At 36.2% G+C, this 127920-nt stretch overlaps 9 protein-coding genes, 3 long non-coding RNA genes and 1 pseudogene across 13 annotated transcripts in view; 8 read left to right on the top strand and 5 right to left on the bottom strand.

Moving 5' to 3' along the window:
* Positions 1-12575: 12575 nt before the first annotated feature.
* LOC146916510 (uncharacterized) lies at positions 12576-19946 on the bottom strand. Its single transcript, XM_085721659.1, has 2 exons — positions 18338-19946; positions 12576-14843 (listed from the first exon to the last, which is right to left on the bottom strand). Exons 1-2 carry the CDS (start codon positions 19853-19855, stop codon positions 12696-12698), a joined length of 3666 nt encoding a protein of 1221 aa, XP_085577785.1. The 5' UTR covers positions 19856-19946; the 3' UTR covers positions 12576-12695.
* A 109-nt stretch (positions 19947-20055) lies between these two features.
* LOC146916509 (uncharacterized) lies at positions 20056-22905 on the bottom strand. Its single transcript, XM_085718579.1, has one exon. It carries the CDS (start codon positions 21826-21828, stop codon positions 20413-20415), a length of 1416 nt encoding a protein of 471 aa, XP_085574705.1. The 5' UTR covers positions 21829-22905; the 3' UTR covers positions 20056-20412.
* Positions 22906-39393: 16488 nt separating this feature from the next.
* LOC146916508 (uncharacterized) lies at positions 39394-41726 on the top strand. Its single transcript, XR_015015094.1, has 2 exons — positions 39394-39743; positions 39957-41726. It is a non-coding gene; the product is annotated as an uncharacterized LOC146916508 (long non-coding RNA).
* Positions 41727-48083: 6357 nt separating this feature from the next.
* LOC146916507 (uncharacterized) lies at positions 48084-48587 on the bottom strand. Its single transcript, XM_085721658.1, has one exon. It carries the CDS (start codon positions 48585-48587, stop codon positions 48084-48086), a length of 504 nt encoding a protein of 167 aa, XP_085577784.1.
* Positions 48588-55788: 7201 nt separating this feature from the next.
* LOC146916506 (uncharacterized) lies at positions 55789-56907 on the bottom strand. The gene is made up of 2 exons (XM_085721657.1): positions 56559-56907; positions 55789-55892 (listed from the first exon to the last, which is right to left on the bottom strand). The coding sequence occupies exons 1-2, from the start codon at positions 56905-56907 to the stop codon at positions 55789-55791; spliced, it is 453 nt and encodes a 150-aa protein (XP_085577783.1).
* A 3495-nt stretch (positions 56908-60402) lies between these two features.
* Positions 60403-68381, top strand: LOC146916505 (phosphoesterase). Of its 2 annotated transcripts, none has more exons than XM_085718581.1 (12): positions 60403-60465; positions 60632-60885; positions 61793-61852; positions 62808-62879; positions 64382-64453; positions 64591-64647; positions 64819-64895; positions 65119-65200; positions 65665-65781; positions 66955-67118; positions 67267-67336; positions 67950-68381. In XM_085718581.1, exons 2-12 carry the CDS (start codon positions 60661-60663, stop codon positions 67995-67997), a joined length of 1044 nt encoding a protein of 347 aa, XP_085574707.1. In that variant the 5' UTR covers positions 60403-60465; positions 60632-60660; the 3' UTR covers positions 67998-68381. The 2 variants fall into 2 exon arrangements, with proteins under 2 accessions (XP_085574707.1, XP_085574706.1); XM_085718580.1 differs by having other exon boundaries at positions 60627-60885.
* Positions 68382-81202: 12821 nt separating this feature from the next.
* On the top strand, positions 81203-82711 carry LOC146916504 (uncharacterized). The gene has a single exon (XM_085717001.1). The coding sequence runs from the start codon at positions 81234-81236 to the stop codon at positions 82287-82289; it is 1056 nt and encodes a 351-aa protein (XP_085573127.1). The 5' UTR covers positions 81203-81233; the 3' UTR covers positions 82290-82711.
* A 2948-nt stretch (positions 82712-85659) lies between these two features.
* Positions 85660-95160, top strand: LOC146916503 (uncharacterized). Its single transcript, XM_085721656.1, has 4 exons — positions 85660-87181; positions 92963-94209; positions 94325-94607; positions 94652-95160. Exons 1-4 carry the CDS (start codon positions 85660-85662, stop codon positions 95158-95160), a joined length of 3561 nt encoding a protein of 1186 aa, XP_085577782.1.
* A 639-nt stretch (positions 95161-95799) lies between these two features.
* Positions 95800-97302, top strand: LOC146916502 (uncharacterized). The gene has a single exon (XM_085721655.1). The coding sequence runs from the start codon at positions 95800-95802 to the stop codon at positions 97300-97302; it is 1503 nt and encodes a 500-aa protein (XP_085577781.1).
* A 12554-nt stretch (positions 97303-109856) lies between these two features.
* Positions 109857-112240, bottom strand: LOC146916501 (uncharacterized; annotated as a pseudogene).
* Positions 112241-112570: 330 nt separating this feature from the next.
* On the top strand, positions 112571-114409 carry LOC146916500 (uncharacterized). Its single transcript, XR_015013879.1, has 2 exons — positions 112571-112806; positions 114171-114409. It is a non-coding gene; the product is annotated as an uncharacterized LOC146916500 (long non-coding RNA).
* A 4551-nt stretch (positions 114410-118960) lies between these two features.
* Positions 118961-120855, top strand: LOC146916499 (uncharacterized). The gene is made up of 2 exons (XR_015015085.1): positions 118961-119252; positions 120617-120855. It is a non-coding gene; the product is annotated as an uncharacterized LOC146916499 (long non-coding RNA).
* A 5679-nt stretch (positions 120856-126534) lies between these two features.
* Positions 126535-127920, top strand: part of LOC146916498 (GroES-like zinc-binding alcohol dehydrogenase family protein) — a 6877-nt gene continuing 5491 nt past the window's right edge. The window contains exons 1-2 of the mRNA XM_085718576.1: positions 126535-126893; positions 127806-127873. Of these exons, the coding sequence (XP_085574702.1) occupies positions 126782-126893; positions 127806-127873 (180 nt within the window). The 5' untranslated portion in view covers positions 126535-126781. The remainder of the gene's footprint in view (positions 126894-127805; positions 127874-127920) is intronic.

The following is a 127920-nucleotide window of genomic DNA, read 5'->3' as shown; positions in this document are numbered from 1 at the left end:
GGTATCAAATATTATAAACGAGTTGGTTGGAGAAGGATTTGATAAGTATTTGTTTTATGGTGAGTAGGGGTTGTGTGTGAAGGTGAGAAAAACACAAGAAGGGGGGTTGAATTGTGTTTTGAAAAAATTCTTCGTTTCTCCTAAAAACTGAACACACTGATCAGAAGCTAAGTGAGACAGCTTCTGAAGTGATGATCAGAATCTAAATGTAGCGGAATAAAACAAAGAGAGAGAAGAAGAACGACACAAAGCAATTATACTGGTTCCTTCCACAATCTGGAAGTAGTCCAATCCCCCTTGCACTTCCAAGGAGATTTCACTAAGAGTAATATCTGATTACAATTGCTCAAGCACACAAGCAAGAGACTTCCTTTGCTCAAGCACACAAGCTAGAGACTTCCTTTGCTCAAGAACACAATCAAGAGACTTCCTGCTCAAGCACAACTGCAAGAGACTTCCTAACTAAACAAAATTACACAGAAAATTGTTTAAGGTTGAACACTTGATATACAATCAGAGGTGCTCGCAATATAAATCAGATACAGACTCAATGGACTTAAGAATTTCTAAGATATGACTTTGAGACACAGAAATTCTAAGTGAATGCAGAACAATTTCAGCAGAGGTTTGGCACTTGTAAAAATGTTATGAGTCTTTCGTTCAGCGTTCTTGCATTACCAAAACTCTAAGTCTTCACTCCTTTATATAGAGGTGTGAAAGAGACGTTGTGAAATTGCCAGCACACCAAAGAGTCGTTATTTGAAGCTTGATCTTTCACCAATGATCTTTTGCCTGATTTGGTTGTTGTCCTATGAAGAACCATTTTGAAATCCATTCCTTATCCAAAGGAACATCTATGCAGGCGAAGCTGTATTCTGAAGCTGTTTTCTTGTCTTGTAGCGTGGACACAAAACAGAGTAGTGGAGAAGGTGGTTGTACAGTTCGTACAATAGTACAATGTCAACGCTTTCGTCCAAATTGCAAGCACATGCCTTAAAACACCTTTGAAATGACCGTTGCAATGTTCCACTAATTTTCTGCTGTGTTTTCGAATCCAATAGACAGCTTTTGCAATGTAGATTCTTCAATCTTTGAATCTTCTGCAAATCCAGTTGATCTTCAGCTTCTGGTGAAATGACTTCTGATGAGGCAGCTTCTGATGATGCAGCTTCTGATGATGCAGCTTCTGGTGATGCAGCTTCTGATAATGTGGCTTCTGGACCTCTTGTCTTCAGGAGCACTATTCTTCAGGAGCGCTTTTACTATCTTCAGGAGCAGCTTGACTTCAGGAGCGCTTTCCACTTTCAGGAGCGTATTGCCTTCAGAATCGTCTAAGCTTCATTTTCTTTTGCTCTTTATTTGCTCATTCAGAACCAATTAATGATGTAACTTTTTAACTGTGGTCCTGTACACTTGAACAAATATTAGCTAGTCCAATTTTCAATTTTTAATACCTTGTTATCATCAAAACTCTTTGAGGTTCATTGTTAAACACATTTTGTTCCAACAATCTCCCCCTTTTTGATGATGACAAACAATAGTATTTAAAATTGGTCAATTGTTGTTAATCTAATTAACGAGTTGACTTTGGGGTTTCTGAGGTTTGTAAGCTCAGAGTCTGAGGTTTGTAAGCTCTAACTCCCCCTGAGTCTGATAGTTTTTAAGGTGAGGTTTGTAAGCTCCCCCTAAGTTCTATCCAGGTTAATTAAATTCATTTTTCGCACAATAATATCAGAGCTTAAAAAAGATTGAAAGAATTGACTTATAGATAAGAAGAATGGTTCAATTAATTTTATTTGAAATTTGGTACTCCCCCTTTTTGATACACCGTTTTAAGGTAAAACAAAAGGATAGAAATTTTCAAAAATTTCAAATATTATTAATGGGGCTCAGAGCCTTTAAATACTATCACATATACTCCCCCTTTTGTCATTAGCAAAAAGACATAAACAAAAAGAAGAGATGAGAAAAACATAAGATTAAAGGTTCAGAGCATAATTCAAATTATTTTAAAGCATATTAACCATCTTCAAAGATTAAATAAACAAGCATAGCAAGCATTATTATCAAAGCAAATAATAACACACAAGGTATAAACAGTTAAAGATTTTCAGAAGCAAGAAGAATTCAGAAGCTTATAATATCAGAAGCGAAAAGAACTAAATCAGAAGCAGAGATGATCAAAGAATATTAAAAGCCTAAAGAGACAAAAAAAAAATAAGCTAAAAGTGTGCAACTATGGGTTTGGCTTATTTCTCTAAAATCTTCTTCAGAAGCTCTTGAACATCAGCATACTTCTTGTCCATATCTTTTCTGTAGTTGTCTTCTCTGATCTTGGCTTCTTGCATATCAGCTTCCAATTTTGATATCTTCAGCTTCTGCTCTAGTAGCTCTGTTTCAAGCCTGTCATTTTCTTCTTTGAGCACCTTGTTCTCCTGAGCTAGAGCCAGGTTAGGTGCATCAATCTTCTCCAGGATCTCAGAAGGAATAATCAGATGCAGTTCCTTAGGCAGGAATTCATCAGGTTCTCTGCCTCTGATACTGAGTGGATTCTTCACCCAAGTACCAAGAACTTCAACATCTCCAGTATTCTCTTCTATTCCATTCAACCAATCTTCCAGCTTCTTCTTGGCTTGCTCTTGAGCCTCAATGCAGGAATCATGCAAAGCTGAAATCAGGTTGACGACCCTTTCTTTGATCCTTTTCCATTGCTTCTGATAGCTTATTGTATGACCCAAGTCATTTCTACCTGCTATCAGTCTGAGAACTTCAGAAGCAATATCTTCCCACACATCTTTTAATACTTGAGAATCCATGAAAATGGTGGGAGGTGAAGGTTGTTTAGAGGGTTTTGGAAGGGCTAAGTGTACAATGGGTAGGTTTGATGATGATTGGTCATTTGTAGTTAAGGAATGGCTAGTTGATGGTTGGTCAGGAGTGGGGTCAACTACCATATCAGAGGCATGATCATCTTGATCATCCTCAGAGTCTGTGTCCATATCACATACACCAGTATGGTGGATGATCTTTTTGACTTGTACTGGTGAAGAAGATATGGAAGCATGAGTTGGCTCAAGAACAATGTGTTCAGGAGCGGCAGTTTCAGATGCAGGTTCTGGTATGGATTCAGGTTCAGGAGTGGGTTTAGTAACTGGTTGTTCAGGAACAGTATGTTCAGGAACGGTCTTTTGAGGAGAGACTTGTTCAGGAACAGATGGTTCAGGAACAGTTGGGGGTGATGAAGTTGTAGGGGGTGAGAAGGCTTTGTCTGGTGAAGGTTTTTGTTGTGGGGGGTCTTCTGAAACAACTTTATCAGAAGCAGCTGCTTCTGGAGTTGTCTCGGAGGCTTTTTCTGAGGTTGAGTCAACATATTCTGGTACAATCATGTTGAGAGGTTGAATGTTAAGAGGTTGAGGGTTAAGACGAAAGATATTATTGTAGACCAAGATTTTCGGGTGTCAAGCCATTGATTGGACTTGAACCTTCAATCTACCGGACTTGCTCGATTTTATTCTTGGGAAGGGAAAAAGAGATTGAAAAACCCTTTTTGGATCCGGGGGTCGGTTACGATTCGGGAAGGTGTTAGGCACCCGCGTCGTTCACGGTACTCCGTGAGAACCTCTTTCTAACTTCATTTTTATTTGAAAATTTATTGTTTAAAGTTGAAGTGAAAGAATGGAGGGAGGAGAAGTTGGAGTTTTGGTTATTTTTATTTGATCGATTTGAAAGGATTAAAGCCTCTGCCTACGTACCCTTAAAAGGGATCAAAACCGTCGTAGTTCACTCTTATAAAAATATTTTTTGTGGGTTAGGTTGATTTTAATTATTTTTTGAAAAAAATTTTAAGAAGGGGATTGAGGGGCCTCAAGGCTCTAGAATGAAAAATAGAAGTGAGGTTGTTTCATTTTTATTTGAGAAATTGAGTCTAAGTTTAATTAAAGTTCAATTAGGAATTTGATTAAGAAAATAAAGGGAAAATCACTTGGATTTGGATCCAAGGTTTATTAAGAGAATAATTTGACTTTTGCTTATTTGATTTTTGGAATGAAAAAGGTTTTACTAAACTAACGGTAAATTGGCGTAACGATGCGAAAAGTAAAGCAAGCATGGATAAAATGGTGTAGTGTCGGTGCTTGTGTCGGTGTGTGCAATTACTAAGCTATTACATACCATTCCTAAATGCAAAGCCCACAACAAATTACATCATTCCCCTAATTATACACACTAAAAATTATGGGGCTTTGCAATAGGAAAAAAAAACATGAATAGGTACCAAAATTAAAGCAATCATGATATAATGAGATAAATGAGAAATTTAAAGCATCAAATACTAGAGTAGAATGCATGATGTTAAAAGTTTTAAAGCAATGCATGAAGTAAAGCAAAATTAACAAGAAAAATTATGGAGTAAAAAAAAACATTTAAAATGCATGAAATAACAATTACATCCTTAGATAAATTGAAGCAAATGCATGATGTAGAAAAAGATTAGAACACTAATTAAAACATTATGAGATCATAGCTAAAGATTAATATGTTAAACTAAAATGTTAAGAAAAAAAAACGACAATGAAAATAATGAAGAAAAAGTGATGCGCATAGGATTTTTCTTTAAGAAAACAGGGGGTGTCAAGGTGAAAACAGTGGTGTTAGTTAGCAAAATAGTAGTGATTTAGAAAAGAAACCATGAGAATAGAGATGGGCCAGTGTGAAAACGTGTTGGGCCTGGACCGAATCAATTTGGAACATCTGATTCTGATCTGAGGAATCAGAGAGATGAGGGCATACGGCAGAGGGGTGGGTAGGCAAGCACCGGATTATTGAGGTATAAATACCCCAAAATCGACCCAGCAAGCCACAACCCAACTTCCTCTTCTCTATACTCCCTCTCTCACTCGTTCTCATTTCTCTCTATTTTCTGAAAAAAAACAGTATGAACAGAGATGAATCTTCATCTCTTTCGGCGAGCATTGCCGCTCCGGTACGGTGGTCTGCCGACCCAAAAGGGCGGCGCCGCCGTTCCGGACCACAACCATCCCCGTTTTTTGAAAACAACCACAATTTTTGACATCCTTTTTCACATAGAGTTTGAATCCGGCATCGTTTTTTCCAAAATCGAAGTAAAAGTCCATAGATCTACGTTTTAAAAATCGGATTCAAACCTATGTAGATTTTTTTTTGCATTTTTGAACATACACTTAAATATGCATAGCTTTCTATCTATGAGATGAGTACAAAAAGAAAAGAGTGAGACGAAGTTGGTTACCTTTTGAGATCGGAGAAAAAATAAAAGTAGATAACCGACGGGAAAACTTCAAGCTCTTCCCCTCTTTGCTTGATTCTATCACTGGTCCGATTTGAGATGTTGTTATAAGATCCGAATCGCAGTTGTTGCAGTACAGATTCAAAGGAAACCGAAAACAAGTTGTGTGATGAACTTGTTAATGCATGATTCAAGGTTTGGTGATATGTTGATGCAGATTCTAGCTCGAAAATAATTGTGTTGTGTTGGTAAGCTTGAAATCGAAGCTGGAATGAATTTAGGTGTTGTTTGAATTTGTTGATTTCGGTTTTGTTATGTTTCTGGGAAATTGTTCATAGTCTGTTCATATGATATTCATATTTTCTTCATGAATTTCTTGGTGTTTGATCTAAAAGAAAAGAGAGAGAAAATTGGGAATTGTTTATTGGTTTAAAAGCAGCTGCCAATCTCTGACTTCGTCTACAGTGAAGCAATAATGACAGTCTATTTATAGACTGTCATTTTTTAGGGTTAGCTGACAGATTCAAAGGACGCAAATGCCCTCAATTGGGCCTGATACCAAATGCCAACATTTCATCTGATAATTGGGGACCAAGTCATTGAATGACCAATAAGGACAGGACACATGGACAACTAAGTGGACCCAAAGACTTAACAAAAACCAAATGAAATAATAATTAAAAAAAAATGAAAGAAAAACTTGTGAGTTGTGTTGAAACTCACGTGACCTAATTAAAACTAAAAAATTAAAAAAAACTAAATAATAATAATAATGATAAAAAATAATAATAATAATAATAATAATAATAAAAGGATCACAAGGCTGAAAACATTATCTTAAATGAGGTATTTTAAAATACCTCTCTGCCGAAATTTTGACTGAAATGTCTGAAAGAAAGCGGCGTTTTAACGTGCGAACAAAATTCTTTTAAAGCAGTTCTAAAGACGGACAAAAAGGAAATTGTGAATTAGAAGTTTTTTTAAAGGAAATTAAAATAAAACATAGGACGCTAAATACTTAAAAAGAGCGCGTAAAATATTTTAAAAAGCTAACGCGCAAAAGAAATAATTACACAAAACTTAGACAAAAAGAAATTCACTTTGAACTGTAAAATAAAGCCTCAAAAAAATTTTAAAAGACGACTAAATGACTTTAAATAATTAAAGCGAAAAGAGTTTGAGACATTTTTTAAAAATGACTGGGAAAAGAAATGACTGGTCCAAAATTGGGGTATGACAGATGCCCCTATTTAAGTTTCTTCGTCACGAAGATTTGAAAGAAAACTTTTTAAATCGATGGGTCGAAGAGACTTAAATACTTAAGTACACCACTTTTGGACCAGACAAGATGCTAAGAGTGCAATGCTTATGAGTGTTATGGTATGCATGTGTGCAATATAATTATGAATGCAACGACTATAAACATACATCGACTGGGGAACAAACTGATAATCAACACTGGGGATATAAAGCCTGTCTAATACTGACTGCCATGGTAAAGGCTAAAATGCGGAGGATAAAGCTTGTCTTTTATCAACTGCCGTGATAAAGACGAAAGTACCGAAGATAAAGCTTGGAACGGGCAATAAAGTTTAAGACGGAAAATAAAGCTTGAGACGGGAAGTAAAGCTTGTCTATTACCAACAGCCCGTAGTAAAGACGGAGATACAGAAGATAAAGCTTGTCTATTACCAACTGACGCGGTAAAGACAAAAATACAGATGATAAAGCTTGTCTATTACCAACTGACGCGGTAAAGACGAAAATACAGATGATAAAGCTTGTCGGAATATAAAGCTTGAACAGACGGTAAAGCTTGGAAGATAAAGCTCAGACAGCAAATAAAGCTTAAGACAGGATGTAAAGCTTGAGACGGAGAATAAAGCTTAAGACGGAAAAATAAAGCTTATGACGGAAAGTAAAGCTTGAGATGGAAAATAAAGCTTATCAATTACCAACAACCCGTGGTAAACGATGACAATGCGGAAGATAAAGCTTGGACTGAAGATAAAGCTCAGACGGGAGATAAAGCTTGAGACTGAACATAAAGCTTGAGACAAAAGTAAAGCTTGAGGTGGAAAGTAAAGCTTATCAATTACCAACAGCCCGTGGTAAATGATGAAAATGCGGAAGATAAAGCTTGTCTACTACCAACTGCCGTGGTAAAGACGAAAATACTGATTGAAGCTTGTCTATTACCAACTGCCCGTGGTAAAGACGAAAGAACGGAAGATAAAGCTTGTCTATCAATAATACCGGAGTACTTTAAGCAGGGTACTGGGAAACTGTTTAGCATTGGTAAAATGATCATTTGATGTGACCTGCCACTTGAGCATAAATTGATTGGTTAACACCTTGGGATTGACATTTTTAAGTATTGGGGTAAAGCATGGGAAAATAATGCAGTTATGCATGAATGACATTTGTATGCATGCTATCTATGCATGGATGAATGAGTGCATATGAGACTTATATGACGATTTAACAGAAAGATTATTGAGACGAGCATGGGCAGGTCCAAAGAAAGTGGCCCGACATCACATAGCCAACACTTAGTAATCTTCATTGGGGATAACATTGCTGGGGATGAACCAAAACAAAAGCCGGGGTACAACCCTTCAAACAAATCAATGGCAGAAATCGACATTTCTCAACCGCGGCACCTTCTCAAATTCATGCTCTACATAGTCATTGCTTTCTTTTGAATATTTTTCTTTCAAATCTTTTGAAATCCCTAACTTTTGCCTGGATCGCCCTTTCGGGTTTTCAATCCATCGGGAATATATTCTCTTTTTTTTTTTGCATTTTCTATGTCCTTAATTTTTGCCTGGACCGCCCTTTCGGGTTTTCGATCCACCAGGACGCTCATTCTTGCCTAAGTCGCCCTTTCAGTTTTCAACTTAGCGAGCTTTTTCTTTTTCTCTTTTTTTTTCAGCAATGACTATGTCCAATTGTTGTATCCACCTGCTTTTAGATCGAATGTTGACACATGCTTCTATGATACATAATTGTAAAGATAATATGTTTGTCATTTTTTTTATTTTTTCAAAGAAAACAATGAAAATTTTTTAAAAAAAAGATTTTTCAAAGTTTTTGTTTCAAGTACTAATATTAAAAACGGAAGAAATTTTGCACATAGAATAAACAAGAATTCCAAATAAAAGCACTGGCTCAAATTAATGTATTAGAAATGGTAACCGGCCAAAGGCATGGCACCACGGATTACAAAATTTGGAAAATGGTAATTAATATATGGAAGGTACATTGAACACAATAACCGCTATATTCCCTAACAACTTTGAAATCCACTGCTATGATGCTCTGATATAGGAGAACTTCTGACAACTAAGGTGCCCCAAGTGAGTGATGCTTAGTCTGATGCAGTTACTTGTGATAAACCCTTAACTTTTGCATAGATCGCCCTTTCGGGTTTTTAATCTATCAGGGTAAACATTTTTTTTCTTTTTTTTTTTCTTCTTTTTTTTTTTGTGTCTCTAATTTTTGCATGGACCGCCCTTTCGGGTTTTCAATCCATCGAGACGCTCATTTTTGGTTTAGGCCGCCCTTTCGGGTTTTCAACCTACCGAGCTGCTCACTTTTGGTTTAGGCCGCCCTTTCGGGTTTTCAACCTACCGAGCTGTTTTATATTTTCTAGACAAAGTATTTCTTGACTGCATCAGAATTCACAGGACGAGGTAACTCTTTTCCATCCATATTTGTAAGAATCAAAGCACCACCTGAGAAAGCTTTCTTAACAACATAGGGACCTTCATAGTTAGGTGTCCATTTGCCCCTTGGGTCTGGTTGAAAGGACTTGATACTCTTGACCACAAGGTCTCCTTCTTTAAATTTGCGGGGATGCACCCTTTTGTCAAATGCCTGTTTCATTCTTGACTGATATAGCTGTCCACGACACAAAGCTGTCATACGCTTCTCTTCAATCAAATTCAACTGATCATACCTATCCTGACACCACTCAGCTTCAGAAAATTCAGCTTCCTTCAAAACTCTTAAAGATGGGATTTCAACCTCCACCGGGAGTACAGCCTCCATACCATATACCAGAGAGAAAGGGGTTGCCCCTGTCGAGGTACGCACTGAGGTACGATAACCATATAAAGCATAAGGTAACATTTCATGCCAGTCCTTGTAAGTGACCACCATCTTTTGCACAATCTTCTTGATGTTCTTGTTTGCAGCTTCAACGACACCATTCATCTGTGGTCTATAAGGAGAGAAGTTATGATGTTCAATCTTGAAATCCTCGCACAATTCCTTCATCATCTTGTTATTCAGATTGGTACCATTATCTGTGATAATCTTGTTAGGGACACCATATCTGCAGATGATATTGTTCTTGATGAATCGGACCACCACTTGCTTGGTCACATTAGCATAAGATGCCGCTTCAACCCACTTGGTGAAGTAATCAATAGCCACTAGTATGAAACGATGTCCATTGGAAGCTTTTGGTTCAATCCGACCAATCATATCAATGCCCCACATAGAGAAAGGCCACGAGGAGGAGATAACATTGAGCAAAGTTGGCGGGACATGGATCTTATCCGCATAAATCTGACACTTGTGACACTTCTTGGCATGGTGATAACAGTCAGCATGCATCGTTATCCAGTAATAGCCTGCCCTCAACGCCTTCTTAGCCATTGCATAGCCATTAGCGTGAGTCCCGAACATGCCTTCATGTATCTCATGCATTAACAAATCTGCCTCACGCCGATCTATACATCTGAGCAAAACCTCATCGAAGTTCCTTTTGTACAACACATCTCCATTCAAGAAAAAGTTACCAGACAATCTTTTTAGAGTCCTCTTATCTTTGCGAGATGCCCCTGGCGGATACTCTTGCGTCTGAAGGAAAACCTTGATATCGTGGAACCATGGCTTGTCATCAAAGACTGCTTCAGCAGCAAACACATAAGCGGGTCTGTCAAGGAATTTGACGCTGATTAAAGGCACAGTATTGTGATGATTCACTTTGATCATTGAAGATAGAGTAGCTAAAGCATCTGCCATTTGATTCTCTTCACGGGGTACATGATTCAACTCTACTTTGTTGAAGAAAGTTAACAAACGTCTGACATAATCTCTGTAAGGTACCAACCCAGCATGATGAGTTTCCCACTTTCCTTTGATCTGATTAATCACCAGAGCTGAATCACCATATATCTTAATTTTCTTTATCCTCAAGTCAACGGCTTCCTCAATACCCATAATACAAGCTTCATACTCTGCAATATTATTTGTACAGTCAAACCGTAACCTTGCAGTGAAAGGGATATGATGACCCTTAGGAGCAATGAGGACTGCCCCAATTCTGCTACCATAGACATTAACGGCTCCATCAAATATCAAACCCCATTCAGACTCAGGATCAGGGCCTTCGCCAAACAATGGTTCATCACAATCTTTCATTTTCAAATGCATGATCTCTTCATCCGGGAAGTCAAACTTGATAGGCTGGTAATCTTCAATCGGTTGATGAGCTAAATGATCAGCGAGGATACTACCTTTGATAGCTTTCTGAGTGCGGTACACAATATCATATTCTGACAACAACATCTGCCAACGAGAAATTCTGCCGTTCAATACAGGCTTCTCAAAGAGGTACTTGATTGGATCCATTCTAGATATCAACCAAGTAGTGTGATTAATCATGTAGTGGCGGAGACGCCTGGCAGCCCAGACTAGGGCACAACAAGTTTTCTCCAGTGCGGAGTATCGAGTCTCACAATCGGTGAACTTCTTGCTCAAGTAGTAAATTGCATGCTCTTTCTGACCAGTCTCATCTTGCTGACCCAGTACACAGCCCATGGAGTCTTCCAACACAGTTAAGTACATGATCAAAGGTCTTCCATCCACTGGAGGGACAAGAATTGGAGGTTCTAACAAATACTCCTTGATGCTATCAAAGGCTTTTTGGCACTCATCGGTCCATACGATCCCTTGGTCCTTGCGAAGCAGCTTGAATATCGGCCTACATGTAGCAGTCATGTGAGAGATGAATCGGGATATGTAATTCGGCCTACCAAGGAATCCTCTGACTTGTTTCTCTGTTTTAGGAGCAGGCATTTCTCTGATGGCTTTGACTTTGTCGGGATCCACTTCAATACCCTTCTGACTAACAATAAAACCCAGGAGTTTCCCAGATCTGACACCGAAGGTACAATTATTGGGATTCAAACGGAGCTTGTACTTTCTCAACCGCTGAAACATCTTCAATAAATACTCAACATGCTCTTCTTCAGTGCCTGACTTGACAATCATATCATCCACATATACCTCGACCTCTTTGTGCATCATATCATGGAAAATCTTGGTCATGCCCCTCTGGTAAGTGGCACCAGCATTTATCAGCCCAAACGGCATCACCACATAACAGAAAGCACCCCATGGTGTGATGAAAGACGTCTTCTCTCTATCCTCAGGAGCCATCTTGATCTGATTATACCCGGAGAAACCATCCATGAAGGAGAACACTTTGCATTTAGCAGTATTATCAACCAATACATCGATGTGAGGTAAAGGGAAATCATCCTTTGGACTAGCTTTGTTCAAATCTCGATAGTCAACACACATTCTGACCTTACCGTCTTTCTTTGGAACAGGTACTATGTTGGCTAACCATTGAGGGTACTCAGAAGTGATTAAGAAACCGGCATCAATCTGCTTTCGCACTTCTTCTTTGATTTTGAGGGCCATATCGGGATGAGATCTTCTCAACTTCTGCTTAACAGGAGGGTACTCGGATTTCAAAGGCAGACGATGTTCCACAATTTCGGCATCTAACCCTGGCATATCTTTTTATGACCATGCGAAAATGTCGGCATACTCTCTGAGAAGCTCAATAACTCTTTCCTTGACCGTGGCATCCAACAATACCCCTATCTTGATTTCTTTCTTGTCTTCCTCTGTACCCAGATTGACAATTTCTATCTCTTCCTGATGAGGTTGAATAGCTTTTCTTTCTCGCTCCAACATCCATCTAATCTCATCAGGAATCTCTTCATCACCTTCTACCATAGCCTCATACACAGGAACCTCAAAGTTGGGAGGAAGCATAGGGTTACTGTGTTCAACGGGCTCATTTATGTTCAGCCTGCATATGATTTATGATTGATTTTAAATGAGTAAATGCAAGACCTTTGAGTTTGATTTTTTTTTTAAAAAAAAAAAAAGAAAAAAGAAAAAGAAAAAGAGAACAAATATTTTTGGTTTTATATATTACCACTTTTTCCAGAAAAGGCACTAAAATAAAATAAAATAAAGCAAAAGGTCGTGACAGAAACGACGATTTCATTAATAACCAAAAGTACTTGAAACAAAACATAAGGCCCTACAAAGTTTCACTTTCGTCTGGGGCAGGACGAAAGGAGTTTTCTTAAAGAAAAAAACAAAAACAAAGACAAACATATTACTTAAAGCGAGGTATCACAGAAGGAACATCCACAGCGATCCAGTTGCAGCAGACTCCTCCGGGTGTCACAAAGACAGGTGCCACCTCATCAGATTGATCTTCAATGATTGCATTAGTCTCTGGTGAATCATAGATAAAACCGGCACTGTGAAAGGTACCTTCAGCAGGATTGTATGCCCCAGGCTTGCTATTCGGGAAACCAATTCCCTCTTTGCGTTTGTTCTCGTGCAGCTCAACCAACTGACCCCACGCTTCGGTCTTGCCTTCTTGAATAACCCTCTGAGCGTCCTTCAAAGAAGCCATACTAGTCTCAGCTTTCTTTGCACTCCCTTCAACGGAGAGACCTTGGAATGACGACCCCTCTGAGCTACTACCACCAATGTAAGAGAAAGCCGACAGATTACTGACCAACAAGGCCGTCTCACCACTTACGGTTATCAACTTCCCATGACTTATGAACTTCAGCTTCTGGTGGAGAGTGGATGTCACTGCCCCAGCATCATGGATCCAAGGCCGGCCAAGGAGGCAACTGAAAGAGGCCTGAATCTCCATAACTTGGAATTTAACTTCAAATTCATGCTGGCCCACTGAGATAGGCAACTTTATTTCCCCAAATACTGACCTTCTAGTTCCGTCAAATGCTCTCACCGTCACTGTGCTGGGCTGCAAGAGAGCTTTTGGATATGAAAGCTGGTCCAGAGTGGACTTAGGCATCACATTTAAAGCGGACCCAGTATCTATCAAGACGTTAGAGAGAGAATCTGATTTGCAGAGGATGGAGATAAGCAATGCCAGATTGTGATTCTTTCCTTCCACTGGGAGGTCTTCGTCACTGAAGCTCAAATTGTTGCAGGCAGTCACATTCCCCACAATACTTTCAAATTGTCCCAGAGTCACATCATATTCCACATAGGCTTGATCTAGCACCTTCATCAAGGCATCTCTATGGGCATCAGAACTGGATAAGAGAGACATTATAGAGATTTTGGCGGGCGTTTGTAGCAACTGATCCACTACCTTATACTCGCTCCTCTTGATTAGTTTCAAGATCTCATCACTATCTTCATAGACAATCTCATTGGGCTGTCTGATAGCTTTACCCTTATCAAGATTTCGCTCTTTCACCGTTTCTTCGGCTGGAGCACCGACTTCTTTCTGATTAACAACCGGGAACACCCGTCCACTTCTCAAGATCTTGCTATTTTCCGCAATGTTGTCTACAGGGACTGGAGAAACTAAAGGCACCTTCTTCCCATTTTCCAGAATTGAGTATTCATAATTATATGGCACAGCTTTTTGAGAGTCATAAGGCAATTGCTCTGGTGGGCAGATCACCAAAGGAGTGCTAATTGGCTTAGTACGATTGACCATTATCACCAGTGGTTCTCGAGTCTTGAACACCGGAGTGACAACACAAACACTTTCATCTTTCTCTTTTCTGGTGACAACAAGCTCTTTCCTGTCCAGTAAACCCTGCACATCGTTCTGGACTTGCTTACACCCGCGAGAATCCACTGAACATACAACACAAGCCTCATGATTATGACTGAAGAGGGTGGCTTCACACATTTTTACATGGATCGGGACCAGAGGAGTCTTGATATCACTTGCATAGAGAACATAGTTGTCTTCTTGAATCATATTGACAGCAGGCCCATGTGGCGGCAGAGGGTTGTTTGGAACAACAGGGTCAGGGTTCGTGAAGGTTAGTTCTTTGTCATTGATTAACTTCTGGACCTCTTCTTTAAGGGCGCGACAATGTTCAATATCATGCCCCGGTGCCCCTTGATGGAATTCACAGGTGCGATCGGCATGGTACCAGGCTGGTAAAGGGTTTTGCATGCGGGGCTGAGGCCTAGTTTGCACCAAATTTTTGGCAAGGAGAGAAGGCAACAAATCCTTGTATGGCATAGGTATGGGAGGGAATTGATTTCTAGGAGGGCGAGGCTGCTGTTGAGCTTGAGGGCGTGTTTTATCTTGGTTTTCGGGTGTCAAACATTGATTACGTTTGAACCTTTTAAACCGGTGATATCTTATTTTTTCTTGGGAAGGGAAAAAGTAAGCAAAACCCTTGAGAATCGAGGTCCGGGAGTTGTTTTCGCTACGGGAAGGTGTTAGGCACCCATAACGACTATAGTAACCTATAGGAACCGTCTTTAATTTCTACGCGCGCGCTTTATTTTTAAATGCCATTTTGAAATGATATTTACACCTAAAGTTTGCTAAATGAAGAATTGGAGGGAGAAGAATGTTTTTGGATTTTTATTTTATTTGAATTGAAGGAATTTTGTTCCTTGCCTACGTACCCGTTTAAGGGATCAAATCCACCGTAGTTCTCTCTCAAAAATGTTTTTGTTTTTGTTGGTTGATTTTAAGTTTGAAAATGGATTTTGAAGAATAGAAAGAGGCCTCAAGGGCATGAGATTGTAAAAAGTGGGGTTGAATTAGTCATTTGCAAAATGTGGTCAAAGTATGATTATTTTCATTGGATTTTTGATTAAGAAAATAAAAGGAAAATTCAATGGGATGTTGGATCCCAAGGTTTATTTGGAAAAGATTTGAGTGAAGTTGTTCACATTTGTTTGGAAAATTGGTTTTTTCTAAGTATAAGTCCTAGGCATTCATCTAAACATACAATCCTAAGCATACATCTAAACATGCATATTCTAGCTATTTATCTAAAGTGAAGTGTGTGCATGTGTCGGTGCTTGTGTCGGTGTACATCATTAGAGTCCATTGTCCTTTACATCATACCCTAGATACATTCTATGGCCTCTTTGCCAAGAAATTAAAATGTTACAAAATTCCTAAGTCTTTACATTCTAACTTTGGTATGAATTTTAAAATGTAGGAAAATAAAAGGATGAAAATGTGAAATGGAAGATGAAATGCTCATGATGTATGAAACAATGAACAAATGGTTAGTAATATAAAGCAAAGAGTGGTAGAAAATATAAACAAGAGAAGTATTAGGAACAAATGCAATATTATCAAGCAAGGAAATAAAACCTAATCAAGAGAAAGTGGTAAAATGTGCCTAATGCTCATCACAATACCAAGGCAAGGCCATGTCTTATAATTCTCATGTTGTGACAAGCTTTTCAAAAGGTTTATTTCAGCCACAACATAAGAACTACAAAGCCATATCAAGCTCTTAAAGATTATGAATCATTATAGGCCTATTTTACCATTTATTCACCTATTAAAGCATACACATAACTTGCATCCCAAGAAATCAATCAAATGGCATTCTCTAATCAGTAAAGAAAAGACCATTCAGAAGCTAACATATTCACAAATTTGCACACCAACATCCATATCAATTTTAACAAAATATTATACGAAACTATAGCAAACAAATCACAAGAAAAGTGAACAAAACACAAGTGACAAGTATACATCTCTTTTATCAATTTTAAGGTGTAAAACACTCACAAAAATACCAAAAACATCTTGAAAACACACAAGAATTTTAGATGCTTCTATGAAGAGATTTTTTTTTGAGTCAAAAGAGGTGTGAAAAGCAAGAACAACGTGCAAAATAGCAAGAAATATGGAGGGGAAACAATCTGCGCAGGAGTCCAAACCTAGGCCCAAGAGGATATGGACCCTGGATCATCCAAACGCATCAGAAGCGTTGGATTGATCCAGGTCCAACTAAACCTAGATCTGAAGGTGGAAAGGGAACCTAGAGCGAACCAGAATTGAACCGGTCCGGTTCAGCAGCCTTTATAAAGGCTGGAAGACCGGTCCAATTCATTCTGCAACTATCTTTCTCTCTCTATGTCGTTCTAGTGAGAGAAGCTCTCACTTCTCTCTTCCTCTCCGTCGTCTTCTCCGACGGACACAACGGAGTAGGTGCGGTGGCCCGCCGGCGGCGCCGCCGCACCTGAGCACCTTTTCTGAAAAACATTACACCGTTGTGTTCGTCTTGGCTCCCTCTCTATGATTCTGATACTGATTTTTCGAAATTAGGCATGGATTCGAACAGATCTACACTTGAACTTACGACTTAGGGTTTTGAAAAATTTCTTCTGATTTCTTTGAAACTAAACCCTATCCTGGCTTATTTTACATGCTGATGATGAATTTATGCTTTAAATCGAAGAACAAACGGTGAACTTTCGTGATTTTTGAAATTAGGGTTTCGTTTCCACTTTTCGAATCTTTTCGAAGTTTTCACTTCGATTCACCGTTCAAATTCACTTTTAATCCTTCGATGATGATGACAAACTAAACGAGAAGGATTTGCGTACTTACCTGAGTTGATTTGGAGATTCGGACGAACTTCTTCAGAAAACTTTGAATCTTGAATGTTCTTGATGCTTCTGGTAAGTTCTTGCGCAGAAACTGAAAATAAATCAGTTCTTCACCTCTTCTTCTTCACTGATCGAACTCAACCTTCGATTTCTTCGTCTTTCTCCACTGTGATCGTGTGGATTTGCTGCTTTGGTGGCAGATTCACACCGGAATTGCAGTGCTTCAAGTTCGATGATGAGGATTCAGTGATGAATCTCTGAGAACTTCATTGAATTCACTTCAATTCTTCATTCTGGTGAAGCTAGGGTTCATCAATGTTCTTCGTGTTCTTTGTGATTTCTGGCTTTTGATCGTAACTGAATAGAGAGAGAAAGAGAAATTCTGTTTCTGTGTGTTTGATGTGTTGGCAAATTGTGAATGGTGATCCTGACACATTGCAGTGAATGCTCCTTTTATAGGGAGCCATGTGGCCTTTGACCCTATGAGTGGCTGACACGTGGTATTAGACTGACTTGGACTGGATTCTGGACTTGTAGTTTGAGGGACTAATCTGCAATTTGCGAAAATTGGAGGACTGACCTGCAAAATAAAAAACTTAAAAAGAAATAACCTGGACAAAAAGACTATCTTGCAATATTTGGGACTTTGGGACTAAAGTGCAGTTGACCAAAAACTTGAACGAAATTTGACCTAAAAAAAACTTAAATAAGATAAAATAACATGGAGGACCAAAGTGCAATTTTAGGAACTTTAGGACTTTTAAAAAAACTAAAAATAAAATTGGAATAAAAATGGTAATTTGACTAAACGTAAAGTGAAACGTCTAAAATTTGACAAAACGGACTAAAACGAACCAATGGCCTAAATGAGGTACTTTAAAGTACCTCTCTGCCGAAATTTTGTGTGAAATGACTAAAATGCCCCTGGGGCTGAAAATGACTAAAAAATGACTCAGATGCAAATTTAAAATGGATTTTTAACAAGGAATTGAAACAAAAAACTTATTTAAACCAACTTGAAAGACTCAGAGACAAATTTTAAGATTTGAACAGAGTCTTGACACTTGAAAAGACTAAAATGCCCCTAGGGGCAAAACTGACCTAAAATGACTTCAAATGCAATTTTTGAAATGGATTCTGACATAGAATGAAACAAAGACTTATTCAAACTTGTTTGAAAGGACTCAAACAAAATTTTGAAAGACTGGGAGAAATTTAGACATAGAAAATGACTAAAATACCCTTGTGTGTGAATTTTGCAAATAACATTGAAATAAAATGCAGAGAAAGATGCAATTGATCAGAGACAGTTCAAATGACTTATAATGCAAGAAAAGAAGAATTGAATAAGTATTTTTAGGTCCAAAATTAGGGTATAACAGGGCGTTGTTGTTGTTGTGGTGAGGGTGGTGGAGGATAATATGGGTATGGGTAGAATGGTTGAGGATTATATGGTTGGTAAGGTTGTTGGTATAGTGGTGGATAGTATGGTGGAGGAGCTTGAGGACGTTGTTGTTGTTGAGGTGGGTTTTGTGGAGGGGGCATTTGTGGTGCAACATTGGCCACATAAGGGTAGTTCGGGTACACAGGTTGAGGACCGCCATGGGCCACCATGCTGACCTCTTGAGTATTTTTCCTTGGGTATCCATTTCCAGACCTCCTATTGCCATTAGACGATCCACTTGATGAACCACCCGAAGAACCACTCGATGTACCCCCTGGCGAGTTTCCTGACGACCCATCTTCAACAACTAACCGCCCTTCTCGGACCCCTTCTTCGAGACGCATTCCCATAATCACCATGTCATTGAAATTGTTAGGAGCTATGGCAACCATGTTTCGGTAGTAGAACAGATTGAGAGTTCTGAGAAAGATTTTGGTCATCTCTGGGTCTCCTATTGTCGGGACGACCTGTGATGCCAACTCTCTCCACCTCATGGCATATGCCCTAAAGCTTTCCTTGTCTCCTTGACTTTCAGCTCTGAGTTGTTCTCTATCTGGAACCAGGAATCCATTGTAGTCATATTGCTGAATGAAGGCTAATCCCAAATCTCTGAAAGTATGGATCTTGTCTTTCTCTAGCTTCATATACCACCTCGACGCGGGCTCTGCCAAACTGTCGAGGAAACAGTGAATGAGTAACTTGTCATCTCTAGCATGGGCTGACATCTTTCGAACATACATAGCCAAATGAAGCTTAGGGCAAGTGCTTCCCTTGTACTTCTCAAATTCTGGTAACTTAAACTTGGGCGGTATCACAACATCTGGGACCAAGCAAAGTTCATGGGCCTCTGAACCAACAGCATCTTTTGCACGGAGGGCTTTCACCTCTTGCCACATTTCATCGTATTTCTCACGCAAGTCTTCCACTTCATTATTTCCTGCCACACTACCTGAATGGTAAACCTGTTCATCTTCTTGTTGTGTGACGTGGACATGGGGTCCTGCAGGAGTCACAACAGCCTGAGGAATTGGATGGCCCGGTTGAACAAATGGTGTTGACTGTTGGCCGTAAGGGAACGACATTTCCGTAGTACCAGGACGGACACCATCATTGATCATCTGAGGCATGCCCCAAGGATAGCCGGGAGGCATGTAGTATTGGGAAGTAACACCATGAGGACCAGGGGGACGGAAACTCTGGTTGTTCATATCATCAGATGAGAAACCCACCATGAGAGGCTGTGTAGGCCCAGCAGATGTAACAACAGCAGGTATCGGCTGTGAAGTACCATTAAGTGCAACAGAAGCGACCACAGTAGGAGCTGGCTCGGAGACCGCTGCTTGTTCTCTCTCAGTCATCAGGACTTCCATCATAAGTGCCATCTTCTCTAATTCTGCCTTGAGATTACTAACATCTGCTCTGAGCTGAACGTTTTCCTGTTCCGCATTTGCCATCTTCTTCTTAATGTAGGCCCTTGTGTGATGAATGCGAGTAGGCTTCTATTGAATTCGTCGGGCCACTTTCAATTACTGCGGCAGAAAAGGAGTGAAGTGTGAGACTTGATTTTGACACTTGATGAATGCAAATGATGCATGATATGCTAGATGCGCAAGTATGCATTTTTTCATTTTTATCGAAGGACTTATAGAAGTAATTTTGTAAACATAACATCTTAAACCTTACATTAATAATAAAAGTACTACAAGATAATTCCCTTTCTAACAACAAAGTCAAGGGATAAACTTACAAATATAAAATACTACAAGATAAATCCCTTTCTAACAGACTGAGCCAAGGGGTAGACTCCAAATATAAAATACTAGAAGGTAAATCCCTTTCTAACAGACTGAGCCAAAGGGTAGACTCCAAATATAAAATACTAGAAGGTAAATCCCTTTCTAACAGACTGAGCCAAATGGTAGGCTCCAAATACAAAATACTTGCAAACATAAAACAATACAAATATAAAGCATAAAGCAGTAAACAACTCTCGGAAGAAACTTCAGACACGCTAGGGAGACGGGTAAGAACATGTGCTGGCAAAGAAAGCGCTCCGCTTCTTCTTATGTCCCGGAATCTGGCCAATGATAGCCTCCTTCTCTTCATTCAATTTGACAATTTCCTTCTTCAGCTCACTGATATCCCAAGCCCTCTGTTCCAGTAGGCCCATCACACATGCATTCTCGCGTACTGCTTCTTTATACTCTTCCGTCACTCTTGCATTTTCTTTCATCAACTCGGCTATCTTTTCCTGATACTCCCTTTCAGTCTCCAAGGTCATGGGCATAGGTGGTGATGGAGTTACTGCGGACACGGACCTTGTGAGCTTGTAAGGCATCCCGAAATCAATAGCTCGGTCGATAACCCATTGCGTATAGTCAGCATGGACGGCCCCTGTCCGCCTTCCTAACTGGCCTCTATCTTTCCACCGGATGGCGTGCCAAGCTCGTGCAATTTGGCGCCTCATTCCCGTAGGGTCAATCTCATTGTGGTAATATATGTTATCCAGGTGAATGCTGAGAGGCTTTCCTACCATGGGGAGCTTGAACTGACGTCTAGCGAGAACCAGATTGTAACTGATTCCTCCATACATACCCATGAGTGGTACATTGTTGAACAACCCGCAACTATCAATGATGGTACCTTTGTCATAAGCTGGTTCATACCACACTACCTCATTTGGGGTAAGGGCCATGAGTCTGTCTGACCATCGGAGGCCATCTGGGTTGGTGGTGAAACGAGGAGTTCGGGGTAAATGAGAGGTAATCCATCTATAGAACAACGGTGCACAACATTTGATAAGTCCACGACCCGCTAAGGTGCGCTCATGGATGGAATGATAGGTATCGGCTAACAAAGTAGGAGTAGGGTTTCTTGAAAGGAAAATTTTAATGGCATGGATGTCGAAAAAGTTGTCAAGGTTGGGAAAGAGCACTAGGCCATAAATGAGTAGGGCAAGGATGGCATCAAAGGCGTCAGCACTGGACATTCTGTAGAAATAATCGGCTTTTTCAAAAAGGAACTTGGTAGGGAGACCTAAGAGTTTGCTATTAGTGGTAATATGGTTTTTCACTTCGGTAGTCGGTAAATGGAGAGCTTCGGCAATGGTTGAGAATCTAGGAGGATCTTCGAGACCACTAAAAGGTATTTGGTTGAGCACTGGTCGACCAATCCAAAAAGCATATTCCTCCAAAGTGGGAACCAATTGAAACTCTGGGAAACCAAAGCAATGATACTCTGGGTCATAGAACTGAACAAAAGTACCAAGGAGTCCCTCATCAACCTTCATCCTGACCATACCGAGTAGATTCCCGTGATCTCCACAGAAGCGGTCCGAGCATTTCACCTTATTCGTTAAATCCCTTAACCTTACAAGATCCAGCTTCCTGAAGCTGTACTGCTTAAGCTTCCTTGTTTTAAAAGTCATATCTACGATGTTTACAATAAAACTAATATAAGTCCTTCAATATTTTGATGAATGCGAAAAAAGTTTTATGAATGAATGCATGGATGTATGATTATGCAAGGAAACATGATGAGGTTTAGGATATACAATGTTGGAGCTTAGGGATAACAACGCCATTTGATAAGGACTATGGTTTCCATTTGCACTTGTAACAAGGGTTCTACCAAGGTTCCCAAAGTTTTCAACCACGTCCGAATATTTGTTAGGCGACGAGAGTACTCTCGTTCCAACAATATTCATCGGTTAGTCTCGTTTGGGTGTAGTATCGCGTGACGACCAATACGAGAGTACTCTCGACTAGCCACCGCACTACGTCCTAAAAGGCCAAGATGGGTTAAAGGTGACTAAAGGTTCTCAACTTCGACGGTCCCTTGAAAGTATCATGCCATACGCGAGTACTCGCGACAACAACGGTATACCTCCAAGGTCCTTCCATTGAGTGGGTTATCACATGTACCCATGCCGAAGAGTACTCTTGGCATGGATACTATGATTATACCCGATCCTATCTTAAGTTCACTCAAGCCCGGGTACAGAGCTTATCTCACCACTCTCGTATTTACAAAGTATATACAAATGATAAAACATAAGGAATAAAGAAAGAAAGGTGGCCTTAACCCGCGAAGGATCCCCAGTGAAGTCGCCATTTTGTAGACCAAGATTTTCGGGTGTCAAGCCATTGATTGGACTTGAACCTTCAATCTACCGGACTTGCTCGATTTTATTCTTGGGAAGGGAAAAAGAGATTGAAAAACCCTTTTTGGATCCGGGGGTCGGTTACGATTCGGGAAGGTGTTAGGCACCCGCTTCGTTCACGGTACTCCGTGAGAACCTCTTTCTAACTTCGTTTTTATTTGAAAATTTATTGTTTAAAGTTGAAGTGAAAGAATGGAGGGAGGAGAAGTTGGAGTTTTGGTTATTTTTATTTGATCGATTTGAAAGGATTAAAGCCTCTGCCTACGTACCCTTAAAAGGGATCAAAACCGTCGTAGTTCACTCTTATAAAAATATTTTTTGTGGGTTAGGTTGATTTTAATTATTTTTTGAAAAAAATTTTAAGAAGGGGATTGAGGGGCCTCAAGGCTCTAGAATGAAAAATAGAAGTGAGGTTGTTTCATTTTTATTTGAGAAATTGAGTCTAAGTTTAATTAAAGTTCAATTAGGAATTTGATTAAGAAAATAAAGGGAAAATCACTTGGATTTGGATCCAAGGTTTATTAAGAGAATAATTTGACTTTTGCTTATTTGATTTTTGGAATGAAAAAGGTTTTACTAAACTAACGGTAAATTGGCGTAACGATGCGAAAAGTAAAGCAAGCATGGATAAAATGGTGTAGTGTCGGTGCTTGTGTCGGTGTGTGCAATTACTAAGCTATTACATACCATTCCTAAATGCAAAGCCCACAACAAATTACATCATTCCCCTAATTATACACACTAAAAATTATGGGGCTTTGCAATAGGAAAAAAAAACAGAATAGGTACCAAAATTAAAGCAATCATGATATAATGAGATAAATGAGAAATTTAAAGCATCAAATACTAGAGTAGAATGCATGATGTTAAAAGTTTTAAAGCAATGCATGAAGTAAAGCAAAATTAACAAGAAAAATTATGGAGTAAAAAAAAACATTTAAAATGCATGAAATAACAATTACATCCTTAGATAAATTGAAGCAAATGCATGATGTAGAAAAAGATTAGAACACTAATTAAAACATTATGAGATCATAGCTAAAGATTAATATGTTAAACTAAAATGTTAAGAAAAAAAACGACAATGAAAATAATGAAGAAAAAGTGATGCGCATAGGATTTTTCTTTAAGAAAACAGGGGGTGTCAAGGTGAAAACAGTGGTGTTAGTTAGCAAAATAGTAGTGATTTAGAAAAGAAACCATGAGAATAGAGATGGGCCAGTGTGAAAACGTGTTGGGCCTGGACCGAATCAATTTGGAACATCTGATTCTGATCTGAGGAATCAGAGAGATGAGGGCATACGGCAGAGGGGTGGGTAGGCAAGCACCGGATTATTGAGGTATAAATACCCCAAAATCGACCCAGCAAGCCACAACCCAACTTCCTCTTCTCTATACTCCCTCTCTCACTCGTTCTCATTTCTCTCTATTTTCTGGAAAAAAAAAAGTATGAACAGAGATGAATCTTCATCTCTTTCGGCGAGCATTGCCGCTCCAGTACGGTGGTCTGCCGACCCAACAGGGCGGCGCCGCCGTACCGGACCACAACCATCCCCGTTTTTTGAAAACAACCACAATTTTTGACATCCTTTTTCACATAGAGTTTGAATCCGGCATCGTTTTTTCCAAAATCGAAGTAAAAATCCATAGATCTACGTTTTAAAAATCGGATTCAAACCTATGTAGATTTTTTTTTGCATTTTTGAACATACACTTAAATATGCATAGCTTTCTATCTATGAGATGAGTACAAAAAGAAAAGAGTGAGACGAAGTTGGTTACCTTTTGAGATCGGAGAAAAAATAAAAGTAGATAACCGACGGGAAAACTTCAAGCTCTTCCCCTCTTTGCTTGATTCTATCACTGGTCCGATTTGAGATGTTGTTATAAGATCCGAATCGCAGTTGTTGCAGTACAGATTCAAAGGAAACCGAAAACAAGTTGTGTGATGAACTTGTTAATGCATGATTCAAGGTTTGGTGATATGTTGATGCAGATTCTAGCTCGAAAATAATTGTGTTGTGTTGGTAAGCTTGAAATCGAAGCTGGAATGAATTTAGGTGTTGTTTGAATTTGTTGATTTCGGTTTTGTTATGTTTCTGGGAAATTGTTCATAGTCTGTTCATATGATATTCATATTTTCTTCATGAATTTCTTGGTGTTTGATCTAAAAGAAAAGAGAGAGAAAATTGGGAATTGTTTATTGGTTTAAAAGCAGCTGCCAATCTCTGACTTCGTCTACAGTGAAGCAATAATGACAGTCTATTTATAGACTGTCATTTTTTAGGGTTAGCTGACAGATTCAAAGGACGCAAATGCCCTCAATTGGGCCTGATACCAAATGCCAACATTTCATCTGATAATTGGGGACCAAGTCATTGAATGACCAATAAGGACAGGACACATGGACAACTAAGTGGACCCAAAGACTTAACAAAAACCAAATGAAATAATAATTAAAAAAAAATTAAAGAAAAACTTGTGAGTTGTGTTGAAACTCACGTGACCTAATTAAAACTAAAAAATTAAAAAAAACTAAATAATAATAATAATGATAAAAAATAATAATAATAATAATAATAAAAGGATCACAAGGCTGAAAACATTATCTTAAATGAGGTATTTTAAAATACCTCTCTGCCGAAATTTTGACTGAAATGTCTGAAAGAAAGCGGCGTTTTAACGTGCGAACAAAATTCTTTTAAAGCAGTTCTAAGGACGGACAAAAAGGAAATTGTGAATTAGAAGTTTTTTTAAAGGAAATTAAAATAAAACATAGGACGCTAAATACTTAAAAAGAGCGCGTAAAATATTTTAAAAAGCTAACGCGCAAAAGAAATAATTACACAAAACTTAGACAAAAAGAAATTCACTTTGAACTGTAAAATAAAGCCTCAAAAAAATTTTAAAAGACGACTAAATGACTTTAAATAATTAAAGCGAAAAGAGTTTGAGACGTTTTTTAAAAATGACTGGGAAAAGAAATGACTAGTCCAAAATTGGGGTATGACAATTATTAATGACTCTATCTCTCTGCACAGCCAATTCAGTCAACTTCTCATTGATTATATGACCAACTGGTTCATAAATGCTTGACTGAGATGGCTTTGTGTTGGTATTGGTTGATGTTGACTGGCGTTTTATTGGTTTTCGAAAAAGTTGAGCTATGGGTATATCATCATCAAAATCTGAAGATGATGATGAGGATTTTGAAGAAGGTGAAAGAGAGTCACTGGATATCTCATGTACTATTTGTTCTGAATGCGTGAAGATATTACCTGTTGTAGAGGGTTCTGAACAATCAGCTGACTTTAATTGATCATCTTCAGCAATGCCAGAAATTTTAAGAAGTTGTGATGCTTCTGTCATTACCCTCTCTAGAAGTTCAGAAGCGATCTCCATAGCTTTTCCAATAGCTTCTGACACATTAGTAGCAGCTTCAACCTTCTTGGTAATAAGAGGAAAATCCTTGGTCCTCCTTACTGCTGGCTTCCTCTTCTTCTTTGGTACTACAGGTTGATCAAGAGCAATATCAATACTCAGGACCACGCTAGAGTTGATGTCTTCAGCCACTTCTTCAATTGATGGCATTGCAGAACCACCAATGTTAAGCTTATCAGAAGTGACTTTAGACTTCTTCGCAGATTTTTCAACCTCTAGGTATTGCTCTGCAGTCATCTTCCTTTTTGACTTTCTGCCTCTGGCACGTGGCAGAGCACCACCATACATTTCCTCTGGTACATCTTCCAATCTGATTCTCTCATTGGTTGCCTCAAATTGTTCCTTGATATAGTACATCTGCACTTCAAGGGGATCCTTCTTGCAGATGGGTGGAAAGTCCTTCATAAGATCAGACTTAACAAGTGATTCACTCAAATCTGTTTGGACCTTGGTGACAACAGTGATCAACTTCATATTCTTGAGGGTTTGTGCATTTATGAACTTTCCAGTTTTAGTATCAAGCAGCTCATTTGTGAAGGCTTCAGCACTGCTTAGCTTGTCCAAGACTCCTCCTTGATAGAATATTTCTGACAAGAGTCTTCCATAAGGTACCCAGGTTCTATTCTGCAGCTGACTCTGTTTTAGACACTCTATCAAGTACTTGAACATATATTTTGGCACGTTCACTTTCTCCTTCTTAATGAAGTGCTGGAGAAAGACCTTCTGTGCCAAATTGGGTTTCTCACTTCCACCACATGGAAGTAAGTCCTCATTCTGAATCTTCAGAAGCAGCTTCTTATCCATGCTCAGATCAGCATACTTTCCTGCTTGCATGGAGTTGTACAGAGCCAAGTTTACTTTCTCTTTCCAGAAATGTTCTTCAGCTGTACTTGAGAGATCAATTCCAGAGTATTTTCCAGAGGCCTCTCTACGGAGTACAGCTTCTATCTGCCATTCTGCAATTCTTACTGGAATACCACAAATACTTGACCTGATTTCAACACCTGTAAATGGCTCAAGTCCCATTACTTCTCTAGTGTTCCTTTCCAGTTCGGGATAAATCAACACCATTTGACTTTCTTCAGCTATAGACGCAGCTTTGTCATAGACCTTAGCTCTCACCCAGAAGTGTCTGACCAATGCTTCGTATGTTGGTCCATTCAACATCTTAAAGTAATGCATAAGTTCCTGCTTTTCATAGTAATTTCTGATCCAACAGTGGTGAAAAGCCAGAGAATCAAAATCCACTAGATTCTCTATCTGAACTTGTAAATCCCATTCTTCCAATTTCATGCTTCTTCCTTTGTAGTCATATTCAGGGACCATCCGTGAAGTAGATACTGAAACTTCTTGTTGCGAGCTTGATGATGCCATTTGATGATGATTGAAGAAGATTTAGAGAATTTAGGGTTCTAAGGTTTTTGCGCTTACTTCGCAAGAGGTTTGAGAGCAAAATGTGTTTGTTGTGAGTGAGTAGTGTGTGAATTGAAAAAGTGTTAAAAGTAAAACGATTGCAATTCAAAAGAGACAAACAAACATAACATTAATGACAAAATTGGGGGCGCGTGAAAAGTACTTTCAAAGCTATTAAATCATCATTGCCCTTTTTAGTTATACACCAATACATACAGGCCACGCCAGAAGTTCTCAGAGTAACTACCAAGTTAGTGGGCCAGAAGTTACCACAAAAAGTAACTCCCAACGTTTCCACTAACTCTACTATTCAGAAGCAATAAATCCAGCTTCTGGACTTCAGATGCTGACGTCATCATCAGAAGCGAGTTTTCCTCAGAACCTCAATAATGAGCTTCTGATGGACTACTGCTTCTGAACTAACTTCAGAACCTAAAATCCTATTCAGGAGCAAGCAAACTCTAATCAGACACGTAGTGCATGTTCAAATTTTTCTTTATAAAACCGAATCTTTCAACAGTTAAAGGCTTAGTAAATATATCAGCCCATTGATTTTCAGTATCAATGAATTGTATATCTAAAATTCCTTTTTGAACATAATCTCTGATAAAATGGTGTTTGATTTCAATGTGCTTAGCTCTTGAATGCAAAATTGGATTTTTAGACAAACAAATAGCAGCAGTATTATCACAATAAATGGGAATACTGTTAGCAATTATCTGTTAGTTTTCCAACTGATGTTTCATCCAAAGTAGTTGTGTACAACAACTTGCAGCTGAAATGTATTCTGCTTCTGCTGTAGACATAGCAATAGTTGTTTGTCTTTTGCTAGCCCAGGATATAAGATTATCACCCAGAAATTGACAATTGCCACTGGTTGACTTTCTTTCAATCCTATCACCAGCATAATCAGCATCACAGAATCCAATTAGCTTATAATCTAAGGATTTCCTATAAAGGAGTCCAAGATTAGTTGTTCCTTTCAAATACCTGAAGATTCTCTTGACAGCAGTCATATGAGATTCTCTAGGATCTGATTGGAATCTTGCACACAAGCATACACTGAATAAAATATCTGGCCTAGATGCAGTGAGGTATAACAAAGAACCAATCATACCTCTATACAGCTTCTGATCTACTTTAGCTCCTTCATCTTCTTTGCTTAAGGTGCACGTAGGGTGCATTGGAGTGTTCATCACTTTACAATCTTCAAGTTTGAACTTCTTCAGAAGCTCCTTTGTGTACTTTGATTGATGAACATAGACTCCATCTTTGCATTGATTGATTTGAATGCCAAGGAAGAACTTCAGCTCTCCCATCATGCTCATTTCAAATTCATCCTGCATTAACTCAGAAAATTCCTTGCAAAGAGATGCATTAGTAGAACCAAATATTATATCATCAACATATATTTGCACAACAAGAATATCTTTCCCAAGGGTCCTTCTGAAGAGTGTAGTATCAACCTGTCCTCTTTTAAAATCATTCTTGATTAAGAAATTATTTAGTCTATCATACCAAGCTCTGGGAGCTTGTTTCAAGCCATATAGTGATTTCTTCAGTTTAAAAACATGGTCAGGATATTTAATATCCTCAAATCCAGGAGGTTGCTTGACATACACTTCTTCTTCTATGACACCATTTAGAAATGCACTCTTGACATCCATTTGATATAATATTATGCCATGATTAACTGCATAGGAAAGAAGTAACCTGATTGCTTCCAATCTTGCAACTGGAGCAAACGTTTCAGTGTAATCAATGCCTTCTTGTTGACTATACCCTTGTGCAACAAGCCTGGCTTTGTTTCACCTTGCTCATTCAGCTTGTTTATGAATACCCATTTTGTTCCAATAATGTTCTTGTGCTGAGGTTTGGGTACCAGATCCCACACATCATTTCTTTGAAATTGATTCAACTCTTCTTGCATAGCTAGGATCCATCCATCATCTGAAAGTGCTTCATCAACTGTTGTAGGTTCAATCATTGAGATTAGTCCAATCATTGACTCTACTTGTCTGAAATGTGATCTTGTTCTTCTTGGACTATCTTTGTTTCCAATGATTAGCTCCTCAGGATGTGAAGACTTGTGTTTGAATGTGTTTCTGGGAGGATCTGCTTGATGTGAGCCATCTTGTGCTTCATCAGAAGCAGCTTCATCTTGCGCTTCTGATGTGGGTTCAGCTTCTAGACTATTTTCAGATTCAGCTATCTGATCAGGTTCTGGAGTAACTTCAGGAACCTGTATCTCTGCAAAACTTTCACCTTGCTTTGAAGTTTTATCTTCAAGCTCTTTGTCATCAAATCTAACATGCATAGATTCTTCAACACAGAGTGTCTCTAAATTATACACTCTGTATGCCTTTGACCTTTCAGAGTAACCTAAGAAGATTCCTCTTTGGGCCTTGGCATCAAATTTCTTTAGGTAGAGCTTGTTGTTCAGAATGTAACATGTACATCCAAATTGATGAAAGTAAGAGATATTTGGTTTTCTTCCTTTAAAAAGTTCATATGCTGTTTTCTCCAAAATAGGTCTAATATAAATCCTGTTTTGAACATAACATGCTGTATTCACTGCTTCTGCCCAAAAATGTTTAGCCAAATTGTTTTCATGGATCATGGTTCTGGCCATTTCTTGTAAAGTTCTATTCTTTCTCTCTACAACCCCATTTTGTTGTGGAGTTCTAGGAGAAGAGAATTCATGAATGATTCCATGTTTTTCACAAAAAGCTTCAAATGGCTCATTTTCAAATTCTCCACCATGATCACTTCTGATTTTCAAAATTTTTGACTCTTTTTCAGTTTGAATTTGTGTGCAGAAGTTACTGAATACCTCATATGCATAATCCTTACTTTTCAGGAATTTCACCCAAGTCCATCTGCTGTAATCATCAACAATGACTAATCCATATTTACTTCCATATAAGGATGCAGTACTCACTGGTCCAAATAAATCAATATGGAGTAATTCTAAAGGTCTTGAAGTTGAAACAATGTCTTTGGTTTTAAAAGATGATTTCGCAATTTTCCATCTCTGACATGCACCACAGAGTGCATCTGAATGATAGTCAATGTCTGGTATCCCTTTCACAGGTTGTAACTTACTAAGCTTAGAGATTAACCTCCAGTTAGCATGTCCCAACCTTCTGTGCCACATCCATTTCTTATCATTCACTGATAGTAGGCAAATCACCTTCTGATCAGCCAGTTCAGAAAAATTGATTTTATAGACATTGTCAACTCTCTTTCCCTTGAACACAATGGATTTGTCTTCCTTGTTGATTACTGTACAGTTGGGTTTTTCAAAAAGCACATCATAACCATTATCACAAAATTGACTAATGCTCAAAAGGTTATGTTCAAGACCATCTACCAACCATACATTATTAATTGAGGTAGAGGAATTACCAATAGTTCCTGTACCTATGATCTTGCCTGTCTGGTTTCCTCCAAACTTCACATTTCCTCCCTCTTTCATTGTTAGGCTGAGGAACATGGACTTGTCTCCTGTCATGTGTCTTGAGCAACCGCTGTCTAGGTACCATGATCTTTGCTTTGGCACTGCTCTTAGACATACCTCGTTTTCATCTTCTAAGTCTGAATCTGATCCAGCTTCTGAAGTTGTTGTTGCTACCAACCCAACAGCTACCTTTGCATCTTCATCAGCTTCCTCTATATCAGATCCAGATTCACTACCCAAATCATCCCAGGTTGACATTAAACTCTGCTTAATCTGCTTCTTAAATTTGCTTGGTTTGAATGTAGACCTCTTTGACTTGTCCTTTGACTTTTCTCTTTGAAGATCAGGGCATTCAGCAATGAAGTGTCCCGGCTTCTTACAGTTGAAGCATCCCTTCTGATCTTCTTTCCTTGAGCTTCTGGAGTTACCCCTTCTGGCGAGAAACTTTCTGTTCTTCTTGGCCAGATATTGAAGTCTGTTTGAGAGCATGGCCATTTCAGCAGCATCTGGTTCAGAATCTGAACTTGACTGTTCTTCCTCTTCAAATTCAACCACTTTGAGAGCTTTTGATGACTTGCCTTTGGATGGAAGAGCTATTGATTTACTCTTCTTAGTAGACTCATGTTCATTAAGACTTAACTCATGAACTTTGAGAGAACTAACAAGATCTTCGACACTTAAAGTGTTTAAATCTTTAGCTTCCTCAATGGCAGTCACCTTTGGTCTCCATCTGGCAGGTAAGATTCTGAGTATCTTGCTTACATGATCAGAAGCAACATAGCTCTTCTTTAGAATCTGTAGCCCAGAAACTAAGGTTTGAAACCTTGAGTACATCTCCTCAATAGTTTCATCATCCTTCATCTTGAATAACTCATACTGATGTACAAGCAGGAGAGCCTTTGCTTCTTTGACCTTCTTGCTCCCTTCATAATTTGAACAGAGAGAAGCAAACATAGCTTTAGCAGTGGATTTGTCACTCATCTTCATGTATTCTGCTTTGGGTATGGCAGTGACAAGGGCTCCTCTGATAATATGATGCTTCTTGTAGAGTTTCCTCAGTTCTGGAGTATGTTTCTTTCTATCCACAGTAGCTCCTTCTTCATCAAGGACTAAATCACCAACACCATCTTCCAGAATAGCCCATAATTCTTCATCTAGGCTCATGATGTAACTGTAAAAGTTGGTCTTCCACCAAGAGAATTCTTCAACATCTCCATTGAATTTTGGAATCATTCCAACACTGGATTTCTTACTATCACTATAATCATGTGAGACATTTTTATAGCTAGTACCACCAGAACCAGTAGGAGGAGGAGTAGACATGTTTTTCTCAGATCTTTGACTGTTGCACGGTTAAGTGTTACACAACAGACCAAGGCTCTAGATACCAATTGAAGGTGAGAAAAACACAAGAAGGGGGGTTGAATTGTGTTTTGAAAAAAATTCTTCGTTTCTCCTAAAAACTGAACACACTGATCAGAAGCTAAGTGAGACAGCTTCTGAAGTGATGATCAGAATCTAAATGCAGCGGAATAAAACAGAGAGAGAGAAGAAGAACGACACAAAGCAATTATACTGGTTCCTTCCACAATCCGGAAGTAGTCCAGTCCCCCTTGCACTTCCAAGGAGATTTCACTAAGAGTAATATCTGATTACAATTGCTCAAGCACACAAGCAAGAGACTTCCTTTGCTCAAGCACACAAGCTAGAGACTTCCTTTGCTCAAGAACACAATCAAGAGACTTCCTGCTCAAGCACAACTGCAAGAGACTTCCTAACTAAACAAAATTACACAGAAAATTGTTTAAGGTTGAACACTTGATATACAATCAGAGGTGCTCACAATAAAAATCAGATACAGACTCAATGGACTTAAGAATTTCTAAGATGACTTTGAGACACAGAAATTCTAAGTGAATGCAGAACAATTTCAGCAGAGGTTTGGCACTTGTAAAAATGTTGTGAGTCTTTCGTTCAGCGTTCTTGCATTACCAAAACTCTAAGTCTTCACTCCTTTATATAGAGGTGTGAAAGAGACGTTGTGAAATTGCCAGCACACCAAAGAGTCGTTGTTTGAAGCTTGATCTTTCACCAATGATCTTTTGCCTGATTTGGTTGTTGTCCTATGAAGAACCATTTTGAAATCCATTCCTTATCCAAAGGAACATCTATGCAGGCGAAGCTGTATTCTGAAGCTGTTTTCTTGTCTTATAGTGTGGACACAAAATAGAGTAGTGGAGAAGGTGGTTGTACAGTTCGTACAATAGTACAATGTCAACGCTTTCGTCCAAATTGCAAGCACATGCCTTAAAACACCTTTGAAATGACCGTTGCAATGTTCCACTAATTTTCTGCTGTGTTTTCGAATCCAATAGACAGCTTTTGCAATGTAGATTCTTCAATCTTTGAATCTTCTGCAAATCCAGTTGATCTTCAGCTTCTGGTGAAATGACTTCTGATGAGGCAGCTTCTGATGATGCAGCTTCTGATGATGCAGCTTCTGGTGATGCAGCTTCTGATAATGTGGCTTCTGGACCTCTTGTCTTCAGGAGCACTATTCTTCAGGAGCGCTTTTACTATCTTCAGGAGCAGCTTGACTTCAGGAGCACTTTCCACTTTCAGGAGCGTATTGCCTTCAGAATCGTCTAAGCTTCATTTTCTTTTGCTCTTTATTTGCTCATTCAGAACCAATTAATGATGTAACTTTTTAACTGTGGTCCTGTACACTTGAACAAATATTAGCTAGTCCAATTTACAATTTTTAATACCTTGTTATCATCAAAACTCTTTGAGGTTCATTGTTAAACACATTTTGTTCCAACAGTGTGGAGTCGGAGGAGAAGAGTTTCCGGAGTGTTTGGGATAGATTGATTGATTGGGTTCTTTACAGTTAGGCGGAAGGTGGCCATCATCTGTGAGGGTGGAGTTGAATAAGAATAGGCTTGTAGAAGAAGAAAAGTCTCTTTTCAAGGAAGAAGATAAGAAGAAATTAAACAGTTAAGTGAGATATCACCGAGCCAAAATTTGCTTCTAGCAAACAGGGACAACATAGAGGGCAAAATAGTTATATTTTTAATAGAATGTCGAAGTCGCAACTTTCGCAAAGTTAGAGGGGCCAAGATAGTTTGTCTAGATGAACGTTTAAAAATACCATATGAAATATTGTTCATAACATTCAAATCTAGAAGGCCAATATCATTCACTACCCAATCAAATGATCAGCTATAAAGCCCTGATACTTGACACGATACAGATACGATACGATATTGATCGATACGTTAATAAAAAATTAAATTTAAAATTAATAGTATAAGTGCACAATGTATAAACATAACTGAAAATGATAATAGACAAACATACACATTAATAAAAATGATCAAAATAAGTGACAATTACATATTTTTTCTGCACAAATTATAATAGGGTTAAATATGTTTTTCGTCCCTATAAAATTGGGAACTTCTAAGTTTAATCCTTACTTAATTTTAATAGGTATTTTAGTCCCTACAAAAAAAAATTACTTCTAATTTTAGTCTCTGCTCAACCAAAGTTTGTTTAATTATCCTTATACTCTTAAATTTTTGAACAATTTTCCAAAGTTTGTTTAATTATCCTTATACTCTTAAATTTTTGAACAATTTTTTTGAAACAAGTTTAAAAAACTATGAAATGTTCAATTAGTAAAATTTAGAATTTATTAAATTTAATCGCTGGCTAATTACCCCTCCGCCAAAACCACCTGATATCGATGGAATATAGCTCCATCAATAATGAACAAGCAAAGGACTAGACGTTTTAGAACTTCCAAAGACAATGAAATGCGTGAAGCCGATGAAAAGAGACTGAGGAAGGAATTTGAAATGGAAGCAAACAAATTCTTCCTAAACAAGAATGTGAAGTGTCAGATTCTAATATAATAACGAGCAATGCTATATTTCTAGAAAAATAACATCAAGAATTCTTCAAGAATAAAGAATATCCAATCACAATGCACTGTTTGCCACAATTCAAGGAGGTGTGGCTGAAAAATAGGAAGTGGACAAATAAATCATCCAATTAAAATTTGCCAACTGTGTCTTGAAAAATTCTTGAAACTATTTTTCTTGAGAAGTAGCATTTTCCTATAAGAGCACAGGGACATAATTCATGCACCAACTTTTCAAGGCTCTTAAAAGTTATATCTCTTCAACCATTATGGAAAGGTATTGTGGTAATTTTATACTCCCTCCGTTTCAAAATGAGTGTCGCTTTAACCAAAAAAAATTGTTTCAAAATGAATGTCACTTTCAGTTTCCAATACAATAATAACTTTTTCTTTTCAATTGTACCCTCCAATTAATACTCTGCACACTATTTCCAAAGTATTACTTTTAAAACTAACCAATAGTTAATAAAGATAATTTGGTAAAATAATCATTCTCTTTCTTTTAATCATTACATTTCTTAATATGTGTGTAAACACCTAAAACGACACTCATTTTGAAACGGAGGGAGTATGTTGCTAATGTTCCTGGAGAAGGAGAACATAAAATTATGTCATTCATAAGGATACAACGTGGTCTTCCTGATTATGATCCAATCACAGTTCACTGTCTATATTTATCGGATGCTGATCTTATAATGCTTGGAATGTCATGCCATGAACCTCATTTCTCAATTCTAAGAGAGGATGTGCCTAACTATTATGGGAAGCTGCAACCGAATGCTCCAATGCGGTTCAAGCTCTTGTATATTTGGTTATTGATGGAATATCTTGAGATAGAAATGAAGATAGAAGATCCTCCCAAAAATTTCATCTTTCATCTTGAGGATATCATTGGTTGTTGAGGATATCTTGTGGAATTTCTTACAAACAAGGTTAAGGACATGGATGTTGAACTTGAAACTACCAAGCAAAAAAATAAGGAGAACTTGCAGCGAGCTATTATGATTGAGAGGGAAAGATTTACTCAAATTCAATGGGATTCAGGAGGGTTGTCTCTTGTTCATCAGCGGATTCAATATGCATGGGAAGCTCTTTATCAGAATGAGAACTTGGGCTCGAGTTCTTTAGAGGTGGAGAAGACTGATGTAGGAGGGTTTTCTTAGTAATTTATTAGTATTTTATTAATTCAGCCTAATTTTATTATTTGTTTGTTTTATCTTCAGTTTGTTATTTTTGGCCCTTTAAGGTTTGTTATTTTCCTATTTAAGATTAACAGATGTAGCCTAAGAGGCAACTTTTCATTCAATATTATTTTAGAGAACTTTTCTCAATTTCTGGTGGATTCCGAAACCCTTATTTCACAAGTTTGTTGCATGCAAACTTGTCTCTTTTCAATCTAGGTTTAGCGCTTGCTAGCCTGCGCTCTTGTACTGCGTCACATCTACATTGATTTTGATCCAAGAGAGGGAGAAGATGGAGTCCGTAAAACCTATCAGAGGGCGTGACTCATAGCACTCTTGGTTGTAGTATGAAATAATTGAGTTGCTTTGAAATCCTGCATGGAGTCAGAGCCATGACCTTTAATTAGCTTGTAGTTGAAGTTAACTTCTGATATTATCCTATGTATCAGACTTTTCATGTGATCTTTGGAGAAGCGCCTATTGTTTCTTTCAATCCAAACGAGCCAAACTATATGCAACTTTGCAGAAATGATTATTAAAATTTGGGGCCTAACTCATCTGTACAAAACCGGTTTGTAAGGTGAGGAGTGTTTCCTCTTAATAAACACTTCTCAAGAGTCTCATCTATCCGACGTGGGACTAAATCCACCCCCTCAATGCCAACACAATGAAGGTGTTAGAGGCTGTAATTAAGGCAAACCAAAGGTCGCAATTTAGGCGACTAGGGGCGGACCGTAATAAAGGCGGAATTTCCAACACATCCCCTCACGCTTTAGCCCAGCCCAATGGGCCTAATGCGTGGATGATGTGGGATGCCCAACAATAGATCTAGGATAGGCTCTGATACTATGTTGAAATTTAGGGACTAACTCATTCTTACAAAACCGACTTGTAAGTTGAGGAGTTTCTCGTATGGTTATTTTGCATAGTATTGAGAAAATGTTTTTGATTCGATGCTGGAAAAAACAACGGCCAAGTTTTAACTTCATATCTACATGAAAAAACTACAATATTGTTTAGGCTTAAACGCACTTTTCACCCCCTAACTTTGCATAAGTTGCAATTTTGGTCCCCTATTAAAAAAAATGGCAAAAGTTACCCCCCATGTTTACCCCCTTTTGCAAAACTCCAATTTTGACTGGTCAATGCTTATGTGGCACTTCACTTGAATGAACTGGATGCCACATGTGTAATTTTTAAATTAAAAATAAAAGAAAAATATTTTATGAATTAAAAAATTAAAAATTAAAAAGGAAATGGAAGGGGGCACGTGAGAATCTGCAACTCATCTTCTTCCTTCTTTCTCTCCCTTCTTTCTTCATCAATCCCTTCCTTCCTTCATCTAACAAGAAACATGGATAAATTATCTAAACAGCTTGTCAAACAAAACAAAAAAAACAACGACCATAAAGCTTCATCCAAGTTAACAGGTAAGGTGCTCAAACATAGTTATGTTCATGAAATCATGTAAAAAAAATCTCTTCTTTTAGAGTCAGTTTACTCAATGAAACAAATTAAACATTTGATTAACACATTCATGAACACATATCCTGCAACTTCTGATGCTCTTGATTTTGCAGCTGAAGCCTAAGAAAATAAACGCAGATCCAAAAATTTGGGGGTGCAATTTGCTTCACCTTCTGATCATTCACTCTGAATTTCGTCTTACTCCTACCATTCGAATTCATATTCAAAAAATTGCTAAGACTAAGACGGGTTCTTCCTTGAAACCCATGAATTCTGTTTTGTGCCATCCAATTTGTGACCATCACAATTTTCGTCCCAGCCATTTCTTTGATTTTTCTACGTACCAAACCTCATCAATGTCCCAATAAATATATCATCAACCTCATGTTCAAAACTGTCACCAAAAACCCCAAATCAACCGCAAAACGCTTCTCATCCACCAATACAACCACTGCATCATCCTTCGAATTCCCACATAATCTGACTGAACTTGAATTTGGGTTTAATGATTTTGGGGTAAACGAATTTAGGTTTGCTTGAACTTGAATTTGGGTTTAATGATTTTGGGGTAAACGAATTTAGGGTAAAAATTTAGATTGAAGATTCTGGGTGTGTTAGATATCTGGAATTGATGATTTTATGAATATTGAAGATTGATGATTTTCTGAAGAAGAAGGATGAAGATGAATGAGACATGAGAGTGAGAGAGATGAAGGTGAGGGAGAGAGCTGCTGGTGTGTGGTTCACTTCCTTCCTTTCCTTTTTCTCTCATGTGCCATTACCTTTTTTTCTTTTCCTTTTTCATTTTGTTTAATTCAATTGGTAAATATGTGGATTTTTTATTTTTTAAAATTCAAAAAATATAGAGGTGGCAACTTTTCATGCTGAGTGGCTTGACACATGGCGTTGACCAGGTTAAAATTGGAGTTTTGCAAAAGGGGGTAAACTTAGGGGGTCACTTTTGCCATTTTTTTTAATAGGGGACCAAAATTGCAACTTATGCAAAGTTAGGGGGTGAAAAGTGCGTTTAAGCCTATTGTTTATCATATGTTACAGTCCGATCAAATTGGAATGTAAGCACAAACTGATGAATACAAGGGTATTATTTTTATTATTTTTGGAGAGGGGGGGGGGGGGGGGGGGGGGGTGGGGGGGGGGGGTGGGGGGGGGTGAGCAATAGGAGGGGCCGATAGAACTAGTTTGTTGTTGTAGTATATACCTTACATCGGCCCAAGTCCATTAACCTAAACCTAATTTCATCTTCTCTCTCGGTAGAAATTGCATATAAAAGTGGCCGCATCCACAACATCTTTCTCCCCAATCTCTTATTCTTCTTCTTCTTCTTTCTTCTTCCTTATTTTTCCTTTGTTTTATGTTTACCAGTTTTTTCCCGATTCTTCATACCGTTTGTTTTTCTGTTCACGTGTCTCATATATACTCTATTTATTAAATCAAGGGTTAAATATGTTTTTGGTCCCTATAAATATGTCAACTTTTCGTTTTAGTCCCCCTAAAATTTTCCTTCAACTTTTGGTCCCTATAAAATTTTCAATCACTACTTTTGGTCCCTATTTTCAACTTAATTTATGTATTTTTTAATGAAATTGTGCAGAAATGTGTAAAATATTCTAAAACAATTTCCTGAAAAAAATTAGAATTTTTTAACAAAACACAAATTAAATATGAATTTTTAACCGTAAAAAATATAAAAATTCATATTAAATTCATGTTTTGTTAAAAAATTCTAAATTTTTTTTTGAGTGATTCTTATAATATTTTGAATTTTTCTGGAAAATTTTATTAAAAAATATGAATTTTATATATGAGTTTACTTTAAAAGAGGGACCAAAAGTGAAAATTGAAAATTTTATAGGGATTAAAAGTTGAAGGAAAATTTTAGAGGGACTAAAACGAAAAGTTGACATATTTATAGGGACCAAAAACATATTTAACCCTTAAATCAAATTTTCAATATCTCAGTGCCTCTTAAATTCCATGAGAGATTGATCCTTGATTCATCTTAAAAGTTCATAAATTAATCTAGTTGTCAAATCGCGTCCTTTAAATTTGATTTATAACTAATTCGTGACGACAATAGCCATGAATAGAATTCTCAATCTAATAGTTTGACCATTTCTACTACATGTTTTGTTTTTTCTCAAAACTGTTCAGATTTACAGATCCAGTTTGATCGTTGCAATAATCGATGAAGGTCAATCTGCAGATGGGGATGAAGATATTCATCAAATAAAATTGTGGAAAACTTCCAAATCAAATCGACGAAATACCAAAGGTATCCAAAAATAATATATATATATATATATATATATATATATATATATATATATATATATATATATATTGTTTTTTTTTTCAAAGGATCCATAAATATTTAATTGTTATCCATTTAATTGTTAATATTCAATATATAAATGGTGTCTAACATTCATTTGTAGATTACAAAATTTGAATGAGTTTGTTTCTTTTCTTTTTTTTTTCTTTTCAGTTCAAACTGCCAAAGATGCTAACCATGCTTTGGTCACTATTTGAGAATCTAAAGGCTTGTTTGATCTCATAATCAGTAAGTTACATATACTTGGAATGAATGGATTTGAATTCCAAAAGCAAATTCAAGATGAATTTCAAGTTCCTGATATAGGTTAGTATCATTTTTCCCTTCCAACTAAAAATTAAATCTAATTTTTAGTCATTAAATCTACCTTGCAATTTTTTATTTTTTTATTTTTTATGTTTTGAATACTCTATATTAATATTATGCAATTGTTTCACTATAGTATAAGTTATGATATGTTTAAATATATGACTTTTTACCTTTTGTTTCAAATAGTGATGTCTAAAGACAAATACACCGGACATTATCTCCATGACTTTAGAACATGGAGCAGCACATTATATTGTTAACCCATTTTATACTGAAGATTTTAGATACATTTGGAAGTATGCATTGGAAGCAAAGAAAAATAAACTATTTATAGATAGTTTATCTGTAGCAAGTGAAGAACAAGAGATATCAACTAATCTACTACAAACAAATAAGAAATGTAGTAAAAGAAAGAGTTGTGATGATTGCCAAGATGAAGGGGAGTTTGAAATTACTAAGAAATGTAGTGAAATCATCACAACTCCCCTTCATCTTAAGAACTCCAAACTCCCCTTCATCTTGGTGATTTTTACGACATTTCTTTTTTGTTTGTAGTTGATTAGTTGATGTTTCTTCTTCTTCACTTGCCGCAAATAAATTATCAATAAATAGTTTATTTTTCTTCGCTTCCACTGCGTACTTCCAAATATCTCTAAAGTCTTCAGGACAAAATGGTTTAACAATGTAGTGTGCTGCTCCATGTTCTAAAGTCTTGGAGATTATGTCCTCTCTATTGTCTTTAGACATCACTATTTGAAACAAAAAGGTAAACAAGGGCATAATATTAATATAGAGTATTCAAAACATAAAAATAAAAACTATAGTAAAATAAAATAAAAAAGCAATTGCAAGGTTGATTTAATGTCTAAAAATTAGACTTAATTTTTTTTTTTTTTGGAAGGGAAAAATAATACTTACCTATGACAGGAAGTTGAAATTCATCTTGAATTTGCATTTGGAATTCAAATCCATTCATTCCAAATATATGAAACTCACCAATTATGGGATCAAAAGTTTCGAAGAGTAACCAAAAGCATGATGAGCATCTTTGGCAGTTTGAACTGAAAATTAAAACAAAATAAATAAAATAAGCTCATTGAAATTTATTTTTCTTTTCTTGTGTTCTAAAGCTGAAAATTGTTTTAAAGACACAAGCATTTGTTGTTGTACATTTAATATTTCTTCGGAACAACATAAATGAATCCAAGTTAAGGAAGTATTCAATGCCAACAACATAAGACGGCCCGGGATAGGATGAAGAACATGAGAATCGAGGGGAGTGGACAAGATATGTGGAGAGAAATATATTTGCATATGATGACCTATGGATTTGTTGCATATTAAGTGAAAAGATACTGTTGGGTAATCAAGTGTGAGTGATTATGTCTCATATTGTTGGGTAAGAGTGTGATGTTTAAGTCTCTTATGATCCTGGACGTTTGGCACATTGCCGCTCCCGGGGCTCCCCAGACTCCCCAACAGATATATGATTTGATTTACTTTTCTAGCTCTTGGATAACATTAAGAAAGACAATGTGGTTGAAATTTAACTATTTTGATTTGAATTCTTCTTAATAGACTTTTATGGTCAATACAAATGTTTATGTATATCGAGACATGTGGAGCTCAATGATTTGGTATATGAAAAAGTTAGAAAGAATAATGATAATAAAAAAGAAGCTGAAATGATGAAAAATTCTTAGTCACGATAAAGAATTTTGTAGTTCCTCTGACAAGGACTGGGAAAGAATTTATGAAGTGATTCAAGCTAAGAAGACAACCATGTCAAACATGTGAATTTCAAATAGTAGAGGTAATACCAGCTATAGTAAAACCCACCAATTATTGGTGCAAAAAATATTAACACATAAAACCATTATTTATATGGCTAAGTCTTTGCATATTTCTTTCTATTATCTGATGTGGCACTTTTTTCTAACACTAATTCAAGGTAAATTTCTACAATAAGAACTTTAAAATAACCAACAAAAAAATTAACCCACACATGTTCCAACAAAAAATAACCAACGAATGCATTTACACCGTTACATTCTCTATGAAATGATCATAACCTGTCAAAATCTATGTAACGCTCTTCAATCCCCCAACAAATGCATTTACGCCGTTATTCTAATTTCTTGGCCATATCAATCTATCCGAGATCATGGAATCGTTAAGCCCTTCGATTCTGTCAAATCTCAGACATTGTCACTCTTTTGTTCGTTGTAACGCTGTTTTTGAGAGAACATATATTAAAAAACGTGTCGAGATCATTAAGAAGTTTCTCGAATCTCAACAAGATCCTTCATGTAAGCGTAATGCTTTTTTATGCCGTTATCGTGTGCTCGCGATCGTGTTGTCCAATATCTTCCTTTCTCGTGGTATCAAATATTTTAAACGAGTTGGATGAAGAAGGATTTGATAAGTATTTGTTTTATGGTGAGTAGGGATTGTGTTGAGTCGTCGGAGAAGAGTTTCCGGAGTGTTTGGGTTAGATGAGTTGATTGGGCTCTTTACGGTTAGTTAGAAAGAGTGGCGGCCATCACTTGTGAGGGTGGAGTTGAATAAGAATAGGTTTGCAGAAGAAGAAAAGTCTCTTTTCAAGGAAGAAGATAAGAAGAAGAAATTAAACAGCTGAGTGTGATTTCATCGTTGATCGAGCCAAAATTTGCATCTTGCAAAAGGGAACAACGTTAGAGGGCAAAATTGTTTTTTTTTTTTTTTTAATATAGAATGACAAAGTTGCAACTTTCGCAAAGTTAGGGGGCCAAGATAGTTTGTCTAGATCAACGTTCTAAATTATACCATATGAAATATTGTTCATAACATTAAAATCTAGAAGGCCAATATCATTCACTACCCAATCAAATGATCAAAGGTCAATCATAAGCTTAAATGATCAGCAACTCATCCACTACCCAATCATCGGATCAAAGGTCAATTATCATCTACATCTAGTCAACAGTAAAATCATCTTTCAAGTCAACTTACAAGAATCAACCTTTAAGGTATACTACTTGAATCATCTATTCAAATCCACTACTTTTTTTTTTATGATAAATCCACTACTTCTATCATCTAGTTCTCAAACGTCAATATCTCAAATTTCCAAAGGAGTTGAAAGTATTTTGATGAAGAGTGGGACAGAAAGATTTGAAGCAGTGACATAATGATAATATAAAGAAGCAACCTTTATACCACCAAAAAAATATAATTTCATGCTATAACCACCGCAATACCTATCACAATAATAGTGGCCGCAACCTTAGCCACAATATATAAACATGTTATAGTGGAGAAGTCAATACTATTGATTTGATTAGGGTTCTACGATGAACCCCTAACCTAACCTAACTATTCACAAAATAAATTCACATAAGACTATATGTAAAATATTAAACTCGTAACACACTGTATAAAAAAGAAATAAACTTGTATGACCTTGATGAATTAACTTTTTATTGCTACCAATCAATGAGATTAAGCTAAAGCAGCCACAGGGCAACTCTCCTTTGGCAAGTTATTGGCATTGAACTCTTTTACTTGCCACGAGAGAGACGCCCTATTGTTGATTTGCTTATTGATGGACTTTTCAACCTGAATTGTGTCATTGGTTTGTGAGAATTTAGAAACTTTTATAGCAAACAAGATGGCATATACTTGAGGGTTATGCCGTGGATATCCAAAAACAGTTGTTTTCATTGGCATATTTTTGAAATATGCTCATTAATTGGTTTATTCCTAATAGCCAAGGATCACAACTCAGTAAGCATTTTTGGTCCATACTCCCAATTCTTGCACTTTAAAGAAGTGGAAAAAATAAGTTGTGAATAAAATCAGAGTATGTTTTTATCATATCTAAAGAGAGAATCTATATTGCTTTGAGAGAATGACTTCATTTTTCTAATACAGTTGAAACAAAGTATACTAAATGAGGCAAACATTGTGGTGGAAATTTGATTCTACTAATTTCAAACAAAGACACAAAAGAGAAGAACTTTTTAGTGTGCTTAAAGTATTAGAACTTTTATCAAGGGTCGTATTTGGAAACGAATAAATGCATGGAGGGGACGAGCATTATCGAAGGCAGGAAAGGAAGTTATGATCAAATCTGTGTTGCAATCTATTCCAGCATACATAATGAGTATTTATCTTTTGCCGACTTCAATTATAGATGATATTGAAAAGATGATCAATGCGTTTTGGTGGGGAGGAAGGAGTAACAACCGAAGGATTAAATGGGTGGCATGGGAACGTGTGGCAAGAATTTGGCGGAATGGGATTTCGAAATTTCAAAGCTTTTAATCTCGCTATGGTAGCTAAGCAAGGATGGAGCTTTCTGTCTAAACCTGAATCGCTGGTTGCTAGAGTCTTTGATGAATTTCGATCCATGAAACAACTCTTGAATCCTTGAATTTCTCAAATTCAGTTGATCTTCAGCTTCTGGTGAAATGACTTCTGATGAGGCAGCTTCTGATGATGTTGCTTCAGATGACGTGGCGCTTCGGGACTTCTGGTCTTCAGGAGCACTAGTCTTCAGGAGCACTATTTCGTCAGGAGCGCTTTTTATCTTTAGGAGCATATTGCCTTCAGGAGCGTCTAAGCTTCAATTTTGTTGATTCCTTTTGCTCTTTATTTGTTCTTCAGTACCAATTAATGATGTAAAAAATTTAAATATGGTCCTGTACACTTGAACAAATATTAGCTAGTCCAATTTACAATTTGTAATACCTTGTTATCATCAAAACTCTTTAAGGTTCATTGTTAAACACATTTTGTTCCAACAATCTCCCCTTTTTTGATGATGACAAACAATAGTATTTAAAATTGATCAATTGTTGTTAATCTAATTAACGAGTTGACTTTTGGGGTTCTGAGGTTTGTAAGCTCTAACTCCCCCTGAGTCTGATAGTCTTTAAGGTGAGGTTTGTAAGCTCCCCCTAAGTTCTATCCAGGTTAATTAAATTCATTTTACGCACAATAAAAATATCAGAGCTTAAAATTGAAAGAATTATCTTATAGATAAGAAGAATGGTTCAATTAATTTTATTTGAAATTTTGATACTCCCCCTTTTTGATACACCCTTTTTTAGGTAAAACACAAAGAAGTTTTTCAAAAAATTTCAAATATTATTAATGGGGCTCAGAGCCTTTAAATACTATCACATATACTCCCCCTTTTGTCATTAACAAAAAGCAATAAACAGAAAGAAGAGATGAGAAAAACATAAAATAAAGGTTCAGAGCATTATATATAACCATATAATTAAGGCATATTAACCATCTTCTCAAAAGAAAATAAACTAATCAGAGCATATCAATCAATATAATTAGAGCAAAAACTAATACACACAAGATATAAACAGTTAATGATATTCAGAAGCGAAAAGAGTTCAGAAGCATATATAGTCAGAAGTGAAAACTAAGTCAGAAACAGAAAGAAAATCATATAAATCAGAAGCCTAAAGAGACAAAAACAAGCTAAAGGTGTGCAACTAAAGGTTTGGCTTATTTTGGCTCTCTAAAATCTTCTTCAGAATCTCTTGAGTTTCATTATATTTCTGATCCATCTCTGACTTGTTCTTTTCTTCCCTGATTCTAGCTTTCTCCATTCTAGCTTCAAGTCTCAACAACTTCAGATCCTGCTCTTGTAGCTTCTGCTCCAGCTCTTTATTCCTTTTCTTCAGCACCTTGTTTTCCTAAACTAGAGCCAGATCAGGTGCAGCATTCTTCAGATTGATCTTTGAAAGGAATGACAAGTCTAGATCCTTTGGATGAATGTAGTTGGGAAGAAAATCTTTAAGTTCTCTTCCTCTGATGCTTAGTGGATTCTTCATCCAAGTACCAAGGACTTCTATGTCATCAGAACTTTCTTCCACCCCATTTAGCCAATCTTCCGGCTTCTGCTTAGCTTGCTCATGAGCTTCTATGCAAGAATCATGTAGAGCTGAAATCATATTGATGACTCTCTCCTTAATCCTCCTCCATTGCTTCTGATAGCTGATTTTGTGACCCAAGTCACTTCTTCCTTCAATCAGTCTGTGAACTTCAGAAGTAATGTCTTCCCACACACCTTGCAATATGAGAGAATCCAGGAAAATGGTGGGTGGTGAAGGTTGTTCAGAAGGTTTAGGAGGGGCTATGGGGACAATGGCTAGGCTAGTTGTTGTTTGGCCATTTGTGGTTAAAGGCTGGCTGGTTGATGGTTCATCAATAACAGGGTCTATCACCATGTGAGAGGCATGATCATCTTGATCATCCTCAGAGTCTAAATCCATATCAGAGGTTAAAGATATACCATCATAGCGGGTTAATTGGATAGTTTGTACATGAAGGGAAACTGTGAAGGATTGGGTTGGCTCAGGAACAGGTTGTTCGAGAGCAAATTATTCAGGTTCAGGTTCAGGAACGTGTGGTTTGGGAATGGATTGTTCAGGAACAGAAGGTTCAGGAACGGTTGGTTTAGGAACAGAAGTTGGTTGTTGTGGGGATGAAGTGGTCTTTTCTGGTTCTGGTTGTTGTTCTTGGGGGCTTTCTGAAATGTCCTTTTCAGAAGCAGATGCTTCAGGAGCCATTTCAGAGGTTGTTTGTGAGTTTGACTCAACATTATTAGGTACAATCATGTTGAGGGGTTGAATGTTAAGAGGTTGAGGGCGATGGAGGTGAATTCTATCAATAACTTGGTTTCTTCTCTCAACAATTTCTTCTAACTTTTGATTAATTATATGACCAACTGGCTCATAAGAGCTTGTCTGAGAGGGCTTTTGTGGGTTTTGGTTGATGTTGACTGGCCTTTTATTAGTTTAGGATAGCGGTGACCTAGGGGTTTATCATCATCAGAATCAGAAGATGATGATGAGGTTTCTAGAGAGATAGATGAGGAGTTGCTGGATATCTCATGTATTACAGGTTCAGTGTGAGAAGGAACATTACCTGTTGTAGACGCTTCTGAGCACTCAGTAGTTCTCTTCTGATCATATTCAGCAGTACCATAAGTTATCAGCAAATGTGAAGCTTCTGACATTACAGTCCCTTTTAGTTCAGAAGCAATCTCCAAAACTTTTCTAACAGCTTCAACAACACCAGATGCAGCAGTAGCAGTTTCTGCTTCCTTAATAACATGAGGAAAATCCTTGGTTCTCCTTACTGTTGGCTTCCTCTTCTTCTTTGGTATTGCAGGTAGAATAGGAGCAATACCCACGTTCAGGACCAAACTTGAATCCATGTCTTCAACAACTTCTTCAATTGATGGTACTGAGGAACCACCAATCTTGAGCTTGTCAGAAGCAACTTTTGCTTTCTTTACAGATTTTTCAACTTCCAGGTATTCTTCTGCAGTCAACTTCCTCTTTGATTTTTTGCCTTTTGCTCATGGCAGAGCACCGCCATACATTTCTTCAGGCACATCCTCCAACTTGATGACCTGATTAGTTGTTTCAAAGTGATCCTTAATGTAATACATCTGCACATCAAGAGGATCCTTCTTGCAGATGGGTGGAAAGTCCTTCATAAGATCAGACTTGACATTGGATTTACTTAAGTTAGTTTCAAGCTTGGTGACATTACTGATCAGCTTCATATTCTTGAGTGTTTGAGCATTTATGAACTTCCCAGTCTTAGTGTCAAGCAGCTTATCAGTGAAGGCTTCAACACTACTTAATCTGTCTAAAACTCCTCCTTGATAGAAGATTTCTGATAAAAGTCTTCCATAGGGTACCCAGAGTCTATCTTGCAACTGACTCTTTTTCAGACAATCAATCAAATACTTGAACATGTATTTGGGCACATTCACCTTTTCCTTCTTAATGAAGTGCTGGAGAAAAACTTTCTGTGCCATAGTAGGTTTATTACTTCCACCACAAGGAAGCAGATTCTCATTTTGAATCTTTAGAAGCAGCTTCCTTTCCATGTCTAAATCAGCATACTTTCCTGCCCGCTTGGAATCGTACATAGCCAGGTTAACCTTTTCTTTCAGAGGCGTTCTTCAGAACTTGAGATTTCAATTCCTGAATATTTCCCAAAAGCTTCTACACCAAGTTCAGCTTCTATCTGCCATTCAGCAATGATAACTGGAATTCCACAGATGCTTGACCTGATCTGTGTGCACGTAAATGGTTCAAGTCCCATTTCTTTTCTTGTCTTTCCCTCTAGACTTGGATAAAGCAAAACCATTTTCCTTTCTTCAGCTATAGACGCAGCTCTGTCATAAATTTTTTCTCTCACCCAGATGTGCCTAACCAGGGCTTCGTATGTTGGTCCATTCAACATATTGAAGTATTGCATAAGTCCTTGTTTTTCATAGTAACTTCTGATCCAGCAATCATGAAAGGCTAGAGAAGCAAAATCTACCAGATTTTCTATTTGTACCAATAACTCCCATTCTTCTAGTTTCATGTTTCTTCCTCTGAACTCATAGGCAGGGGCTACTTGTGTCGCAAATTCTGGATTGTTCTGGTGTGAGCTTGATGATGCCATTGATGAAGATTGAAGAAGATTGAAGGTTCTAGGGTTTTTGCGCTTACTTCGCAAGAGGTTTGAAAGCAAATGTGTTTGTTGTGAAGTGAGTAGTGTGTGAATTGACAAAGTGTTAAAAGTAAAACGATTGCAATTCAAAAGAGACAAACAAACATAACATTAATGACATTGGGGGCGCGTGAAAGTACTTTTCAAAGCTATTAAATCATCATTGCCCTTTTAAGTTATACACCAATACAGATAAGCCACGTCAGAAGTTCTCAGAGTAACTGCCAAGTTAGTGGGCTAGGAGTTACCAAATAAAGTAACTCCCAACGTTTCCACTAACTCAACTATTCAGGAGCATAAAATCCAACTTCTAAACTTCAGATGCTGACATCATCATCAGAAGCGAGTTTTCCTAAAACCTCAATAAAGAGCTTCTGATGGACCACTGCTTCTGAACTGACTTCCGAACCTAAAATTCCATTCAGGAGCAAGCAAGCTTTAATCAGACACGTAGTGCATGTTCAAATTTTTCTTTATAAAATCAAATCTTTCAACAGCTAAAGGCTTAGTAAATATATCAGCCCATTGATTCTCCGTATCAATGAATTGTATATTTAAAATTCCTTTTTGAACATAATCTCTGATAAAATGGTGTTTGATTTCAATATGCTTAGCTCTTGAATGCAAAATTGGATTTTTAGACAAACAAATAGCAGCAGTATTATCATAAAAGATGGGAATACTATTAGCAATTATCTGATAGTCATCCAACTGATGTTTCATCCAAAGTAGTTGTGTACAACAACTTGCAGCTGAAATGTATTCTGCTTCTGCTGTAGACATAACAATAGTTGTTTGTCTTTTGCTAGCCCAGGATATAAGATTATCACCCAGAAATTGACAATTGCCACTGGTTGACTTTCTTTCAATCCTATCACCAGCATAATCAGCATCACAGAATCCAATTAGCTTATAATCTAAGGATTTCCTATAAAGGAGTCCAAGATTAGTTGTTCCTTTCAAATACCTGAAGATTCTCTTGACAGCAGTCATATGAGATTCTCTAGGATCTGATTGGAATCTTGCACACAAGCATACACTGAATAAAATATCTGGCCTAGATGCAGTGAGGTATAACAAAGAACCAATCATACCTCTGTACAACTTCTGATCTACTTTAGCTCCTTCATCTTCTTTGCTTAAGGTGCACGTAGGATGCATTGGAGTGTTCATCACTTTATAATCTTCAAGCTTGAACTTCTTCAGAAGCTCCTTTGTATACTTTGATTGATGAACATAAACTCCATCTTTGCATTGATTGATTTGAATGCCAAGGAAGAACTTCAGCTCTCCCATCATGCTCATTTCAAATTCATCCTGCATTACCTTAGAAAATTCCTTGCAAAGAGATGCATTAGTAGAACCAAATATTATATCATCAACATATATTTGCACAACAAGAATATCTTTCTCAAGGATCCTTTTGAAGAGTGTTGTATCAACCTGTCCTATTTTAAAATCATTTTTGATTAAGAAATTACTTAGTCTATCATACCAAGCTCTGGGAGCTAGTTTCAAGCCATATAGTGATTTCTTCAGTTTAAAAACATGGTCAGGATGTTTAATATCCTCAAATCCAGGAGGTTGCTTGACATACACTTCTTCTTCTATGACACCATTAAGAAGTGCACTCTTGACATCCATCTGATATAATATTATGCCATATGATTAACTGCATAGGAAAGAAGTAACCTGATTGCTTCCAATCTTGCAACTGGAGCAAATGTTTCAGTATAGTCAATGCCTTCTTGTTGACTATAACCTTGTGCAACAAGCCTTTGCTTTGTTTCTTGTTACTTCTCCTTGCTCATTCAACTTGTTTCTGAATACCCATTTTGTTCCAATAATGTTCTTGTGCTGAGGTTTGGGTACCAGATCCCACACATCATTTCTTTAAAATTGATTCAACTCTTCTTGCATGGCTAAGATCCATCCATCATCTGAAAGTGCTTCATCAACTGTTGTAGGTTCAATCATTGAAATCAGTCCAATCAAAGACTCTTCTTGTCTGAAATATGATCTTGTTCTCCTTGGACTATTTTTGTTTCCAATGATTAGCTCCTCAGGATGTGAAGACTTGTGCTTGAATGTGTTTCTGGGAGGATCTGCTTGATGTGAGCCATCTTGTGCTTCATCAGAAGCAACTTCATCTTGCGCTTCTTATGTGGGTTCAGCTTCTGGACTTTGTTCATATTCAGCTATCTGATCAGGTTCTGGAGTAACTTCAAGAACCTGTATCTCTGCAAAACTTTCACCTTGCTTTGAAGTTTTATCTTCAAGCTCTTTGTCATCAAATTTAACGTGCATAGATTCTTCAACACAAAGTATTTCTGAATTATACACTCTGTATGCCTTTGACCTTTCAGAGTAACCTAAAAAGATTCCTCTTTGGGCCTTGGCATCAAATTTCTTTAGGTAGAGCTTGTTATTCAGAATGTAACATGTACATCCAAATTGATGAAAGTAAGAGATATTGGGTTTCCTTCCTTTAAAGAGTTCATATGCTATTTTCTCCAAAATAGATCTGATATAGATCCTGTTCTGGACATAACATGCCGTATTCACTCCTTTTGCCCAAAAATGTTTTGGTAAATTGTTTTCATGGATCATGGTTCTGGCCATTTCTTGTAAAATTCTATTCTTTCTCTATACAACCCCATTTTGTTATGGAGTTCTAGGAGAAGAGAATTCATGGACAATTCCATGTTTTTTACAAAAAGCTTCAAATGGCTCATTTTCAAACTCTCCACCATGATCACTTCTGACTTTCAAAATCTTTGATTCTTTTTCAGATTGAATTTGAGTGCAGAAACAACTGAATACATCACAAGCAACATCTTTACACTTTAAGAATTTCACCCAAGTCCATCTGCTATAATCATCAACAATGACTAATCCATATTTACTTCCATATAAGGATGCAGTACTGACTGGTCCAAATAAATCAATATGGAGTAGTTCTAAGGGTTTGGAGGTTGAAACAATGTCTTCGGTTTTAAAAGATGATTTCATAATTTTCCCTCTCTGACATGCACCACAGAGTGCATCTGAATGATAGTCAATGTCTGGTAGCCCTTTGACAAGTTGTAACTTACTAAGCTTAGAGATTAACCTCCAATTAGCATGTATCAACCTTCTGTGCCACATCCATTTCTTATCATTCACTGATAGAAGGCAAATAACCTTCTGATCAGCCGGTTCAGAAAAATTGATTTTGTAGACATTATCAACTATCTTTCCCTTGAACACAATGGATTTGTCTTCCTTGTTGATTACAGTACAGTTGGTTTTCTCAAAAAGCACATCATAATCATTATCACAAAATTGACTAATGCTCAAAAGGTTATGTTCAAGACCATCTACCAACCATACATTATTAATTGAGGCAGAGGAATTACCAATAGTTCCTGTACATATGATCTTGCCAGACTGGTTGCCTCCAAATTTCACACTTCCTCCTTCCTTCATTGTTAGACTGAGGAAACGGAACTTCTCTCCTGTCATGTGTCTTGAGCAACCACTGTCTAGGTACCATGATCTTTGCTTTGGAGCTGCTCTTAGACATACCTGCATCATTGACATTTTCAGATTTAGGTACCCATTGTCCTATGGGTCCTAGAAGGTTAGTACTTGAGGCTTTACTCTTCACTTCTTGTACCTTGTGTTGTGAGTTGGGTTGCTTCTGATTAACCATCACCTTAGGTTTTGGTACTTCAGAAGCAGTAACTATCTTCTTCTAAAACTTAGACTTCAGAACCTCAGATTTTGGTTTCACCAGACTTTGAGGAACAGGTTCTGATCTCTTCAGGATCCGATCTTTGAAGTCTTGGAATCAGATTTGATCATAGCCTTTGGCTTAGAGTTCTTTGGCTTTGAAGTAATCTTAGCCTTAGAGCTAGAAGCTTCAGGTTCTGATTGAACAACAGTTTCCAACTCAGCACCTTTAGGTACAAAAACTGTTTTCAGACCTTCCTTGATGCATTCACAACATGCTTTGAGACTGATTTCATTTGGTTTCCCTCCTGAAAAACCAATCCCTTTGCCATTGTTTCTGTAAATGCTATAAATCATAGAAGCCACTCTGCTTCTGTCAATGCCAGATATGATAAAATCTTCAAGAGCAATTTCATGATTGCTTAAAGGTTTTTCATTGCACTTTTCTTGTAGCTTCTGACATAAGAACCTGAGATGATCTTCATAAGTTTTACACATAAAGTCAAAGCCCCTAAGTCCTTGTTCAGAAGCTTTCAGATCCAATAGAGTTGATTTTTGCTGTTTTACCAAATCAACATATTTTTCTTTTAAATCCTTCAACTCATTGGTTCTTACTTCAAAATGTGTAAGAAGTTCTTTAAGTGACTCAACAAGTTCATCTATGGGAATTTTAGAATATACCTCGTTTTCATCTTCAGAATCTGATTCTGATCCAGCTTCTGAAGTTGCTGTAGCTACTAACCCAACATTTGTCTTTGCTCCTTCATCAGCTTCCTCTTTATCAAATCCAGATTCACTTCCTAAATCATCTCAGGTTGCCATTAAACTCTGCTCAATCTGCTTCTTGAATTTGCTTGGTTTGAAAGTTGATTTCTTTGACTTGTCCTTTGACTTCTCCTTCTGAAGATCAGGGCATTCAGCAATGAAGTGTCCAGGCTTCTTACAGTTGAAGCATCCCTTCTGATCTTCTTTCCTTGAGCTTCTGGCATTCACCAATATTGTTAATATGTCAATAGTCCAATTTACAATTTTTAATACCTTGTTATCATCAAAACTCTTTAAGGTTCATTGTTAAACACATTTTGTTCCAACACTCATCATACTTCAACAAGCATTGAGAGGACGGCACTAGATGCATGGCAGCAATGGCAGGAGGTTCATAAACATCCCCCACAATTGGTTGTGCAACACATGCAGAATAGAGTGCAAGGTAATAGCTCGGTTTGGGAGAAACCACGCGAGACATGGTTGAAGTGCAATGTGGATGCCGCGTTCCATGACCGTAACCATATTACATCTTTTGCGTGTTGTATTAGAGATTCCCACGGGCAATTTATTCGGGCTCAAACGAAATGGCAGCGGGCAAATATGACAGTTTTGGAGGGGGATGCAGTAGCCTTACTCGAGGCTCTTCAATTTGCTGATGCGAACAGATGGGACCGGGTTGTCTTCGAGTCTGACTCATCTTCTCTAGTGCAAGTTCTATCGTCTCCGTGCCAGGGTGATTCGGAATTCTATGCTATTGTTTCTAGTATTATTTATCAGTTATCTTTACATTCCAACTCCGAGGTGAAATTTGTTAGGAGACAAGCGAACATGGTTGCTCATAGTTTAGCTAGGGCGGCCTGTTCTTGGGCTAGTCACCGTATTTTTTATTCTTATGCTTCTTGTATTGAACATTGAATGATTAATGATAATAGTTAACTTTGTTTCGGTCAAAAAAAAGTATTAGAACTTTTTAATTACAATACCGGTGTATCAAATTTTAATTCCTTGTGCCTCCTGTACTTTCTAAATAAGGAATATAAACATTGCTTATTATGTGCAATTTCTTTCATATTATGAATTGGTGATGACTTTTACCTTATGACATTCGATGTGGTCACTCAACAAGTTAATGAAATGGAGCATATTGTGATTCTATTTCAAAAAGCTAAACATGAAAAATAATAAAGAAAGAATCTTAATGAAAAATAAAAATTCAAGACAATATATGATATTTAGCTCTTTCAAGCATATGCCATTGTTATGAGAAAAGGGGAAGTAGTAGCATTCAAGAGAAGTATATCCAAAGCATAAAACCCTCGAGAATTAGCATATATAACTTGTTGGAAGTGTCATTCGATACTTGGCAAACTAGACACATTAGAGAGAACAAGAGTGGGAGATGGATTGCTATATTTTAGTAAGCAAATCAGTCATAGGGCATCACTCTATTGGCAAGTGATATGGTGATATTTCATTTGACTTGGAGGCTCTAAAAACTCACTTGCCAAAGGAGAGCTGCCATGTGAGTGTTTAGCTTAAACATTTGTTACTTTTTTCCTTCTCATGCATTGGAACAGTTTAAAGAGGTAATTTACGTTTACGAGTGTTTATCTTACATATATCATTTTGCTTGTTATGTATTTTTACTTCTCATTTGTTGTAAAGAGTTTTCTAACTTTAAATACAGACATGATTTTGTTAAGGATGTTATTTTTCATATATTTAGAGACCCACAAGAAGGCACCAGTGAACTTCTTAAGAGACCAACAAGAAGGAAGATCAAGACTTTGCTTAGCGGATGTTCTGATGTATATGGATATGAGGAAAACATGCATATCTGGACTTGAATTGGGTCTCCCCACTTGAGAGATTGGAGATTGGGGCTTTTATTGTCAGAAATGCATTTGCTTCAAGCAAAGTGACCAACATACTTTTATGAGTATTACTTTTCCCACCCTATGGCCTTCTCGCGCGCCCTGCAAAAATTCCAAAAATACCCCTGGTCCGGATTACATTTTTCGAACCAGATTGTTAGTGTTTCCGGAACATAAACTCCGGACAAATACGGTATTCATATTTTGTGTCTTTCTTTGATGTCAAGGGTCTCTGTTGACCGTTATATGAACCCCACACAAGCTGCAATGCAATTGCAGGGTTCATAGGAACGGTCAACAATGACCATGACACCACAAACACTCCTAAAAGCTACCTAAAAAACTTAAATTTTTTGAAGAAATGTAAGAAAGGATGTGAAGAAGAATGAAGGAAAATGTTGAAGATCCAAGCCTTTTTATAGCCTAAAACAAGTACTAGGTGATTTGTAAGTCAAAGAAAACGTGTTTTTCATTCAAAACCGTCCAAAAAACGCTTTAAAACTCAACTAACCGGCCAAACCTTTTGGTGAAACGTCACTGGCCAAGTTGTTACTGAGTGCTTCCGGATTATATAATCCGAAATGCATGCAGTATTTCCGGATTATATAGTCCGAATGGCACCAGAATAACATAAATAATGAATCTTTTGGGAAGGTGGTTCGAAGAGGAGCTTTTGAACTCGATCTTGTCGGCCTGCCAACTGACATGTTACGATCGGCAGGCCGACATGATCGAGTTCATAAGAACCTTTTCTTTGGAGTTAGATCTGCAACACAATGAAGAAAGGCAAGGTATTTTCAAGAGGATTTCTTTGAGTTAGATCCTGCTGCCTTGCCAAATGACATATTCATCTGGCAGGCAGTAAGATCTAACTCATAGAAACCTCTTGAACGTTTTTCACCTTTCCACATCAACAATGCAATCAAATCATAGTTTTCATAACAATAAATACCAAACTTTTTTTTTAAATCTAGAAGGACTATCTATATATTTTTGACAGCATGCTCAGGATCTTCATAATGCCGTCAAATAGAGAGCTAACTCATCCATTCGCGACATCATTAGAAAGATCCTGAGCTTGATGACAAAAATTTGCATGGTTTGCTTTGGTGTGTTTGTGTGTTTTGCTAGTATTGAAGATAAAAACCGGAGAGGATGTATTTATAGAGGTCCTTGGATGTTTTGGACCACATAAAATCTTAGTGCAATGTGGTCAATACAAAAGAATCCTATGCTGAAGAGTTCCGGATTACGTTCTCCGGAATGCACTGACGCCCTATGTATTTCCGGATTGTGTAATCCGAAAAGAATATATTGGGTTATATTTTATCGATTAAATGAAATTAAAACAATAAAAACATAACTAACACGCAATAAAAGAAGCAATTAAAACATAAAGCAACGACTTAATTCAACAACACATAACTAACACGCAATTAAAACAACATAAAACACATGGTTAATTAAAACATAACACATTATCACGGATCATCTAAACTAACTTCTTCCTCCTCTGGTCCCTCCAGCAGAGCCCTGATCTCTTTGTAATTCCTGGGCCGGTGCAAACTTTTCAAGATTTGTTCAGCAGATCTAACCAACGAAGCGTCCAACTCAATCGGTCCTCTAGCGCTGTGCTGACCAAAGACAGAGAACATGGTTCTCACGTCGTCATCGTTTGTGAGCTTCATCCGGCTGAAGCGTAGAGATCCGGCTGAGTCGGACAATGGACATCGATATTCAACACCGACCACCCTCCTCGTGTCTCTGCGGTTGAGTTGACGGTTGATTTGATCCAGCTCATCTTTCAGCCCGGATAGGGTGACATCGTCGCGAATCCTAAACAGATGGGGTGGTGTTCCACCATTGTAGTAGACTGCCGCTAGCTTGGTGTTCGGATCAAAGCCAGGGAATTCCATTTTTTTTTTCTGGTGTAGTTTACTTGTAATGAAAACAGGGACCCCTATTTATAGAGGTATTTGGCCGTTGCGGACCACAAAAATTGTAGGTACAATGCAGGCCACACAGAAGAATCCAATGCTGAAGCAATCCGGATTATACAATCCGAACCAACCCTCACCATACACAACGTCCCAAGTTTCACTTTGGGACACCCCATTATCGTCTTTTTCCGGAATACGTTATCCGGAATGCATGTGTAATCCGGATTATATATTCTGGACTGCAGCAGAAGCTTTAGGCCGGTGGTCTGCACCACAAAGAAAACGTTTTTCAAACGTTTTGGGCGGTGGTCAAGTGTAAAAACACGTTTTTTGACCGGCATTGATGGCCTCCCACACGTTTTTTAACCCCCTCCCCTATAAATATGGTTCATTTTCTCAAAAAATTTCACACCTTCTTCTTTCTTCTCTTCTCCTCTTCTACAACGATGTGTTTCCATCGTTGGCCTTTCATAGAAAGAGGCCTCTTTGGAAAAGCATCAGGGGTCATATGATCGGTCAATAGGGTGGGGGTCAGTTTGAATCTGAGGTTGGTTTGCCTGGGTGTCATGTTGACCATCATGGTCTCTTGTTCCCTAGAGGCACCTGTGCCCCCTCTGTCTCCCCACCAACAAATTTTCTTCTTCACCGCCATCTTCTTTCCTCCCACCCTCTTTCCTCTCCATCAGTGGCTGGAGTTAGAGCTGGAGCCACTGCTATAACTTATGTAATAGGATAGTATTAGAAATAGATTTAGGATATTATGTAATAAGCTTAAAAAACTTGAAAGCTTGAAAATTATTGTAATGTATTGTTTATATATTAATAAAATGAATTTTTTTTTTTATGTTTTTGTCTTTTTCTTTATGTTTTTTAGTTTATTTCCATTTTCTATTACGAATTGTAGACCTTACAACTGCAAAAGTTCTAATAAAACACTATTCCGGATTATATAATCCGGAAACATCTGCAAATTTCTAACAATGCAATCCGGAAAACATAATCCGGACAAGGGGTAAAATTGGAAAAAAAAAATAGGGCGCGCGAGGAAAGGCATAGGGTGGGAAAAGTAATACTCTACTTTTATACCATTTGCGTTTGATTATTTTGACTTCTTAGCCCCAGAGGTTGTTGATCCTTTACAAAGAGTTCCAAAGATCAAATATAAACGTTGTATTTAAGAGGATAAATTTTGTCATGCAAAAAAGTTTAACAGAGTTTAACAGAACAGTTTGTTGTTCGATTGAGTTCGATTTCTGTATAGATTTTAATTTTTTTTTTTGTGGTGTCCGAGATTCGAACCCCGGACCTTACATATATTATGCATTATGCATTGTTCTTACCAACTGAGTCAAACTCACGGGGACTGTATAGATTTTAATTATGAATTGGAAATAGTATTTATAAACCTTATAAAAAAATAAAATTACAATTGCTTACTCGTCTAATTATCGTGCAGTTGTCATTTTCAAGGTTCGCATGTTTGCATAATGCGACTTAAACTTTTATCTTAGGTTGATCAACTAAATATTTCCTCCGTTCCTTTTTTTTTTGAGAGAGTTCCTCCGTTCCTATTTATAAAAAAAAGTTGACTTTTTAGATTCATTGTATAATTAATGTATACATTAATTATACAATGAATCTAGAAAGTCAATTTTTTCTTATAAATAGGACCGGTGGGAGTAAGTGATAATTTTCTATTACCTAAGTAAATGCCAAATTAGAATAGTAAAACAAATAATTTCACACATGTAATAGTGGTAAATTTAGTAGTATAAATACCACACTTTGGTTCATGTGAAAGCACACCATTTTTGAGAAATCAAAACATTCCATCCTACTTCATTCTCTCTTAATTTCCTTAGCTTGATAAATTCTAGTACTATATATATATTTTGAAGTATTATAATTAAAGTAGTAATTATATCAACTTATTAGTTCACTAATATCACAAAATAAGTATTTAAATATCTAAATCTTTAACAGTATTCTATTTTAGAAAATCAATTCTATCAAATGCAATTATCTCATTTTTTTTCTTCCCAATTGTTACATCTTAATCACACACTTAAGATCATATTTTATCTATAATTTTATATTTGTTCTCACATGTTTTATGATATAGATGTAACAATTATTTCATGTTTAACGGTGTAGATGTAAGAATTGAGAAAAATTGAGAGAATTTCATTTGTTAAATTGTATTCCTTCACTTTTTTATCAAGTACTTTAGTGGTTGAGTGTCCAAGGTTTGAACTTCAACCCGTAAATACTATAATGCATTTTTTTATCAACTGAGTTAAGTTCATGAGTCCTCTATTCCCTCACTTTTATTAGTTATATACCCCATCCGGTTACATTAATAAACAAAAAAAACTATTTTTTAAATGCATGGAATATATTATCGGCAATCATCGGCGACGCAATCATCGCAATCATCGCAATTATCGGCGACGCAATCAAAATTTCCCCCGTCGGAATCGCAACCCTAACTGGTATGTGCTCACTTGTTCATGGTTTGAGAACTCAGAGAAGAAAGAAAAAGAAACAAACGTTTCATTTCAGGAAGCTAGCAATGTGTTATTGTAAAGGTAACTATTGAGTAAACGTTTCGGTCTTTAGACTTGTAGAATAGGAATTGAGTTTTGAAAAAAATGGGCCAATTTTTTTTCTTTAGATGTAAACTCATAAAACTCGGTAAACTCGGTCAAGTTTACATGAGTTTACGGAGTGTTAAGTCGGTCAAACTCGTCAAATTTTTCAATTTTACCAGAAACCGAGTTTACCTCCGAGTTAACACGTTTTGGTACCTAAAAACGTTAACACTCGATTTGCGGAACATTGGTCACTTTGATATCTGAATGTGTAATGATTAGTCACAATAATCCCTCAATATATCAAAATTCAAAATTCTAAAACAGTCTCAGGTTGTGCACTTTGTTTGTCAAAATAGTCTCTGACGTTAACATAATCTCTCAATGCTCACAATAACTCTTTTCATATATACAAGGACTGGAATGACAATAAGTAAATACTTATAAAAATTGATATGACAATAAGTAAATATATTGAATATATAACAATATTAATGAAACATTTCAACATTAATGACTATTTTGACTAACGAAGTACACAATCAGAAACTATTTTAAAATTTTGATACATTGAAGGAAATTGTGGTTGACCAATGTCACCAATCACAAAAAAAGAAATTACATGTGACATTGTGGTTGGTCAATGTCACCAATATCACCGACCACAATGTCATCAAAGTGCTACCCCACTCTATAGTCTATACGCATTCCGGACCAACATAACTATTACTCCAATAATTTTTGTATAGGTTTCCAATACCAGTGACGAAAACTGTACATTACACAGTCAAGACATCCTCCACCATTCGATTAATCTAACAGTCCACATTATTTCTTTCAATTTCACATTCTGAAACCCCAAAAACCAAAGTAGTCGTTTGTTTCACTCAAAGCATACGCGCAGTTCCTTCCATCTGATCTTCTCGGCTTCTCCGTTTCAGAGGTATAAATTATACTCTCTACTTTACACTTTCAAAATCTAAAATTTACAACATCATTTCTTACACCATCCACCAAAGCTTATAACTCAAATTTCATAACTATTCATCTTTTTAAATTGTATATGTTAACTTCAATCAAATTCTGTATTCCTGTTCATTCCAGAATAGTCTTGTTGAAGGCCTCTCGTCATATATCAATGGCGCCGTCGGAGTCATCCGTTGTGGCGGAGTACGCGAAGTCGAACCGTTCGACGTGTAAGAAATGCTCAGAAGCTATACAATCTAAAACCCTAAGATTGGGTTTGGTCACAAAGGACAAGAGTAGAGGCTTTGATGTTACTAAATGGCACCACCTAACTTGCTTCCCTGCACCCTCCTCTCATTCCTCAGTTGATAAAATTACCGGCTTTTCCTCTTTGAAGGTGATTTCCTTTCTTCTTTTGTAAGTGACTTACTTATTTAAACACTCGTGAGACTGTTTGGCATGTTCGTAAGCTGTTTTCAAGTTATTCTCATAAGCTCTCGTAGCCAGCTTATAACTTCTAAGAAAACAATCTAACTTTATTTTATCATTTATTGTAGAAATGAAATAGCTCACATTTAAGGGCTTATCATTATCATGAATGAAAATTAAGCTGTTTATCCAATCAAGGCCTTAGTCCTTTAAGTTTTTTTTTTTTTGTAACGTATTGGTTTTAAGTTTTAAAATTTCTGTACCATTACTCTCTTTTCATCAAACTCAATTAAAAATAGTTTATGTGGTTGTTCAATGATAAGTTGGTAGGTCCAATGAGAATGACCTTTCCAACTGTATTGGGCATGTTATAAAACAACTATCAATCAAGGTGGTGTCCATTGTTGGGGGTTCATAGGTGTATTATTCCGTATAGCTTTGAAACAAAATCGACTGATTTTGCTGATGAAATATTAATATGTGAATTTAGGTTTGAATTTGGAAAAAAGAAGAAAACATGCGTAACAGCGTAAGTATCATAGTAATTATGTTTGGTGTCATAAACACTTTTTGGACCTACCACCTCAATGTTAAGAGGTCACATAAGCACTTTTTAACAGAATTGGATGAAAAAAGGATAACAATGTAAACATATGACTTAAAAGACCAATTTATTACAATTTGTTTTTTTAAATAACTAACTTGTTACAAACATCTAACTTAAACGACCGCAAAAGATAAACAACAACAACCAAGCCTAATCCTACTAAGTGGGGTTGCTTACCCGAATCAAATTATGCCATGGTGTTCTGTCATAAACCCTAAAGGACCGCAAGAGATATTTGACCTTTATTTATTTATTGATGTATTTCCAGAGCGGTGACCAGGAAGCTCTCACAAAGTTATTTGCTGAACAGGAGGACAACTCTGAAGAGGTTAGAGCTCTATTTTCTCTGACTCAAATTTTAATATTTGCATTTTATGCCTTTAATCCACACATCTTGAATTTGAAGGTGAGTAGTTTAGTCAGTGCAATGTGCCACTTATATAAATATTAGTGTGACTGTTTCCCAATGAAACTTAGGTTATTTTTTTTTTCTTTCTATAAGCAACGTGAATATTATTATGAAGAGTACAAGGGATACTCAATTTGATTAGTTCAAAAATCACTTCTAATACACACTAGAGAATTGGTGCATCATTCGGCAAAACCAAAATGTAACCTTCCTGCCTTGTAACTTGTAAGTTGCAAACCAACTCCAAGATGCCAGTTTGATATGGTTTATTAAACCAAACCCATCAGATATACCATTCTGAAAATGATCTTGTTTCTATGAAGCCAAAGACAACAAACAGTAGACAGCCAAACAAAACTTAGGTTATAAGACACTCATTTGAAGGGGCGACCAAGAATGAAATGAATATGATCAAATTTAAGTCTGAATCAGAAGTAATTAAATCAAAATTTGATACTGTTCGCTAGCTAATGACATTTGAAATAGTCTATAGAGGAATATTGGTCAACAAAAAATTGCATAATCTCTCCAACTGCATCTGTGGCAAATTTGAACACATTTTGTATAATACTCCATCCATCCCAAGTGTGTAAAGGAAACATCTTCCTTGAACCTGAAGTTGAAATGTTTTTAGAAAAAGCATTACATTTATGCTTGGAAATGCTGTGACAACATTTTAAAGTTGAAAAGGAAATGCGTTTGAATGTTATTTTTTGTTATGGAAGTCTTGCTTGATATTCTCAACATGTATGTATCTGGAAAAGATGTTGGTTTATGTCGTTTGGTTTTCTGATGATCTTTTTCTCTTTGTTCTTCATGATTATTGCTTGCACTAACGAGCATTTGGCTGTATGTTACACTTCTTTTATGCCAGGCTAGTAAAACAACGAAAGACATACAAAATGAAGAGAAAGATGCTGAAGAAAGGGATTCAAAGAAAACAAAAGTAAGCACATGCACCGGTAAAGAGTTTTTGAATTACAAATTGTGTAGCTTGGGGAGAGAGATAGGTGGGTATGTAGTGAGGATCGAGGTCCTATGTAGGATCGGTCGGCCGGTGAAAGAACGTAAACACGAGGAACGTAACACGGTTCATAAGTAGGTTCGGTAGGTTTTTGATAGAGTTGAGAGAAATAAATAGAGAAAATAGAGGAAGAACAGAGGAACCAAGCAAAAAAAAAATAGAGAAAACAGAGGATATCATAGTTATACTGTATCATGCGGATATCATAGTTATATTGTTCAACCTTTTCTTTCACCCACATTAATTATCCACTCTCTCTAGCCTCCCCGTCCAAAACCAATGTTTACTTTTCTTTATCTCCCCTCTTCCTCTTATACTGTATCATGCGGATATCATAGCTATACTAATTCAACTTATCGGTTCAACATTTCGCCGAGGCATAAATATGCCCATGACAATACAATACATAATTCCCATCACGCAATCCAAACCAGTTCCCATTTTGCATTCCTAAATCTGAAGTAAAGTAACAATCGTTGTTTGAATCTCACAAAAACCCTCACATCTGCAAATAGCCTTTTTCGTTCCCAGGAAAACATGGAGTTTGAAAGAAAAAAAAAAAAAAAACAGAAAACAAAAGTTGTCATTGGGTGTGGGGCGTAGTAGTGATTCTAGAAAATGAAAAGCACGAAGCAAATAAAAAATACTTTTTCGATGACAGAGTCATAAGCTATGGAACTAGAGCAAGCGATATGTTGAGACGACGATGTGTATGTCAGAGAAATGTAAAGCATGAAGCAGATAAAAATAGATTCTTTGGATGACAGAGTCATAAGCCATGGAATTAGAGCAAGAGATATTTCGATACGACGATGTGTATGTTAGAGAGAAATGTCAGAATGAGTAATGAAGATAAGCATATATGAGGGAGATAGAGGCAAAGCGGTAACGGCAACTTGCAGTATAGCAGTGCCCAACACGGTAAAACAGGAAGAGAGAGAGGGTGACAGTGACGATGGGGAGAGGCAAAGAGAGATGAGGATGATGAGAAGCAAGAATCAATTTATGTTTTTAGTGATTAAGATGACATATGTTGTTTCTTCAAAAAAAAAAAAAAGATGACATATGGCAAAACATGTGGGTGCCAATATAATACACGAGTACATAACATGCCATGTCATCACTACCAACGATGTCAAATAACTTGACTGAAGGTAGCGACTAACTTGAAGGACATACCCCATTTTGAAAGATTTTTTAGTTTCGTTACATTTAGGGACTAACGTAACAATGTCTGCGACTTTCAGTCAGAGACTAAAATGAGTCGAATCCATCTGGAAAAGATGTATACAGTTAAACCAGAAGCCGTGTATTGTTTGGTTTGTTATTTTCCAATTTTTATTTTCTCCTTCAAATGGCGTATTGGTAATTATTTTTATCCCTAAAACCTAATTTGTTTTGTTATTCATATTTATTGCTTGCAGTTATCCACCTCTGATGTCAAAGCTGCGATTAATATCATCTTTTCAGTTTCTGATGTCAAGAGCACATACAAGGTGAGGTTATGGCTCCCTTTTTTTTTATTCTATTTGCTTACTTCACTGCTTCGATGTTAGATAATAAAAGCTTATCACATTTTTATGCTTATAATTTTGTTAACGTTACTGAAATTATTTATTATTTATTGATCCAGGATGCTACCCTTTTGCCTAAATGGAAGGCGTTCCAGACAGTCATTTTTCTTGAACGGGTGAGAATTTAAGAGTAGTAGCATTGGTGTGTGTGTGTGTGTGTGTTTTCAGCATGGTTGTACCGAAAGGGTGTAAACTATTCAGTTGAAAAATGGAGGAATGTACAAAAATTGCATACTTTTATGTATGGTTTACATGTTCCCCCTTGTTTATGCTTTGATAATTTGCAGGATAATGGTTTGGAAGATTCGAGTAAAATTGCTGCATTTGATTTTGATGGCTGTCTTGCAAAAACTGCTGTGAATAGGTATGTCTACATCTCAAGTCATAATTTTGTGATCATTAATTCTATTGGTTTGGTTGTAAATGGAAGTATTAAAGGTTTCTGGTGAGATTACGTGGTGCTAGCACGAACAAGTTTTTAGAATGGATGTATTTTATATCACCCTTTTGATTTGATATTATTATTATTATTATTATTATCGTACCGAAAGTTTCTGATTTTTGATAAAATTATCTTTTTCTTTCAGAGTAGGTCCAGATGCTTGGTCTCTCATGTATCCCTCAATTCCTGATAAATTGCAAAGCTTATACAACGATGGCTACAAGCTGGTGTGTCCCTTTTATCTGTAAAAGAAAGCTTATTCAGTTTTGGCTGATTATAGAAATTTATGTTAGAACTGGTATCTATGTAAATAGAAATTACTGAATTAATGTCAGGTTAATTGATTAAAATAACCAGAAAACATTGTTTCACTAGGACAGATACAAAAATAGGATGGCTAGTTAATAATGTAAGGTACAGAAGTTACACATAATACAGGAGTTAGAGAGCCTGCCTTCTCTCCCAACCACCCATAGAAACTTCAAAACAACCGAATACCCTCTGATTCCTTCTCCTATTCGTTTTATTCAATTACAACATAATTATGCACTAGGTTGGCTGGCCCATTTGGCCTCTACTACCCCTTACATAAACTTAATTAATACTCTTTCCTATTTAGCACAGTGGTGCTTCTAGTATGAAACTTACGATGTAGTATGCTATCTACTGTGGTTGTTGTTGTCTACTATAGGTAATTTTCACCAACGAATCCAATATTGATCGTTGGAAGAACAGCAGACAGAAAGCCGTGGACTCAAAAATTGGACGTCTAAATCAGTTTATTGAGGAAGTGAAGGTCCCAATTCAGGTGAGTTTGTTGGTAACATAAATGTAGCTTATGTTGTTTTCAACTATTAAACTATGAATGCAATGATATTTCGCCTGTCTTGGTTACCTTTTATCGCTTTTGGATCATCTTTTTGCAGTATAGTATAGTTCCACCTACGAAACTTATCTAAAATTCTAGGTTTAAGTTATTTTATTGTAACATATAAGGCCTTTACGGGTCCTACGATTCATGATGTTAATGTCCTTGACCTTTTCTTGAGTTTCCGTTTTGGTCCATTTAAAGAAAAGCTTATGTGGCCGCTATGAAGATGCTGTCTATTGCGGTGCTTACGTGGCAAGTCTAACAAGGCATTCAATATAAAAACCATTTTTTTTAAGCAACTTTTTATTGAACAAAAAAATAAAATAAAAACCAATTGATTAGGATTCTTCAAATCTATAATTTGGGATATCACCCAGCCATAATTAGGGGTTTCTTCAAACCCAGAATTGAAAATATTTAATCACTTTTCAGTAGGCTTTACAGAAAGTTTAAATTGAAAGTAGAGAAATAGAAAACAAAGTCAGAACCGCTACATTTCTTCATGCTATTACATGGCTGAAATAAAATCATGTTTGAAGATAGAATATATTTTTCTACCACTACAGATTCTGAGTTTGAAGAGTCAGGACTACTGGTTTGAAGAAGCCTAATCATCAATCTGGTTTTTTTAATATATAATTAATTAAAAATATGATTTTATTTTTTTTATTGAATGCATAGTTGCACTTTCCATCTAAGCATCTTAATCGACAAGTCAACATCGTATCGGTCAATATAAGTTATTTTTAACAAACCTAAATGAAAATTCGATGATCAACGGCGTGAACATCATGAAACTAAAAGACCGATATGGGAAAAAGAAACATAAAGGATCAATCTCGCACACAATAAAATAACTTAAAGGTCACAGGAGCAATTTTGTCCAAATTCTTTTGGTTATTTGGAAATTTGAAAGCTATTAGGTTTCTGCTCTTAAAGTTGTGTTCTTATTTTTCAGTTACCACTTAAAATAGATTAGGTTTAACATGGCTGTCAACTTCGTACCAGTATGCTGGAAAGCTGGCTTAATTGCAACAACTTTGGTTGTCGCCATTCATTGTAGCAACTGTATTTGAATCTGAGTTGAGTATCCAATTTTTATCTATACAGATTTTTATAGCTTGTGGGACAGGTAAGTCAGCCAAAGCTGGAACAAAGGGTAAGTCTGGCAAAGCTGGAACAGAAGTAGATGATCCTTTTCGGAAACCAAAACCAGGGATGTGGCAACTTATGGAGAAACACTTCAACTCCGGCATTACCATCGATATGGATCAGTTAGTTTTTCCTCTACTTGATAGCTCAATTGATGCTATATTTTGGATTCCTTTCTTAAATTTATTTAAAAATAATTTATTTAGAATAACATGGTATTTTATCCACAAAGGGTTTAACATGTTAAAACATGCATTTTCTGTGTTGTAGATCCTTTTATGTCGGTGATGCAGCTGGGAGAGAATCAGATCATAGTGATGTTGATCTTAAATTTGCAGAGGTAGTTAAAATATTTTATGACCAAGAAATAACTTATGATTTGAGCACCATTTAAGAAATAGTTGGTTCCTATCAGTAAGTCTTAAATTATTGTTAAGTGAGTAACATTATCAAATATCGGCTATGGCTGATTTCGGGTGTGGAATTTTTTACAGTCATCATGGCCAATTTTTGAAGGATGGTTCCGCCATGGCATAAAATAGATTTTTTTTTTCACCCGTGTCTGCATTTGATAACAATGATGAACAATGCATTAGTTTGAGCATATTTCTCTTTCTTTTTTGAGTCAACACATTTGTCTCTATCCATCTCTCTTTAAGTTCATGGGTGTATATTTCATCCAATTGTGGATATTGTTGTCTGGTGATGGCTCTGTGGGCCTCTCAGTTTGCTCAAAATCCCCTGTTGGATGGTAACTCTCATATTGTAACTCCTGATCAAGCTTATTTCAGAGGTTGAGCAATCCACAGGGTGCATAGAGCATTTTTCGTATTGTTTTAAGCGGCAGTTATACTTCTGAATAATATTTGACCTTTGATGTCATTAACATGTTAATTTTTATTTATCTTTGCAGGTTTATGTCTAATTAGTTTATTTATTTTCAATGGTTGCAGGCAAATGGTTTGAAATTTTATGTTCCTGAAGAGTACTTTGCCGCATGAGCATCTAATTTGGGCATTGTTTCATAGAAGGGCCTAGCTTTGTTTTGAAGGAACATTACCCCATGGCTTTTGTCTGTCAGTTGTCTAGATTTAGATAGATTAATTAACCTAGTGTTGTTGAAAAGTTTTTGAACAATTCCTTTTTGTTGCTACTTCAATTCTAAGATTCTATGGTTGAATTGCTTCTTTTACTTTGAAAATTGAAGTAATTTCACTCAATAGGTGTGGCGCAACTAACCTTGTGGATGGTCATGAAAGGGCAAATATTAGATTCTCTGTGTTCAGTTCCACCAAGTTCCACACACGATGTTCTGAAATATTGTCCGCTTTGAGTGTAAATCATTCACAGTTTTGTTCTTTATGAATGGTGCTTCATTGGGTTGAGGTGTGGATGTTGTTTATAAACCATTGACCTCGATTCTCAAGTAATGTTAGACTTTTAAGGTGTATCGGAACACGATGGTTGAATTGCTTCATTTCATTTGAAAATCAAAGTAATTTCACTCGATAGGTGTGCCACAACTCACCTTGTGGGTGGAAGGGTAAATATTAGATTCCTACAAAACACACATTTGGAAGAGGTGACATTTAACACTGCAAAGTATAAAACATTCCAACCATGAGTCAATTGAGTATTAATCATTTGATCAAATAAATAACACAATCTTATCATGCTCATTCAAAACTATATATATAGTAATACAATTTAGATTAAACCATTACCTCTAAACTGTAATGCAGGGGGTACAACATGATAAATGACTATATATGTGCAATACTCGACAAACACATGATAAATGACTACAAGTCTAAATTACCTTTTTAAACTGTTCCTATGCATGACAGAAAAATGTAACAAATGTTTAAGCTAAACACTCACAGGGCAGCTCTCCTTTGGCAAGTGAATTTCTAGAGCCTCTAAGTCAAATGAAATATCACCTGCCAATAGAGACATGCCCTATGACTGATTTGCTTACTAAATTATAGCCATCCATCTCCCACTCTTGTTCTCACTAATGTGTCTAGTTTGGCAAATATCGAATGACACTCTCAACAAGTTATATAGGCTAATTCTCAAGGGGTTTATGCTTTGGATATACTTCTCTGAAATGCTACTAATTCCCCTTTTTTCAGAACAATGGCACATGCTTGAAGGAGCTAAATATCATATATAGTCTTGAATTTTTCATGTTCAGCTTTTTGAAATAGAATCACATCCATTGTCATAATAAAAGTCACCACCACTTAATAATATGAAAGAGATTGCACACAAGGAATCAAAATTTGATACCGATGCTGTAATTAAAAAGTTCTAATACTTTAAGCACACTAAACTATGTTTTCTTCTCTTTTGTGTCTTTATTTGAAATTAGAAGAATCAAATTTCCACCTCACTGTTTGCCTCATTTAGTGTGCTATGTTTCAACTGTATTTGAAGAATGAAGTCATTCTTTCAAAGGAATATAGATTCTCTCTTTAGATATGATAAAAAAAAAAAAATACTTTGATTTTATTCACAGCTTCTGTTTTCCACTTCTTTAAAGTGCAAGAATTGGGAGGATGGACCAAAAACGCTTACTGAGTTTTGACCATTCGCTATCATGAATAAACCAATTAATGTGCCAAAGAAAACAACTGTTTTTGGATATCCAAGGTATAACCAACAAATATATGCCAATGTTTCAATGGCTTATTCCATCTAGTTAATTCATACAGGTTTACTTGTATTTTAGTGTCATTATGATTCAAAAATTGCTTTTCTCCTTTTGGTTTTTCTCATTCCCACCCCGATTTTCCCTAAATAACTTTAGTGTGAGTTAACTCGTGTTGGTACCCAACGTGAGTTAATATGCGCCGGTGTTAGGCAAGCTAACATCACAACATTTCTTGACATAGATGCTTTTTTTTAGCCCCTAAACGTGCATTTTCACCATATTTATCATCTGCTACCACTACATTCATTTACCATTCATTCATTCGCAATACCTTATGTTCATTTTTTTAACCAATTATGCACTACATTTTTAAAAACATTAATTTGCTCAATGGTGAGCATATTTTAAAAAGATCAATTCATTCATTTCCAAAATAAATCTTCTCTTATTTTAAAACACACACATCTCACACTTCATAGATAATAATATAGGAAAATTCTATGGTAAAGTCATGAGAATGACTTTTGTGAAGATAAATGGCCAATCATTGAGCATTTGTGTATTTAATCCATGTCACGTCGTATTATATGGTGTATTGCACATTTGCTCATAAGGTGTGTCATTATATCCTTACTTATTACAATCATGTGCCTGATTAAATCAAAATTAGACATAGATTCCCATTTGTGCACTAAGATTGAAATTCCCCTTAATATTTTGTACGAAGATTGATTTGTAATAAGGTAATGTTTAGTTTTAGAGTGGTCCACCAGCAGGACACTAGCTGACATGACATCAGTAGTTATACTATTGGCTAAACAAAATAACTTTTCCAAAAAAATCAATTTTCTAACTGCACCGTAGAAGCCCCAATAATATAATATAATTACTTCTTTTCAAAAATTCTAATTAAATTTTCATCAAAATCCTTAATATTTTTATTACATTAATACCCTTTTGCCTATTAAATTACATTAATACCCTTTAGAAAATATTTTTACTACATTAATACCCTTTTTATATGTTGATGAATATATGAATTCATTTCAAAGTATTTAGTAATTTACTTGGCACAACTTTTAAACTCGGTTTAATATAATTGTTAATCAATAAAAACTTTAGACATATTATATTATTCGATTGTGATTTTCGAAATTAACGTTTATAAAATCTTCGATAATTACGAACTTAGATAATAAGTTAGGGAGGTGTAATCATAGAAGATTAGGGTTCTGAGTAAAGATATTGACCGTAATATTAGGTGAGCAAGTAGAAATTAGATGCAATTACCTATTAGAAAGAAATATAGGATTCAAAAGATCTGATCACTCTAATATATGAAATTACAAAAACAATTTCATTTTTGTTGAAAACTCATTTAAATACTTTGCATATTTGTTAATTCCTTATTATAATAAAATCCCAACTGATGATCAGTTAATAAAGAGGGGTTGTATAGCTGTCTCAGTTTGTTGTTTCTGCTGGAAACATGCTGAAACTTCTGAGCATATCTTTCTTCATTGTCCTGTTACTAATCAGATTTAATTTTGGCTTAGTAAAGGTATCCAACAACCATTAGATCTCTCTTCCTACAACAATCTCCTCTTTAGCTGTCAAAATGTTTCGAGTTCTCAGGTCAAACAAATAATGATTTTTTACAAGTTACATATAGTTTGGCTCATTTTGATTGAAAGAAACAAGAGTCGCTTCTCCAAAGATCACATGCGAAGTCTGATACATAGGATAATCTCAGAAGTTAACTTCAACTACAAGCTAGTTAAAGGTCATGGCGCTCACTCCATGCATGAGTTCTAGGATTCATACCCTCTTAGAGGTTTTCTGAATTCCAACTTCTCCCTCTTGGATCAAAATCAATGTGGATGGCTTTACTGTTGGCAATCCTCCTCCTTATGCTCCCATATAGGTGGTTTCCTGGGAGGCTTAGTTCAGCTGATTGAAACTGCTTATGCTTTCATTGTTGAGCTACATGATGTCATGTTAGCTATTGAGAAAGCTCAGCTTATAGTCTGGACAAAGATTTGGATTGAGAGTGATTCACAAGTGGTAGTTAAAATTTTCAATCAAAACCTTCAGGTTCCTTGGAGCCTAACAAATAGGTGGCGAAACTGTAAATTGTTTGCGAGGACTATTGATATCTTTTGTACTCATGAGTCATGTATATAGAGAGGGCAATGTTGTTTTTGATGCCATGGCCAATAATGGTCAACGTTTGCAAACTTTGGCTTCTCAATGGTGGTTGCATCCCCCTTCTTTAATTTTTTTACCTTTGTTGTCTAGAGATAGTTTAGGGCTTAACTTTTATAGGTCTCTCTATTGTAAATAGGTTCATGCCTTTCCTGAAGTTTATATTCATTTTCTCTACTTTCATCAGAAAGGAAATTTTCTTAGTAGAGATTGAAACAATTTATGTGGAGACGGATTTTTCAAACTAGATGGTATTTTTGGTACATTTGCCAATAAACCAGCATCCACCTAGAAGATTTTTCTCTAACATGGATTTTATTTTCATTAGCAGTATTCGGCGCAAACTGTTCAAATTCTTCAGTACAAAGTTGAGAATGAGCATTGCATACCATCCTATAACAGATGGACAAAATGAAGCCTTGAATTGTTCTTTAGAGAAAAGAACCTAGGAAATAAACATCTTGCATAAAATTTAGTGTATAGTCAGTCAAGAACAACATACTAGGATGACTGTAGTCGGTGATGTCAATGGAATTAATGGAAAATCAAATTCTATAAGATTGCACATATATTTGTAATAGTCAAAAGCATAATTAGCTGTAAATATACATATGTCAGTTTAGCTAATTTAGTGGGTTGAAAGTCAACTTGACAGCTTGTAAATACATTGTATTTATATGAGAAATCAGAATGAAGAGGGACACAGTTTTGACTCTCATTTCTCTTAGTCTCTCTGAGTTAACATCCCTCATTTCTCTTAGTCTCTCTGAGTCTAACATGTGAATTATAGTGGATTAAGCCTTCAAGGGTATTAAAGTAAAATATCTCTTCGGATGAGACTCGAGGTATCGTTCGGGAAGAATGTGAAATAGTATGAACAAATCGTGTTGTTTCTTTTCCTTTCTCTCAATTTTATTTAAATGTACAAATTAAAATTCTTTATGGCTTGGCTATAACTAGTTTGTTTTTCAATTTAGTTAAATCATTTGATAAAGAACAATATGTATTCGAAAAATCTGTTGAGAAATATTTGAATAAAAGATCTTTCATAACATTATTAAAAGGAAAAAGCTTAAAATGGTCAACATAATTCAAAACCTCATTTCTTGTGTTTTCCCGTACTCATAATTAGCTGGTAGTTAACTTTTGCGTTGCCTCTTTATAATGGTATATATAGATGTATATGGGATGTGATGCCCAAAGGGGAAAAAAGGAAGGCCGGCCATATGAAAGGAAAAAAAATGAACGTGTGGGACTTGGTTTGCAATAGAAAAGTATTATGTTTTTCCTTATAAAAAGAAAGTTAAAATTCTTAAGCCGGACACCATGATTAAGGTTTGAACCCTGAACCTCCATTTTTGTGTGAGTTTCAATGGTTATTTGACATTTTGTCTATCTACTAAAAATAAAATAAAAGGAGACTATGTCATGAAGCATGGAGAAAACAAAGATTATTCAATTTTTCGCTTATATTTTATTTTCAATATGCATGCTACGTACTCTCCTTTGAACCCGTACACTAGAACATATATATGTTGGCCTAAGTGTCCATCTTCCTTCTTGTGAGTCGGTCAAGAAGTTCATGGACGCCTCCTTCTTTGCATATACGACCGCCTGACTAAATATATCAAAAAAGACATCCCTAACCAAAACATGCCTTTATTTGAAGCTGCGAAGCTCCTTGCAATGAATGTCAAGGAAAAATATATGTAAACTAAACACTCATAAGTGTAAAACCTCTTTAAACTGTTCCAGTGCATGACAAGGAAAAATGTAACAAATGTTTAAGCTAAACAGTCACAGGGCAGCTCTCCTTTGGCAAGTGAATGTCAAATGAAATATCACTTGCCAATAGAGACATGCCCTACGACTGATTTGCTTACTAAAATATAGCCATCCATCTCCCACGCTTGTTTTCTCTAATGTGTCTAGTTTGCCAAGTATCGAATGACACTCCCAACAAGTTATATAGGCTAATTCTCAAGGGGTTTATGCTTTGGATATACTTCTCTTAAATGCTACTGCTTCCCCTTTTTTGAGAACAATGGCATATGCTTGAAGGAGCAAAAATATCATATATAGTCTTGAATATTTATCTGACATTAAGATTCATTCTTTATTATTTTTCATGTTCAGCTTTTTCAAAATAGAATCACAATATGCTCCATTTGATTAACTTGTTGAGTGACCACATCGAATGTCATAAGGTAAAAGTCATCACCACTTGATAATATGAAAGAAATTGCACATAATAAGTAATGTTATATTCCTTACTTAGAAAGTACAGAAGACACAAGGAATCAAAATTTGATACCCGATATTGTAATTAAAAAGTTCTAATACTTTTAAGCATACTAAGCTATGTTTCTTCTCTTTTGTGTCTTTGTTTGAAATTAGAAGAATCAAATTTCCACTTCACTGTTTGCCTCATTTAGTGTGCTATGTTTCAACTGTACTAGAGGAATGAAGTCATTCTTTGAAAGCAATATAGATATTCTCTTCATATATGATAAGAAAATACTCTCATTTTATTCACAGCTTCTGTTTTCCACTTCTTTAAAGTGCAAGAATTGGGAGGATGGACCAAAAATGCTTACTGAGTTGTGACCAATGGCTATGAGGAATAAACCAATTAATGGGCATATTTCAAAAATGTGCCAAAGTAAAACAACTGTTTTTGGATATCCACGGCATAACCCTCAAGTATATGCCATCTTGTTTGCTATAAAAGTTTCTAAATTCTCAGAAAACAATGGCACAATTCAGGTTGAGAAGTCCATCAATAAGCAAATCAACAATAGGACGCCTCTCTCCTGGCAAGTAAGAAGAGCTCAGTGCCAATAACTTGCCAAAGGAGAGTTGCCCTGTGGCTGCTTTAGGGCGTCTCTCTCATTGATTGGTAGCAAAGAAAAGTTAATTAAAGGATGTAAGTGTTTGAGCTTAAGGGAAGTTTTCTTTTTATTTCATTTCTTCTCTATTGTGTCATACAAGTTTAACATATTATATGTTATATAAAATTTGTGGCTGATAACATGGTTATAACTTATGCTGCGATCGTTGCAATAAGAATTTGTTTTTATTGACATTAAATTAAATATTATAATTTTATTTGTTGTCTCCGAAAGCATAGTCCAGTACTAAAATGGTTAGTAGCAGAAGGAGTTTAAAAAAGATATCTAAAGTTCAATCCCTACTGCAAATAAAATAATTTATTACTTATTTTACAACTCATATATCTCATGTTTTCTCTTTAAAATCTCATATACACACACACACACACACACACACACACACACACACTATGTATCCTATCTTTAAAACAAGAGGCATATAGTTCAAAAGATCACATGCAAAGTCTGATACATAGGATAATCTCAGAAATTAACTTCATCTACAAGCTAATTAAAGGTCATGGCTCTGACTCCATGCAAGATTTCAAAGTAACTCAATTATTTAGGACTACAGCCAGAAGTGCTATGATCATAGCCTCTTAGAGGTTTTCCAGAATCCAACTTCTCCCTCTTGGATCAAAATCAATGTGGATGACTCTACTGTTGGCACTCCTCCTTCTGCTGCCATGGCCTTAGTTTGCAGGGATCATCTAGGTGGTTTATTGAGAGGCTTAATTCAACCGATTAAAACTGCTTCTGCTTTCATTGTTGAGCTACATGCTGTCATGTTAGCTATTGAGAAATCCAAGCTTATGCTCTGAACAAAGATTTGGATTGAGATTGATTCACAAGTGGTGGTTAGTTAGAATCTTCAATCAAAACCTTGAGCTTCCTTGGAGCCTGACAAATAGGTGGCGAAATTGTAAATCTTTTACGAGGACTATAGAGAGGGCGATGTTATTGTTGATGCAATGGCCAATAATGGTAAAATTTTGCAACCTTTGGCCTCCTAATGGTGGCTGCATGCCTGCATCACCCTGCATTAATTTTACCTTTGTTGTCTAGAGATAGTTTAGGGCTTAACTTTTATAGTGCTCTCTATTGTAAATAGGTTCATGCCTTTCCTAAAGTTTATATTCATTTTCCCTGCTTTAATCAAAAAGCAAATTTGTTGAGTAGAGATTGAAACAATCCATGTGGAGATGAATTTTTCATACTTTGGTACATTTGCCAATAAACCAGCATCTACCTAGAAGATTAGTCTCTGACAGGGATTTTATTTTCATTAGTAGTATTTGGCGCAAATTGTTCTAATTGTTCGGTGCAAAGTTGAAAATGAGCATTGCATACCATCCTATAACAGATGTACAAAATGAAGCCTTGAATCGTTCTTTAGAGAAAAGAACTTAGGAATCGGACACCTTGCAGAAAATCTAGTGTATAGCCGGTCAAGAATAACATACTATGATGATTGTAATTGGTGAATTATAGTGGATTAAGCCCTCAAGGGTATTGAAGCAAAATCTCTCTTCAAATGGGAGCATCGTTCGATAAGAATGTGAAATAGTATGAACAAATCGTGTTGTTTCTTCTCCTTTCTCTCTGTTTTTATTTAAATGTACAAATTAAAGTTCTTTATGGCTTAATTATAACTAGTTTATTTTTCAATATAGTTAAATCATTTGATAAAGAACAATATCCATTTGAAAAAGCTATTGAGAAATATCTGAATAAAAGATCTTTCATAACGTTATTAATAGGAAAAAGCTTAAAACGATCAACATAATTCAAAACCTCATTTCCTGTGTTTTCCCCATATTCATAATCAAGGTTTTAAATACAGAAACGTTACCGCGATATCGGCCGTTACAAAACGGTATAGGCAACCACCGATACCATTATTTGCAGTTTTAATGCTGAGAAGAAAAATCACACTGAAACGCCGTTACAGCCGTGAAACCCGCCGTTACAACCGCGAAACATAGTTAAGGACACAAAAACTTTAAATTTGTTTCTTCTCTTCAGCTTCATCATTCAATCTTCATTGCTTCCTCTTCAATCTTCATTGCCTCCTCTAAGTAATTTCACTCGCACTCTTAATTTCGGTGTTGTTTTGGAAATTTGTAACAGAGATGAGATAAGATGAGAATTTAGAGGGGGAAAATGGGACTTTAATTGAGTTGATTGTGTCTTTGTGTGAAATTTGTGTATGAGAGTTTGGACGTTAGAGTTGTGGCTCCGCTTCTGTTTTGTGAGAAAGAATTGAGAAAGAAGAAGAACCTAAAAAGAAGAAGATGAGGTGAGAGTGAGAGGAATTGGGCGTAGTTGGGTTGGGTTAGGTGAGGGAATCCCAAACTAATGAATGCCTACTAACTTATTGACTTTTAATAAGATTTGTGGTTTTCTGGAACATTATGATTAATTTACACCGCGACGACCGCAATAGGTAACACAACATACGTAACAGCCCGAAACCATGAAAACCCTAACGCGACCGTTACCGTTATTTAATACCTTGTTCATAATTAACTGGTAGTTGACTTTTGTGTTGCCTCCTTATATTGGTATACAAAGGGGATAAAAAGGGGATAAAAAGGAAGGCTGACCATATGTAGACCTGTGAAAAAAAAGTGAATGTGTGACTTGGTTGGCAAAGAGAAAAGTATTATATCTTTTTCCTTATAAAAAGAAAGTGTGGCATCAAATGTGAGAGGATGATACGATTAGGTGAGAGGAAATGGCATAACTAATAAGAGAGGAAAAAGGAAACCATGTCATGAAGCAAGAAGAAAACAAAGATCTCAACTGAAAAAAGTGGCGAAATTGTTGGTCCGGATACCATGATCTAGGTTTGAACCCCGAACCATCGACTTATGTATATGAGTTTTAATGGTTATTTGCCATTTTGTCTATCTACTAAAGGAGGCCATGTCATGAGGCAGGAAGAAAACAAAGATTCCTCAGTTTTATTTCTTCGCTATTATTTTATTTTCAAAGTTTCTTTTTTCATGAACGATTAGGATTGTATATTATGCTCTTTAAGATCTACTCAAAACCATATTGAGTACCTATTTATAATTATGAATTATGCAATTGAAATTTAGAATTATTCAGTTATCCTTATGTGCGATGCTTTCTCATATTTTGGTCATTTATGAAATGAACTTAGGGAACAATTGTCTATTAATCTTAGTTATTGTAACTGGATCTTGGATAAATGTTCATCAGATAATCGCTTTAGCCATATTAATGTGATAAAAAAATTAGCGATCTTTCAAACTTTCAATAACATGAATTCATGTAAGAAACCCGAAAGGTATATCTCTTTAGGATGGGGTAGCTCAACTAGTTTGAGCTAAATGTTAAAGAGTTGGAGGTTCAGGGTTCAAGTCATAGAAAGGAGAAAAAATTAGCATAACAATTAACGTACTAATATTTTCCGGTAAAAAAAAAAAAGACTATGAATTGCCAAAGTTCATCTTAATTGTGTGCCAGGGGCGGATCTGAACTTTCAATACTAGTGGGGCAAATTTTTTTGTCCAATAATTAAATAGGGAAATGTTAATTTGTGCCCTTAAGGCACAAGTTTAGAAACTAAATGTAGAAACTTAATTTTGGAAATTGTGCATTTAATATCTTGAAAGTTAAAAACTTATTTTTTCAATACAAAACATATGTTTTAATTCTTTTTTTAGATCCTTAACATGTGCCCTTAGGGCACAAGTTAACATGACCCAATTAAATAATATTAAATTTAATAAGAAGTTATATTAAAAATAGTTGTAGCAACCAAAATTACAAAGAAAATAATCTACTTTCCATTTGTTGAAAAATGAAATAAAATCATATCATTACTAAGTGTTCTAAGAACATCTTTTTCTATATAGGTTACAAGAGATGTCAAATGCTCTAGCAGGATACCTGTGCATACGGATGAGTGAGCGCGTTGCGCTCTTTTTTTGGAAGCAAGTCGCAATTGCATAAAAATTATAGGAAAAAAATATTTGTATTGATATCTGAATAAAAATATAGACATTTGTATAAATTAAAAAAAATGGGTCCCCGTATTAATATATAAGTTAAAATATAAACACATGTATATTAAAAAAAAATAGGTTCTCTTAGTTGAAATATAGACACGTATGTAAATTACACAAATAAATATGTTCCCATATTAATATATGAGTAAAAATATAGACGCGTGTATAAACATAAAAAAATAATTAGTTGTTTGTATTAATATGTAAGTAAAAATATACAATGAACCGATAAAAAAAAAATTTAAAAAAAATGTATTGGACCTGAACTGGTGTGGCACCTGCCACACCATGCCTTGTTCAGGTCCGCCCCTGATGCTTCCTACTGCCCACCCATACACTAGAACATATGTTGCCTAAGTGCCGATCTTCCTTCTTGTGAGTTGGTCAAGAAATTCATTGGCATATCCTTCTTCACAGATATATCGTCCGTCTAAATATATCCTGGAAATGAATGACAAGGAAAAACATATGTAAGTTACACTCATAAGTGTAAAGTACCTCTTTAAACTATTAAAATGCATGACAAGGAAACATGTAACAAATGTTTAAGCTAAACACTCACAGGGCAGCTCTCCTTTGGCAAGTGAATTTCTAGAGCCTCTAAGTCAAATGAAATATCACCTGCCAATAGAGACATGCCCTATGACTGATTTGCTTACTAAATTATAGCAATCCATCTTCCACTCTTGTTCTCTCTAATGTGTGTAGTTTGTCAAGTATCAAATGACACTCCTAACAAGTTATATAGGCTGATTCTCGAGGGTTTTATGCTTTGGATATACTTCTCTTCAATGCTACTAATTCCCCTTTTTTATGAACAATGGCATATGCTTGAAGGAGCTAAATATATAGTATTGAAATATGATTTTCCATCAAGATTCTTTCTTTATTATTTTTCCTGTTCATCTTTTTGAAATAGAATCACAATATGCTCCATTTCATTAATTTGTTGATTGACCACATCGAATCTCATAAGGTAAAAGTCATCACCAATTCATAATATGAAGAGATTGCACATAATAAGTAATGTTATATTTGTCCTTGTTTACAAAGTACAGGGGACACAAGGAATGAAAATGTGATACCAATGTTGTAATTAAAAAGTTCTATTACTTTAAGCAAACTAAACTATGTTTTCTTCTCTTTTGTGTCTTTGTTTGAAATTAGAGGAATGAAGTCATTCTTTCAAAGCAAAATAGATTCTCTCTTTAGATATATGATAAAAAAAAAAAAAAAAAAAGACTTCGATTTTATTCACAGCTTCTGTTTTCCACTTCTTTAAAGTGCAAGAATTGGGAGGATGGACCAAAAAAGCCAATTAATGAGGAATAAACCAAAAAAAAGAGCATATTTAAAAAAAGTGCCAAAGAATACAACTGTTTTTGGATATCCATAGTATAACCCACAAATATATGCCAATGTTTCATTGTGTTATTCCATCTTGGTTGCTATAAAAGTTTCTAAAGTCTCACAAACCAATGGCACAATTCAGGTAGAAAAGTCCATCAATAAGCTAATCAACAATAGGGCACCTCTCTCCTAGCAAGTAAAAAGAGCTCAGCGCCAATAACTTGCCAAAGGAGAGTTGCCCTGTGGCTGCTTTAGCTTAATCTCATAGATTGGCAAACATCACTTTTCGCCCCTTAATTTTTAAATGTTGCGGTTTTGGCACTCTATTAAAAAAATGGCAAAAGTGATCCTCCATGTTTAGGAAAATATGATCTTTTGACCCCTAACATAAGAGAAATATGCTTTTTGAGCCTAATTTTTACAAAAAGTTGCGATTATGGTCCCTTTTTTGGGACACTTGGCCTGTTCTCAGCAATTATGGGACGAAATTAGCCAAATTTTCATTTTTTTTAATAGGGGGCCAAAATCGCAACATTTTGAAACTTAGGGGATGAAAAGTATAATTTAGCCAAAAGTTAATTAAAGGATGCATGTGTTTTAGCTTAAGGGAAGTTTTCTTTTATATTTCTTTTCTTCTGTATTGTGTCATACAAGTTTAACATTTTACATCTATACTATATATATCTATATCTTCTATTAATAAAGGAAATACTATTTTTTGGTGTAGCATTTTTTTTAATCCCAAAATGCCCTTACTTGATGGTAGTTATTAACAAAAAAAAAGTGCCTTACCCACTAATAATCACACACGGTGGCAGTTATTAAAGAAAAAATCTGCCTTAATCGCACACCAAAACATAATTGCAAGCTTTCTATTTGTAAAAAAATCTGCCAGGTTTCTCCTTTGATCGTGTTGCAAAAGTACTTCTCTCACATGAAATTGAGTCCACCGTGAAAGCCCATTTACTAGTTTCATATAAATAGAGAAGGAATAACAGTAATTTACTTTACAAACAAACTAACCCTAGTACTCTGTTGATCCGAAACCCTGAAACACTTTCTCGTATCTTCTATTTGCATCGCTCTTACCATTCAATGAAAAAGAAGAAAATAACTTCTTCCCTAAAATCTTCACCAGAAATTCCAGTTAAAAAGAAGAAGAGAACATCTTCTCTCAATTCTTCTTCACAACAAATGGTTGAGAATTTACCTGATGACTGTTGGGAATATATTTTCAAATTCTTTGTTAAGAACCACTTTGGTTACTATTTGAATTCTCTATCTCTCGTCTCCAAACAATTCCTCTCCATAACCAACAGTCTCCGATTCTCACTCACTGTCTATCCCTCAACAGTCCCTTTCCTCAAACACCTACTCAAAAGGTTCCCCAACCTCACTTCCATTACGCTCGACTACGAGGACCGCGAGTTGGATGGTTTTTGTGACATCGACAATATTTTTCGCTTAATCTCTAGTTTCCCGTTGAAGAAACTCACATCTCTCGTTTTCACAGGCGAAGACATTTTCTCATTAGAGAAACTCAATTCGATCGTTCTCTCCGGCGAAAGCATCTTTCCCGCTGACGGGTTGCGAGTTTTCTCCCAAAACATAACAACTTTGACCTCTCTCACTTGTTCTATCGACTTTCTCTACAAAAATGACTTGTTACTCATTGCCGATTGTTTCCCAATGCTCAAAGAACTCAACATCGAAATCAGTAACCCTATTTCCGATTTTCAAACTAATTTCAAGAATGGAACTGACTCTCTGTTATCAAGACGTCAGATGGTCAACAATCAAACTGATTTCATTAACGGAATTCACTCTCTGTTATCAAATTGTCGATTTATTCAACATTTGAAATTGGAATGCGTTTTTTTTCTTGAAGATACACATGTTGCCGGGTTCTCTTTGTTTCTTGGTGATTTGGTTTCTATAAACCTTAATAATTGTTCAAGGCTCACAGAATCAGCCTTGTTTTCCCTCGTAAGAAATTGTCCTTCGCTTAGTGAGATCGAAATGCAAAACACAGCTATTGGGACGGAGAGTGTAGAGAATTCTGGTGTATACCCTCAATTAAAGTCTCTCTATTTGGGTGAAAATATTATAAGATTAGCTTCCTTTTTTCCTAATTTGCAGCTGCTTGCTTGACTTATATTCTAATAATAACATATCTGAAGGATTTTGTCAAGTTTTCAGGTGATGTGATAAGATTAAGCATTTGAACTTAGCCGGATGTTCAAGTGTAAAGCTACTTAGAATAAAGTTTGTAATTCCCCAGCTGGAGGTGTTGAACTTGTCTGATGATGAAACACTCTATGCTATCACAAAGAATTGTTGTCGGCTTTTGAAACTATTACTGAGAAAATGTGTAAGGGTCACAAAGAAAGGAGTTAAACATGTGGTAGAAAACTGCACACAACTTAGAGAGATTTATTTGGGTGATTTAAATTCAGATTTAAGTGAGATAAGTAGGAAATTCTTTTTGCGTCATGGATGCCTTCTTTGCTGGTAATCTAAAAACGCTATGCTGAAGTTTGAACTCTGTAAGTTGTTTTTGTTTTAAGATTTACTTTTCTGAGAAATTAGTTTTTTAAACTGTAAACTTACAAACTTGCATTTACTCGTTATAATTCCCTAAATAATATTGTAGTGTATGATTCTAATGTCTTTTCACTACCAACTCTAGTTTAATTTGTCATCACTCTTTCGTTTGTTTGTTGTTGTTTGAATTATTAGCTTATGTTTGATTTGTTTTCCTTGCTTAATTATAAGGCCTTAATTATAAGGCCTAACAACTCATTACTCTAGTTCAATTTGTCATCACTACCAACTCTAGTTCAATTTGTCATCACTCTTTGACTTAATTATAAGGCCTAACAACTCATTACACAAATTTCATGTAAATTTAGATATTTGAAGTAATTATATCAAAACTTATATTGAAACTCGTAAGAGATCAATTTTTTTTAAGTAATTAGGATATTTCTCATAACAGATCACAAATTTCATGTAATTTACATATTTGAAGTAACAAGGTAACTGAATCAGTGATCCTTAAACCTTTGCATAGAGTGGTAATCCTTGTTATTAGGTTCTTGAATTTTTTCTCATAATTCTGTTTAACTTGAGCTTTAGAGTGCTTTTGTAGATGAATTTAATTATTTGGCATAACAAGGGTAAAAACAATATTAGAAACTAGATTAAATCAGGTAATTTAAGAGTTAGATAAATATCAATTATTAGGCATGACATCCATCACAGGCTTATCCTCAATCACTTCTTATAAAGATCGATGAACCAAAGCAAAACTTAAAAGAAACTGAATTAAACATTTTCAGTGATCCGTATGCGTTCATATAGGTGTGTCCTATTATCATTCTTGTATAGTTGTATATGTTACTCAGTAGAAAACAAATAAAGGCATTCAGATCAGTTTTATTTCCGCAGTTTCAATTTAGGAAGTGTTGATTCTGCCTTGGCTGTTGTAGCATATTTATTTCCGCAGTTTCAATTTAGGAAGTGTTGATTCTGCCTTGGCTGTTGTAGCATATGTTTCTATTTGGTAGAAAGGTCATATAACTTGGACAAAATCATTAAGGCATTATCTTCTTGTTACAAAATATAAGAGTAAATGATGAATGCCTTATTTCTTAAACTTGATGCTTATGAGGAACTCTGATAAAAATTTCATGGAAAAACAGGTCAAAAATATTTCATAATTTAATTGTATACGCCAGAAATTCATATATATTGCGTTCAGTTTTGATAGAATTGTAAAATCAAGTTGTGTGGAATGTGTTTGTATCCTTCTAATAAAACATTTGATGTGGGTATATATAAATCGGATCAGAAGTCATTATTTAGCCAAATATCGAAGTTCTGGTATTTACCTGCTGGGTCTTTACTTCTCAATCAAGTCACTGTTGATTTTTTTTTTTTTTATGCCTACAGTTACTGGAGATCGAGGGAAGATGGTTGCAGTTCCAAAAGAAAAATTGAGTGCCTAAGAATTTTCTTTATTTTGTTATAATTGTGGGAGCAAAAAGTTTGTCTTGTTGGATTAATGTGTAGTTTTCCAAAAAGATTTGTTGAGTGGCGAATTTTATTAACCTCATTATTGGCCTAAGAATTTCCGCTATTTGCTAATGAATTTGATGAAATGTATCAAGCTTTGATTAGGTCTAGGTTAACCAGCCTTTTCAAAAAAAAAAAGGTGTAGGTTAACCTTGTCTTATCCTTTTTGGGTAAGGACATCTCCAAAAGCGCGTTCGGAATTCAAATTTAATAGATAAGACTTGTTAGTTTTTTATAGTTACAAGTTTGAATTCGAATTTAGGCAGTTATTCCTATTTGTATAAATAGTAGTTTTTCTGATAAAAAAGTGGTCACAATTCAATCATACAAAACTTACACTCAAATTATCTGTATGGAAGCGAGAAACGAGTTACAAGTTGCAATGTATGAATCTGTGTACCGATTTACATTCATTCAATGCAATTTACGTTCTTTTTCTTAAAAGTCTCTGCATTTTTACTTGTTCTTTTGAACAATTTATCTGCATTTTTTACTTATTTCTTTTAAGCAATTCAATATTGTCTTATTTAACACATTTCAATTGAGTTCAATTGGATTGATGAATTCGATTATTTTACTTATATGTTGTTTTTAAAGTTCTTCAAAGAATAATAGCAATTTTCTGCAAAATAACGAAGCACAAATATGCTCTTAAGATTTATTGGTTGATCTTGCAAGTAACTATTTTTAAACCAGCGGTTGTTTACCAAAAATCAGTGTAAACAAATTGGCACGCCCAGTGGGACCTTTTTGTGCTTCTTTGTTAGAAATTTCCTGTTAAGATTTATTTGATCAATGTTGTTGGTTTGTGTTGTGCATGCCATTAAGAAGTAAAAAGCAACTTCCTGAAATGTCGCGTCCTTCCCCTACCCCAGACATAGCGGCATCGAACGCCGCTAGTTCATCAGGAACAACAACAACCAACCCACCTGCATTATCTGTTGGTACGCAAGCAATCCCAACAAGTACCATGGCGACCGTATTAGAGCCAGTCGAATCGACGATGGCCACGCAAACGAGTCAGGCCATTCCAGCGGTTGCATCGGCCGCAAGAAATACTCAGGCTGTTCCAGCGTTTACATTGGCCGCCCAGACTTCGCAGGCCATCCCCAGTGCGTCGAACCAAGGGTTCTTTAATCCTGGCACAAGTCGTCGAAATTTGCAGTACGGCATGCCAACCTCCATGATGCAAGGCCTACATACGAATCCATCCTTGTATTCCGAACGTTTGAACGTACCGATTCCCCAACCGTTCGTTCCTGGGGTGAGCGTTCCGTTCACAACACCCCAGCAATCCTTAACCAATGCATCCATGATGGCCTTAAGGCAACAGATGGATGAAGCCAATCATGAAATGGCTGATCTGGTGACACAACAGATGGGTGCAGTGATTAATCCTTTGATTTGAGACACGAATAATAGTTACCAGGCATTGTCTGCCCAGATGGAGCGGATAGCCGATTTCTTAGGCGCTCCTGCCGCACACAGACCTGTGAACCGAAACCCGAACGTTGGATCGGTAGAAAATCCTGCAGTTAGTCAGAATAATCAAGTGCCTGAAACTCAAACACAACCACCAAGGTTACAACAGCCAGTTCAGGAGGAACCAGAAAGAGTACCAATAGTGGTCAACAGGCACCAAGATGCGGACCAAGTGGTCATGCAAGCCCGTCGAAACAATTATGAGGGCCATAATAACATAGTGAATGTTGTTGAGACTCTGTTGGCCCATAATGGTTTTAATATGGGTTTACATAGGCCAAATTTTGTGTCAGCTTTATCTGAAAATGTTTTAGAGACTGACTTACCAAGGAATTGGAAAGTCCCCAAATTTACTAAGTTTGTTGAGGAAACCAATGAGTCAACAGTCGAACATATTGCTCGATATTTGATGGAGGCGGGTGAAATGGCAAACAATGAAAACTTGAAATTAAAATATTTTCCAAGTTCTTTGACGAAAAATGCTTTTACTTGGTTCACTACGTTGCCTCCTCATTCCATTTATAGTTGGAATCAATTAGAAAAGGCCTTTCATGAACAATTTTACATGGGCCAGTCTAAAATCAGTTTGAAGGAGTTGGCCAGTGTTCGTCGGAGGACGCATGAATCAATCGATGATTATTTGAATAGATTCCGTCTTCTCAAGGCCAGATGTTTTACTTCAGTGCCCAAACATGAATTGGTCGAAATGGCTGCTGGTGGTCTCGACTACTCTGTTCGAAAGAAATTGGATACCCAATATCTTAGAGACATGGCGCAATTAGCGGATAGAGTTCGACAGGTCGAAAGGCTTAAGGCTGAAAAAGCCCGGACGAACAAATTCCCTAAAAGGGAAAAAGTCGCCTATGTAGATGCAGGAGACAGTGACCCTGAATTCAATTGGGGATCCGATACTGTCGAAGAAAATGAGATTAACCTGGCAGAACTAAAAGATGGACCGCCTTATACATGTAAATTGTTAAGACCATCGAATGGAAGAAATCCTGAAGAGCCTAAAAATGACAAATACCCTCCTAAAACATATACTTTCGATGTTTCTAAATGTGAAGAGATTTTTGATCAGTTAGTTGCAGATGGCATAATTTTGGTGCCAAAAAATATGAAACTTCCCCCTTTAGAACAAAGGAAGAAGCGGGGTTTTTGTAAATTTCATGGTTTTTTAGGCCATAATTTATCTCGTTGTACACGTTTCAGGGACTCGGTGCAAAAAGCTCTCGATGAGGGAAGGCTGACATTTGGAGATAAAACCAAACAGCCAATGCAAATAGATGCAGATCCTTTGAAGAAAGCTGACTCAATGTACGCTGATGTGGTCGCCATAAACATGGTAGATATCTCAGAGGAATTTAGCACTGAATCCCATTCCTTGGACCCAGTTTCGAATGAAAATTTAAAAACTGGAAACGAAATGGTTGCTGAAGATCATCGATCTGAAAATGCAATGGTTCCTGATAGACGTTTGGCAAGTGCACCAAATACTATCGAAGTAGTAAAAATATCGATCCCACGAGGACTGTTTTTAACTTCAATAATTCAATTTCGTTATATAATTAGGATGTATAAAATTTATTTTGTTTTGCCACTAGGCTGTAGATTTGGTTTGATTTTAATTAAATCAAGAAACAGAAATAAAGTTGATTAAGAAAATATGGAGAGAAAGATGAGATCAGATCCGTCGAATCCTCTAAGTTCCCCTAATTGGTCTACTGCACCTATTTGTTATGAACCCTCTTCTAGTTTACGATGATTAACAAATTAGCCCTAATCAATCCCTTGAGTTAGGACCCTCTTCTTAAACTACAACCCCTAATTCCTTAGGTGGTCTAATAATTCTTGAAGGTTTTACCGAACGTTAACCTATTATCACTAACAAACGATTATCTATTCCTAGACTAACCCTGTTTATTAGAACAATTCAATTAGGTCTAAGTTGAAAGCCATGGTCAGTGGTCATTCATTCTCACGAAATCAAGTTATATGTGATCAAGATATAAAAAGCATTAAGAACAATTGAATTGAATAAACTAGAATTGAATTCATAAACAAAATAGAGTTTCACAGCAACATGTGTCAATTAGGGTTACAAAGATTCATCTCGGATCTAATCTCTAAGAGATTTAGCTACTCATAATCGAGTTTACAAATAGCATAATCAATGAAATAATTAAAACATACATGAATTGGTAAAAGGATGAAGAAATCGCCCTTCTAGCCGTCTCCGATGTCTCAAAATCGCACTTTGCTCTCCAAAATCGTAACCCTTGTTCTTCAGATTGAGTGCAGTATTTATAGAAGTCATGGGCCTGACCCATCAAAATCGCGCCGCACCTTGTATAATGGCGTGCCGCGTTTTCCTCTTTACAGGAAGTGTGTAATTTTGCTTCAAAAATCGCAGCACGGCTTGAAATTGGCGTGGCGCGATTTCCTTCGAACAGACTTCAAATTTTAAGCTTTTTGCACTCCAGAACAGTATAAATTGCATGAGAACTCTATCAAAATGTCACAATAAGTCCCTAATATTACGTAATGATAGGATGTCATCACAACCCCAAACTTAAACCATTCCTTGTCCTCAAGGAATTTGCTTGCAACAGTGACAAATGACAGTAAAATAACAGTTACCTGACAAAACGATAGTACCCAAAAGTTCATTCTCCTTCTAGCTAAAGATGAGCTAGTTTGACTTGTTCGCATCCACCAATTCACAACTCCTCGCATCAAATTGAAACAGGGTTCTACCAGTCGACATGCAGGTCTACATATTACCATACGCTTGAAAAGTTTCTAAATATCAATCAAAGTCAATATCATTACACACTTTTGAGGTCTTTAGGGTTATAACGGGGCTTAGGTGAAAGGTGGGATATATTTGGATAAGTAGGCTACACAAAATTTGAGTTAGGCATTCCTGCGGAAGTTAAAGCACAACATTCAATCCTTCAATCATTCACCTTGTGGAAATACAATCAATGCAAAGGTACTAGAGAACATTTTTAACATTTAGGGACAATCGAGTTTGAAGTTACTCGGATTTTAAATGTTTTGTCCCTTTTTCATCATTCAATTTCTTTTTTTTTTTTTTGATACACCATTTTTGTGTGTATTTTGCATGTCAATTTCATATTTCTTTCATTTTTGTTCTCTAATTCTCTAGTACCCCCACCCCAAACTTAGTTGGTTGCAAATTCCAATAGCAACCCCAAACTTAATCTTTAGCAACATACTACAATGCCTTAACTCAGAAAATACATTAAGGGATAAGTCCTAAAAGTCTCTAGGCTTGTAATGTAGTTTGTCACCGAACAAAAAGTTCTAATCCTACCGGCTCAAAATTGGTTAAGAAAGGATAAATTCAACGAATTAAAACAGGGTAGGCTTCAAAAAGGCTCACAGGACCAAGCACTTTTGCCTCAGTGTGTAATTGACAAAGACCAATCAATAATAGAGAAACAATGCAAGTTCTAGAAATGTAGTTGCATGGAAAACTAATCTAAATATAAGTAAATTGAAAAACAAGATTTGGCAATGAACCTTATGGCTGAGATTTCTGGGAGTATGTGACTACCTAGCAACGCCGTACACTTCGCCTTTGAATCAAGTCACCCCTCCTTTAGAACTTTTGGAATACCGTTTCATCAAACAACTGTTACTAAACTGGAATAGGTCACATGAAACAAAACAAATTCATTAATAAAAAACAAGTGCAGGAGCAATTACAATAGGGAAATAGTTCAATGGACTTCGACATTAAAAAGAAAATAAAGAAAATACATCAAAAGAAAAATGACTGAAAATAAAATACAAAGCAGAAAATGCTAATCCATCAGTAGATCAGCCCATGTTCACATCATCATCCGAGTGTCCAGCCCCCGGTGTCCTCAATCCTTCAAAGATGCCATCCCCTTGATCTTGCTTGGTGGCATTGAAATCGTCAGTGATTTCCCTCCTCAGTTTCTCAACCCAACACTCCTCCGGCGGTTGAACATTCAGCAATGCATTAAGGGCTTCAGGGCTGAAATCAATGATCTTGCCCCAAACAAAAGATTGAAAGGGTGTATCGGAAACCCGTGCATTTGCAAAGAATTCGACGATCACGGTTTTGTTGTTCGCTTCATCGATCATCTCATTCAACTTCGTCCACCCTCTCCTTCGTAACTCAGCCTCAAAGAACGGATAATTCACAAGCTTTGTGAATTCAAACTTCCTCTCCCCCACAACTTCAAAACTTTTCATGGCTTTGTGGAACTCTTGGGCTTGGTCATTGATAAAATGAATGACGTTTTCGGGTGGTTCGGATGCGGTACGAGGGCGTTTGGCTTTGCTTGTGGATGGCTTGGGGTTGGTGGCTTTCTTTGAGCGGGTGTTTCATGGATTGGAGGCCATTTGTGGTTAAGGAAGATGGTGAAAAGGAAGTTTTGTGAAGTTTGGGAAAATTATGATGGATTGTGAATGATAATGGTTTGGATTGATGAATTTGTGATTGGATTGTGGTTTGATGATGTCTAGGAAGTGATAAGGTAGATTAAGATGGGAAAAATTCGTGAATGGGAAGTCTAGGGAAATTTTTGGTAGAGAAAAGTAGGAAAAATGGAATGAAAATGATGATGAATAGTGAGGTTTTTATAAGCTGAGGAGGAAAATCGCGCCGCGGCTAATATCAGGCGTGCCACGATTTCCTCAAAACAGGGAGTTTGGTTCTTTGCTTGTGAAAATCGCGCCGCGGCCATAAACAGGCGCGGCGCGATTTCGGTCAAACAGGGAGCATGTTTTGCTTCCTCAGGCCAAAATTTTTGTTTTCTTGAAAAATGCCTGAGTTCCTTTAATTTCTGAAAAACTTTTGAGGAGAGAATCATGCAAGACATCAGTACCTTGCATGATTTTCTTGGTAGGAGGTATACTTGAACAATTTTTTTTTTTTTTTAAAAACTTTCCTGCCTCATATTAAAAAGAAAAGAAAAATATTTTTGTGTTTTTGTATTTGAAAGCAATAAAATCATACCTGAAAAATAAATAGTGGGTTGCCTCCCACCAAGCGCTTTCTTTTACGTCATTGAGCTTGACGCTTCAACCACTGTTAGGGTGGCAAATATGTCAGAAAGAACACATCATCCTTCTTCTTCCTCTTGTTTGGTAGGAATTCCATGAATTTGTAGCAAAGAAGTAGATGCTCCCATGATCTCACCGTTAAACCTTTAGAGTTTAAGCTCTCCCACCGTAGAGAAAGACGTGCATCCATCTGCACACGAGTGATTTCCTCAACCTCCATTGGTTCAGACTTCGGGAAAATATCAACACTCCTCACTTTGGGTTTTTCTTCCACCTCAACCTTGTGACACTCAATCTCCATCTGAACCAGCTTCCTCTGAGACTCATGTGCTTTCTCAACAAGATCACCACACTGAACATCAAACTTTTCAAATAAAACTTGATTTGACACCAAGAAATCATCTAAAATATTCTGAAGTTGAGTATTGTAATCGATGTTGATCACCTCTTTCTTCCCTTCATCATCACTACCTGGTTGATTTGCCTCATAATGACCACAACTCGAGATTTTGTTGTCCAAAATTTTGATCTTAAAAGATAGCATATATTTTTCATACTGCAACTTAGCAATCTCTTCTGTGTCATAGAGGAGTAACCTGTCTATCATAGCTGCAAAACTTGGATAAACTTTTCAGTAGCACAGTACAATGAGAAGAAAACAAAGAGCATAATATTTTTTTTTAATATATATATATATACAAAAATATAAAAGACAGAAATCCTAAATAATAACGTAATTGCCAAATTGAAATGACTCAACAGTCCCCGGCAACGGCGCCAAAAACTTGATAGACGTTTGGCAAGTGCACCAAATACTATCGAAGTAGTAAAAATATCGATCCCACGAGGACTGTTTTTAACTTCAATAATTCAATTTCGTTATATAATTAGGATGTATAAAATTTATTTTGTTTTGCCACTAGGCAGTAGATTTGGTTTGATTTTAATTAAATCAAGAAACAGAAATAAAGTTGATTAAGAAAATATGGAGAGAAAGATGAGATCAGATCCGTCGAATCCTCTAAGTTCCCCTAATTGGTCTACTGCACCTATTTGTTATGAACCCTCTTCTAGTTTACGATGATTAACAAATTAGCCCTAATCAATCCCTTGAGTTAGGACCCTCTTCTTAAACTACAACCCCTAATTCCTTAGGTGGTCTAATAATTCTTGAAGGTTTTACCGAACGTTAACCTATTATCACTAACAAACGATTATCTATTCCTAGACTAACCCTGTTTATTAGAACAATTCAATTAGGTCTAAGTTGAAAGCCATGGTCAGTGGTCATTCATTCTCACGAAATCAAGTTATATGTGATCAAGATATAAAAAGCATTAAGAACAATTGAATTGAATAAACTAGAATTGAATTCATAAACAAAATAGAGTTTCACAGCAACATGTGTCAATTAGGGTTACAAAGATTCATCTCGGATCTAATCTCTAAGAGATTTAGCTACTCATAATCGAGTTTACAAATAGCATAATCAATGAAATAATTAAAACATACATGAATTGGTAAAAGGATGAAGAAATCGCCCTTCTAGCCGTCTCCGATGTCTCAAAATCGCACTTTGCTCTCCAAAATCGTAACCCTTGTTCTTCAGATTGAGTGCAGTATTTATAGAAGTCATGGGCCTGACCCATCAAAATCGCGCCGCGCCTTGTATAATGCCGTGCCGTGATTTCCTCTTTACAGGAAGTGTGTAATTTTGCTTCAAAAATCGCAGCACGGCTTGAAATTGGCGTGGCGCGATTTCCTTCGAACAGACTTCAAATTTTAAGCTTTTTGCACTCCAGAACAGTATAAATTGCATGAGAACTCTATCAAAATGTCACAATAAGTCCCTAAAATTACGTAATGACAGGATGTCATCAGTTCCTGAAGACCAGTTTGTTGAAAAAATGAAAGTGGCATATCCTAAGGCTGAGGAAGATTTAATTGATTTTCTCAACAGGTGCAAAATTTCCAATGCACACGCCATGCTTTGCCTAAGGTGCAGCGCAGTTTTCGATAAAGAAGCTGCAAAATCCATCGAGGGATTTCAACCCCAAACTAAATGGAAAGGGGGATGGGTTGATAATCGTCCAAAATTCGGTTTCAACAAACGAGGAGTTCCTTATAAGATGAAAACTTAAGAGAAGAATCCAGGAAAAATCACAGGCGGACTTTCAATCCTCCTTCAAAGGCTCCTACAGATACTTGGGTCTTTTCTGGGGGCAAGAAATCTGGTTACTCCGCTCCACCAACGAAATGGGTGAAAAGAGTGGCTACAACGTCTCATCAACAGGAGACATCGAATTCCAATAAGTATGCCTACAACAATAACTACAAGGGTAAGAAGCCCATGACAAAAAGACAATGGCGAAGGTATCAACGCCAGAAGAAGGCAAGTACTTCGAAAGACGTCACCAATGTTGAGAAAAGGGAAAAGAAACAAGAAACTATTTTCGAAATGGTCAAAAGACCAGCCACCGAGAGAATATTTCCTCCTTTGTCAACTTTGAAAGAAGACCTTCCAAAGGAGGACGAGGAAATGACTTCAAATTTCTCTGAATCCGACCCAAGTCTCGATATAGTGTGTAATGTTGTGTCAGTGCTACCAGTTGAATATGATGTACCTTCTGAGGTAAATGAAGTGGAAAGTGATTTCACTAAGGAAATGGCTATTCACAAGCCATTGTGCTATTATGTTATGAACAATGGTTGTGTCGAAGATCAACATGCAGTGTTCGAAAGGCCTGATATCTCGATGATGCATCACCTTAAACCTTTATTTATCCAAGCCAAGATAAATGGCGTAGGAGTGAATAAAGTATTGGTGGATGGAGGTGCCACTGTTAATTTGATACCCCAATCTTTCTTAGGAAAAATCGGGCTTGTTGATTCTGATTTAAAACCACATAACATTGTTCTCACCAATTACGAAGGAACGACTGGCAATTCCCTTGGGGCTGTCGAAGTTGATTTGATAGTTGGAAGTGTGAAAAGAACAACTACGTTTATGATAGTCCCGTCTAAGGCTAACTTCAATGTGTTGTTAAGCAGGGAATGGATCCATGGTGTGGGGGCAGTGCCTTCTACTGTGCATCAAAGGATTGCTATATGGAGAGAAGATGGTCTGGTAGAAAATATAGAGGCCGATCAAAGTTATTTTTTGGCTGAAGTTAATACAATCACCAAGAAGAATTTCGATAAACAACTTGTCAATATTTCTCCAGTCCTTTCTTTGGGACCCAAATATGTAGTTTCAGAAGATGAAGTGTGCACTATGAAACTGCATCCAGATGGTTTTGTATGGGAAAGAGAGCTCATGGATCATGACTACATAATGGTAAATCATAGAGAAGCTCCCCTCAAAGAAGAAGATGTACTTAGAACAAGAACTTCAGCATACAGGAAGGTTACTGACGACATCGATGGAGTATGCAGTCTCACCAAAGGGGTGAGATATCGAAAAGGGATCCATGATTAAGCCCAATTTTTGGGATAAAATTACGGCCTACGTGGCCGAAACTCAACACAAAACGGCTAAAGAGGCCGATATTTCACAAAAAGAGGTGATCGAAACTCCGGTGGGAGATGCTACTGACGACCTCCTTGACGATCAAAAACTGGATTGTATATATGACGACGAACCTTTGGGCTTCGAAGAAGATCCTATGGGTTCAACTGTTAAGATGAAGGCGCAAGATCCTCTCGAAGAAGTAGATTTGGGAGATGACTCCGTCAAAAGACCCACTTATGTGAGTGCCAAGATTCCCAAAGAGTTCAAAGATCGAATCGTCAAACTTCTGAAAGAATACAAAGATTGTTTTGCTTGGGATTACAATGAAATGCCTGGTAGAGTTGAAAAGTGGTAGAGTTGAAATTGCCAATTCGACTAGATAAGAAACCAGTGAAGCAGATTCCCAGGAGGTTTGCACCACAAATCTTACCAAAGATTAAAGAAGAGATCGAAAGACTCTTGAAATGCGGTTTCATTAGAGCAGCCAGGTATGTAGATTGGCTAGCAAATGTAGTGCCTGTTAAAAAGAAAAATGGGACGATAAGAGTCTGCATTGACTTTAGAGATTTAAATCTCGTCACTCCCAAAGATGAATATCCCATGCCTGTAGCAGAAATGCTAGTAGATTCAGCAGCAGGATTCGAATATCTAAGTATGCTTGATGGTTATTCAGGCTACAATCAAATTTTTATTGCTGAAGAGGATATTTCTAAAACAATGTTTCGATGCCCGGGGGCATTAGGCTGTTATGAATGGCTAGTGATGCCATTTGGCCTAAAAAATGCTGGTGCTACATACCAAAGAGCAATGAATTCGATGTTTCATGACTTCATAGAGGACTTTATGCAGGTCTACATTGATGACATTGTGGTGAAATCTTCATCATAAGATAGGCACTTAGATCACTTACGCCGGTCATTCGAAAGATTGCGGCAATATGGATTAAAAATGAATCCATTGAAATGCACATTTGGTGTTTGTGCAGGTGATTTTCTAGGTTTTGTTGTCCACAAAAAGGGGATTGAAATCAATCAAAACAAAACCAAGGCAATAATAGAGACTAAAGCCCCTTCGACCAAGAACGAATTGCAGTCTTTGTTGGGAAAAATCAACTTTCTCAGAAGGTTCATATCAAACCTAAGTGGCAGGACACAAGCATTTGCGCCACTGCTTCGCCTGAAGAAGGAAGATGTGTTTAAATGGGAACCAGAGCACCAGAAAGCTTTCGACGAGATCAAATCTTATTTGATGAACCTTCCTATTTTATCACCTCTTTTAAAAGATGAAAAGATGAAATTGTATATAGCAACATCTGAAAGTACTATGGGACGTATGTTATCACAAGAGGATGAAGATGACGTAGAAAGAGCCATTTATTATCTTAGTAGGGTATTGAATGATGCTGAAACAAGATATCACCCCAGTGAAAAATTATGTCTTTGTTTGTATTTCTCATGTACAAAACTTAAGCATTATATAAAGCCTTTTGATGTTTGTGTTTATTCTCATTTCGATATAATCAAACATATGTTGTCAAAACCTATTTTGCATAGCAAAGTAGGAAAATGGGCTTTAGCACTTACGGAATATTCGTTGACTTATCAATCTTTGAAATCCGTTAAAGGCCAAATTGTGGCTGATTTTATTGCATATCATTCGGTGGAAGAACCAGTGCCTGGGGGCATCGAGGACCAGTGTTGGAAGTTGTATTTCGATGGGTCTAGTAATAAAAATGGCATCGGGATTGGGATGGTGATTGTTTCGCCAAACAACACTATAACTAAGTATAAATTTCGTATTAATCAATTTTGTTCCAATAATGAGGCTGAATATGAGGCCTTAATTACCGGTTTAGAGATCTTACTCGAACTGGGGGCAAAAAATATCGAAATAAATGGAGATTCAGAACTAGTGTTGAGACAATTGGCCAAAGAATACAAATGCGTCAAGGAAGGTTTAATTCTATACCTCACCATAGCAAATGCGCTACTCAAATGTTTTGTCCCTGTTGAAATAAAACACATTCCCCGAATGGAAAACCAAGAAGCAAATCACCTTGCTCAAGCAGCTTCTGGGTATAACGTTTTGAAAGATCAAGAGCAGGAACCAATCGAGATCCGAAATAAGCACAGCTCGAAAGAATCTCTCCCTGGAAAATTGTCAACACCAAAATTTGGGGGCATGGCAGCATCTCATAGACAAGTACAAGGTACGAATTTGGTCGAAATTTTGGTTGTCAACAATTTATCTGATGATGATTGGCGAAAGCCCGTTGTTAATTATCTAGAAAATCCCGATGGTACAACTTGTCGAAAAATAAAATATAATGCTTTGAGTTACGTGGTTGTGGGGAACGATTTGTTCAAAAAGACTCCAGAGGGAGTTTTACTTAAATGTCTTGGAGAAACTGAGGCATATTTAGCCGTTTCCAATACTCATAGTGGAACATGTGGTACGCATCAAGCGGGCCATAAGATGAAGTGGCTTTTATTTCGAAAAGGATTATATTGGCCAACCGTGCTAAAAGATTGTATAGAATTTGCCAAAGGTTGCCAAGGGTGCCAAGAGCACGCTGGAATCCAACGTGTGCCAGCAAGTGAACTGCACTCGATAGTCAAACCATGGCCATTCAGAGGTTGGGCTTTGGATGTGATTGGGGAAGTAAAACCTAAATCATCGAAAGGCCACAAATATATTTTAGTAGGGATAGATTACTTTACCAAGTGGATAGAGGCAATTCCACTTAAGGAAGTCACACAGGATGAAGTGATAAGTTTCATTCAAAAATATATCATATACAGGTTTGGCATTCCTGAAACTATCACTACAGATCAAGGATCTGTGTTTACTGGTCGAAAGATGGTAAGGATTGCTGAAAATACAGGCTTTAAGTTATTAACTTCTACACCATATTATGCTCAAGCAAATGGTCAAGTTGAAGCAGCAAATAAAAATATTATTTCTATAGTTAAAAGGAAAGCCAAGCGTAAACCCCAAAATTGGCATGAATTTCTGGATGATTCTGGATGAGTTAGTGGATTTAGATGAAGAAAGATTGATGGGACTGGAACATGATTCTGGATGAGTTAAGCCGGTTGTTGCAAAATTGTCGACGCATCAGGCCTGCAGGCATGGCTCTCCTGTACCAAGTACAGCGGAATCTGAAAGGAGTACTGCCCCCAAGAATGTCCAGTCGATAGCGCTCCATCTGCCTGGTCATCAAAAGCTCCCTGAAATCCTCGAGGAGCCCCTCATAGTCCAAAGGAGGTGGACCAAGAGCCCTCAAGAGGAGTTGGAAATATTCAGCACTTTTAAAGGAAGCAGAATTCTTCAGTAAACGGTCTGTGGTACCAAGATTTGGTGTTTCATGCAACATTTGTTGAGAACATCGGAGGAGGCAGAACATAGGATTGCCATGATCCCATAGACGCACCATGAAATTAAGTTTTTCATGGGAGGGTTCCAAGTCAGTAAGAAGACGAATGCAGTTGTTTCCAAAAGATTTGGTGACAATAGGATCCCTGCAAAGCGCTGCATGCCTTTTGTTGGTTCTTTGAAAGTAAAAAAGGTCGTACATACTATGCTCAGCAACCCTCTTAGCTATGTTGATGAGAAGATCATCACCCAGAAAATCCATTTTTTGAAGGAAAGAAAACTTGAAAGAAAGTTTGAAAAAGTTTGCAAAGAAATGGGAATGGGAAGAAGATGTAGAACTTTCAAGAGGAGTTTAGTATTTATAATGAAGGTAGAAGTTGAAGGGGTTACTTTTTTACGGTTTTTTAACCTTTACAGATGCATACACGTGGCTTTGATAACTGCAGATTGCCTTGGAAAAAGAGGGAAGTTGTAAAGTTTATTTATTTACTCTTATTTATTTTCCTCTAAAAACATAATTGACAAGAAAGTTTTTACGGTTTCCTAGGCTAGTTTAACTTATTTGGTTAAACAAAAGAAACTTTTTAGCTTCTCATCATTACTTTTTCTTGAAACTTGTTCCTGAACAGTATTTTGGCAATATTTTAAAGACAATAAATTTGGCAAAGTGAAATTTTTAAGAAATAAAAACTGTCAATGTCATTTAAACGGTAAGGATACCGTCATGAAATACAAAATAAAGATAAAAAAGGAACAAAGTATTTCAAAATAAAATTATTACAAAAACATTTGTACTAAATGATAAATTCAGACAAAAGTTTGTCGAGTTGGCTCTTGAATTCTGAAAGCTTTCCATCGAGAGCATGGCAATTTTCAGTGAGGGCTTGTATTTGCTGTCGAGATCGTTGTGATTCCATGACCTTTTGAAGGACAGCATGAGCCTCTTGTTTCATAAGTTTTTCTTTGTCTAAGAGGTTGGTCTTTTGGGTTTCCAATGCATGGATTTCTGCCTTGTATTTTGCAATAGCAGCATCGATCTCTTCTACCTTCTGTTGAATGACTGGAGTTTCTTGTCTAAAGGCTTCAAATTTGACATTAAAGGCGGAAATATCTGCCAAAAGCTGATCGCAACGTTGTGTTTGCTCTTCGAGTTGGGCTTGATCAGTCTTCTTTTCTTGAAAACTTTGATTGATGTTATCAAGAAGAGGCCCCAATATTTGAGAAAGATTTTGGAATTTAGAGCCATAAGGAAGCTCGCACAGTTTGTGAAGCAATTCTTTCACTTCATCAATAATGCTTTTATCTTGCTCGATAGCTTCCAATAAATTGACTTTCAAGACTTTGTCTCAAAATTCCGCTAAGAGATTTTCTTTTGATGTCTTTGACGGAGCATCAGTGGAAACATTCGAAGATTTACCACTGCTCTTCGCGAAAAGCGCATCATTCTTCATCAAGAAAGCAAAGGTGTCTAGAGGGTTCTCTTGTTCAAGACGATCGAATTCTTCTTGGCTTATGGTGGCTTCCGCCAAATCTAAATTGGCCAGAGACGTAATTTTCTTCGATGAAGGCTCGATGTGATCAGAGGCGTTCTTCTCAAGAATTGGCCTTTCTTCTTCAATCAACTTGTCAGAATCTAAGCCCTCATCATGTGTTTTTGATGGCTGATTGGGAGAAGTAACAACAACATCAGGAGAGCTAGTCTCAACGCCTTCCTCTTCCTCAACAATTGGAGTTGGAACTTCTTTATCAGTTGAAAAAAGCTGACCCTGTTGAGATGTATCAACAATGCCATGTTCGATACCCTGAAGGACGAAATGAATGTTGTAAGGGGTTGTTGAAATAACATGAAATAAAATATGTTAAGTATGGCGTTAAATCGATAAATTACCTTCGAGACATTATCACCTACACAAGATTGAGTGCTGTTAGGATTTGAATTCTTGTGACCTTGTTTTCTCCTTTTTGGGCTCGATTTGACTGGAGACCCCTCGGTATGCGTAGTCTAAACAGTAATCTCTTGGACTTTATGCTTCCTTTTCTTTCGGCCTTCTTTGGTTTTTGGCATTTCTGAAGTCGTAGTAACTTCGATGGCCCCAGAAGTAGAGTCAGGCTGAAAAGACATTAGCAATAAGAGATTATCACATAAAGTAATACTTGAAAATAGATCAAGATGAATAGGACTTACGCGATCTTCAAGACCAAGATCTTCGGTCTCCTTGGGAGATGGTTCAGGAGAGGGTGCAATCTGTTTCTTCTCTGATTTCGATGATCTTTTCTTCATTGATGTTTTCCCTGATTTCAACCTCGATGGCTTTGGGACATCTTCATCATCACTTTGATCTCCATCCGTGGAATCCAAGGAAATAGCTGCAAGGCAAGATACAAGATAAGTGGCAATAGTTTTTTCTTTCTAAATTGGTTGTTCTTTCTTGAAAATTGATTGATAATGTCATACCTATTCCTATTGGAGAAGTGATTCGAATGTGAGGAAGGTCTAAGCCAAGATGACCTCTAAAAGTGTATAGATCACATTTCAATGCAGTCACTTTATCCTCATCTTTCTTTATTAATTGTTGTTTCATTCCCAGTGAAGAAATACAAGGTAGCCATTTTGGATATGGTGGCCTAAAAGCCAACGCCAATTTACTAGTTGACAGTGGCGGAAATTTCATTTTAAAATGTAACGCAAAAAGATATTTACTGGGAGTGTAAGGTGGAAATTTCATCGAAGGAAGTTTATCATAAATTTTATCCCTTAAAGTTTGGGCAGCATAATTAACTGTCCGTTTTAAATGCAAAGAGTCATATGTGGTTTGGAAATATTTTTGAAAAGCTTGAATTTCTCGAATATGCGTACCTTTGTTCTTCTTTGTCCTGTTCTGCACAGTGGTAAAAGCAAGGATTAGTTGAGGAAGCAGTTTGTCGGGATTCACTCGATTGGTCTGGTGCTTATAATAGTCTCGCCACCATCGAAAGAATGCCTCAGTACATGAAGTAGATAAAGCAAATGAAATGGGCTTGAAAACAAGCGTTCGCTTCTCAGCTTTGCGTAAAGCTGACCTCCAAAGGTGTTCTATCATTGGTTGCCTCAGGTCATCTATGCTTTGGAACAAAGAAGTAGGCTTAGGCTGAACTAACCCAAATTGTCTGGCAACGTGATTTGGCTGGTAGCCATATAACCCATAAGGACCACTAGTGGTGAGTCTGCTAGACAGAAGTGTGGGAGTTAAGTAGGCTTCCCAAATGGCATTAACTTCTGCCTCATCCTCGACAGAAGTTGCTGGAAATTCTTTCTTAAACCAAGTTGGTCCTCGAAGTCTGATAGTAAATGGAGCCATAGCCGGAGTAAAAGTGTCACACTCTAGAAGGGCATTAAAAGCAATAGAGAATAGGTCTTGAGAAGTCCTATTGCCATATTGGAGCATGGCCAAACCTATGCCTTCGATAGGGCTATCTTCATATGCTTTCTTAAGACGAGTAGGAAGTGTAACAGCCAGTTTTGTCCTAAAAGTGGCCAAGAGCCATAATTGAAATAACCAGATAAGACCAGGGATAATGAGGCTTCCTCGAGATGAATATTCTTTAATATTGATCACTGCTTGGTTCAGGTTTTCATACAGAGATCCTAAAATAAGTTTGCTTAGGCAAATGTTTTTGCCTTCATGTAATTGAATGGCTAAAGTTGTTAATTTCTTGGGGATCTGAATAGATCTTGAGCAGAAAATAAACCTGGATAACCAACAAGTTAAAAAGGCAATGTGTTATGTGTTAGAAACTTCGGTAGTCGAAGTGTCATGATGGTCTATGGCAAAGTTACCATAAGCAGGCCTGGTAAAATCAAAAGAGAATTCTGACTGATGGTCATCAGGATCGAAGGTTTGGCCAGTAGGTTTGAGGCCAGTTATGCCTGTGACATCTAGCAGAGTAGGCGTAAGCATGCCGCATTTTAGGTGGAGGCTGTTTGTTGAAGGGTTCCAAAAATGTAAGGCAGCAATTATCAGTTCATTATGGTACTTAGGTCCTTGCCTATACAGCTGAACAAGGTCAAAGATTCCTATATCTTTCCAAAATTGACCTTTTTTCTTTTCTAATTTGTCTAACCAGCCAATGTAAGGGTCATTTTCACCAATTTTTGGTTCCGTTCTGAACTTAGACTTCAAGAAACTTAAGTCGTATGGACCCTTAGTAAAGATTAAAGGTGGTTGTTCTTCTAGACATGGAAAAACAGCACTAAGACCTTTTGGGGTTTCTTTGTCTAGGGGAAGTGGCCCTAATAATGCATGTGGTGATTTAGGGCAATAGATAATTACCTGGGATTTCCAGATTTTCTCTTCAGCTTCTTTGATGTCTGGTTCTTCAATGAACACAGGAGCACCAACGGAAAATTCCTTAGAAAAATTAATAGGTTCATCGCGCTTAGCAGCTTTTGAGGAGGTGCTTTCTGCATTCGTCATGGTTAGAAGTGTTTGTCAAATAGAAAGATGAATGGAATGGTGTCACTTTTTCTGGAAAAGATGAAGTTTTGAAAAAGGATTTTTCTCGGTCCCTTTTTGAAGACGAAGATTGAACAGTAAAAAGGGGAAAGTTTGGAGAGTGAGAAGGTAAAGGTAAAGTTTTTATGTTTTATAGCCTTTTGATCTAGACATGTGTCAACATCTTGTGTTGACAGTTTTTTACAAAGTAGTTCCCAATGACTGGAATGTGGCCCACTAACTATGGTGGGGACACCAAAATCTTATTTTTTGAATTGTTTCCCTGAAACGGATGACGTCACTTGAGTTCAAAAAAAATGTCGAACAAACTGAAGTATATTCATCGAAGTCAGAAACATCTTTCTCTCCCTATCAATAAGATGAGTCGACAATGACGTTTCCGGGGGGCAATTTGTTAGCCTATAATTTTAAAGGCTATCATTAAATGCATTCAAAGAGGATTGACCTTATCATCGAAGAAATAGGAAAGTTAACTCTGAAGGTTTTTTATCAAAGTTGGGCTTGCTGGGAGCGCGTGTTCCGGTTCAACAAACGAGACCTATCGAGAGACAGTTATTTTGGATAAGGACATCTCTAAAGCGCGTTCGAAATTCAAATTTAATAGATAAGACTTGTTAGTTTTCTATAGTTACAAGTTTGAATTCGAATTTAGGCAGTTATTCCTATTTGTATAAATAGTAGTTTTTCTGATAAAAAAGTGGTCACAATTCAATCATACAAAACTTACACTCAAATTATCCGTATGGAAGCGAGAAACGAATTACAAGTTGCAATGTATGAATCTGTGTACCGATTTACATTCAATCGAATGCAATTTACGTTCTTTTTCTTAAAAGTCTCTGCATTTTTACTTGTTCTTTTGAACAATTTATCTGCATTTTTTACTTATTTCTTTTAAGCAATTCAATATTGTCTTATTTAACACATTTCGATTGAGTTCAATTGGATTGAATTCGATTATTTTACTTATATGTTGTTTTTAAAGTTCTTCAAAGAACAATAGCAATTTTCTGGAAATAACGAAGCACAAATATGCTCTTAAGATTTACTGGTTGATCTTGCAAGTAACTATTTTTAAACCAGCGGTTGTTTACCAAAAATCAGTGTAAACAAACATCAATACATACATCACATAAACAGCGGCTACCACCAACACCAATAAGAACACTAACCACAAAAATCAAAGTCAACCCCTAAATCAAAGTAAAACCTCCACAGTTTCTCGTGATTGACCACAAAAACAAAATCCAAACACTTGTCGTCCACTTCTCACCATAGCTGATCGAAACTATGCATATATAGAAGAGTTTTCTGTTTTCTCTATTTTTACTGCATATATAGAAGGCCTTAAAGGAATCCCCTATCCACGTCAATTCATTTGAAGCTTCTTAAAGCATTGAACGCCCAGAACTCATTACCGTCATTTTGTTTTGATTATAGTTAAACATATATTTCCATAGTGAATTTAAGCCACCAAAATATAACTATATGTAGTTGTGACAAAATCATAAGTTATCTTCTTTTATTCAAGTCATAAAAATCTAACAATATGGTTCATATGTTTTTTACTCTCTTATTATTTAATAGCAAATTCACCATAAAGTCCATCAAATTATTGAGATTAAGAGTGTTCAAAAATAAGAGTTTTTTCTAGGAGAACAAATGTAAGAGTTGATTTTCCTTTAGGAAATATATATATATATGCGTTTATGAGTTGCAAAATGTTTCAGCCAAATATCATCTTTGAAGTCTCCGATAGTTCAAAATTGATGAAATACCGATATCTTTTTTTTTTTTGAATCGGCAAAATATTATTAACCAACAACCGTGCAAGACGCACTAAAAAGCTCGTGTGGAGAAAAAAAAAATGAAATACCGATATCTGATACAAATCATGCAACGATATGTGTCAGTGATTAAACTTATTTAAAAAAATAACAATTATTCGATATATTATTTTATTATTATTTTTTTTAGTTTTTTTTTTTAAAAGAGGAAACATGATTACTCTAATTTTTTTTCTTAAAAAAAATAAGAAAAATGATAAAATATTATTAAATCTACATTAGCTAATGATGTTCTTTGTAGGATATACTCCAACCCGAATATAAGCAAAAAAAGTACTCAATAGTCAATGTGGTTAAAAAATTAGTCCACATACATCAATAAGCCAATAACTTGTCAAAGGAGAGTTGCCCTCTGGCTGCTTTAGCTTAATCTCATAGATTGGTAGCAAAGAAACGTTAATTAAAGGATGCATGTGTTTCAGCTTTAGGGAAGTTTTTTTTTAATTACTATTTGATTTCTTTTATGTTGTGTCATATAAGTTTAACATTTAACATTTTACATGTTATGTAAAATTTGTGTGGCTGAAAACATGGTTATATATATAACTTGTGGCTGCGGCCGTTGTATTAACTAGTAAGGATTTTTTTTACTATTGACATCAAATATTAGAATTTTATTTATTGACTCTGAAAGTGTAGTCCAGTGGTAAGTAAAGTAGTTGGAAGCATAAGGAGTTAAAAAAAAAAAAAAAAAAAGAGGTGTGAAGTTCAATCCCTACTGCTACCAATTTTCCCACAATAACAATATTTTTTTTGGTGGTTGGGGTTTGAATGCCGGACCTTGTATATAATATGCATTGTTCATACCAACTGAGTCAAGCTCACGAGGACTCCCACAATAACAATATACAAACAAGTAACATCTGTCTATAAAAAAATAAAATAATTTAAAATCTCATATCTCATGTTTTCTCTTTAAAATCTCATATCTGTGTAATTATCAACTCTCAATCAACTCTACTATATCTATAATAATTTAAAATACTCTCTAAATCATCAATGTTACGGATAGAAAGCAAAGACAAATATAATTTATTTGATCAATAAAAAATGGCATTCTTTTAAACACAAGTGCATGGACCTAAGAGTTATAATATGGTTATGTATGACCATTTGAATTCTATTTAGAAGGTCAACCTCTACTAGAAAGTCAAAAGTGTCAAACATATATGGTATAAAAGGACGTTGATTGTCATAACATGTTTTCTCACGTTTGACCAATTTGTTTAATGCAACTTTGAGGGTTGTATATCCCACAGTAAAAGCCCACGATCCCCAATCCTACAACTAGTGAAACCCCAATTAAGTCCACCTATGCATGTTTTCCTCCTATCACCGTACACCATAACATTTGTTGGCCTAAATTTCGATCTTTCATCTTTTAGGTCGAACAAGAAGTTCACAAGTGCCTCCTCCTCTGCATATATTTCCGCCCACCTATATATATATATATATATATATATATATATATATATATATATATATAAGATGATAGGTCTAACAAAGTCATGCTTGTATTTGAAACCATGAAACTCCTTCCAATGAATTGCATTACGTCATATAAGGCACATCTCATCAATAGGATATAATGGAATTATAAGGCAATATTTGAGGATTGTATGATACTTTACTGATGAAATATGTTGATCTAACACATCCATAGGGATAGATAAAAGAAAATTTTGAGCATGTGCTTCTTGAAGAGAGCCAAAAATTGCTTTTTTTTCTTCTTGTGGACATGTCAAACTTCACTTTGATATTTTGAACAATTATACTGAAAATAGCACAAGCCAATACATGTTGTGCTTTAGTAGAAATGATGTGCTTTCTGGTAAAATTATTAAAGTCAAAATATGGAATCATATCCTGATGACTATCAAAAACACTATCAAAATCAGAGTCCATACAACCTCTCCCATTATCTTTCATAATATGGACTCTGATAATGTTTTGTAGCACCCAATATTGTGCCCAAGAAACGCAAACGCGTCGAGTACAAACCCAACACCTAACCCTAATAAGTAAATAATCCAACCTTCATTGATGTTTCCAAAGAAATGACCACCACCAACTATACTATCTTTAACCATCCCGTGCAAATCTTTAGCAAACAACAAAGATGCCTCTTCCATGTTAATTGGCCAAAACTTTCTTAGGCCAAAGAAAAGTTTGATATACCCATGCATGCTCGAAGTAGAAGAAGCACTTTGAGGATCTATTAACTGTGGAAGAAGATGCATTAACTCAACAACGGACAAAAAATCTATGTCTTATGAATATACAAATTCAGAGCCTAATCCTGGCCTAGACTCCCAAATAGTAGTCCCATCATCAAGATACCAAACAAGGAAAATTATACGATTATCTCTAATAAGATGGGTACGAGGTTATAACGCAGGAGCAAGGCCCCAACAGATAAATAAGATTCTAAATAAATCTAGTAAATAAATCAATATCAACAAATGTAGAGTGTAAATCATTAATGTAGAGTAACATTTAGAGTTTTTATAATTGAAATTTCTAAGTCAAAATACTATGGTAATGCTCATCTCTAAATCCTAGCTTCGTATCTTCTACATGCCATTTTATGTATTTGGTCGGTCCAGAGAGTTTTGTTCTCACTTTAATTGAAAACCTTATTGTTTGGATACCAAAATTTGCAAAAAATAAATTCATTTATAGAATTCAAAAGAAAAACATGATGTTTCATTGCATGAGCACGAATGGTTTGATATTTTGATAGGTGGCATAAATTCATTTATACAATCACCATCACTCAACATGTGTCTAAAATCACACTATCAACTCCAGCGGAAAGTGATGGTAAGGATAAGCACAATAAAATATTATGGATGAGATAAGAAATTAACAAAAAAAGATTATGGATGAGAACAACCCAATATTTTATATCACACAAAATCACATTTAGCTTGTTAATATAAAAATAATTTTAATTTTTTTTTAATCAGCAAAAATTTATTAATAACGCGATCCTTGCACAAGACGAACAGAGATCGGCGAAGTACAAACAAAAGGCGTCGTATATAGGCGGAGCACCTGAAAACCAAACACCAGAAAAGACACCCCTGTGATCAACACCCAAAAGATAACACCCACTAAAAAACCTCCCAACCTAAAATAGACTCCTATACAACCAACCATTGAAAATCGCATCCATAACACCCATTGTCACTACTCACCCCAATAGAACACCCTTGTACAAGAAAAACCGAGTCATCAACACCCTAACTGAGCCACATCAAACTTTTCTAAAGATCAATCAACCTCCACCACCGCACAACCTCCGGTCCACTGAAAGAACACCTAAAAAAGCCCAAAACCAATCTAGAACCAAAGAACTGACTCCCGATCTCGAATCAAAAGCGATCGGCCCACCAGACTTCAGGACCAAATCATAAGGCCACCTCACCCCCAGTTCACCAGAGAGACACCAAACCAGTCAAAACTAGATTGCAGAAAGACACCAGTTCCCGATCTCGAAGCAAAAATAATTGGCCCACCAGCATCCATCACACAACAAGTAAGACAATCAGCCTGATATACAGTTGTGTAAAGCGTCAATCAAATCAAAACAAAGGGAGCTGCTCAGCTCGAACGACACTCATCTTCAAATCACCCTAGACACAAACAAGAGTAAGCGACAACAGATATGGACCCGAATAACAAAGGCGGCCTCCATAAGGAATCACCCACCACAACCACCATAAAAAAACACCCACCATCTAACCACCCCCTGAAAAAGCTCCCGTCCGCAAAGCGTTTTGACACCAGATCCACAACCACCCATCGAAACCACACCAAGACAGCCCCACGAACACCCAAAGTCCACACATCATTGTCGCCGCCACCACAACCTCAAAAAACGAACCACCGCCACCACCACTCAACACCACCACCACCACCAAAACTATTCCGCCAAACCGCCTCACTACGAAACAGACGGCCACGTAAAAACAGATCAAGAGGAAGACGAATACCAACCACAAAACACGGGCAGCGACTACGGTTTGAAGTGGAAACATAACCCCGATCCTATAAAAACGGTCGTCGGTGACGAGGAAAAAAGAACCACCACGACCACAACACCATGCATCACCACCACCACGCATCACCACCACACCACGGAGACGCAAGATGGAGCCACAGACCCATATAAGAGAAAAAACACAAGAACAGAGCCAAAACAGGGGAAGGGGACAGTGGTGCGGAGACGAGGTCTCAACGCACCCCCCACCGTCGGAGATCTCCAAGAGATCGACTGCCAGCCACCACCTCACAAACACCACAGAACCACCACCCAAAACGCCTAACAACCACTTCCTCACCACCACGGAAAACACCACCCCACCACCACCACAGACTCGCCCTCAAGCACCGCACACAACAGCAATACAATGGCTAGGACAGAAAACAGGTAGAACAAGCTTAGAACAACCAGATCTGGAACAAGGAACAACCTTCGACGGAAGAAAAACGCATCACCGGAGAACGGAGAAAACGCGTCACCGGAGGTCGGATAAGATGGTGGTGCGGAGGGCCAACGCCGCTCGTCACACCACCAGTCACAGCCATCTACATGATTACGGGAAAGGAGGTTTGGAACAAGGGGAGATAAGGTAAGCGAGAACTTTCTTTGTAGAGAGAGGTCAGAAAAAAAAAATTAAAAATAATTTTAATTGATAAGATATATCCTTGAGGCTGAAGACTTTAAAATGTGTTATGACTTTGTGTCGTGTCAATTTAGACCATTTACAATGATTTTCTCCTTCAACAAAACTGAACACCCACTTTTTCAATTTCCAGCACTCCACATCATTTTCTCTCTTATTCAACACTCATTCAACTTTTATCCTCTCCAATGGTTTTTGATTCAACACTCTACACCACCACTTTTTATTTCTTATTCTTATTTAATTATATATTTTTGTTTTTATAATTACATAAAATTACAATTATCGATTATAATTAAATTAAAAAACACTTAACAATTTATTTTTTTGTTTTTTGTAAAAACAAATTTTATTTAAATAATTTATTTTTATTTTCATAACTTAAAATGCAATACAACAAACTAAGCATGTGACACACAAATAACTTAAAATGCAAGACAACAAACTAAGCACACACAACACAAGTAATTTATTTAGTACGATACAAATCATCTTCAATCACGAAACATTCAAAACTTTGTCCATATGTGCTTCACTAGATCTGATTGCAATTCGTGATGAACATTTGGATCACGCAACTCGGATCTAGCACGCACATGATTTGCAAAAGCGGGTAACACCTCGGTCGAGTATGGTTGCGGTGTACTAGATCCACTTCCCCCAGATTGCTCAAATTCAGTCCAACATTGAGCATATGTATCTCGTTCATCCTCAACAATCATATTATGTAATATGATGCATGACCTCATGATGATACCCAAATCGGCTATGTCCCACAAGCGAGATAGTTCACGGATGATTTTAAATCAAGATTGAAGCACTTCAAATGCACGTTCGATGTCCTTCCGACATCCCTCCTGATGTTTTGCAAATAACTTATCGTGTTCACTTTGAGGAAGTCTAATTGATTTGACGAAAGTTGGATAAGAAGGGTAGATACCATCAGCTAGATAATATGCCATATTATAGGGACATTGATTCACAAAGAAATTCACCCTTGGAGCCTTTCCCTGTTCCACATCATCAAACACTGGTGACCGGTCTAGAACATTTATATCGTTCAATGTTCATGGACATCCAAAAAAGGCATGCCAGATCCATAGATCATGAGATGCAACTGCTTCAAGAATAACTGTAGTGGTTCCCTTATCCCCCTGGTAAATTGACCTTCCCATGCTTTAGGACAATTCAACCCACTCATTTTCCACCTCCTCCAAGGCAGCGTCCTTGCTTTTCTTTTTACCCTTTTTTTTAGCTGCCTCCCTACCCATTGGATGAGCACTAGATCCTACAGAGTTTGAGCCACTTGCATCACTACTGTGAGATCTCTTAGATCCTCTACTTCCTGAGCCAATATTTCCTCCTACTTGACTACCATAACGTGGTTGATCACGGAGAACTGCCATTCTTCCATTAAAGTAAATTGAACATTCTTTCTACATGCATATAATTCCCGCGCGCTTTTGCCAAAACATCAGTTTCCGACCAACCGCTTCCTTGTAAACGCTTAGCGCCTTCATAAGCACCAATCCATTTATTCAGTACTTTGCTCATATAATTAAAACGATTTCAACATGCAACTAGATCGCGCGGAGAATCGAATGAGCAACACTCGTTACAATACTCAGCAATTTTACCCCAATATGTTTCACCTCTCTGGTTTCTCCCGACAACACTGCTTGTTCCATATTTAATCCACGCAATAATTAGCACCGAATTTTTTTCAGTGTTCCATGCTGGTTGCTGGTTTTTCTTGCTCTTAGGAGTTGAATCTTCTGGATTTGGAGTGACTTCATTAGCAACTGTCATGCCACTAGGAGTTATTTGTGTTGAAAATTCAGGAAATTCAGATGCACCAACACTGGGAAAATTTTCATTCTCCATTGGCATATAACCATTAAACGGGGGTGTTTGAGATGGATATCTCATCATAGATCCATAATATGGATGAAAGTTTGGAACAGAGGATGACAGGTTGAAATTTGGTGCAAAACCAAAATTAGGTATGTTTTGAGGTATGTTTTGAGGACGTTGGTTGGAAAATTGATTTGGATTTTGATAATTGTTGGGATTTTAGTAGTTAAATGGGTAATTAGAATAATTTTGGGTGTTGAAATGGTTATTATTGGGATCCATTTCACTAAAAACAAGATTAAAATTTCACTTAGTTTGCTAATAGAAAGATAATAATAAGATTAAGATAGTGAAAAACTTGGTTTTTTTTTTCTGTGTCCAAATCAAATGAACCAAGTCTCTATTTATAGACAAAGAAAAAATCATGAATTTTGGTAATTTTTAAAAAAAAAAATTAATTTACAACGAAATAATTGAGTCAAATTATTAAAATGATAAGAATCAATCCGGCAACCAATCAGAACCAAACACGTGTCCCTCCTTATCCAGAAAGCAGATTCTCTCTCCACCTCATGCAGCATCACGTGCTTCTGTCTGCGCGTGTGGTGCACACACCATTTCTGGCCATTCTTAGCTTGCCACGTGTTCCTCCGGCGTCAGATTCAACATGTTGAATTGATTCAACCTCTCTTTCATCCACATCATCATTCAACACACCATTGGAGGACTCCCACATGTTGAAGGTTGCTTTCAACATAGGCATTCAACACCATTGTAAGTGGTCTTATGTGTGCTAATCCGTAAATATCTGACGTGTGACATGTGTGGCATGACGTGGCATGACATTGGATTGATCCTCCAAATTAATCAGTTTTGGATACCGGGTTTTTAAAACAAAAAATATTATCCACAAAAGGACTTTGTAAATCAATTAAAGTCATAGGAGAGTGTGTATAATAATAACCTCAGTGTTATGGATATTTTATCTTCAAAATTTGATTTTGAATTGAGTTTTAAGAAAAAATGGGTAAATGTGAAATGTCAGTTGATGATGATGTTGAACAACAAAATATGGCTGCTTGGCTTGTTGGATTAAACACTCTCAAAATTCAACCTTTCAATCTTCCTTCTCTTGGCATTCATCTAAAATTTCCCTTATTAATTTCATTGTATTATTATTGTTGTTGTTGTTATTGTTATTTTTGTTGTTGATGATGATTGTTTCGTCAATTTTTGTTCATTATTAAGGATTTGGGACTTGGATTCTCTCTAGTTGGAAAATGAAGAGTAAATTGGAACTGTGGATTGATAATTAGTGAATTGGATTCAAAATCCAAGTCATAGAAAGAAGAAAAAATTAGCATAACAATTAACGTACTAATATTTTCCATTCAGTAAAAAAAAAGACTTCATGAATTGCCAAACTTCATCTTAAGTGTGTGGCAACCTTGAAAAGGATCCAATCACCTTGGGAGAGCTCAGTCAAATTCACACATGCATGCTACCTCCTGCCCACCCATACACTAGAACATATGTTGGCCTAAGTGCCGATCTTCCTTCTTGTGAGTTGGTCAAGAAATTCATTGGCGCATCCTTCTTCACAGATACGATATATCGTCCGTCTAAATATATCAAAAAAAGACATCTCTAACAAAATCATGTCTTTATTTAAAGCTGAGAAGCTCCTGACAATGAATGACAAGGAAAAACATATGTAATGAAACACACTGTTTCATTATATAAGGAAAAGAAAAGAAATAAATAAGTAGTAGTAATAATAATAATAATAATAATAATAATAATAATAATAATAATAATAATAATAATAATAATAATAATAATTATATATATATGGTAACACAACACACACGTGAGGGAAAGGAAAAAAATAAATAAATAAATAGTTAAATAATAATGATATTAAAAACAGAACATGGTGGAACCTTCTACAAAACACACTCCCTCCTATTCATTTATTTCCCATCGTAATCCTCCCTGTTTCTCATTTTCTTCACTTCTTCCTTTTGCAATTTTTTTTTTCAAATCATGAAATCTATTCCACAAATCAAGCACCCATAAGCAAAGCTATACATCTAAGTTAAGCTATTTCATAATACAAGTGAGGTTTGGAAGAATTTTAAGGTTAGGGTTTGAGCTTTGGTGAAGAAGAGGAGTACCCACTCTTAGTAATTGCTCATTGAGATACGATACCGGACGCTTCACATGCTTCTCCTGGGGTGATTGGAGAGCACACTTAGTGGATTCGTCATAACTGTGAGTTGATGACGATCATTATCATATATTTTGATTATTGCTATCATTGGTATTTTGCTTATTTATATATAAGTATTTATTTAAACGGAGAAGCACAACCTTTGAATATTTTTCTCGTCATCGATATTAATATATACTCATCAAATTAGGCTACTTATGATTTATAAGTTATTAAATTTGAAATTGAGGTTTGGTTGCATATATTATGACATGAGTTTTGAGATATGGAGAAATACGGTTTTGAGATATATGTTTTTGGGAATTTTCGATATTAATATATACTCACTTTGATGCTACTTATGATTGATAAAGTTTTGGAGTTAAAATGGAGATTTGATTGCATATATTTTGTGCACTAGTTTTGATATGTTCCTAAAAAATTAGTTTTGATATGTTCTAAAGCATGGTTTGGAATTTTGTTTTTTCGAAGATTTTGGTATTAATATGTACTCGATGTGGATTTCATTTGGATTACTTATGACTACAAGTGGTAGATTTTCAATTGAGTTTTGATGGTACATATTTTGATCCGATATGTTGAAAAATATGGTTTGTGAGACGTTTTGAGAATTTGTTTTGAAAATTATGGTTTTAGTGACGACGACCTAGGTGCACCTAGTATGTGATTTCAATTAGGTAATGTTACCCCATTAGATGGAGCCGCCCCTATGGATAGGCCGCCATTAGGAGGAGAGGGCTATCAATGAGAGGCAAACTACCTAATTGAAAATGTTTTACTCTTGTTTTGAGTCGAGAGAAAAGAGCTATCCGTTAGATGGAGCCGCCCCTATGGAAAGGCCACCATTAGGAGGAGAGGGCTATCAACGAGATGGAGCTAGTTCTCGATTCACCCATTTTGATTATTTTTATTAAATTGAGTTGGCTATACTTTAAAAACATTTTGTTTTGAGTCGAGAGAAAAGAGCTATCCGTTAGATGGAGCCGCCCCTATGGAAAGGCCACCATTAGGAGGAGAGGGCTATCAACGAGATGGAGCTAGTTCTCGATTCACCCATTTTGATTGTTTTACGAAATGGAGTTTTCAATATATTTTTAAAGGCTTTACCTTGATTTTCGTCAATATATTTTTAAAGGCTTGTAATGTTATTTTCACCTCTTTACGATATTGGATTTTCGTTGAAGTATACTTATTTGATTGGAAATATTTAAAATGTGTGAATTTTCACGCGTATAAACGGTTGCATATTATTATAATTTTATACGGTTACTAGCTTTGTAAATTAAAATTATATTTGAGAAAATTAACTAATCGTGCCCTTGTGTGTTTCCCTTCTAGTTGGTAGTGGTTGTTGTCTCTCACTAAGTCCTCGTGACTTACTCTTTTATTTTCTATTTTTTTTCAGATTCCTAAGCAGCTAAGTAGAAAGCTACTAGCAGATTCAAAGTTTTTGCAGTGTCACTTTTGGTAGGCCCTCTTGGTTGGCTTCTCTTTCTATATTTATATTTCAGTGTCCATTGATGTATCTGCAGCTATTTGGTAGTCTAGGATGTGATATTCTGAGTTGTACAAGTATGAGAAAAATGTTATTTGAGATACTGGATGATGAAACAGGTTTTTAAAACAGGATTCATATCTTGGAAATGTTGAATTTACAAGGGAAACTATATCGAAATTTTAGTAAATATTTTTGTTGAAGTGAAAACCAAAATTGGAATTGTTTTTATTTTATAGTTTGTCAAGCTGAATCAATAGGCTTGCCGAGCTAGAATGTTCTAGTTTGTGCGCCGGTCACGATTAGTATTTTGGGTCGTGACAAAGTTGGTATCAGAGCCCGGTTGTAGGTCCTAATAGCTGCAGACATAGAATGAAAATAGATTCTTGCTAGTAAATTGTGAACCGCGGCACCATTTACTTGCAAAATCTATTAGCATTCTATGGTAGTGTCACTTGTTGTCTAACCTTGTTATTTCTTTTGGTCTTTGATTGGTCTCACTCTGTTTGTCGTCTTGTCCTTTATTCGGTCAAATTTCTTTCATTTAGTGAGGGTGTCACCCATTACCAAGATCTCCACTAGAAGGGAAATTAATTCCTTATGGGTTTATTGCTCAACCTTAAAACCTTAGTTGAAGAGGTTGTGTTTCGGGACGTACTCGTGGTCGACGGAAATCAAATGATGGAGAATTTGCGTTCATGTCGACTAATGTGTCTTAGTTATATGAGTAGCTAGTGTTGAAGTGTAAATAGAAATGTGAAGATTGCTATAGGTATTATGACAACTTGTTTGGGGTTGCTGTTGGAAAGCAATAGGTTAACCTAAGGCAAACAAATCTTAACGGTCAATAAGAAGCTAGTTGATGAGAAAGCGAACAATCCACCTACATGGACTTAACCCTTACATTTTGTAAGTCTAGCGTGTGTAAGGATCCACTGAAATTCGTTGATAGTGTAGAGAGGTTATGAAGGGCATTAGGGTGCTCAAACATAAGGACTTGGGAGTTTACTTCATGTAATTTGGAGGGTGTAGTATATGACTCGTTTGATACACTTACACGTGGAAAATAAGTAAGATCACCTCTGTTACAATGAATTGAGATCTTTTGATTGTTTATGGCTAGTTTACTTATAGAAAGTGTTTGGGATGAATTAGCACATGAGTATGAAAATCAGAACAAATTGAGGTTATGCCAATTTTAGAGTACAAAACTTGTTTTACAGAGATTCGAGACATGATCCTCACCCTATCATAGAAGAGATGCGTGTCAAGCGGTTCATTAGAGAATTAGGAGAATATTTAAGTGAATTTGTGTTTGGATCTAATTGTACTACCTTGGGGAAGTTTCAAATTTGATACTTTAGATTAGGCAACAAAACCTTAAGGGATGCAGTAAACAGGATTCTTGCAAGAAACAAGTTGAATGAACATACAATAATTGTTATAATCGTTGTGTTGAAGTTATATTTCGGTCATTAGGACAACAAATAGTAATATCATAAAAAGATGGATCCAGTGGATAAATTATCGGGCACTATGCAGAGTCGTAGATTAGATCATGGATTATATATATAATCCACTTTCCGTTAGAGTATTTTTGATTCTGTAATAGTTGGTTCCACTCTGGAAATTGTTTCAAAGATAGTAAATTGTGCTTTTAATATGGTCAAGTAGGTAAATAAATAAATAAATAAATAAATGGATCGTTCTTGGCAGCTACGACACATCCATTAGCTAGTCTGTATGAACACCAATAGCTTTAGTATAGATTTTTGATAGGATTTGAGTATGAATTGGTTGTATGTCCAGTAAGCCACCTTAGCCTATCATAACTAGGTAGTGAAAGTTGAGATATTGGGTAATCACTTTTATCCTTTTGAGGAAAACTTGGTTATGTACCATATCATTTAACCTCAAGTTTAGGATCTAACAAGTTATTGAAGAGAGGTTGTTAAGGATAATTGGTTTTCATCAGGGATATACTAGTGAGTTCAAAAGAATTAAAAAGGGTCCAAAGGTGTGTGTGGATTTCCTAATTTGTTTTCCTGAATAGTTTCCCAGATTGCCACCTGATAAGGAGATTATGTTCTCTATAGACTTGGTTTCCAACACTTATTGACATCAATACCTCTTGATCAAATAGTTAGCAAAACTTTAGGTGTTAAGGGTGAAGCTACATGATTTTCTCAATAAGAGATTTATTCACCCAAATTGTTTTCCGTAAGGAGCCCTAATATTGTTTGTAAGGAAGAAAGATAGATACATGTGATTATGTGTAGTTCATAAACAAGTGAATAAAGTGGCAGTTAGAAATAAATGTCACTTACACTGCATTGACGAGTTGTTTGACCGACTGCAAGGAGCTTTGAGTTTTTCCAAGATTGATTTGTGGTCTAGGTACCACCAGTTGAAAGTTAAGAGGGATCTTATGTCAATGACACTTCTTTACGCATGCTGCAAGCATTATGAAATTCTGGTTATTCCTTTTGGGCTTACTAATGCTCCCACATCTTCTTATGGGTTTGATGAGATGGGTTTTAAACCATTCTTAGGTCAATTTGTGATATTGTTCATTGATGAAAATTTTGTTTATTCCAATAGTAATGAAATACATGAACCAAACTATCCTACACATGATTTGAATGCGTTACCAATGATTTTTTGCTCTTAAGGCTTGAAGGCATCATCTATATGACAAGACTTAGGAAATTTACATGACCAATAGAGTCGTAAGTATATCTTTCAACAACGAGGTTTAAATTCAAGACAAAGAAGGTGGATAGTGCTCTCTTGAAAGAAAAAAATAATAATAATAATAATAAAAAATTCGATTGCCTAGACTTGTATCATCTTAGAAAGGCAAATGTTATTGTAGATAATTTTAGTAGGATGCCTATGAGTAGTCTTGCCCAGTTAGCAGAAATGAAGAGGCCCGTACTTAAAGAATTACAAGAGCTTGCTGTAAATAGAATTCAACTGAAACTTGAGCATTCAAGGACATTATTGACCATGTGTAAATTTGTTCCACCATTGTTTATGACATCCAGGAGATTAGTCAAATATTAGACGTGCTAAAACTGGTTGATAACGTGAGGAACGGTAAGATTCCTTAGGTGATTTCAATGGTGTTTTTGTGGTTAAAGTCTAGGTTATGATTTCCGAATGTTGGTAATGTATGTAGAAAGATACTAGAGAAGGCTCATCATTCTTGTTATAGCATTAACCAATGTTCTAAATGAAGATGGATGTAAAAGATTTTGCCTCTTTAGTGCTTGATGTGCATAAGTAAAGGTTGGACATCAAAAGCTTGTAAGTTTACTTCAGCTTGTTGAAATGTGTGAATTAAAGTGGGAATGTATTGCTATGAATTTCATTACAGGTTTACCATTAACTCAAAGGGTTATGACTCGTTGTGGGCGATTATAGACCAGTTAACAAAGTTTTCACATTTCTTATTTGTGAATAATATTATAATATTGCACCTCAGTCTTCTAGGATTTATTTTGGATGATATTGTCACCTTGCATGATATATTGTTGACGATTATCTCTGATCGTAAAGCTCAATTTACCGTTCAGCGTTGGAGGTCCTTATGATATAGATATGTGACTCATTTGAATGTGAGAACAACCTTCATTCTAGGAATGATGGAAAATTTGGGAAAAATATAGGGATCCTAGAGGATGTGCTTCGTACATTTGTTCTTGAACTTTGAATAATTTAGGATCGATATTTGTCTACGATGGAATTTGGATATAACAATAGTTACCAATCTAGTATTAAGATGTTACCCTTAGAGGATATGTATTGTAGGTAGTGTGACCCCTTACATAGGATGGTTAGAAGCTTGAGAAAATTGATTCAAGATGTCATTTTAAAGGTTAAATTGATCCTATAAGATCATTAAGTAATAGCTTAGAGTAGGTAAAAGACTTATGTTGATAAGAGGTGTTGCCTTTCAGAGTTCACAATTGGAGAACATTTATCTTACAAGTATCACTAGTGAAATGAGTTTGTAGTGTAGTATAATGGCAAATACAAGTCCAAGGTACATTGGGACGTTTATGATTTTGAAGAGAGTCGGACATGTAGTTTATCGTTTGGCACTTCCATTGGATAATTCATGTAGTCTTTCAAATAGCTATGTTTCGGAAGTACCTTTATAACCGTTCTCATGTGATTAGTCATGAAGATGTGCAATTGGATAAGAATTTGTCATACACCGAACATCCGGTAGCTATAGTAGATAAGGAAGTGAGACGTTTACGCTCAAAAGATATTGTTTCGGTGAAGGTTCTTTGGAAAGGACCGTCCGGCGAAAAAAAAAACGACTTGGGAACCTGAAGAAGTAATGCATGAAAAGTACCCACATTGATTTAAAAATCCAGGTTAGTGGTATTTATGTGATGATCAAAATTCGAGGACGAATTTTCTTAAGGGGGGAAGATTGAAACACACTGTTTCATTATATAAGGAAAAGAAAAGAAATAAATAAGTAGTAGTAATAATAATAATAATAATAATAATAATAATAATAATAATAATAATAATAATAATAATTATATATATATGGTAACACAACACACACGTGAGGGAAAGGAAAAAAATAAATAAATAAATAGTTAAATAATAATGATATTAAAAACAGAACATGGTGGAACCTTCTACAAAACACACTCCCTCCTATTCATTTATTTCCCATCGTAATCCTCCCTGTTCCTCATTTTCTTCACTTCTTCCTTTTGCAATTTTTTTTTTCAAATCATGAAATCTATTCCACAAATCAAGCACCCATAAGCAAAGCTATACATCTAAGTTAAGCTATTTCATAATACAAGTGAGGTTTGGAAGAATTTTAAGGTTAGGGTTTGAGCTTTGGTGAAGAAGAGGAGTACCCACTCTTAGTAATTGCTCATTGAGATACGATACCGGACGCTTCACATGCTTCTCCTGGGGTGATTGGAGAGCACACTTAGTGGATTCGTCATAACTGTGAGTTGATGACGATCATTATCATATATTTTGATTATTGCTATCATTGGTATTTTGCTTATTTATATATAAGTATTTATTTAAACGGAGAAGCACAACCTTTGAATATTTTTCTCGTCATCGATATTAATATATACTCATCAAATTAGGCTACTTATGATTTATAAGTTATTAAATTTGAAATTGAGGTTTGGTTGCATATATTATGACATGAGTTTTGAGATATGGAGAAATACGGTTTTGAGATATATGTTTTTGGGAATTTTCGATATTAATATATACTCACTTTGATGCTACTTATGATTGATAAAGTTTTGGAGTTAAAATGGAGATTTGATTGCATATATTTTGTGCACTAGTTTTGATATGTTCCTAAAAAATTAGTTTTGATATGTTCTAAAGCATGGTTTGGAATTTTGTTTTTTCGAAGATTTTGGTATTAATATGTACTCGATGTGGATTTCATTTGGATTACTTATGACTACAAGTGGTAGATTTTCAATTGAGTTTTGATGGTACATATTTTGATCCGATATGTTGAAAAATATGGTTTGTGAGACGTTTTGAGAATTTGTTTTGAAAATTATGGTTTTAGTGACGACGACCTAGGTGCACCTAGTATGTGATTTCAATTAGGTAATGTTACCCCATTAGATGGAGCCGCCCCTATGGATAGGCCGCCATTAGGAGGAGAGGGCTATCAATGAGAGGCAAACTACCTAATTGAAAATGTTTTACTCTTGTTTTGAGTCGAGAGAAAAGAGCTATCCGTTAGATGGAGCCGCCCCTATGGAAAGGCCACCATTAGGAGGAGAGGGCTATCAACGAGATGGAGCTAGTTCTCGATTCACCCATTTTGATTATTTTTATTAAATTGAGTTGGCTATACTTTAAAAACATTTTGTTTTGAGTCGAGAGAAAAGAGCTATCCGTTAGATGGAGCCGCCCCTATGGAAAGGCCACCATTAGGAGGAGAGGGCTATCAACGAGATGGAGCTAGTTCTCGATTCACCCATTTTGATTGTTTTACGAAATGGAGTTTTCAATATATTTTTAAAGGCTTTACCTTGATTTTCGTCAATATATTTTTAAAGGCTTGTAATGTTATTTTCACCTCTTTACGATATTGGATTTTCGTTGAAGTATACTTATTTGATTGGAAATATTTAAAATGTGTGAATTTTCACGCGTATAAACGGTTGCATATTATTATAATTTTATACGGTTACTAGCTTTGTAAATTAAAATTATATTTGAGAAAATTAACTAATCGTGCCCTTGTGTGTTTCCCTTCTAGTTGGTAGTGGTTGTTGTCTCTCACTAAGTCCTCGTGACTTACTCTTTTATTTTCTATTTTTTTTCAGATTCCTAAGCAGCTAAGTAGAAAGCTACTAGCAGATTCAAAGTTTTTGCAGTGTCACTTTTGGTAGGCCCTCTTGGTTGGCTTCTCTTTCTATATTTATATTTCAGTGTCCATTGATGTATCTGCAGCTATTTGGTAGTCTAGGATGTGATATTCTGAGTTGTACAAGTATGAGAAAAATGTTATTTGAGATACTGGATGATGAAACAGGTTTTTAAAACAGGATTCATATCTTGGAAATGTTGAATTTACAAGGGAAACTATATCGAAATTTTAGTAAATATTTTTGTTGAAGTGAAAACCAAAATTGGAATTGTTTTTATTTTATAGTTTGTCAAGCTGAATCAATAGGCTTGCCGAGCTAGAATGTTCTAGTTTGTGCGCCGGTCACGATTAGTATTTTGGGTCGTGACATGTAAGCTAAACACTCATAAGTGTAAAGTACCTCTTTAAACTATTCAAATGCATGACAATGAAAAATGTAACAAATGTTTAAGCTAAACACTCACAGGGCAGCTCTCCTTTGGCAAGTGAATTTCTAGAGCCTCCAAGTCAAATGAAATATCACCATATCACTTGCCAATAGAGACATGCCCTATGACTGATTTGCTTACTAAAATATAGCAATCCATCTCCCACTCTTGTCGTCACTAATGTTTTTAGTTTGCCAAGTATCGAATGACACTCCCAACAAGTTATATAGGCTAATTCTCGAGAGTTTTATGCTTTGGATATACTTCTCTTGAATGCCACTACTTCCCCTTTTTTCAGAATAATGGCATATGCTTGATGGAGCTAAATATCATATATAGTCTTGAATTTTTACTTTCAATTAATATTCTTTCTTTATTATTTTTCATGTTCAGCTTTTAGAAATTGAATCCCATTAATAGTATGTTCTATTTCATGTTGTTGAGAGACCACATCGAATGTCATAAGGTAAAAGTCAAGACCACTTTATGTCATGTAATCTTACTTTAATTACTAGCTAGTAATTTGTATAAAGTAATATACTCTATTCCTTTCACAATTAGTGTCAAAAAATACTTGATTTTGTTCACAGCTTCTGTTTTCCACTTTTTTTAAGTACTAAAGAATCTGAATTGGGAGGATGGACCAAAAATGCTTACTGAGTTGTGATCCTTGGCTATTAGGAATAAACCAATAAATTAGCATTTTTCAAAAATGTGCCAAAGAAAACCAACTGTTTTTGGATATCCAAGGAATAAACCCCAAGTATATGCCAATGCTTCACTGGTTTCTTCCATGTCCTTTGCTATAAAAGCTTTTAAAGTGTCACACAAACTAATGGCAATTCAAGATGAAAAGTCCATCAATAAGAAAATCAACAATAGGGCACCTCTCTCCTGGCAAGTAATCAGAGTTCAGTGCCAATAACTTGCCAAAGGAGAGTTGCCCTATGGCTGCTTTAGCTTAATCTCATTGATTAGTAGCAAAGAAAAGTTAATTCATCAAGGTATACAAGTTTATTTCTTTTTTATTCTGTTATACCAGTTAATTCATACAAGTTTACATATATTTTAGTGTCAGTATGAGTTACTTAAAGGATGCAAGTGTTTGAGCTTTAGGGAAGTTTTTTTTTTTTTTTTATTTCACTTCTTCTCTATTGTGTCATACGAGTTTAACATTTTACATTATTTTTCTTAAAAAAAAGTTGAACATCCTTCATGTTATATAAAATTTGTGGCTGATAACATGGCTGTACCTTGTGGCTGCGGTTGTTCGTTGCGGTAAGACTTTATTTTTTATTGACGTTAAATATTATAATTTTAATTATTGGTTATTGACATCAAATATCATCATTTTAATTATTGTCTCCCTACTGCTAACAATTTCCCCCAATAACAATATACAAACCAGTAACATTTGTCTATAAAAAAAATAAAATTATTGATTACTTATTTTACATTTCATATATCTTAGGTTTTCTCTTTAAAATCTTAAATTTATGTAAGGCTTAAATAAGTCTTTCGTCCCTGTAAATATAGACCATTTGAATTTTCATTCCTGAAGTTACTAATCCTTCCAATCTGCAACTGCAAAATTTAATCATTTGACTCTTGGTCTTAATTAGGTTTTTTTGCTGAGGTGGGCTGTCATTGTAACAGCCCGGGGCCCACCCGGTCTCACTATTACTCACAAGCTTAATCACTACCCCCCTCTCTAGTAGTGTTTTTGCCTCCCGTGGGAATCGAACCTAGTACCTGGGGATAAGTACTACTTCAATGCATTCCCACTACCAATTGAGCTAGTAGCTCAATTGGTAGTGGGAATGCATTGAAGTAGTACTTATCCCCAGGTACTAGGTTCGATTCCCACGGGAGGCAAAAACACTACTAGAGAGGGGGGTAGTGATTAAGCTTGTGAGTAATAGTGAGACCGGGTGGGCCCCGGGCTGTTACAGTCATTAGCGACGTGGTGCCCATGTGTCAAGTGATGATTGGGCAAGGTGGTTAGCTTAAATAGGTCTTTCGTCCCTGCAAATATAGGTCATTTGAATTTTCGTCCCTGAAGTTACTAATCAGATGTAATTAGGATCATCTTTCAAAATCAGAGTTCATACAATTAATGTATCCCACTATCATTCATAATATGATCTTGAAGCACCCAATATTGTGTCCCTTTTTTTTTTGGTCAAAGAAATAATTCATTCACTCAAGAAGCTATAATAGCCACAGATTACACCATGTGTAGATCACTACCCACTTGGGGTAAAGTACAGAATTTTTGCAAAATCAAAACAAATAGAACTTTAAGGCGCAAGACTTGCTCCTGACTTATACATCTACTTGATCACGGCTAACTTGGCAAGCTAGGAATGAAGATAAGTAGCTAAAACACAACACTACAAGCAAAGAACAAAACACAGTAGCTAAAATTAATCCCTAGAAAAATAACATCTCCCACCAGTATTAGCATTACAGCCATAAAAGTTTAGAAAGCAATCTTGAGTCCTTGAGAGTATAAACCCTTGTTGAAAGACCGTAGCTACTGCCACATCTAGATCGGCGGTGTGAACAATCTTACTGAAGACAGCAGATATTTGTGGTAGTGCTCAACAGAGCCTTGTACATAAACTTTATCACCTACAAAAATCACAAAACTCAAAGCCAATAACCCTTAATACAGTAAACATAAGCTAATAACCACAGGTCAGCAGAAGATTAGGTTAAGCAACCCACAAGTACCATGATTATGGAAGGAGGGTTCAATCAAGCATGTGATTTCATAAGACTTTAAAGGTTCAAAATTTTTAGTTCAGATCTGAAATTTGAGAGATTGATAACACAAAAATGCAACCAAAAAAGCAATCACAGGTCAGCAGAAGATTAGGTTAAGCAACCCACAAGTACCATGATTATGGAAGGAGGGTTCAATCAAGCATGTGATTTCATAAGGCTTTAAAGGTTCAAACTTTTTAGTTCAGATCTGAAATTTGAGAGATTGACAACACAAAAATGCAACCAAAAAAGCAATAGGTCACACAAAACATTAAAACACCAATTAAAAGTTAACTAAACATAAAGAGAAGATAAGGAACTAAAAAAGACCACCAATAACAGCAAACAGGAAGGACGAAAGAGGAGGCCAGGTCTACAAAGGAGGGGGTTCGGGAGGAGGTCGGGTCGAAGCCGAAGGTGGGGTAGGTGGTGGCGCACGACCACCACCACCGTCGGAGGTACAATTTGAGGGATGGGAGTTGAACAACAACAACAGAGAAGCCATGAATAAAAAGGGAAGTGGATAAGGTGAAAAGGATGAGAGAGAGAGAGAGAGAGAGAGAGAGAGAGAGAGAGGGCTCAAAGGAGGATGGGAAGAAAAAAAAAGGGAGAACACTCTCCTCTCAAAGGAGAACAAAGACCTAGCCGGAGGGGTGAGTGGAGCTAGGGAGTGGCTAACCCTAGCAAGGCTAGGTTAGGAATGGAGCGGTCACAAAATATTGTGTCCTAAAAGTCACAAAAGCGCACGAGAAAGCCTCTATTGCCGAGTACAAGCCCAACCCATAGCCCTAATAAGTAAATGTAATAAGACGAGTACGAAGTTATAACGCAAGAGCGAGAAGGAGTGGCTCTAACAGATAAATAAAATTTTAAATAAACCTAGTAAATAAATCAATATCAACGTATAAAATCTAAACTATCTTAATACATTTTTGAATTAATAATATATTCTCCATTTTTTAAGTGTCATTTGATGTTGGATTTTTCGTTCATGTTTAACTGTTGCTCGAATAGTTTAAGGGTACAATTTTTCAATTATACACTTTCTTAATTACTCATAGTCAATCTTTTTCAATAAAACTAATCTGTGCCATGTATTTGGAAAATTGACATTTTTTTTAAACAAAGTTTGTTTTTTATTACTTGTAAATTTAAATTTCTATGCAGCAAAATTTTATTAATTATAATAATGGTGAGTTAAGATTCTATAAATAAGATAAGTAACGTTTTTGTAATTAAAAAAAAAAAAAAGATAGGTAACATTGTAAAAGCTTCAAGTGCAAAATAGAAGAACAATTCTGATGAAAAAAAAAAAGACTCCATGTTCAAAAAGAAGAAAGAGTGGAAAAGAGTTGTCCCATCAACTATTATTTTGTCTATTTTGGCGATGTTGATACAAAGATTCCACTACCATTTAACAATGATTAATCTCCATCAAAGAACCTGTGTGACACACATTGTGAGTTTTTCTCTTTCAACTAAATTTCTTTTTTCATACGCATGAGTCAAAGGTCGAACCCTAACCAACTGCTTAAGGAATCTAAATCCCTTACTACATTGACCGATCCATTTTGGTGATAGTCTATCAATTTTATTGAAGAAAGAGTATGTGCACAAAAATACGAATCTATGAAAGAGATGGATAGTGGTGTATCAAAATTGTTTGTAACATAGAAAGAGAGAAATACATGTTTGCAAAAAAAGAAAAATTGAATTTATTGACGAATTAAAATGAAAGTTTAATAGATTTTTTTTTTTAATTCGAGTGTATTATTCTAAAACCACACTTAGAAGTAATTCTGATATCCTAAATCATTAAATGTAGAGTAACATTTTGAGGTTATAATTGAAATTTCTGAGTCAAAATACTATGGTGATGCTCATCTCTAAATCCTAGCTTCGAATCTTCTACATTAATTCGAGTGTATTATTCTAAAACCACACTTAGAAGTAATTCTGATATCCTAAATCATTAAATGTAGAGTAACATTTTGAGGTTATAATTGAAATTTCTGAGTCAAAATACTATGGTGATGCTCATCTCTAAATCCTAGCTTCGAATCTTCTACATGCCATTTTATGTATTTGTTCTTTTTTTTTGGTAGTAGCCGGGGTTTGAACCCCAGACCATACATATTTTATGCATTGTCCCAACTAACTGAGTTAAACTTACGCGGACATTATATGTATTTGTTCGGTCCAGAGAGTTTTGTTCTCACTTTAATTGAAAACCTTATTGTTTGGATACCAAAATTTGCAAAAAAATAAATTCATTTATAAAATTCAAAAGAAAAACATGATGCTTCATTGCATGAGTACGAATGGTTTCATATTTTGATAGCTGGCATGATTTGTATATGTTTTTTTTTTTGACCGACATGATTTGTATATGTTAGATGAATTAACCCATTACAATCACGATCACTAAAATCACACTATCCGAAAGTGATGGTAAGGATAAGCACAATAAAATAAAATATTAAAGATGAGATGAGAAATCAACCAAAAAAGATTATGGATGAGAACAACCCAATATTTTATATCACACAAAACCACATTTAGCTTGTTAATATAAAAATAATTTTAATTGAAAAGATTTTGATTTTAATTGAAAAGATTTTTTTTTTTTGACAAAAATTTTAATTGAAAATATATACCCTTAGAGGCTTTAGACTTTAGAATGTGTTATCACTTTGTGTCGTGTCAATTTATGTGTGCTAATCCATAAATATCTGACGTGTGACGTGACGTTGGATTGATCCTTCAAATTAATCAGTTTTGGATATGAGTTTTCAAAACAAAAAATATTATCCACAACAGGACTTTGTAAATCAATTAAAGTCATAGCAGGAGTGTGTATAATAACCTCAGTGTTTGTGATATTTTATCTTCAAAATTTGATTTTGAATTGAGTTTTAAGAAAAATGGGTAAAGGTGGAATGTCAGTTGATGATGATGTTGAACAACAGAATATGGCTGCTTGGCTTGTTGGTTTAAACACTCTCAAAATTCAACCTTTCAATCTTCCTTCTCTTGGTATTCATCTTAAATTTCCCTTTATTAATTTCATTATTATTATTTTTATTATTTTTTTCAATTTTCATTATTATTATTGTTGTTGTTGTTTTTTTTTTCCTTCAGTTTTTGTTCATTGTTTGTTAAGGATTTGGGATTTGGATTCTTTGTAGTTGGAAAATGAAAAGTTAAATTGGAACTGTGGATTGGTGATTAATAAATTGGATTGAAATTCAAACTTGAAAATTGTCGTACTTTGAATTAAGTTCATAGTTTAAGATTTGGGATTTAGATTATATGTAGTTGAAAAGTGATGATTTTTAAACAATCATGCAATTCTGAACTATCAGATTAAGTTCAAAGTTTAAAGATTTGGGATTTTGATTCTATGTAGTTGAAAAATGTGGGCATAGTTCAGAATTCGGATTCTGTTCATAGTTAATGATTTAGAAATTTGATTCCATGTAGTTGAAAAAATGAAAATGTTTACGCAGTTGAGCCATTCATAACATAACTTTGGGTAGATTAATAAACTCATTGAAATGTGGGCATTGTTTAGATTAAATTCATTGTTAAAGATTTAGGATTTGGATTCTCTATAGTTGAAAAAGTTTACACAGTCAAGCAATTCAGAACTTCAAATCGATTAATAAATCGGATTCAATATTCAAACTCTAAATGTGAGTGTGGTTGGATTAAGTTTCTTGTTAATGATTTTGTTTAGGATTATCGATTGTCAAATATATGACTGAAGTTTACACAGTCGGGCGATTCAGGACTTTTAATCAATTAGTAAATAAGATTCAAATTTCAAACTTGAAATGTGGTCATGGTTTAGAATGCTTGGTTGTTGCAACATCGTCATTAATCGACTGCAAACAATCGAAGTCTCATTGTTAAATCATTGGCTTACTTCATTTTGTATGTTTGAAGGACCCCATGATGTGAGAATTAAAATGAAGGCTGTTGGAATCTGCGGGAGTGATGTTCACTACCTCAAGGTAGATAGTTTTGATGATATTTTTCTCCGAATGGTTTCCTTACATAA

Source organism: Medicago sativa, chromosome 6, assembly GCF_051527215.1.
Source record: "Medicago sativa cultivar Bolivia chromosome 6, Bolivia_mono, whole genome shotgun sequence".
NCBI lineage: Eukaryota > Viridiplantae > Streptophyta > Magnoliopsida > Fabales > Fabaceae > Medicago > Medicago sativa.
The sequence above is the reverse complement of the archived record's forward strand: the minus strand, read 5'-3'. Positions and strand labels throughout refer to the sequence as shown.

What these genes read in the sequence shown, in the direction of transcription:
- LOC146916509 (XM_085718579.1), bottom strand. Translation starts at nt 21,828, where the DNA reads ATGACTTTTAAAACAAGGAAGCTTAAGCAGTACAGCTTCAGGAAGCTG.
- LOC146916503 (XM_085721656.1), top strand. Translation starts at nt 85,660, where the DNA reads ATGGAGCGGATAGCCGATTTCTTAGGCGCTCCTGCCGCACACAGACCT. An exon ending in TCCTGATAGACGTTTGGCAA is followed by an intron (nt 87,182 to 92,962) that starts GTGCACCAAATA and finishes AGGCTCCTACAG; the next exon opens with ATACTTGGGTCTTTTCTGGG. An exon ending in GGATTACAATGAAATGCCTG is followed by an intron (nt 94,608 to 94,651) that starts GTAGAGTTGAAA and finishes CAATTCGACTAG; the next exon opens with ATAAGAAACCAGTGAAGCAG.
- LOC146916502 (XM_085721655.1), top strand. Translation starts at nt 95,800, where the DNA reads ATGTTGTCAAAACCTATTTTGCATAGCAAAGTAGGAAAATGGGCTTTA.
- LOC146916507 (XM_085721658.1), bottom strand. Translation starts at nt 48,587, where the DNA reads ATGGCATCATCAAGCTCACACCAGAACAATCCAGAATTTGCGACACAA.
- LOC146916506 (XM_085721657.1), bottom strand. Translation starts at nt 56,907, where the DNA reads ATGGAATTCCCTGGCTTTGATCCGAACACCAAGCTAGCGGCAGTCTAC. An exon ending in TGCTGAACAAATCTTGAAAA is followed by an intron (nt 55,893 to 56,558) that starts GTTTGCACCGGC and finishes TGATGTGGAAAG; the next exon opens with GTGAAAAACGTTCAAGAGGT.
- LOC146916510 (XM_085721659.1), bottom strand. Translation starts at nt 19,855, where the DNA reads ATGGCAAATGCGGAACAGGAAAACGTTCAGCTCAGAGCAGATGTTAGT. An exon ending in CACAACAACAACAACGCCCT is followed by an intron (nt 14,844 to 18,337) that starts GTTATACCCTAA and finishes AAGACGGTTCCT; the next exon opens with ATAGGTTACTATAGTCGTTA.
- LOC146916505 (XM_085718581.1), top strand. Translation starts at nt 60,661, where the DNA reads ATGGCGCCGTCGGAGTCATCCGTTGTGGCGGAGTACGCGAAGTCGAAC. An exon ending in ATGTCAAGAGCACATACAAG is followed by an intron (nt 64,454 to 64,590) that starts GTGAGGTTATGG and finishes TTATTGATCCAG; the next exon opens with GATGCTACCCTTTTGCCTAA. An exon ending in ACAACGATGGCTACAAGCTG is followed by an intron (nt 65,201 to 65,664) that starts GTGTGTCCCTTT and finishes TGTCTACTATAG; the next exon opens with GTAATTTTCACCAACGAATC.
- LOC146916504 (XM_085717001.1), top strand. Translation starts at nt 81,234, where the DNA reads ATGAAAAAGAAGAAAATAACTTCTTCCCTAAAATCTTCACCAGAAATT.